The sequence below is a fragment of the Homalodisca vitripennis genome, chromosome 2 (assembly GCF_021130785.1).
Source record: "Homalodisca vitripennis isolate AUS2020 chromosome 2, UT_GWSS_2.1, whole genome shotgun sequence".
NCBI lineage: Eukaryota > Metazoa > Arthropoda > Insecta > Hemiptera > Cicadellidae > Homalodisca > Homalodisca vitripennis.
The window spans coordinates 31265494-31409672 of record NC_060208.1 but is presented as its reverse complement, the minus strand read 5'-3'; the positions used below and the strand labels follow the sequence as shown (position 1 = coordinate 31409672).

At 31.6% G+C, this 144179-nt stretch overlaps 2 protein-coding genes across 2 annotated transcripts in view; one reads left to right on the top strand and one right to left on the bottom strand.

Annotated features, from left to right (window-relative positions):
* Nucleotides 1-38315: 38315 nt before the first annotated feature.
* Nucleotides 38316-140354, bottom strand: LOC124356234 (prion-like-(Q/N-rich) domain-bearing protein 25). The gene is made up of 32 exons (XM_046807419.1): nt 140213-140354; nt 113181-113276; nt 109210-109293; nt 106491-106583; nt 105293-105415; nt 102880-102960; nt 102518-102601; nt 99922-100005; nt 97175-97264; nt 92550-92630; nt 91380-91469; nt 90021-90101; nt 89418-89504; nt 88209-88301; nt 83423-83503; nt 82827-82913; nt 81812-81904; nt 80819-80911; nt 79139-79231; nt 75770-75862; nt 75533-75625; nt 75296-75388; nt 71790-71876; nt 50514-50603; nt 50054-50176; nt 48742-48828; nt 47312-47401; nt 46446-46568; nt 45528-45614; nt 41162-41252; nt 39008-39160; nt 38316-38561 (listed from the first exon to the last, which is right to left on the bottom strand). Exons 1-32 carry the CDS (start codon nt 140318-140320, stop codon nt 38425-38427), a joined length of 3069 nt encoding a protein of 1022 aa, XP_046663375.1. The 5' UTR covers nt 140321-140354; the 3' UTR covers nt 38316-38424.
* Nucleotides 140355-142735: 2381 nt separating this feature from the next.
* Nucleotides 142736-144179, top strand: part of LOC124353769 — a 6414-nt gene continuing 4970 nt past the window's right edge. The window contains exon 1 of the mRNA XM_046803769.1: nt 142736-142894. The gene's annotated coding sequence lies outside the window, so the exon portion shown is untranslated. The remainder of the gene's footprint in view (nt 142895-144179) is intronic.

The window sequence follows — 144179 nt, the reverse complement described above, 5'->3', positions numbered from 1 at the left end:
AAAACAAGTTAATGAGCAGTATTATATAAATGCTCTGTATTTGATTCATATGAATACTTCGATTACATATGGCATACAAAAAGTTTTACTTTCCCAGAAAAAGAAAAGTGACTCTCTGCTTCTCACCTAACTTTAATATCTAGAGCCCAAGAGCCATTTAACACAACCTAGCTATTTTTTAAATCAACACCGGAACATATTCTAAGAAAAACGTTAATTGTAAGCCACGTATATTTTGGCAGATATCAAAATAGAAGGATCTTATAGATGAAATAGATGAATCTTATGTTATATAAGACTTGGCCCATAATAACAGATTTAAATAGACGTTAATAATCTTATACACATATTTTGCAACATATAACGATGAAAAACTTCCGAAATCTTGTTATCCTTTAAAAAATTAAGAATTACTCACAATTTTGCTTAACCTGTCGTCCCCTTAGTAATTCATTAACACTGAACAATGGGTACCTGATAGATAATAGTTTTACTAATTCTATTTTAAAATATCCTAGGACCCTATTGTATTATATCACAGGTCCAAAATAGTTCAGATTTACAGAAATTGTGGGAGCTATACATTCAATACACGGAATTTTTCACTGCCATTGCGTATGACGCCACGGATTTGTGCTAGTTTTAATAAATGTTTCCTTTGATTTTATTACCTTTTTCTATTACCTAAAGGCTTGAAGTTTTGTAAACACTTATTATTTTTTACTTTGAGAGCGTTAATGCGCTTGACATAATTAATTATCAGCTCATTTAATGCCAATTGTAACAAAGCACTTAAACTTGGTGACTCCATCAGACAGGATTCTTCCCTCTTTAATTTTTGCATTGTATAAAAATGTTACACAAGATCTGAATCCTGTACTGGAAAGGGAAATCATATAAGAAAAGTATTATAATCTGTTTATTGTTCAAAATATTCATAACAATTTTAGAAATTTTAAGCTACCTCATTGTGATATGAACTGTATTTAACCTTTAAGAAAAATACCATTGGCGTTTCAGAAAAAATATAGTTGAAAACCCCAAACCTGCCAAGGACAACAAAGACCTGAAAGACGGGCGTGAAAGGATAAAGTGAGTAGATGGTTGACGTTCCTGTCTAATTATTTTTGCTCAACGAGAACGTAACAGTTTACATTCCGTAAAACTTCTCAGCAGGTTCAAAGGATATTTGACTCTTGTAAAACGATTACTTTGTTTGTTACTCTAGAGAGGCAAAGTTTACAAACGAGTTTTAGAGTTTTGTAAGTTACCAGGAAAATAAAACTAGTTAATTAATCTTGTTTGAAAGATAAAGTATTACTATCTAACAGAGTAACAAGTTATTTAAAATAAAGTATAGTAGATTTATCTTAATAAGGTCTACATATTTATGAATTACTAGTGTTTATCCGCATCTTCCCACGCAATTTTGTAAACTTTGCACGTGTAACGCGCTTCTGGTTCCAGCGAATTATATTTCCGAAACCGATGTTGAATATTCCTACAAGACATTCATTTTACTACATTTTCGTACATTGACAAAGTTATATATGAAATAAATTACGATTTATAGTTAATCTCCGATAGAAATATTACCACTCTCACCGAATGCTTCCTCACAAAATTTACCCTTACATTTTTATCTTTCATTTTCTTGTAGTACTAATTGTTGAACATTATGTCCCCAAAAACCTTCTAATAAGAATCGGCTTAGGTGTATATATAATTATTATATCTATATCAGAATAATGAAGAGATTCGTTCCCAGAAAGGCCCAGTGCGAGTACTTACTTTTGATAAGAGATACTTTTGATGGCAAACAAGTAAGCGCTGATGCATAAGAAAGTGTTCGAGTAATCAGGATAGTATTAACATTGACAATTGATAATCTTTGATGCAATTAGAAATGTTTCATCATTAAGCTGTTTATATTTCAATCCAATAGTATTAATAATAAAAACTGAAAATTGTCACTGGAAACTTTGTGCCATCACTATAACATTTACTTTATTCCATGATCAGATGGTTTTTAAATAAGTATGAAGGTGTAAATATTCCACATGTATCACATTATACTTGTCTTTCCACCAAAAGGACTGCTCTTTTTTTTAGTGTATAGTTTGGCGCCAGTAGTCGAGGCAGGCTCTAGCTGGCACGCAAATCTATAAGATAACTATGTTGATTATAATTTCACAGGAAAGAGAGAAGGCTGGATTCTCTTGTTAGTCATTCAAGTAATACTTTGAAGTAATGGGAGAAGCTCACAAGATACTTTGAAATCAGACCGGTGAGAGGCGTTTCTTTTTGACCAGAGATATGAATATCCCTCCCACTAAAATTATGGTGGAACATTTAAGCTCATTTAACTCATGTTTCGACGGGTTGGCCGATAATTCGGAGGCGTATCGTTCATACTCAATATTTTGGTGACAAGAAATCTTCTTGCCTTTAAACATTTCTCTCAACTGGGTTTTGGATTGATGGCTAAATTAATTCAGCCAATTTTCGACCCAATTACCACCAACTTAAGTGTTGGTGTCTCCAACGTTTCTCTGATAGAGGATTGTGCGAAAGATATCACTTCTGTATGTACCATCTAGTCCGAAGTGCATTTTAAATACAGTAAGGTTTACATTTTATCTTTATATGGAGTCTATGCTATCCTAAGTCTTTTTGCAGAGATAGAGTGCCTAATGTGTATATAGTGTACGTTTCAAACCTCTATGAGTAGAGTTATAAGAATTACAATATGGCAGGAATGAAAGATGTTGGAAGTTGTAGGCCGAGCGTAATGGGATATTGAGTCGCATTCTGAGGTATTATTAAGAACTAGCATTCCATCTTTATATTTGGTTGATAGTCTTCTTTCGAAGTATTTAGTTTCCTATCAACCGCGGTAATAAACGTCATTCCAGCTTATCAATAGTGTCTTTCCTATTAACTTCGTATTTATGTGTTTCCAGTTATAATATTTCAAAAGTTAGATTTTAAATGTACAAGCAACAATACAAGTTTTTCGGGTCTGGATGACTAATACAACGGGTGTACTCTTCAAATTTCGTTAATTAAACATGACTGAATATAATCTTAAAGCTTACGTATTGAGCACAATGTATTCGGTTGTGTATATACAATTTTTTTGTTATCATTAACAAAATCTGAAAATTATAAGACACAATGTTATTAAAACATTATCACTGTTTTTTTACCACCCTTGGGAATACACTAGCCTACTGAATTAGGAGACATGGTGGCAAGTGTGAAAACTGAGGGTTTGCTCCATTTTTGGGGTTATTTACACGATGATATAAATACCCATGATAGTTATTTTCGACCATCGACTTATTGACTCCTGTCTTTGTTTATCAGTAATGATATGACATTAATACTACCAGGAAGCATTTTACCTTGTTCCAAATTAAACTTTTTCTAGCATTCCTCAATCTCCAACAAATTTATTCAAACGCAGGTGAATTTGCTTATTCTTATTTACATATAACCCACTGAATCAAAATAATTATCAAATCAAATTCTTCATCATCCTTTACTGAATGATATAAATCATGGAGTTTTATACTCAAATCATTATGTGATTTACTTTCCTTAATCAAGGAATTCAATGAATGGGTTATTTTATTTCTACCCAAATGGATAATACATATAGAAGTAAATAACATACATTCCAAGTTTCCGTATGTTTGCATAGTATATTTATGTATGTGATGATTTGATATTGAATTTTCATTAATTATGTAATGATGTATCATTGTAGATTGCATCCATATTAATAAAAAACAGTTTGTTCACTTGTTCGAATATTGCGTACAATTAATTATATAATAGATTATACATTTTACCAACATTTTATAACGCATTTATTTTGAATCACTACTTATAAATATTATTACTTATGTGACTAACATGTTTGAAACATTAAAGCATATTTTCCTAAGCAATACAAAAGCGAAATGTTTGTTTCAAAAGTTAAAAAGATATATTGCAGACAACTTTATTTCTAAAGAGCGAACGCACAATAGTTGTGGAGCTCTCTTCCACTTCACAATCTTTTAAAGCTGAAAGTAGACAACTTGGCTGAAGCTGCATTCACAACCACGATGAATACAAAATGTTACTACGATTAATGCATTGTATAAAAGAGGCATACTAGGTGTTTCAAAAAATATTTTAATAATAGCAAGCAATACAAATACTAAGAATTGCAATCATAAAAGAAGAGATTGTTTTTAGGCATTGTTACAAAGACAATTATTCATAGATGGTTTTAATATTTGAATAGGTGTTCAGACTAAAATGATTTTGTAAATATCAAAATATTTGAAATTCTATATAACTGAGGTATACGAAAATTTTTATCTTTATTATTTACTAATCAAACAAAAATCAGTGGATATAGGGACCATATTAAAATTATAACTAAAAATGTTAGTTGCGACCATCCTTTTACGAGTAAAAACTACAGAACTAAAATTTATCTGATATTATTGTGATATCCATAGACCTCATTCCGAGCTGGAAGGTGTGGTATACCTAGATGCGAACTCACGGTACAGAAAAGGAAAGACTGCTCCTTACATATACATGACGTCACGCTCCTGATTCGGTTATTGCTGTCTATCACTATGTCTGTCAGACATTCAGCGGTAACTGAGGGGTATTGAACTGATAAATCGCGTATTGAACCGATGATGCCTGATAACTAGGTTTAAATTTGGTCTTATAAAATAAACTGAATTAAAGAAAATTCCAATAAAATAGTGAAGCCAATGGCGTAGTTTAGCGTGTACGGCGGTTATCGCGAAGTATATATATGAATATTTATACAGTATATATATATATATATATATATATATATATATATATATATATATATATATATATATATATATACATGTATAAAGAGTTAATTGTAGCTTTTCATCATTGATTTAACACATAAATTAGAAAATAATAATTGGGAAGACAGTTCAGGGTTACTATTCACTATTCAGCAATGTTGCAGAATAGTGAATCCGTCTGTACATAAATAAAAAATGCAAATAAATAGTTTAAAAGTGCCATATAGAATTTCGGGTATTTGCAATCGTTACATGTTACAATAATATATAGCTCTACTTTTCAAGTATTAGAATATATGATATTCTTTAGGCGTCAAAAAAGTATACGGCCATAAACCAAACAGATCGTAATAGACTCACAAATTTCAAACATATCGTTGAGTTTATCGCAATAAATTCATTTGTGTTTGAAAAACATCTACGCTTTTCGCATCTGAAGAAGGGAATGGGGATTCCATTTCTTGAAACATACAATTACATATTTGTAATATACAAATTTATTAATTGCTATTGTTCTCAATTTTGTATATTTTCAGATTATTTATGTACAATAATAAATTTTAAAAAAAGCATTTGATAAAATTTTATTATATTATTTTATTAATTATATTCACTACCATGTTACTAAGAGTACGTTCATTTTTCATTCAATATACTGTGAGAACACAATATACACAATAGAGTATTAATAAATCTATTTTGCGACCCTAAAACTGAGTTAGCTTACAATAAAAAGATTATACGATGAACTGTACAGTTTAATCATTGTAAAGGCTATGACGTAATTTAACTATAGTTAAATGAATTATAATAGTAGAAAACTAAAGCTATACATTTCAAGGAGCGGAATATATGTTATTTTTTAGGTGTCAAACAAATATACGGACACAAACCAATCATAACGTAATGAAATCACAAACGTTTCAAACTTATGGTCGAGTTTATCGCAATAAATTAATTTGTGTTTGACAAATCTCACGCTTTTGACACCTGAAGAAGAGAATGGGGATTCCTATTTCTTAAAACATACAATTATATTTTTGTAACTTACAGGAATAGTGATTGCAATTGTTAGAATTTTTAATATTTTAAAACAATTTAAAAATAAAAATACATATTAAAATACGTATTTGATAAAATTGAATTGTATTATTTATGACTTTTATTCTGTAATGATATTACAAGGAGTACGTTTTTCATTCAACAGGCTATTTCAACGTAATACACATATTGTATTAATATATAGTATTAATAAACATATTATGCAACATAAAAATATGAGTTAGTTTGCAATATAAAGATATTGAACTGTACTATTTAATCATTATAACGTCTATGACGTAATTGGACAGTAAATAAATAAATAATAATAGTATTATATTTATAAATTAAAAAGTTTAACTGGTTTTTCAGAAGTATAACATTTTAGTTTTTCATTTTAATTAAATACTGCAACATGTACATTTCAAGTATAAAGGTTTAATGGTAGTATTTAGCTTATGAAATGATCGTAATATAAATCAATAATCATTAAAAAATTACAGATAATTAAAGCACTTATGTACTTTCATACGTCGTATATGCGTTTTTTTAATCTCAATAATATTTTATTGAGTAATTAGAAGTAATTTGTAGAAAAATATAGATATTTTTCAATTTTTCCATATCTCAAAACTGGAAAACCGACTGAAACTAAATCTGTAATCATAATATGCAATTATAGTTATTAAAAGGTAACTCCACTTAAACCCGTTCTACTTTGTGGCTACGGGATTGGAATGGTTATTAAACAACCGAGTCTAGATTATTAATGTATTTGTAGCATTCCTGGGTTACAGATATGGAAATAAATCACTGTATATACGAGACTGATTATTCTGCTGCTCCAGATAATACGATAGTTTACCACTAATATTGAGGTCACACAAAACAAAAACGCCAACAATAAATTACTTCCTACTTTTCATAATCTAATTTACATATATTGACAGAAACCTCCTACACAGCATTCAGTTTGGATACTTAATATATACAGGACTTATAGGACATGAGGAGATTCAGTTAGTTAGAATTTGGGAGAGTATAATTGCTCTTCAATCTAGTGGCGTCTACTCTAAACTTCTTCTTTAGTGCATCACTATTTAAAGCACAATTTACTCTGTTGCTATTGATGAATATTTGATCCTATTGTGATGATTTGGAGTCCTTAGATCCATCATTGTTACTATCTTGAATGTTTGTTTGTTGTTATTTATTAATTTATTAAATAAGTTGAATTATTTTACTGATGTAATTCTCAGTAATTCTGTTACTTGTTTTTGTTTCTTTAATTATTTCTATGTTATTTTTTTCTAATTAAAATTACGACTCGTATTATTAATCTGTCATTACGAGAGCTTTATTATCGGTATACAATATATTAGAATATTTTTAAATTACCAAACTTGCTTTTACGATAATTTTATTTCTGGTGGGGTTTTACTCTAATTATTAATAATTAAACTATAGTTTATTCCTAATTATTTCCTTTTTTAATACTTGATTTTGTTATTTGGTTACTCTAAACTCAAACTATTCTACCAATCACTATTAAATTGTAGCTAGAATAGTAAAAATAGTTGCCCGTTAAAATAAAGAAATGAAATGAATTACCTGTAACCTGGAAGGTAAATAACAAAATGATCTTTTTTATGAAACAGAGTTAACACTAACTTATGTACAATGATGTACATCTGTCATTCTATACAGTATGGCTCTATAACACTATGCCCCGTCGTACCACACTTACTCTTTTGGCTATTAACACTATTAATATCACAAATTTGCCGTATTAAATAATACTAAATACTTTATTTAGGAGGTAAACAACACTATGTGAACACAATTCCCATGATATACATTTCTCGCTACAGAACACATGATTCTCATGGTACAGAACACAATGTTCCGACACTATTATTACGAGCAAAAATATATTGTAGGAAATAATATAATGTGTACTTTAGTTGGTAGGTAACCAACACCATGTGGATATAGTGTCAACTAAGGTAACTACTCTGTTGACTTCTGCTGTGAAGTTGTCAAGCAAGTAAAAATAACCTGTTGGTGTCATTGTATTGTTAAACATTAATAATAATCACCGTCACACTTCTACCACCTGCATCCACTGTAACCTACCAACATTCCTCAGGAGGAAATGTTGTTGTTCACGCCTGGCTAAATAATACCTGCCAGTCGAATCTGTACTGAGTGCAGCAAAACGATGCGTTACTTAGATCTGGGCAATCCAAAGGACGACCAAGAGGCACATCACTAACAGGAAATTGGGTAAAAATTAGTTAGTCAATAGAATTATTACTGCGAAGAATGATAGTTGATGTGAGCGGTGTTACTTAAGTATTAAGGTTTTCAAAAGCCTACTGGAATATCGATTCCCTTGGAAAGCTGGAACAGAGTTACCCAGCCCCTTCTTGCAAAGTGACATGATCTTATCATGGGATCTCGACAGGAAACGGCCCGCGGCTCCATCTCAGCCTTACACATGCTGAACATCCTGTCTCTCCCAAAGCAGTGCAAAGGTCGTCTTTGGACTCAGTGAACTAAAGAGGATCGAAATAATTTAACCAGACATTATTTCAATATTTATTTTATTCAAAATATTACATTCATATTACACCATCCATTCCCCACATTATTTCATTTTAGAAATGGCGTTACTAGTGCAGGCATATGTAATGGATTTTATGGTAGCTTATACAACGCATTTATTTTTTGTTTTCAAACCTTTCAAGAGATGTAGTTTCTACAGTACATGTTGTTTAATTGTAACAGAAAAAAATATACTTAAATATAAAGTAATAGGATTAATATAAATACAGATATTATTAATAAATCATAAAAAGAAACTAAATATGTACAAAACTTAAAAACAAATATTATTTTCACATAGATTCAAATACATTTTTGCGTCATTCATTTTGGTATTTAATGTTTCCCGCTTCTTAATAACACGGAGAAGCGGTGTCAATTGCAGGGGAATCACTGAGTCGACGGGCGGTCTTTCAACTTTAGAGGGAAACAAAACTTTTGTGGGTTTTAGAAGACCTCCAAATGTTATAGTTATTATAACTTCTAAATTGCCTCCCTTTGTAATCATTGGAGAAACCCTACTTGTGTGGACAGTAAAGTAATCCTTTCTCTGAGAGCGATTTACGTCCAATACAAAGGAAAATATCTTCAGGCTGTACAGCTTCAGAAGGACCAATTATAAGTTACACAGATTTTAAACTACTCCTTTATTTTTAAAAGTAATTTATGTTCTTTTAAGGTAGGCCTACGTGCAATGGTGAAATATACACGTTAAGTTATAACTTAAACAATAGGTTTAAAAAATTAAATACTCATTGCTGTTATATAAGGTTTCAAATAATCTCATTCATAGTCTAGAAAGAAGAACTATATAAATGAGAATTAGTGTCAAAGTTAGTTACAAATAGGTTTAAAATGCATAGAAATAAAATAATGTTACTTTATTTTTTTAATATTTAAATAGTTTTTCCTTTATTGGACAATAAAGGAAAAACTATTCTACAAAACTTGATTCTACAAAAGATCTTCCAGAAGCTTGTTGAACGTATATTTGTAAAATGTTTTATTCATGAGAAACAGTGCTATAGACTCTTATACACCAAATAATCAAATCAAATCAAATCAAATATTTATTTGTTGTAAACATGTTCACATGTATAACAAAGTCAACTTAAAAGGTTACTTAACCTAACTTAAAGAGTTAAACAACTTCGTAAAATTCTGTTACATCGTATAAGCAGGTTGCAACTAGAGAAAGTTCTTTAGTTTTTTGTCTAAATCTAGTGAGTGGCAGCTCTTTAATACCTTCCGGCAAAACATTAAACATTTTTATGCCTTGGTATAGAAAACTCTTCTGAGTTGCAGAGTATCTGCATCGTTCACTTATAAGTTTATTTTTGTTTTCTAGTTGCATAGTTATGGACCTCAGACATTGCAGGCAAAAGTGCCAAGTTCCTCTTAACAAACAAGAGTGTGCTAAATATATACATAGAAGGCAATGAAAGGACACCTAACCTAATGAAGAGCTCTTTACAGTGGGCCTGCCAGTGTGCATCACAAATCAGACGGATTGCTTTTTTTTGCAGCACAAAAAGCTTCTGTACATATCCATGGTTTGCCCAGATTGAAGTTCCATAAGAGAGGTAGCTATGTATGTGGCCATAGTAAACACAGAGCAGAACACCCAACAGAGACACTGCCTTTAAGTGCTCTGATCATGAAAAATGCCTTTTGAAAATTTTGTTCGCAAGACTGTCAATTTGCTGATGCCATTTAAGATTGCTCTGGACTGTGAACCCCAAGAATTTTGAGTGGGTTACTTCCCCCCGATTGCTAAGGCTGAAAGCAAGGTCCCTGAGTTTTCCCGTCATTAAGGCTTAACTTATTTGCATTACACCAGTCATGAATGGTTTTAGTTTTGGTGTCGATTATGTAACCCACATTTTTCTGCACTGTTACCCTGGACACACACTGCCAAATCGTCAGCAAATAAGAAATGATTTTACTGAATGAGCATTTAGGTTGTACGGCAGGTCATTAACATAGAGTATGAAAAGCAAGGGTCCCAAAATGGACCCTTGTGGGACACCTTGTTTTACACTTAACTGTTTTTGAGTAAGAGCCATTTAGGAATACGGATTGCCATCGATTGTTCAAATAAGATCTTAAGAACTGCACTACACTGTTGTCAATAGAATAAAAATACATCTTATCCAGTAAAATATGATGCGACACTGTGTCAAAGGCCTTGGACATATCAAATGATCTGAAAAGAACGTTCAGGTTGTTCTCCAGTCCTTCAAAACAATTCAAGATCAAATCCTGAGTAGCTTCAACAGTGCTATGGTTAGGTCTAAAGCCGTACTGATTCTTGGACAATAACTTATTTGATTCCAAGAAGGAGGAAAGTTGTTCATGAATGAGGACGTTCCAAGACCTTTGACAGCGTCGGAACAATGGATATTGGCCTATAGTTGGACACAATCATCCCTAGGCCCTCTTTTGTGTATTGGAATGACCTTACTTACTTTTAGTTTGTCAGGATAAATACCCTGCTTAATACACAAGTTGAAAAGATATGTTAGTACTTCACAAATAGACCTAGCTGATAACTTCAGTATTGCTGCATTGGTGCCATATATCAAGACAAGTGCTATTATTCAGTTGGTTTATGGCTAGGTAGACTTCTTCTACTGTAAAACTTCTAAGAGTGAATAACCCTACTGAATTGTTTCCTGTTGCACAGTTCTCACTATTGTCAAGAAAAACACTATGATTAGGCTTATTTACATCAGTTGGTATGCTATTTACAAATTTGTTCTACACTGGTAAGAAAAAAACTGTTAAAAGCATCAGGCGTTAAATTAGCGTTAATATTGGGAGGCTTACTGTTAACATTTCTAAGCTGATTTATTGACAGACCATGCAGCTTTTGATTTATTGTTTGAACTGTCAATTATGTTGTTATTATGATTAAGTTTGGCTTTTTTAATTTCTGCCTTGTACGTTCTCTTAAGAGCAATATAATTTTCTTTAGACCTGTTACAGTTAGTGTTGCAGAATAAATAGTAAGCATTGTCAAGTTGGGACCTTTAATATTCTTAAGTCCTCATTGTACCATTTGTTGTTAGATTTACTATTTCTGTTGGTTATCCCAACAGTTTTCATAGGCATTGCGCTGTTTACCGCCCATAACAACAAATCAAAGAACTTATTGAACTTATTGTTTAAGTCATCCTTACTATTATATATAGCTAACCAATTTATACTATTAAGGTAAGTTAGAAATAGCTTAGAGTTCTGAGGATTGATTAGGCCTAACAAGTTTCTTTAACTTAAGATTGTCTGAAGTCACGTTCATTGGGTGTACTGAAAATGATGGCGTTGTGATCAGACACACCTGTGTGCAAAACGGAAGCATTCCATCTATCAGGATGTAAGGATGTAACAATATTGTCCAAACAGGAGCCCCTACTTGTCGCATTTGAAGATAGATTTGGCCTGGTAACATCCTTAATCGTTATGTGTAAACCAAAAGTTTTAGTTAAGTTATACAGCTCTAAGGTATCATTATTATCGGCTAACAGATCGATATTCAAATCTCCTGCGCATATAAAGTCAAAGTTCACACCATGCACACACGAGAAAACTGCATGCAGCTTGTCAAACAAAGCGCTGGTCTTACCTGTAGGTGGTCTATAAAAGCAAACGATGATGGTATTAAAATCAACTAACTGTATTGCTGTAAGTTCAAAAATTTGTTCTTCAACTACCAGTGATAACTTATTATATACTTGGAAAACGCACATTCTCCTTCACAAAGATCACTGTACCACCATGAATCGCATTTGATCTTACAAAGTAGCTTGCAGTTTTATAATCTTGCAGTGTCAAAAAATCAATGTCAGAGTTAAGAAACCCAGTGTTCAGAAACACAGATAACATCAGCACTGTGCAGTGATGCTAAATGATTCAGATAGTCCAGCTTGTTTGTTACACCCTGCGCGTTCCAGTACAGTAGCGTTAAGTTAGACAGGGCATTATTTGTTTTTGTTGGTAATGTAGAGCTATTTAAAATGTCTTCATCATTTGATTTGTGTTTCATTTAGGTGTACCAGAGAATTTTTAGGTAAGTCACCAATGTCTACAGAAGCCTTAACCGCTAACTTTTTGTTTTTGAGTTTTGTACATTCCCCAAAAAAAGAATCTTGGTCCCCATTTGTACTTATTCTTTTAAAGTTAAAGTAACTGACATAGGCTCCGGTTGGCCAGAATTCGGGAATAAAAATTTGGTCCCATAGATTACTCGGTACACCCAACCTTAAAAGATCGGTAACCAGGAAATTTATTCCTCATCTGGCTGACTTTATAGTTACCTTTAAGGCCATCATTAAGATAATTTTTTACTGCGTCACTGTTTACATCGGTTGAAAGTCTTGAGAGAAAGAGGTACCTGTATTTTTCCACAACTTTAAGGTCATTCCCTTTGGTAGCCGTGCCTAGAATACATCTTCCTTTATTAAGATTTTTAGTATTTTTTCTGGGGACTAATGCTGTTTTTAGTAAACCAATAGGTTATCACTAGGACCATGTTTACTTTTAGGGTTATGTTTCAAAATAGGCCTATCATGGTTAGAATGGCTACTGTTTGAATGATCAGTACTAGGCCTAGACCTGCCCGATTGCTTTGGTGATGTTGTAGAATCTTTTTTCAACTGTGTGAAATTCTGAATGTTTTCTACAGCTTGTGGTTTTGGCACACACCTGGTTCCAACGTTATAGGAGGTTTAATGGTCGTAGAATGTAGACTAATGCTCTAAAGGGGCATTAGTTAACCTATCACTAACATTGAGGTTATGTACAGGAGATGTGCAATCAGTTCTATTTGCTATTTCATGCTTACTATTTACATCATTACTCTTTAGTGCCTCAGAAAAGGTTTTCCTATTTCCACTTGTTGCAAGCATCTCATCAAAATAGTTCTGCTTGGTTAAGCAAGGCTGCTTTAAACGTGGCATTTTCATTTTGAACTTGAGTAAGCTGTTTACGAATTTTCAATATAATTAACACTAATTTCGTAAATTTGGTCTACCAAAATTTTTATATGATCAGTACAATCACCTTTGCAATTTTGAATTTGATCCTCAATAGGATTAATAGGATTAACATTTTCGTTTACTCACAGAAACTTTCTTGCGGGAGCACATACTACACTTCCAGTGGGCACACTACTTATTTGTTTGTCCATTTTATTATTCCATCACTTAAAACAATGAACATGGAAACTATGTGCACATTTTCCTTCACATTTAAGTCTCTCGGCCTTTTGTGAAATTATTTTATTGCAAGAGCCACATTTGAGTGACTTGCTTCTTCCCGCCATCTTGGATCTCCCAATTGCTCAGATATTGGACTATCTGCAATTTTCGCATTATTTAAAAAGGGTGCATAATGCCCAATAGATGTCGTGCAAAACTCATTAATGCAATGTTTTTTAAATCGGGCCGGCAACGCCGATGCTGTACTTTATAATTATTTAAATATAATGTTTTAATATAGAGTAAAATATATTATTACACATTTGTTCTCAGTTTGGCTAGAAACCCTATAGCACATCTTGATTTCTATAATAGGTAATTAATTGATTCACAGACTTGTTAAATTAAATTATTAAATGCCTCAAAGCAATAACTAACTGTTCCATGGGAAACATTTCGCTGTTAGTAAGTTGAGAAAATATTTAATTATACAAGAATCCGTTCAGATAAGAGACAAAGCAGTCGGCAAACGTCATTCCTGTAACGATATTATGTTTATATTTCTTGACTTTCATCAACTGTCGTAAATAGTTGATATTTTTATAACAAGGAGTTAAACTGATGTTTTTTAGCTTTGGATCGATGCCAATTACCAACCCCAGAGGTCAAGGTATCGATTACGATGAATTTTGATTAAATTCTGGGCGCGATTACCGGAAGTGCGAATTGGGAGTGATATTGTATTAACATTTTTGTAACTGCTAAACATCTAGTCAGAATCTTTATAGCGTCTTCCATTTTCACCCCTTTAAAGTAACTAAACCTATTTTTCTTACTGAATCAAATGCTTACAAGGCTAAATGGTTACGATCGACAGTGTTTTAGAGGACAAAACCAAACGGGTTCTTTATCAGCGTTTAAGGACAGACCATCGAACACAGGAACATAATAAAAGAGATATAGTAATTTAACCTGCAAAAAATTAAGTTTAATAGAATTACACCGAAAACTTTAAAAATAAACTAAATTTTAATATATAAGGTAAAATAAATTATATTATTTAAGCTTTTCTACACATCACCTACTTTCTTACAGATCCACCCATTTTATAATTGAATAAATTTACAATTTGACGAATCTTGCAGTCTTTTATGATAAGAACTATTAGTTAAAAAGTCTTCTTAGGTTGATCTTTTATTAGGAGAGCTCACACTGGAATAGCCAACATAATTGGTCATGTCATAAGTAGAAATTTATGAAATCCACCCCAATCTCCTAAAGCGTGTCTTCTTGTAATTTGTTCATATTTGTCGCGAAATAGGCTCGTACCAGGAACTGGAGAGGTTTCAACTGAAACGGCATGTCTGGTGGGCTTAGTGGTATGCGAGGAATGAACCGTGACCTTCACCTTGACCTCATGTTGTAAAGATAATGCTCCAATGAAGTCATGTAGTGATAATAATCTAAAGTCTAATACCGTTAATTGATTTTGGAGGTTAAAGGTTTAGAGTATGGAGAAACCTTTAAAAATGTTACTTTAAAAATGATATAACATAATATAACAACATATAATAAGCCTATATCAAAACCTGAAAGCAAATAAAAATGAAGCAGATACAAGGATATTTCTCCATGGTAAGCATATAGCTTAAAAGAACATCGATTATTTTTTTTTTTAAGGAGTTTACTGTCTTTATAACACATAATTGGTCTTTCAGAAGCTGTACAGTCTGAAGATAATTTCCTTTGTATTGGACGTAAATCGCTCTCAGAGAAAGGATCACTTTACTGTCCACACAAGTAGAGTTTCTCCAATGATTACAAAGGAAGGCAATTTAGAAGTTATTATAACTATAACATTTGGAAGTCTTCTGAACCCCACAAAGGTTTTGTTTCTCTCTAAAGTTAAAAGACCCCCCGCCGAGAGCGATTCTCCTGCAATTGACACCGTTTCTCTGTATTTCATCTGTGCCATTAGATCTCTGTCCACCATGGGTACAAGATATGTACGTTGAGCTTAAAAATAAAACATAGATATTGAAAAACGTAATAAAAATGTTTTAACAAGAATTTAGTATTGTTTTATCTATAAGACCGTGGAACTATACATGCACTAGACGTTTCGAAACTTTTGTTTTAATATATCAACGAAAACCTATTGAAATAAATTCTAGTTATATAATTATATTCCCAAAAATCGAATGTAATAGATTATTTCCCCTTGATATCTAGTATTTAGGTTGTAAAATATATTTTTCGAAACTTAACGTATCATAAAAAAGTGTCATACGGATAAAGCACTTGGAAACAATTTACGAATGAAATAACGAAGTAAAACAATTTCATCATGTTTTGTACCTGCTAGTTCAAACAAACCTGATGCATTGTTCACTTAGTGTTATAAACAGCCAGACAAATTATGCAAGAGAGAGTAATAATTGTGAAAGAAGGATCAATTTGCGATAAAACTTAATTAGAATCCATTGTTCTACGCCATTGTGTACTTGGCTCGTTCCTTAACGTAAAAAGTAAATTAGTTACGTTAATTATAAGCTCAGTAAGTAATTTTCTTCTTTCTCAACAGTCATTGTCAGCTCTTTAACAAATTTTACAATTTCGATTAACGTTCCTGTAACTATTGGAAGCATTTTCTGTTTAAATTAAGCCTTTCAATGTTACGGATCGTTAATTCAGGAGGTTTATTTAATAAATTATTAAACTTTAAGAAATATACTACCTCACTATATAAGTTCCTTTTAAACTTTACTCGGTTATGAAATGAACTCATTACAGCAATTTACGCTATGAAATTATCATTTAGAAGTGGTGTTATAGAGTAGCTTAAATTAAAATGTCATTAAGATATAACGTGATAGACGTTGTAATAAGTATAATTTATGTTATCGATAGCTCTCAGAGATCTATAGCAAATAATCAACATGACAAATTAAGGTTCAGGCGAACCTTAAGAAAGATTAAGGATGGTATAAACGCCAAAACAACCTTAAAGTTAATGTTTTTGAAAATGGTTATTCTTATTTTTGGCTAAATAATAAACTACTTTATTATAAGTTTATCCTTCTTTAGGCTCCTCTGTAAAGTAAAATGTGCAACTTGACGATAAAGTCCACCACGCGGATAATCTGCTGTGATACGATTTGAAAAGCTCTTTCTGGCATCCTAGGCTGTGTTATAAAAAAACTTTTATCCGAGATTTGGATAGAGAAAATACACAAATAAAAAAATAATAAAAAGGTGTAACTCCATAAAACCGATTTGAACATATTTTAATAATCAAGAGAAAAACTGCATTCAAATTGAGTCTGAATAAGTACCAAATCTTTAAACTTTAAACATTTATACATATTAAAATAAATAAAGAAAAGGTAGTATTTATACAATATTAATTTAATTAGTCGAACAATTCTGTATGATGTAATGGCAAACACGTACACTATTAAATTTTTTTCATTCCTTGGTAAAAACAGTTTTGGTATATTACGTAATTGTGCCTGAAATATTTTCTATAGTTTAATCCTATAACACCATGCCCAATTCATACTCGATTATTAAAAATCCATAACCTCGTTATTGATTTGTCGGCCTGCATTTCTACTGAGCCGGTTCTATACCTATATCTCCCCGGCTCATGTGTGTTTTATATAGTGTTGTGTGGTTTATTGGCTGCAGAGGCGACTGACCATTTGAAGGCGTTTGGCCTTTCCGGCAGAGTGGCAAAGACTCCGAGCCGTGCTGTACTAGTTAGGAGCAGCTCCAGTTTAATTTATTTGTTAAATTTAAGTGTTTGTTAGTTTTGCTGAGCATTTCTCCTTCTAACATGTGCAGCTAAGTTGACGGCCCCTCACTGATGAGTAAGTTTTGCTTTCTTTTAAATTTTAGTGATTATTTTCATTTTTCAAACTGTGAAGGTTAAGAGCACATGGTTTTTCCAAATTGTAGTTTTGCTTTTTATTAACTTTTAGTACTTCTGGCTGTGTTAACTAAATTTTAAATTGGCTTTCAAATTATTTCTCTTACACTTTTGTTTAGTTTTCACCCTTTCTCTTCAGCTTATATTAATTTTCTGTCTCTCAGTGAGGACCAGTCCTAGGCTTATGTTACAGTTCCTTTTATTCTGCAGCCAATATTGTTTGTAATGTGTCACTTGTTATGTAGTTTTTGTAAACAAACCCAGAGTGGAGACTGCTGAAGGTTCATTTTACTAAATTTTTAAGCCTTCTGAGAGATGTAACGTTCTTCGGGTCTTTAGCCCACAACTCCCCCCTTTTAGCCTACTTGGTTAATTTAAGGCCTTCTGCCATCAAATTTTAAAATTTTAGATTCCTGTTAATAGGCTGCTACTTTTGGCCATCAGTTTTTTTCCTAATCATTATATTTTTTTTTTTTTCACCAAAGAGTAATACGCTTAATTTTTGTTCTGTGACAGAGGGGATTTTCATTCTAACTTTCCTTGGGGTTGTTGTTTTGAGTGGGGAAATTTTATTTTAAGTACAGAATGCCCCTTCCCCTGCTTTTCACCAATTTTGAGCCTATTCTGTCAATAAATGCCTGTTTAAAAATGTTTTGAACCAAATTGTTACGTATGGTTAGGCTACTGCGTATACCTCAAATAAATTCCTTTTATTACTTATTGTTTTTAGTCTTTCAAATGGAATATCTTGTTTATTTATTGTTTTCTAATGTTACCAGCTTCTATATTAAGGTTTATTTTAATTTTTATCAGTAATTGATTTGGTCTGTGATATTTGAAATTTTGGTAATTTAACTTAATTAAAATTCTTGATATATAACTTTTGGCAACTGTACTTTTATTAAATTCTATATTGTTTGGCAACTATTTATTAATTATTATTAACTTTAAAAGGGTACTAGGTTGAAACCTGGTTTCAGGGTCCAAGGGATGAATTGTTTTATCCTGTCATCTCTCCATCATGCGTGGTCGCAGAGAAACTTCGCCTTTGCGCTAGCTGCTGAAGGACGGCCACCATGATGGACATACCTACTATTCAACACCTGTGATACCCTGTGATATTGTTATTGTTGCCATTTATATAGTTTATATTTTGTTATTTAGTTTTAAGTTAGTTTTAGATATTATTTAGTTATTTCTTGGATTTCATTAGGAGCCCGCCCTTAGCCGAAGGATACCGGGTGGAATTGGCATTTCTTGTTTCAAAGATTATGGCATTTCTAATTTTTGTATGCAGGTGCACCCTGACGGAGATTGTTTGAGATATACTACTGCAGGCACTTTTATTTTTTTTAATTTATAGTATATATATTTATACATAATTATATTGACAGGATAGGCCTGTGTTTTCGAAGTAAATGAACCTGAGTATGCTGACCACGGTGTTCTTTTTTTTTACCTAGTTTTTTTTGATCCGGCATCCCGTTCGCCGCCATGGGCGCGCGCTTCCCTGATGTTTGCTGTGGGTGTGCGGGCGGCGATGTCAGGTTTCAATGGTAGCAGAGCGTGGTTAGCTGCTCTCTCAGCTGTCTCTCAGTTCTGGTTTTGTTTGTTGGTGTAGGTTAGTGTTAGGTGTAGGGGGAGGTTAGAGTACACAATTTTTTTTTTTCATTAGGAGCTCGCCCTAGCACAGGATACCGGGTGGGAATTGGTTTAGTGTCTTGCTTCCTGCAGGACTTACCCTTTGCAGGGAGCAAGGGACTCTAAATTGCTTAACCGCTAAAATTTATCTAACTGTACTCTACTTCTCCCCTATCAATGTGTTGTTTTGTTATATTTTATTGCTTCTGTGTTTGTAGGTTGTGGTTAGTGTATATTTGCAGGGTATCCTTCTATTAGGTGGCAGGTATTGAGTTCTTCACTTGGACCTCGTCAGTGTAAGCCTTTTGTGAGTTGAGTCCACTTAGGTTACTAAGTATTTTTTTTGCGTACGCTTTGTTGTTTATTGTTTATTTATTTGTCTTAATTGTTTGGTATGGCTTTTTCTCTGGTGCCTGAACATCTACGCAAGCCCGAGTTGGTTTTTGAGGTCCTGGCGAGAGGACAGAAGCCCGAGGCAGATGTGAGGGCATTAAGAGCTCAATTACGGGCTTGTATAGCGTTTTTTTTTTGGACCGCAGCTGGAATGCAGAGTTCCAAACTAACACAGAATTTGAGTTTTGTAAAACCCGAAAATGGAGGAATTGGAAAGACGATATTAATTTTGAGTCACTTCCCATGTCCGGGTCAGCAAAAGGCTAGTTGGCATCTCAGCTTTTATACATTGGCGTGACAGAATAGTTTTACTTATGTCGGCTCCTAGTTTAGACTTGATATTAAAAAAGTTGGGCTTTTTCGGCCAGTAATAAATTAAAACAAGCCCTAGATGGTTTGAGTGAGGGTGCGCTCGGTGAAGGAGAAGGGGGTACTATTTACCGCTGTCACTCCAACGGAGGTTCCCACTACCATTACTTTTGCTAACCCAATCCACCGGCTCTTTCTTTCGAGCCTCCCAGAGTTACTATGTCTCCGATGGGTAGTGGCCCTCCTGAAGCGGCTGTGAGGCTTCATCTATAGTTGTGCCTTTCCTTTTCTAGCTTTGGCAAACTGCCTCATCCTTTGGGGAGTGGTGTTACAACACTTCCCCAGAGTTGATGGACTTGACACTAATTTACTTATCCATTTTCTTCTGGAAGTTTTTAAGCTGAGAGAATTTCTCCTGGTATGACAGATGCCATGCTTATGCAGATTTTAGCGCAGTTTTCCTTAAGGCCCCTTTTTGATCGCCTTGTAGACTGCCTTAAGAGAGGTGCCACCTTTGACCAGTTCCACGCCGAGATCTTGGAGTTCTTTGTACCTGCTCGGGGTTAGGGAGCGCTTGCGGGTGGAACGCGTTTACCGTCCTCAGGCACCAGACGAGGACGTTGAGCCATTTTGTCGGGGAGATACGGGATGTAGCCCGGGTGTTGCGCTTGAGCTTGAGCGAAACGGAGTTGGTGAGCCTTATTTTGGAGGGCATTAAAACCTGAAGAACGCTCCCGTTTGATTTTTTGTAGCCGTCCCGCATCTTTTGCGGATTTGGACCGCCTCTCCATCATCTCTAGAGGGGTTCAGGATGCGGATGATCAAAGGGAGGCCATGTCGAGGCATCTTCCTCACTTGCCTCCGGGGCCGGTCCATGGCTCCGGTGCAGTCTGAGCCAGCAGCTGCTCCTTCCGTAGGCAGCCTCCTACCTGTATGGCTGCAAGCAAGTGGGACATATTAGACCGTTTTGTCCACTTAATAAAAAAAACTAGTAAGCTTGCGGACGAGTAAGCCCGACTCGTGCCGTAAAGGTAATTTTGAGGGCAAATATGTACCTAATTTTGATGGTAAAAGGGTAGCTGGTTTAATACAGAACAGAAAGAAAACAGAAAGAAATAGACTTGGGGACAGTTATCATCGTTGGCCGAGAGGGGAGGTTGCTGCTCTGGCTGCGCAGGGAGTAAGGGCTGCCCGCTCAACCTGCCCACAACTGGATGTGCTTGTGGGGAATGTGGTGCAGAAGGCCCTGGTTGATTCTGGGTCAGCCCGCAGCCTGATTTCTTTGTCGTTTTTTGAAGATCTAAAAATCCTCTGGGCTAATACGGCAGGTTGAGCCTAGTTCACTTATCTGCTGGACTGCTTCACGCACACCTTTACCTATTATCTGTAGTGCCCAGATTCACATCAAAATTAATTATTTCTCTTGGGATTGGAGCTTTTTGGTGGCTAAGGACCTGACTTTTCCTTTCATCTTGGGAGCAGATTTTATCGGAAAAAACTGGCATGATTTTGGATTTGGCCTCCAGTCATGTTTTTCTTTGCTTTCGCCAGGCGGGTGCTCGTTCCTTTTCTGATGTCGAGTCTCGTGGGACTGCTGCCTTAGAGATGGAAGATAAGAGCTTGACTCCTCCTGACCAACTAGGACATCTTACGCCGAAAGAGGCTGAGGGACATAGGGCAGATTTGTTTCCAGTTTTCCTGAAGTCCTTACTGACAAACTGGGTACGACCAATCTCTTGGAATACGAGATTCGTCTTACAGACACCCGTCCTGTACGTTCCCATCCATATAAGCTTGCTCCGCCCAAGATGGAGATTCTGAGAAATATGATTGATGATTTACTTAAGAGTGGGGTTATCGAGCCGTCTTGCTCAAATTTTTCCAGTCCAGCGTTTCTAGTGCCGAAACCTAATGGGAAGTCCAGATTGGTCCTGGATTATCGAAAGCTCAATGCTCAGATAGAAATTGACTCCGTGCCTCTCCCCGATTTGCATTCTGCTTTCGACTGGTTTGGTAAGGCCAAGTATTTCTCCATTTTTGATCTTAACCAGGCATACCATCAGATTCCACTAAAACACGAGTCTCGACCTCTCACTGCTTTTTGTGTGCCTTGGAATTTGTACCAGTTCACCCGAGTGCCAATGGGCTTGGCTGTGGGGGCCCAAACATCTCACCAGACTCCTGGATTCTATCTTTCATGATGTCAAATTTAAGTTCGTGTTCAACTATCTGGATGACCTGCTTGTGTACAGTGAGAGTTATGAGGAGCACTTGACTCATCTGGAGGAAGTTCTAACTAGGCTGCGAGAGTCTGGCCTTACCGTCAATCCTGAAAAGGTGAGTTTTGCTCAGCCTGAAATTTCGTTTTTCTGGGTCATCTTGTCTCTTTCTCGAGGTGTTTGTATTGATCCAGAGAGAACCCAGGCAATCAGGGAGTTTTCCTCCTCCTAAGGATGCCAAGGGGATTGCCCGTTTTGTGGGAATGATAAATTTTTATCGTCGTTTCATCCCAATGTTGCTGAAGTGGCGGCCCCTCTGAACTCTCTTAGGAAAAAGGGGTGCCAAGTTTGAGTGGGGTGAAGCGCAACAGGCTGCTTTTGAGCAGCTGAAAGAGGCAGTGATGCAGCCTCCAGTCTTGGCTATGCCTGATTTTCAGTCGTAAGTTCGTCTTGCAAACTGATGCTTCCTCCTTAGCCGTTGCTGCTGTTTTATCGCAAGAAGTAGATGGTATCCGGCAGCCCATAGCCTTATGCTTCACGCACGTTAACCCCTTGTGAGAAGAAGAGTTGTTCTGTTTATGAGCTGGAATGTTTGGCTGTCGTGTTTGGAATTAACAAGTTCAGGCGTTACCTAGAACATAAAGAATTTTTGTTGGAAACCGACAACCAGGCACTTTCTTGGGCCTCCTTGCCCACCCCCGTCAGCTCGGGAAGATTGGTCGCTGGGTAGTCCAAAATTTCTGCCCTTAAGTTCACAGTGCAGCACGTGCGAGCACCCAAAATATCATAGCGGACACTCTGTCACGGATGTATCACTTACCCAACGACCACCAGGATTTATCAGAGCCGCCCCTGTTGTGGCGTGCTCCTAGACTTTCCTCTGGCATTTTCGGACATTGTTCCACACCAACTTAAGGATCCCGAGCTGACTGCTATCATCAATGAGCTTAAAAACGGAGGTGCCCACCCTCCTTATTTTCTGTACCGAGGTGCTCTATGCTGCCGTGACAAGCAGCGGAGAAAACCTAAGTTAGTGCTGCCAAGCTTTCTTGTACCGATGGTCTTTCAGTATTTTCATTCTTCTCCTGTGGGCGGACATCTAGGAATTCATAAGACCATCGCGAAGATTAGGGATCAGTTCATCTGGAAAGGGAAAGGTATGGACCGGGATATTGAGCTCGAGTACGTTCTTGTGAACTGTGCTCGCTAAGCAAACCCGCTCAAAAATACCAAGTTGGGTCTTTTGTCATCTGAGGTGGCGGAAAAAACCTTTGGAGAAGGTTTTTCATTGACTACGTTGGGCCTCTCCCGCGTAGCAAGTCCGGGGAAATAAGTTCCTACTTGTTTGTGTGGATGCCTTCTCCAAGTTTGTTTGGTTGTTCCCATTGCGGAGTGCTACCGCGCAGCTCACGGTGCAAGCACTTCGTAACCATTTCTTTTCAACACTTTGGAATCCCTGCCACCTTAGTTTTCCGATAATGGTTCACAGTTTGTCTCCAATATCTTTAAAAGAATGTGCTTTGGGCACGGAATCCGCCCATGTGACTACGTCCCCTTTCTATCCTCAGCCTTCTCACGCCGAACGGTTTAATCGCAATCTTCGATCTGCTCTCATTGCCTTTCATGCGGAAAATCAGACCACCTGGATCAACAGCTACCTTGGATCCAAATTTGCCTTTAATACGGCCCAGCATGAAAGTCACAAGGCGGTACCTTTCGAGTTATTATTTGGCTTTCCGCCAAACAACCCTTTGGCGAACCTTTGGAAAATTAGCGATCTTCTGCCACCTCCTGGTACTCCCGATGTGAAAGCCACTTGGGAGGGCAGCCAGGCGGAATCTCATTCGGGCTAGGGAGTTAGTAAGGAGGAAGTACAACCGAGGTCGTATTGCCATCCCTTCCAGGTGGGGGATCTAGTTTACTGCAAGGCTCACCCAGTCAGTTCGGCTGTGGACAATAGAGCTGCTTAACTTTGCTACAGGTGGACTGGTCCCACCGCATCTTGAAGTTTCTGACTCCGGTGACTGCCCGACTGGGAGATCCTCAGTCCGGGAAGATTTTCAGAAGGCGCACATATCCCATCTGAAGCCTTGCCGGAGTCATCCGTGATTTCTCTTTAGTCTGTGCGGGAGGTTTTAGGTCCAGAGGCCTGATCAACCTCTGCTACTTCTTCCTGATCAAGGTCCTGTGTTCTTCTTTGTACCCACACTTACTCTTGGAGGGTTTTTCCTTGCCTCCAACTGGATTTTCTTGGTTTTCCCTTCTGCAGACTTAAGGGTTTCCGGTTTATATTTCTTCAACCATTGGGGGGAGAGGCATTTCGTTGGTTCTTCATTTTGAAGAAATTAACAGAGGGGAGTTCCTCCTTTTGGGGGGGGAGTCTGAGCCGGTTCTATACCTATATCTCCCCGGCTCATGTGTGTTTTATTATAGTGTGTGTGTGGTTTATTGGCTGCAGAGGCGACTGACCATTTGAAGGCGTTTGGCCTTTCCGGCAGAGTGGCAAAGACTCCGAGCCGTGCTGTACTAGTTAGGAGCAGCTCCAGTTTAATTTATTTTGTTAAAATTTAAGTGTTTGTTAGTTTTGCTGAGCATTTCTCCTTCTAACATGTGCAGCTTAAGTTGACGGCCCCTCACTGATGAGTAAGTTTTGCTTTCTTTTAAATTTTAGTGATTATTTTCATTTTTCAAACTGTGAAGGTTAAGAGCACATGGTTTTCCAAATTGTAGTTTTGCTTTTTATTAAACTTTTTAGTACTTCTGGCTGTTAAACTAAATTTTAAATTGGCTTTCAAATTATTTCTCTTACACTTTTGTTAGTTTTCACCCTTTCTCTTCAGCTTATATTAATTTTTCTGTCTCTCAGTGAGGACCAGTCCTAGGCTTATGTTACAGTTCCTTTTATTCTGCAGCCAATATTGTTTGTAATGTGTCACTTGTTATGTAGTTTTTGTAAACAAACCCCAGAGAGACTGCTGAAGGTTCATTTTACTAAATTTTTAAGCCTTCTGAGAGATGTAACGTTCTTCGGGTCTTTAGCCCACAACTCCCCCTTTTAGCCTACTTGGTTAATTTAAGGCCTTCTGCCATCAAATTTTAAATTTTAGATTCCTGTTAATAGGCTGCTACTTTGGCCATCAGTTTTTTTCCTAATCATTATATTTTTTTTTTTTCACCAAGAGTAATACGCTTAATTTTTGTTCTGTGACAGAGGGGATTTTTCATTCTAAAACTTTCCTTGGGGTTGTTGTTTTGAGTGGGGAATTTTATTTTAAGTACAGAATGCCCTTCCCCTGCTTTTCACCAATTTTGAGCCTATTCTGTCAATAAATGCCTGTTTTAAAAATGTTTGAACCAAATTGTTACGTATGGTAGGCTACTGCGTTATACCTCAAATAAATTCCTTTATTACTTATTGTTTTAGTCTTTCAATGGAATATCTTGTTTATTTATTGTTTTTTCTAATGTTACCAGCTTCTATATTAAGGTTTATTTTAATTTTTTATCAGTAATTGATTGGTCTGTGATATTTGAAATTTTGGTAATTTAACTTAATTAAAATTCTTGATATATAACTTTTGGCAACTGTACTTTTATTAAATTCTATATTGTTTGGCAACTATTTATTAATTATTATTAACTTTAAAAGGGTACTAGGTTGAAACCTGGTTTCAGGGTCCAAGGATGAATTTGTTTTATCCTGTCATCTCTCCATCATGCGTGGGTCGCAGAGAAACTTCGCCTTTGCGCTAGCTGCTGAAGGACGGCCACCATGATGGACATACCTACTATTCAACACCTGTGATACCCTGTGATATTGTTATTGTTGCCATTTATATAGTTTTATATTTGTTATTTAGTTTTAAGTTAGTTTTAGATATTATTTAGTTATTTCTTGGATTTCATTAGGAGCCCGCCCTTAGCCGAAGGATACCGGGTGGAATTGGCATTTCTTGTTTCAAATTATGGCATTTCTAATTTTTGTATGCAGGTGCACCTGACGGAGATTGTTTGAGATATACTACTGCAGGCACTTTATTTTTTTTTAATTTATAGTATATATATTTATACATAAATATATTGACAGGATAGGCCTGTGTTTTCGAAGTAAATGAACCTGAGTATGCTGACCACGGTGTTCTTTTTTTTTTACCTAGTTTTTTTGATCCGGCATCCCGTTCGCCGCCATGGGCGCGCGCTTCCCTGATGTTTGCTGTGGGTGTGCGGGCGGCGATGTCAGGTTTCACTACTTTTTTTATTTCTTGCTCAAACCTTTTTAAAGTAAAAAACCTTAACTTCTCTTTTTTTATTTTTACGGTTGACTCTTAAAGAAGTATTAAAAATCCTACAGTATTCAAACTTCAAAAATATTGTTAATGCCAATTTTTTAAATTTACAATAAATACTATGTCAACATTTTTAAAATGTTTGTTATTTAAATTGATACATTTTGTCACAACTTTTTTATTGGGTATGTTTGAGCATTATTTGAGACATTGAACAGAAATAACGTTTATTTATCGTAATATGCATTCACACAAAATATGCTTCAAAATAAATTTTAACTTTTTGATTTATAAAGACATTTTATGAGTATATTTTAAACATCCGGTTATCTTGTATGTGCAGTTATAGCCCGTATATATATTGAAATTAAATTTTTTACGTTTTTCATAGTTTCAAGCAAAACTTTTATCAAAGTTAGAAATGCTTCTCGTAATCAACATGGAGATTGAAATTTTAAAATCATTCCATACATGCCACATATTCCATTCAAGTGGAAAATTGCCAAAAAAAACAAGGAAATTTTGCCTAGCATCATTGATATAATCATGATTATTTATCAATGCTCAGTATTAGGTTTAATCCCATCTTAATTCACCTGGAAACTAAAAAAACCAGAATAAAACATATTTCTTAGTCTTCACAAACCATGCCATTATGAGAATGTTCGATTCCTGCATACAACACTGTCTAGGATTTTAAAAAGGGGTTATAAGCGATTTCCAACCACAGTTATTATCTTGAAATGTGACAAAATCGTTTGAATATTTTTTTGACTAACTAAAATATACTAGAAATTAACGGAAATAGTCTCCTTTTAAAAGATTTACATACATTTCATGGAGATACACAGCATTTTTCGCATATTTTTCATATAAAGAATAATTTTAAATGGTTGCTCAATCAATAGATCGTTCTCTGTCACAAACAAACTTTTACAAGTAGTATTGGGGTAAATATTATCTTTTATACTTCACAAGTATAATATTTTTACCGCTTTAAGAATGAGTAATCTCATTGTCTCATCAGGTGTACAATAGAGCACTCTCTTCACCTAGATTGCACTACTTTTTGAGGTCTGGGTGTCTCTGATGTCGAAACGATGCGTGGGGGTTCGTTTTGAGCGTCTTCTTTCTTCGTCACCGACTATTTTTGGATCCCTTCAGACAAACATAACTCCAGATTTCAGGAGTCAAGTCTTGCAACAATATCAGATTTCAGATGCTGCACGTAACAGAATGGTAACTGGAGCTAAAAACTCAACATTCACAAATTAGCAATTCTAAACTTTTCTTAATGAATAAATAAGAGTATGTGCTCCTGTAAGGCACTAAATAATAATTTTCCAAACCATTAAATTTGCTTTGACACTGCGGGACTGCATATTTACACTAACTGAAGGAACAGAATAATTCAGAGAACCATTTACTCCGTGACAACACTCTAGAAAACAAGCGAATGCAAATAGCAAACCGCAAATATTCATTGCTTTTATTGCAAATAGAAACACAAAGTAATACACCAGACATTTAATTAATGTACTTTTTAATGACAGAAAATAGTCGAGGGGCATCCGTCCTCATTTTACTGGTAATATATACCATACTGATGTGGAATATAAATATTTATATAATACCTAGACTATACCAATTATATAGAATGATAATGCGACCTGGGTTTGGGAAGCAAGAGAGTGTGCTTACCGAATCAGGTTCAGGTTTATATGTTTTGTGTTTATATATATATATATATATATATATATATTATTGTATATATAAATGTCAGTTTTTGTGTCAAAGAAAACAGATTTCTACTGCAATAAGCTAATTTTTAAACCCAGTCAAACAGACAATATTTATAGAACGTGAATCTCATTTCCTCTCCTTTTCAATTGTACTTCTTTGTACAATTATACATATTCTAAGTAACAAATGATGACCATTTGGTGATAGCTAAGTGTAAGTCGTGTTTATTTTATTCGTTGATGTTCTTCTAGTTCAAACACTATGTTCAAGTGATATTTTTTACTTTTTTAAATATAGGATGGTTGACAAAAGTCACACTGTAAGCATTGAAGTAAGTTAGTAAAATATATATATATATATATATATATATAATATATATATATATATATATATATATATATATATATATATATATATATATTTAAGTTAGTTTTATTATTAATAAAATAAAATTATTTATGCACATACAACTCAAAAAACCGCTGTTCTAAGAAAGCTGCAGATTTTTGCTTCAGGGTTTTACCACATTATTCAAAAATAGTTTAAATGGTAATGAAGTCGTTTGGAGTTAATCAATAAAAGATATGTAATATTACTGAGAAATTTTGTTTAGTACCTATATGGAATTCATAAAATTTGTGTAGCTCTCTGTCTTCATCACCACTAACTTCTGTGTTCAACTATTCTGTTATTGATCAGGTATTATAATATATTTCCGTCACCATCACTTATCTCTGGAGTAATCATTTTGTTATATAACAAAGACAATCCTATTAAGTTACTATTATCCGACAAGAACTGAGTGCCATACCACGGGAGATGCTAGTTAATAAATAATTTTTAAATATCGCAAACATTTAGTGCCTCGAAACAATAATGTTCTCAAAGATTAGGCATTGAAATAATTTTTACAGCCAATACACTCTGTTTATTTCTTTAACATTTCCACACTATACATTGTCCTATCTAAGTTTCTAAAGGAGATTTTTTTTTTAATTATTCTTTTCTGTAGATAACTGTAGCTCTGAACTAAAGTACGGAAGTGTTTAACATAACGACACATAGAAGAACCCATCGGTGATTTCTTAGGTGGATAAAATAGCCATCATATCTACCTTATTAAGAACATCTGTGAACTGTGAAAATACGCTATATGAAACTGCCTGCTTATTGTTCAGGATTTATATAAGATTTAATACAAAAAATTCGGAGATTTGCTGCACGCATATTTTCTACGTTTTTATACGTTCTCGGCCTGCCAAATTCCTTTAATACAAACATGCTATGGAATTCTAGTGCAGCGGGCGTACAGCTGCCCCTACCCTAAGGGAAGTTTTTCTCTTATTAAATTCCCTTTAACTCTTCATAAATTTCCTTTAACTTGAACGTAGCCCTGACAGATAAACTCGGAATTAAACCGTATCTTTTCTTAAGCAGGATGCTCTAATTCCGAAACAGTATTATTATTGTATACGCCCTTTTTCCTGTATAATATATAAGAAAATAGGTAGACTATAAGATTTAACGAAAAGAAAAAACATTTTGAATACGTGTCAAGGCATACAAGCTAATTGAAATGTTATTAAATTATATTAAAGCCTTTTTATATATTTTATTTTATTTTGTAATGCAATATAAACATTAAACTTATTTTTAGTAGCTATATGTCACATATATTATATACATTCTCAAGTATAAAGTGTTTAATTTATCCTGAAAATGGTCACAAGGGAGTCAAAGGAGACAAAGTTGCTCACATATGTATTATGTGTTATTTATTATCTACATGTGGCAGATTTTGCTATTTAAATAGTTTTTATCTCGATAACCGAGTATCGCATGTACGAACATGTAATAATTTTAGAATATTTCATTATTTCAAACCGATACCCTTAAATAAAAACGTGAGTTTGTATACCCAACACCTAGCAAATGTAAATGGAGGTTTAATAAAATTATTAGAAATCATTCTATTTTTAATCATGCCTATGTTAAAACAAGATTTTAACTCTTCAGATTTTACTTTTGTGAAAATCGCTGGAAATTTCCTTTAGCCATAGAGGTTAATAACAATCAAATGCATGGCAAGAGGGAAATGAATAGCAACACAGGGATGATCAAACCAGACCAAAAATATTTACAGTTACTTGCTCAGAATGTTAACCGGAAAGCTAAATGGCTGTACGATTTGGCCTGAAGTTGTGAACAGACGTTTAGTAACTTCCGCCAAGGTTGAAACTTTGATTAGCCTCAACTGCTCGAGTTTACCTAACTTCAAGATTATATGTCGACCATGCGACAGAGAAATTATTGATTTAGATTTTTTACAAACACGGTCAATGTTAAGCACTGCCACTTTAAATAATATGCGTTCTTTTAAGCAAAATTTAAATATTCAGTTACTTCTTGATTAACGAATATAAAAAGTATACAAAATATGAAAAAATATAAAAATTATTACAAACCGCAACTATTTTTGTGACAGACAAAAATATTTACAGTTACTTGTTCAGAATGTTAACCGGAAAGCTAAATGGCTGTACGATTTGGCCTGAAGTTGTGAACAGACGTTTAGTAACTTCCGCCAAGGTTGAAACTTTGATTAGCCTTAACTGCTTGAGTTTTACCTAACTTCAAGATTATATGTCGACCATGCGACAGAGAAATTATTGTATATATTTTTATATCCGCACTTCCTTTCAATGAATAGTAATGTGACATTGATACGATAACTGGTTTAATATTCAGCACTGCCACTTTAAACAATATGCGTTCTTTTAAGCAAAATTTAAATATTCAGTTACTTCTTGATGAACGATAAAACCAATCAAATAGTAAATAATATAAATTATTAAAAACACCACCTATCTTTATGACAGACAGATAATGCATGTATTATATCGATCTGTATATATCATATTAAACTTTTATCATTCTTATCTAAATAATGACATAAAATTGGCACTAGTTTTAAAATATGTAATGCAATAATTATTTTTCAGTAAACACAACTTTCCCCTTTTATTTCTGTAATTTTATGGAAACACAACTTAATATCACTCTTATAATATTAAATATTTGCAATACACATTTATTAATGACTTTGTTTACAAACTCTTTACTGATAGTCAGTATAACTTTGAGGTTAGTTCCATATAGGGACACAAGATATCTCTGAAGTAATAACAGAGCTCGGACACTAGATCAGTGGACATGGAGTCGAGAGACTTTACTCTCGAGGTGCTCATAACTCCATTCTGTATATTCTGTAGATAAGGCATTTTCAACTGCATTTAAATCATGCCATTTTACATCAAGTTCATGACTATAAACAATTTCTTGCAAACTATCATCATATCATATTTACTTGCTCTTCAGTCTTAATCTTCTGCTTGGTAAGCAGATGTCTCTCGATAACAAATATTAATAACAGTACGTTTGGATATAATACATTTTGTGAGTGACGTTTCCATGAAAACATACCAGATGTTACAAATAGTAATTATGGTTCGTTTAAACTCAACTTTTCTCATGAATTGGAATAGTTAAATACGAGGTTTAAAATCATTAACTCAGCTCAAAATATATTTCATTCCCCTGTAATCAACCAACTACACATTAGCAGAGTGTCACATTAGCAGATTGTACAATAGTTAACATTACTTTAGTGGAAACACATATAATTTTCGAAATATTAAGCATTTCTGTAAAGCACTCTAAAGAGTATAATGTTATACATGAAGCAATGCATTCTTCATCAACAAAATTACAAGTTTTAAACATAACATTTACATTTAAAATTATATCGTTTGTTAATGAAGAATAAAATGTCATAGTAATAAGTGCTAATTTATGCTCCAACAGAGAGCATTATCATACACATCCATTTTATTGTAAAAACTACAAATATTTTTGTTCTGTGCTAACAGAAAATTTTAAGTAATAGAAACAGGTTATTTTTCAGTTCTTAATAACTATTCTACGTTAAATATACATGTAAACTATACAGACAATACGTTCGTTACCAAAAAGCACGTTTACCATCTCCCACTGTACAGTTAAAATCTGAATTCGTATTTAATGACAGTTTCTATCGTGTATTTATATTTTTTATAGCCTCAAGGAAGATTAAACGTGAAGGTATTTAAAGATTATATGTATCATTTAAAAAAAAAAAAACTAATGAAAAACTAAAATTATCGAAATCTTAAAAATAACATATTTTACACACACATCAACGGAAAATTATGCCTTCTCAGTTTATTTCCTACGATCATAACAGTCTTCTGTAAATTTTTAAATCTAACATCTAAAACTTCAGTGGTTTTTAATTTAGCAAATTAAATCTTCAGCAGAGAGCTAGCCATGACAGGTAACCATGACATAATATTTGCAGTTTATTAAGGACTTAACAAGGTCCTATTCAAATAATGTCGTAGCCTGTTTGCCTATATGTCTATCTTTATTCCATTTTGGCCAACTCTCACTCTGATGACTTTTAACTATAAGAAAAGTACTAGACAAATAAAAATTGGTATACAGGGACTATAATATTGGTTAAAGTGATATAACTATTGATATGAGTCTAAAATTAAGGACAGTCCATCTTTCTGCCTGGTTTTCCTATCTGTGCGATAACACTTGATATAAAGTTCTTAGAGACTAATCTTTGGTACATAGGGACTCGAATATGGGTTTAAAGTGGGGAGATGTACTGATTTCAGAGTCCAAAAGAAAAGGACCGTCTGTCTTTTTACCTGTGTGATAACTCTTGATATAAATGCCGCAATGACCTCTAATTTAGAGAGTCAGTTTCTATTGATTCAAGAAAGAATTCTATTGATTTTAGAGTAGTAAAAAGTAAAAGGTTGTTCATCTGTGAGCTAAATTTGTCGTTACGTATTTTCAGGTCCTTTTATCGTTTTCTTATTCATTAACTTTAAATGCTAACGCAAGCAGATATACTGCAGCTCTAAAACATGGGAAATGGGGTAAGAGTAGGATATTTCAAAATTATAGTACTGACTGTCACAAGCGCCTTTGCACTAATTTTCTCATAACATAACATAAGCACCATTAAACATCACCTTAAAACTTCATCACAAGCGTTTTTATTTAGGTGCTGTAGGTAATGCTCTCAGCATTACAAAATATTGTGAGCATGGGATATATGATATATATGTGAGCTATGGATACATACCGGGTGTCCCACGAAGAGGTTTAAGCGTTTAATTTTATATTACTTGCCCATTTATGCAATTTTCAAACCCTACACAATTCATTAAATAGGTTTAAAAAATATTATGTGAAAGTTACTGCTCTCTAGCAATTGTTGAACCAAGGTGGTGGTATTTTAAAAAACCATACTTTATAAATAGTAATTTTGGTTTTTTATATATATTTATTTATTTATGATTTATATATATTTTATAATTATATATATATTAGATATATATTTTTATAATTATCTATATATATATTATATATATATATATATATATATATATATATATATATATATATATATATATATATATATATATATATAGGCGGCCCACGAAGAGGATTAAAAATATATGTATATTAATATTGTTATTATCATATGAGAAAAATACCATTATTATTATAGCAAATTTTAAAGGTACTTGTTACTTTGAAGTATTTATTATAATGCCAAAGGTATTTTTTCTTCCAAATCCTACTATTTTTAAGCAAACACAATTACTTTAAATATATGCTTGCACAAGCCAGGAGCAATAAACATTTTATTATATGTGTTTTTGTGTGTGTGTGTGTGTGCGTGTGTGTGCGTGCGTGCGTGCGTGCGTGTAAAATGTATGTCTATGTTTATGAAATATAGCTAAAATTAGCTTTTTGACTTCATAAATGCCGTATTTTTTAATATCCACTCAAACTTTAGTACAAAGACAGAACTTACACAAGGTGAATAAGTTCGCCCAATTTTAACAAAAACTTAATGGCGCCCTTTCAAATTCAAGCTTTAATTTTAACTCTATCAATTTCCAACATACACCCAAAAACATACATGTTTTAAGTATAATACATAATTGTATTATATTTTCACTGTTTACGATTACTCTATGGTTTTCAAGATGGTGGCCATTCAAACTTTTGTTAAATGAATGGTTGTTACCTATAAGCCATAGCAAAAAAACCAAAACATTGTTTTAGAATTCTCAGATAATTTGTTATAATGTTTGTTCACTGATACTGTTTTATGCCTTATAAGATTTCCAGATAGTGGAGCAAAATTTTAAATATTATAAAACATTACGAGAACAGCAGTTCTTAATATATTCAGACTACAAGGGGCACATATACATTATCTACACACGTGGTAGCTTGGATGAGTTCGTTTTGGCAAACATTTTCATCTCGAATGTATCATAAAATAAACCAAAATGATACTTTTCTTAAGATTGTCAAACAATTTCAAGCTACATTTATTCTGTCTTGTTTTTCGATAACTTTTATGTCTTCAACATGGTAGCTGTCTAAAGTTACGAAAGTATGCAACTGAACCGTTATAAATGATTATGCTTAAATAAGTGTTTATAGGATTAATTGTAACTAACTCAAGTCCACATTTTCACAAAGAAAACTATACGCTTACAAAAATTCATTTCTTGTAAGGTTTCACGATTATGGAGTTTCTAAAGGTTTAAAAGTGTTACGATTGTATTGATATGCCTACATTGAGAGCTGTTACCCCTTCAGTGTTATGAAAATTAACTAAACTTATAATTCATCTACATATTAAAATTTGTAGATGGCGGCCACATTTGAAATGTGCCTTTCTTCCAAACTGAGCTGTAAGAGATATTTTATATTCGATTGTGGTATAATTGAGGTAGAAATTATAAAAACCATAACTATGAAAATCAATTAATTGCTTGGGGATCACTCAGTGTATAATAGTTATCTCTAGTGCAGCACGGACCTGGTGCATTGTTCCTAGTTCTAATTAAACCAATAGTTTATACCACCTCAGTGTAGTATATAGTGATTAAATACTCTTGATGGATCCCATTTACTTAATCAGTTAATTTGATTTCACCTGCGATAACCTACACTCTATGATAAGCCTAGGTGACATTAATTAAATTGGCTGTTGTTACTACCAGTTATCGTTGTGCAGTTACACAGACAAATAGTTTTATTACTGGTACTCTTCCGTGGATATCCTTTGCTTCTGACGTGTAATAAAATATTTATAAATACCGGAGATATTAGACGGGACAATGATTTCACTCTTTTAAAACAACTTTAACGATAACAGGTGTTCATTTTTATTAGTTCTTCTAACAATTTTAAGGTTCAGTTCAAACTCTGAAAAACGTTTTATTACTAATAAATTTTTATAATTTTTAAAACGAATTTCTGAAGTTACACATGGGAATAGTAACAACACACATATCATCCCAATCTAACGTTTTATTACTAATAAATTTTTATAATTTTTAAAACGAATTTCTGAAGTAACACATGGGAATAGTAACACATATCATCCCAATCTAACGCATTGTGGAATAGTAATTTGTCTACAAGTACAAGTAATTACAAAGTAGATTTAATGTCCAACTTATTTACTCGCAGTTTCACTCGTAATTAATTTCATTTTGAAAAGTATGGGAACCGCTAACATATCTGTTCAAATACTAAACAATCCTGAGATAAGGATAGTCACTGAAAGATACTCCAATCTCTCTTCCATCCAGATTTAAGTTGAAAAATGGTGTCCTGAAGTTGGAAAGTGAGAATTTTAAAAGTAACTCTAAAATTTGAGGTACACATTCTTATTAATAGAACATAGCACAATAAAAAACAAGATAGAACTATCTAAAAAAAGAAGTAAAAATGCGTTTGAATTTCTCTGCTTTTCTCTGACATTTTTCTCAACATTTTATTAAATAGCACCAACGATTTCATTATCACATATTTTAGGCCAATGGGAATTCTGGAGGGTGAATAAAGAGTCGAAGTTCTTAGTTCTCTGGGATTTGGCTGAAGGTTTACGCCATGAGGGTGTGTTACATACTCCACAGGCTATCTCAAGGACAATTTTATCTTGTAGACTGTAAGATTTCCATGTACATATGTTATTATTACAAGCATTCTGTAAAAATTTAATTAAGCACTTTATATGTCCATGTCTCTTCACATCTACTTCAGATTTTTCCACCTTATTTACAATCTGTTCTATTAGTATAACTGAGTACCTAAAATTTAAGAGATGCTAATAAAAACAGTTTCACAATCTGACTTTAAGGCTCCATTTTAAACCTAAACCTAAAATTAATCAATGGATTGAAGTGACCACCACTTATCTCAGGAATATTTGGAATTCCATATAAAAATAATAATGATGTACCTGTTTTCAAAATTGAATTTCGTGTGAAGCTGCGAGTACTATTATAAAATACTGTAAGTAAATAATATGAAGCAAAACCTAGGGATTTTCAGTTTTTTAATCCATTTTCCAAGTAACTTATGATTTAAAATACCTCTTTTCCTTTTACGATAAAATCACCAATTACTGAAATTGCCATAAGATTTTTAAGACAGAGACATGAACAAGTATCATCTAGCGTTTAACTTAATCCTTCGGATATTGACGATTCATAAGATATGCAGGGTGTAAAATAAGTTTCTTTAAAGGTGAAGTGATTATTTACCAAGTTTTATTGCTTTACCTGTAATCGTACGGGGATTATCAAGTCCGTTTGGGACGTTTTTACACCCTGTATAACTTTACAACCAAACTGCAGTAGAGGAGTCACTTAAACTCATGAGTAAGTTTAATTTACCTAATAAATATACACTGTCTACTAGATATTATCGCATTAGAATTTATAATGACGTTATCCCTTTTTAATTACACCTTATATGTTTAATATCACATTACACTGAGATTATATGGCTATCTAATACTTATCATTGTAGTAGGATTATTTTGCTTGATATTAGCTCCACTATATCTGCATATTCTATGATTCAGGAAATTCAATGACTGTGAACCTTAACTACCCTTGGAATTCTATTTTTTTAACGTAGATTCTTCTTACATTCTGGGGAATAATATAAGAACACTTTAGTCCGACCCTTCCATATTTATAGCTATAAAAAACATGAAATCTTGGTGGGGAAATTTGTATTTAGACAAGATATTATTTTTATTGTGAGCTTCATATATTTGCTTATTCTAAACTAGTCGCCATTGAAGGGTCGTTATTTCAGAGCGCCCCTCTGTCTGCTGACAAGTTACTGCAAAGTTATCGAACTTCAGCCATCACAGGACTGCCTGCCAGACTCGTTACAAAGTTCAGGATTTGAAGCTGACATTTCTGCATTGGAGCAATGGAATGATGAAAGTGTTTTAGGATGCTAAAGTTAATGATCATCGTTTAAACTTTTGTATTGTATAAAATATTACGAATCTTTTGAATCCCGAACTGCTCCAAATTGATCATTTAATCACCAAATTTATTAAAAAATGGATGATTAAGATGTGTTTTAATTAAGACCGTAAGAAAAATTACTAAAGACCCGTTGAGAATTCCAACTATTCTTATAAAAATGAACTCTTTGATTAAAAATGAGCTTTTTTACCACTTGATCTAATCTAAACATCCACTACCTTGATTGAAAGGACACTATTTATTGGATACAACATTTTATTATAGTATAAAACCATTCTACCACTGTTTTATGAATCATATCTTTGGAAAAATTTGTTCCGATTGAGACCAAATTATTTTTTACAAATAAAACATGTTTCTTTTTAATGTAAATCTCGTAATTGCAGCTCTACTAGTTAGTTTTTCTTAATGTTCAAACTTAAAGTTCTTAATATATACTTTTTCATCCAGAAGTAGAAAGGGATGTGTTCATTAAAACATCTGATTACTACATACGATAGACTACATTTAATATAAAATCATGGTATTACTGTTAATCACAGGATTTTAATTTTACATTTTTAAATCAATACTATAATATATATATATATATATATATATATATATATATATATATATATATCCAAATCCTTGGTACAATGAAGAGATCAGTTGAAATATAATATTTATTCAAACCACACAATGTTTACAGATATGTTAAACTTTTATAGCACACTCGGAAACGTTGTCGATATGGATTTTGTAAGCAGAGCCTGTAATCTTACACTATCGTAACTGGGATAGCTCCTCTCGGTAAGATTTGGTAGCATTTGGTGGAACATTGCAGTTTATCCGTTTGATCTTTCTCTTCACAGGTACGCCGGCACTCCATCTTTTCCTTTCCCACTGACACTTCAACTGCAAGCAAAATTACATACGTCTTTATTCTGACAAATATTAAGCATATAAATCTGAACGTATACAAAATCCATGATTTAGACTGATGAGTAAAATATATTAAGGCAAGGCTATATTGATAGTATCCATTAGTTCAAGCTTGAAGAAATATCCAAATACAAATCTCATAGTTAAATTTTCCCATGAATAGTATACAACTATTTTAACAGCAGCTATTGTAATATTACATTATTATAATCCGAATAAAGCAATCATCACTCAGATTAAAAGCCACTGCAACAAAACTCAATATTTTCTTTAAATGTGGCTGTAAAATTTTTGAATATTCACTAGGTTTGAATATGCTTAAAAAATTATAATTGCTTAGTTTACAAAATGAAATTTTTTAAATACGAGCACCATATGGATATTGTAAAGTATTGGTGATGGCAATAGTTATATCTTACTTGAATGTACTCCTTTCTTAGGTGCAATCATCTGGATCTGTGCAGATATTGAGTTGTCTTTCTTGCACTGGATTCTGCATCGGTTGTTTCTCTTCTTGGATTTGAAACATAACTCTTGACAATTCATTGTCTCGTCTTCCAGTTTTATTTTCTCTACAGGCAAATAAAACATTCATCATTTCAGAGTCTGATTCTTAATCTGTTTATAGAAGTTTCAAGGTAAAACTTTTCATGAAGTGAATACGTTTAAACAAATTATTTTGAATTTCTGATAAGGTTTTTATCTGAAATCTTTAGACATTACATTTTTTTATTCATAGGTTAATATTAAAGGTAAACGGAAACATAAGGCTACTATATGGAATATAAAAATTAAAAGACGGTATATTGGCATTCCGGGTTCACAATTTTCTGTAAAACAAATTATTGACGTACTAGAATTACTGAAATAGACAAAAATGTGTTTATAATACTAAATATTTGCTATTATTCTATCAAATAATAGAATTTTTAGTGTTATTGAATAGGAAAAATTCTGAAATTTATAATAATTAAAAATTTACACCAAATCAATATATATATATATATATATATATATATACATATATATATATATATATATATATATATATAATTGGGTTTCAATAACCCTTATACTGCAATATAGGTCAATGTTTGTTCAAGAGTTTTATATATATATATATATATATATATATATATATATATATATATAACTCTTGAACAAACATTGACCTATATTGCAGTATAAGGGTTATTGAAACCCAATAATACCGTTCACATTAATGTATATATGTGTTCCCATGTGAATAGTGGTAATAACACGTTTCACATTAACATTAACCGCAGAAAGAAGCATCCATTTTTAATGCTAGGCATTGATCGCTAGCATCAATGCATATTTGCATAATTGCATAATTTATGTATGTTTTGCTTTTTATACGCTATTCAAGTGAATATCAGCAAAGAAAAACGTTTAAAAATATTTAATCAAAGTCACTTCCATGTGTAATCCTGAAGATTCGACTTCAGATCTTTAAATATTTCAGGTACTCATGTATGTTTTACTATTTTCCATGAACCTTCACTTTTCCTTTAACATACATATATATATATATATATATGTCTACAGTCTATTGTTTGAAGGTAGTAAAAACGTCTATATATCAATATTAATTACACCCCACACCCACCGGTATTCTACAGTACGGTAATCTTTTCCCTTACGAATCAAGTTATGCATATCAATACAAAACAATATGGGTATGTTTATTTCAATAAACATTGAATCACAAAAAGTACTTGCTCCGCCGGGACTCGAACCCGGATCTCTCACTTGCCGGGTGAATGTGCTACCATTACACCATAGAGCCCTTACTTTTTACAATTCAATTGTTTTGTATTTGGCCGTTTCTTTAACATGTTGGTTTACATAATAACCAAACTAACATATTATAGAAAGACCAAATACCTGTCAAATGACAATTCATAAGTGGCAATTCAAAAAATTCATAAAATTTTTATAAGTGGCAATAGCCTAATTTAATTTCATTAAATATTGAATCAAAAAAGTACTTGATATTGAAAATACATATTCAGTCAAACCTATTCGGCAAGTACATACAAATTCAAACCCAATTTACCTAAGAACATTAGAACAAGCACACCAATTGGTTTTAAAGAGCAAAATTCCACATGGACTGAACATCAGATAACTTAGCCAAAAACGTCTAAATTTGAAATCAACATATGGAACAATAATTGTTTAGTTCATGTCATCTGTATTTATTATTATTATTTATTCACTGATTATTTACTTTCGTTTGTACTGTTTTCTTTTATATTTTTATACTTTATACAATTTTTGCACCTGAAGACGGTTTTCACCGAAATATAGTGCCAATGTTTTAAAAACACTTTGTTTTAATTGTACAGTAATATACTAATATATATATATATATATATATATATATATATATATATATATATATATATATATATATATATATATATATATATATCAACTACTACAGTGTTACTCGTAACATTTCTCGTTTTACGATTCTACGATAGTAATCCTATACAATGTGTTTAACGAACTTAAAATTTGTTTTAACGATATAATATAAGTATTACCTGGAGGTTTAAACTCGTGAGGAACATCATAACATGACATGCACTTTCCGTTGTTGCAGTATGATGAACAGCATTCAAAAGGAGAAGAGCACTGAAAATTTAAGCGTTGAAATATTAATAATACAGCTTTAACTAAGAGTTTAAGTATAAGTCCAAAATGCAAAGTCCAATTCAAACAGAAGGTGATTCAATTGATTAAATTTGTTTTAATTTCGGATATATGAAAAAGATATTTGCAATCCATAATCAGGTCATCGTATTAAATTGGTAGTTCATATTAGGCTTGTATAATAACATATATATTAAGATGTATCTGTTTTTATTATTCTGTTATGTGTACTTTACTTGAAACACAAGTTTGAGATAAAGAAATATGTAATATGTTATTTTTAGGTTTTAAATTTATATAGATGTAGACATCAATGTTTCCCACATCGTACATTTATTAAATGAACACCTAGTAACAGACTACGTTACATTTGGATGCAAACCTTCAAGCCTATACCTCATTTCAATCTTGACATGTTCTATAGAGTAACAAACAAGGATAAAGAGAACAGAAATTTGTTCAGTTACTAGGCAGACAAAAGAGAAATTCCATAAGTCTAGTAAATGATACGCTTCAATAACGCCCAGCCTAATCCCATTGATACAAATAAAGCATCATCAAACTCATTCTGTCAAATGAAAAGTTAAGTTCAATGAAAAATAGTAAAAAATACATGAGTACATGAAATATTTAAAGATTTGAACTCGAATCTGCAGATTACATATGGTAGTGACTTTTATTAAATATTGTTAAATGTTTTTCTTTGCTGAAATTCAATTGAATAGCGTATAAAAAAACAAAACATTTATGCAAATATGCATTGATGCTAGCGATCAATGAGTAGCATTAAAAATGGATGCTTCTTTCTGCGGTTAATGTTAATGTGAAACGTGTTATTACCACTATTCACATGGGAACACATATACATTAATGTGAACGGTATTATTGGGTTTCAATAACCCTTATATTGCAATATAGGTCAAAGTTTATAATTTTTTATAGTTTAAGGCACACTGTGTGCTAAATATATTGATTATTGTATATTGTCATAGTTATTCTATTCTGTTATGGGCAAACAAAGAGAATCTAAGAATAAACAATTAAAGCTATGCTGAAGGTTCCTTTACTTTGTACCTTGGTAACATATATAATAATCTATATCTATATATATAAAAATGAATGTTTGTATGTTTGTCCTTTATGGAATCGTGAACTATTGGACCGATCATGATGAAAATTTGTACGTATATGTATTTTTTTCCACGGAGAAGGTTTATAAGCTATGCCCATCCCTTTCCCGATTCAGGATTCCGCCCCACTGGTTACAGAAATACCCATAAGAAATGCATTGCAGCAAACATATGTTAACGTCTTTTCAAATTTTTAATCAGCTGTTCTTTGTAGCTGTTCTTTGTAAACATATATTACACTTATAGTTTTAAAGCATAGAGTAAGCTTAAGAGAAACGACAAATTTTGTTTAAACTGTTTTTTGCAATCACTGTTAAACATAGACTTTACTATCCAGATAATACAATTCAAATTTGACGTAAAAATTCACCTTTAACTGCAATATTTATTTAATATAAACCATGCTCATGCTTGATCAGAAGAGTAATGCAGATATCATAATTACTATCTTACGTTGGCTACAAATATAAAGAATGTTATAAAATCAACCTTAGTTGTTTTTTTTTGACAGAAGTATGGTTCTCAAAACTCCGTGTGTACATATTCTCTCGATCGAGACAACAAAGCAAGCTCAATCGTGGCATCGGAGATATAACTAATTTAATCTAAAATTTATTATAGTAAAAAAAAAATTTACTAAGTAATATAAGGACTTCGGTTCTTAAGATTTGCGTGCGAAGCCGTGGGTAACAGCTAGATAGAGGCAGGAATATGGTACATACCTTCATAATACGCCCAAGAGGCTCACGATGGAACGACTATCAATTATCTCAGCAATGTTTAGAATGTGATAGAAAAAGAATAAGTGAATATAGTGTACTGTTTTCAACGGGAAATTGCGTGCGAAGCCGCGGGCAACTTTTGCAAAAAATTATTGAAATGCGCAGCAAAGCGCGCCGGGCCCGCTAGTATATATATAAATGAATGTTTGTATGTTTGTCCTTTATGGAATCGTGAACTATTGGACCGATCATGATGAAAATTTGTACGTATATGTATTTTTCCACGGAGAAGGTTTATAAGCTATGCCCATCCCTTTCCCGATTCAGGATTCCGCCCCACTGGTTACAGAAATACCCATAAGAAATGCATTGCAGCAAACATATGTTAACGTCTTTTCAAATTTTTAATCAGCTGTTCTTTGTAAACATATATTACACTTATAGTTTTAAAGCATAGAGTAAGCTTAAGAGAAACGACAAATTTTGTTTAAACTGTTTCTGCAATCACTGTTAAACATAGACTTTACTATCCAGATAATACAATTCAAATTTGACGTAAAAATTCACCTTTAACTGCAATATTTATTTAATATAAACCATGCTCATGCTTGATCAGAAGAGCAATGCAGATATCATAATTACTATCTTACGTTGGCTACAAATATAAAGAATGTTATAAAATCAACCTTAGTTGTTTTTTTTGACAGAAGTATGGTTCTCAAAACTCCGTGTGTACATATTCTCTCGATCGAGACAACAAAGCAAGCTCAATCGTGGCATCGGAGATATAACTAATTTAATCTAAAATTTATTATAGTAAAAAAAAAATTTACTAAGTAATAAAGAACTTCGGTTCTTAAGATTTGCGTGTGAAGCCGTGGGTAACAGCTAGATAGAGGCAGGAATATGGTACATACCTTCATAATACGCCCAAGAGGCTCACGATGGAACGACTATCAATTATCTCAGCAATGTTTAGAATGTGATAGAAAAAGAATAAGTGAATATAGTGTACTGTTTTCAACGGGAAATTGCGTGCGAAGCCGCGGGCAACTTTTGCAAAAAATTATTGAAATGCGCAGCAAAGCGCGCCGGGCCCGCTAGTACTTCATAACAGACTTAATTTGTATTTAGGAAATAATTCAAATAAAACTATGACATAAACGAAATGAATGTTGTGTGCAGACGCTATGGGAAGGCTTAACACGCACAGAAAGTCGTGCTAATTTAATTTTTTTATTCTCGGTTGTCCAATAGATGAAAAATCGAGATCCTTCCCCCCCCCCCCGCCCATCAAAACATGCGCATTTAGGATATGGGCAGGGAACTAAGGCAGGGATTAAGTAATGAATCGTTCATACGTAAAACCCAATGAAAAAACCTAGAAATGTTAGGTACATATAAAAATGAAGGTCCTTAGGTATAAAACTGTTTCTATGAACGAAACCAACAAAATTTAAATATTAGTAGGATATTAACTATTAAGAGCATATTTATAACATAACAAAGTTTTGATATGTTTTAAGATTTCTTTACATGACAATAAAATTGTTATAACATGCCTAATCATGTTCATGTGACAATACAATTACAATGTTAGGACAGAGCCATCGTAACACACGAGCTTCAGACATTATGTTGTCAATGCCGCCATTCTGTTACGTGCCTTCAGGAAAGATGTAATAGTGTTGCTCTGGACTCGCTTTCGAGCATCTCTAATTAAATTTTCCAAGCCAAGATTCAAGGGGACCTTATTAACTTATCCCCAATTGAGTCAGATATGCGAGGATGATGTCTATAGCATCAGCAGAATCTGCATATGCAAACACAAGGCAGATGTATTTCTTGCCCTTTCAAACGTCTGAATTACCACGATCCTAATTTATAAAAATCACCCAAAAATATTATAATTTTAATTTTGTAACATTTAGTGCAGGAGGCTTTTTATGTTTTTTAATAAATTAATGTAGTATTTTTTATACAAACAAGTAAGTATTTTAAACGTCCCGAAGGAATTGATGAAATTTACACTACTTATAGCTTGTTAAACGGATAAACACAACGTGAAGAACATCTGAATAAAAGTTCTGTTTGAGACATTTTTTTTATTTGCACAAAAGTACTTAAGCACTCTTAGATAAATACAAGCACGACGGAGTCTTAACCTTGCTTATGATCATTTGAAGGGAGTAAGTACGGTACAAAGTCTGTGAAGGATTAAAATCAAATTATTTACATTCATTTTTATTTGTAACTGTAAATATATTCTTCTAAACCTAGATAGAACGATGGGTAGATACTGAATTCCGGATGTAGATTTCGTTATTTAAGCACTAGATCTTTCCTTACCTTGCAAATGAATCTGATTTAATATTAAACAATTTTAAATGTTGCTGAATACTTACTGTGGCGTTATTAGGCTTGCATTTGATCTTAGGCAGGCATTTACAGTTGATACACATCAGAGAGCAGCAGCTAGTATGTATGACACACTGCAATAAATACAGGAGTTAAGCACTATTTTATATATGTAGAATACAGACTTGTATATTGTAGGAATAAGGCCAAAATCAGTACAATAAAGTGTAATAAATTATTAACCAAAGGAAAGAGATATGTTTCACGTTAACTTTTGTTTAGAATCTAAATGCACATTGTAGTCCACAGAGTGACTGTATGATTAACCAACATAAACTGAGATTGGTTTATGTTTAATTAAGTGTGTTTTTAGTTGTGCAACAGGTATATTTTATTACTGAAATATAAGAGTTAGTTATGCATTTAATAATTTTGTTCAGAATGTTTACGCTAAACATTCTGTTATTTTTATTATTATTAATAACACATTTTCTTAAATCAGTGTAGTGATTTCTGTCAAAGAAGTGTTTCTTATGTCCATTAGATGCATTTAAGCATAGCGGTAAGTGCCCCTAATAAATTGAGCAGAAATTCCCAAACTTATTGGCCAAAATAGATAAGATAAGAAATTTTAATTGATGAAAAATTAACTAAAATCTTTACAAATTCAGTAGAATTATATAAAAATAAATAAATACGTCTATAATATCTCAACTTTATCTAAATTTAGAATAATCATTCAAATGGTTTTAAAACTTTTATTATTTTTTAAAATCTTCCTCTGTACCTCTTATAAACATATTCCATTAAAAATACTGGTAATTTTGAGTGCCTTTTGAAACATTCAGCGCTATATACCGTATATATAGGCTTAGAACCACTTGCATGACATTTAAAACTTTAAACTTTAAGATTCTCATGGAAACTATAACTATGCACAACTAATAAGAACAATTTCCACTTACTTGTTCGCCGCCTGGTAAGCATTGCTCTTCGGTCGATAATACTGATGGCGGCAAAGTGGGAGACACGTTTTGGCACACGTTATCCTTACACTCCCCATAACAGCAATCTTCTTTTTTGTCACACTAATACATAATTTTATTTTTAGCCAGTAAAACTTCATAAATATATTGTAATGTGTAATGCTGTTAATACTATCTTTTGTTTTTTACATTGTGTTGTTTATATTTCATTTTATATACAATAACTTGAAACACCCATAGGATTCATTTAAAAAATATTTTATAAAATCGTAAAAAGGTGAAGATGAAGTTTTTAAGCAGGAATTTAGCAAATCTATAGCAAATTATAACTGAATTCTACCACAGCTATGATTTTAAAATTAAAGTAATGAAAAATATTTGAGTGCAATTCTGTTTTTTATTTAAAAATTATATATCAACGTTATTCAAACCCTTAAGATTAAAACTAATAGAATTTAATTTCGTATGAATAAATTTACCTAGAACTTCTCTTTCATAACCAGATTTTGACGTCTGGCGAACACAGCCAAATAATTAAAGAGGGCATAGTTCCAAATTTTATATAGTCTAAAATAAGTTTGTGTGGCTAAAATCTAAAACGGTATGTTAGACGGTACAATAAAACACACACCACACACTTATATATGTTTCAATTTGTTCATTAAGTTTTTAAGTACTACTCAAATCGTAATCTATGGAATCAGATTCACGGATACATGTTCTAGAATTTGTAAACAGTTTGCGCTCCCCGACATTAATATTTTTATGAAGGAAATCTTACAAAAGCTTATTTTAGTTATGAGAACTCCCTAACAAAACTAATATAATTGTTACTAAGTACATACCATGTCTCCTGGTGGTTTACACGGTGCTTGGCTTGCATCACACTTGTCGTTCCAGCATTGTCCGAGACAACATTGACTGTCATTCATGCACTGCAAAAAATCAAACTTACTTGGCACAGTAAAATACCTCTACTAGTATAAGATATTGACTAATATTCTGCTGAGAAGTAATATGGGAAATAAATCAGAGTTTATAACAATTTGATTGTAAATATTATACAATAATACACCTTTTGACACTTTTTGATAGATTTGATTGTGTTTAATGTACACAATAATATCAATCAAAAAGTGTATTATTGTATATTATATATCAAACACATTTCGAGGCTACATTTCTAATATTTATTTGACAGTTTCCAGATATGTATGGACTATAGCAAAAACAAACAAAAATCAGTTACGAAAGGAGATAAAGCTGTGATGGCTTGAAAAATGAAATTTTAATACAAAAATAAAGTCCCACGCCACTCCAGCTACCCTATGATGGAAAGTGCTACCCAAGAGGTTCCAAGATTAGAAACACAGAGGTGCTGCTCCAAAAACTGAGGTGCTATCAATGACACGGTGGATACGGTTTCACTAATACTGGTTGTAATGAAGAAATTACGCAAACGATCAGTGATGCTCCCACTTAATAAACAGAGTAAATACTTTGATAGGCCAGCATGTTGTAAAAATGAATTACTACTATTAAAATCTAACTCTGTTTCAAAAGTTTCATGTTAAGGCAGCACCGCCGTGTACTATCAATGACATAGAATGAGAATCTTGTCATAACAAAAAGTGGAGATCTTGATTATATTGAACCTAAGATCTAAAGAGCTAAGCTGAATTACCTCTGGGGTTTTTTGAGGCAACGATATAAATGTTTCTAAAAGGCACAAGACACTTAAAATGTTTCCGGAGATAATTAATGATAGCCAATAATTAAGGCGGTTTTATGGAATGTTTTATTTTTGACTGTAGATTCAAGAGTAAAGATAGTAAACACATATAATTTAGTGTGGTTGGAAAATGATGGAAAACTGCTTGTAATATTATGAGGTATTACTAATAATAAAATTGAAAAGAAATCTACCGGGAAGCTATTGAACCTGCATGGGGTATGCGAAATCAAAACAATATATAAATATTGAAATTCAATAAATATTCAAAAACACCATGACCAATAGAAATACTGGAAAATAGCATAATACTATCCTTAAACTTAGTTTTTATCTTTAATACTTTAATATCTTTTTGTATGCTAACGGGCACTAAGTACGTACAGCTATTTCATTATTACTCTTCTATTTTGTTACGAGTAAATGAGTGTAACAACGTAGGGTATCAGTGTATTTTTCTACCAGACTATTGTATGAGAAATAAGTTTTATTGAAAACTTAGAATTTATTTATACACATTATACCTAATACGTTTTTACTTACATCTTCTCCTTCTTTTTTACAAGACCTCTTGGGTGTACATTTATTGTCAATGCAACTTTCTGAACAGCACTCTTCATTAGCCGTACACTGGAAGAAATAAGAATACAGTTATAACATATTCTAAATGTTAATTAACTACTAAGACATGTCAATAATTTATTTAGCAACATATGGGACAGCTATAAATAATGGGAACAGCATTTTCCTAATTTTTAAATACGTAACATATTTACAAGTTGAGTGTGCGACACTAGGTGTGTCTCGCATAATTTTATTTTAAAGTTGAAATGGGGTTGCAAACCCTAAAACATTTATATTTCTTTCCTAGCCCTCTTGTTGCTCTAGTAGATTAAATATAACAAACACTTGAATTATTAAACAGAAAATTAAAATATTTTTCTTCAAGTTAAAACGCACATATGGGTTGAAATGGAATTGCAACTATTAAATGAAGTATATTTTTTCAACTTCTTAAGTCCTACAGGGATTAAATTTGATACAAACATGACTCATGACTTACAGAGAATAAAAAAGCATTTTTCATAAAATCAACCACGTTTAGGGGTTTAAAAAGGATTACAATCCCTATAAAACCTTTGTTTTTGTTCCTTAATGCCTCATGGTTTAAAAAGATAAAATTGCAAATACACGTGACTTGTATTTCAACATTGCATGCTATCATCAGAAAATGTAAATATTTTTCATTGGCGTTCAACTTCCAACAGGGGCTGAAAATGGGTTGCTTCCCCTGAGAGAGCCATACGAGCCATATTTTGTTTTTTAAATTCCCGTTGTCCTAGAAGGGAGAAATTTTACACACATGTGTATGCACTGAAAAGGCTACCAGTGCAGAAAATGCATTCGATTGGAAGTAGATTGCTCTTTGGAAATATTCCCTTTTTCTCCGAAATACACTTTGTATGCCTATATTTTTTTTTAATGGGGACACAAAGACCAATACTCTAAGATTTTTTTTCGTTTCAATCATATTACTGGTAACTTTGAGATTTGTAGGGATTTATAACTACAAAATATCTAGCAAGCTCAAGCTCTACTTATTTCTCACCAACCTTGACGCATTGTTCTTCAGTTGGTGCAAATGTGGGCGGACGAGGTGTGTACATGTTTTGGGATTTGTAGGGATTTATAATTACAAAATATCTAGCAAGCTCAAGCTCTACTTACTTTCTCACCAACCTTGACGCATTTTTCTTCAGTTGGTGCAACTGTGGGCGGACGAGGTGTGTACATGTTTTGTGATTTGTAGGGATTTATAACTACAAAATATCTAGCAAACTCAAGCTCTACTTACTTTCTCACCAACCTTGACGCATTGTTCTTCAGTTGGTGCAACTGTGGGCGGACGAGGTGTGTACATGTCTTGGCACACGTTATCAATGCATTCTCCATCACAACAATCTCTTTTATTTTGACACTAAAACATATAATTTGAAAAAATACTAAAACATCCAGAAATATATTATAATCTTTTATATAATATAGTTATATATATATATATATATATATATATATATATATTATAATTTTATTAACAGTATTTTTTTATGTTTTACGTTAATTTGCTTGTATTCTAATTGTGTATTCAGCAAATCTAAACACTACTAGGAGAAACATTTTTTAACTACCCTGTAAATGTGAAAAAGAATCTTTCTAACATGTGTAAATCTAACGTAATGTGGTTAACTGGCTAACAAAACTAATATAATTACATCGCTAATACGTTACTAATATAATGTCATCTAAGTACTTACCGTATATCCTGGTGGTGTACACGGTGCTTGTCCATCAACACACCTATTGTTCCAGCATTTTCCGAGACAACATTGACTGTCATGCGTGCACTGCAAAAATAATCAAACTAACTTGGCTTAGTGAAATACAACTACTACACACAAGACATTTAAAAAATATTCTGCTGGCAAGTAATATGTAAATGAAATCATAGTTTGCAATGTGACTTTACAGTTTTTAGGTATGTATGATCTATAACGAAATAAGAAAATCAGCTACGAAAGCAGGTAAACTTATGATGCATTGAACAATGAACTTTTAACGCAAAGAAAATTAAAGATTGAAAGTCCCACCCCATACCGGTTGCCCTATTACGGAAGGTACAACCAACAAAGTTTCAAGATGGCGAACACAATAGTGTTGGTCCACAAACTGCGGTGCAGATACAACACCGCAGTTTGTGTATTTTTTAGATTGTGTGTTTTATGACACAATAGATACAGCTATTTGCAATAATGGTTACACTGAGAAAAATTCTAAAAAGAACAGTGGTGCACTCACGTAATGAATAGAGAGCCGTCGTCGATTATTTAGCATGTTGCAAATATGATTTAGCATTATTAAAATCTAACTTTATTGAAAAAGTTGCTGTTGAAGCAGCATTATTGTGTTTCCGCTATGTAATAGTACTGGAGTTACAATCTTTCCGTGTTAGAAAGTGGAGATCTTGATTATTTTGGACCTACGATCTGAATAGCTAAGGTAGGGCTTCTCTGAGGCAGTGGTTTCTAAGTCACAAGTCGACCTCATCAATTGCGTCTACTGTGCGGTTAACATTGTCATATAACGTCCTGGACTACGATAGCGAATAAATTTAAGGTAGTTGAAAGGATATTTGTTGTTGGAATATTTAAAGGGTCCTAGGTTGCAATTTGAAGGTGCTAAATGCAAGACTGAAGATAACCAAAGATACTTGTAGGTGCTCCCAATCAGAGATAACTGATTAGTTAGTGATATGAGGTTCCACTATGCTAACATTGATTAGAAAAAATCGGGAAGTTACTGAAGCTGTCCGTGCACGACTAATCATATCAATGTGGTCTTATGAATATGTAATAAACATAAGTAATTAACTAAAGTCCACTCACAGATTAAACTAGAATAACTAAACCTCTTGGACAAGATGAAAAATGTACTGTACACGTTTATGGTACTAAGCAAACAGTAATAGAACTATAGTTTATGAATATCTTATCTACTGTCGGCTTTTGAGCACTAGGTTCACTCTTATTTCTTAATACTTGCTTTCTTTTTATAAAAATTATCACTATAAACACATAGCATTTCTCTTCACAGCAATGTTCTACAATGGCTAATCTATAAAACTTAGGTCTTCATTGAAAAATGTACAAATTTATTGCATATGTAGTAACTAAAACGTCTTTACTTACATATTCCTCTACTCTTTTACACGCTTCCTTCAACACGCATCTATTTTTAAAACAAGTTTGTGAACAGCATTCTTGATCAGACTCGCACTGTAAGAAAGATGTAAAATTTAACATCTCTTTAGATAAAGTATTCTGCTAAGAAACTTGTTTAATTTTATTTACATGTCATTAACATATGTCAGTTCAGAATAATAAAAACAACGCGTGTTCCTAATTTTTCAAGTACATGCTATATTAAAAAGAATGGATTTGAAAAGTCTGTATGAAGAAGCAATAAACCACATTCCTCCAAGTTAGTTAATGAGATAAGTCCTCTTTACAGTTCAAGTCTCTTTCAAAACTAGGTAATTAAAATTGTGATTTTAATTCAAGTTTATAGTGTGTCCTACCATTTACATGACGAGAGGGTATTTTTTTGTAATGGTTACTGTGGAGAAATCTTTATTTTCACCTGAGATTCAAGTGAAAATCATTTAATCTTATATTACAATATTAGGGTAACAGGAATATAGTTTGTCGTGAAAATTATACCTGGATAAGGATTTCCTTGATAAGGGAGTAGTTTAGTTCCATACATCGCTATTTTATAATATAAATACAGTGATACTCTTAATATATATATATATATATATATATATATATATATATATATATATATACCAGTTTTTCTGAAACTTCCTTGTATTTTTGGGTGATATACCGTTAAATATAACTATGTACTTGTTTTATAAATAATTAAATTACATCTGGAGTCTAACCTCTCACATCAGCAAAAGTTCAAATACCGAAAAGTTTTGTGTCAACCATATACTCGTATTGCGGATTTAATATGTATATGGTTTCGGCGAGCCTAATATTAATTTATGTTCGATTTTGTCTTGAAGAGATTGGTTTTAACTAAGAATACTACTCCGTGATAAAATGTTTATTTAATATAAAGCGTTCTATGACCCCAACATGAATAATCTCATTATTTCGATAATGTAAACGTGTAGGCAATTGATTGAGTGCAAAGTAATATAGTCCTACTTTATTCTTAACGATTTGGATTCTGAACTTTATCCTTATATGTGTCAGAACAAAATGTATTTGTAATTTAAAATACGTCTTATTGCCAACTGCCATTCAGTCTGATAAAAGTAAAGAAAATACATTACGGCATAGGAGTATGACTGCACTTAAATTAAATTTTCCCTCTAAAATGGATTGTTTGAAGTAAATTAAACTTCAAGAATACCAGATTTGTCACACACTTTCAATATTTGGATTATTTTAACAAAATTTAATGATTTATGAGAGCTGAGGCAACGAATTTTACAAGAAACGAGTCTAATTCAAGACACATTACATAACGCTGTATCAGTTTTGTATACAACTTTTCATTAATTTTTATGTTCTGTAATATTGTGCCTGGCTTGTGTATTGTTTCAATGTAGTTATAGAAACCAAAATAATTACTACTGTTTTCAAACACTGCCCAAACGCAATTTTATTAGATTTTTTATTTAAATCTTTTGCAACTCCTCATTTAAAATAGGTTATAAAATAATGTGCCGTTAAACATAAAACGTTCGATAAAATGAAAACATTTAGATACTTTCAAAATCAAAAGACAAGGGTAGACGTACAACTATCTATAACATGATAATTTGTTACATGTATGGTGGTTTCATACTTTTCCACACTTTGTACAAGTATATATTGTCGAATCATTGTATTTTACTTAGTTTGAATTTCGTTAGTTGATTATTATTACTTTAATAATTAATTCAGCTTTAGCAACGTCCATCACTCAAGGGGCTAGAAAAATTACATTTCTGGTCGTGTGTCTATCAGTCTGTCTATACACACTATATCTATAAAATTAACTGATTTATAGATTTTAATGTTTTCTGAAGCTTGCATGAATATTTTGTGAGGAAAATGACAAGTACACTGCAAGTCCGTAAAGGTACGGGGCAAATATATAGATACCCTCAGCGAATTCTATGTGTTCTGCAGGCACACATTTTAATCCATCGCGTTTCATTAACAACGTTAGAACTCACAGATATATTTGATATAAAATTCTGATATTTTGTACTATTAAAGATCGCATTATTACCACGCTGCCAGTCTTGGTATTTCTTGGTCGCTGTAGCAAATTCAATGAAAACTATAGCTCCAGACGATCGTTTCAGGGACAATGACCTATTTGGCTACTAAAGCTGAGCTAGTCGCTATCGCAAGAGTATCTTCAGGGACAATGACCTGTTTGGCTACTAAAGCTGAGCTAGTCACTATCGCAAGAGTATCTTCAGGGACAACGACCTAGTTGGCTACTATATCTGAGCTAGTCGCTATCGCAAGAGTATCTTCAGGGACAATGACCTAGTTGGCTACTATAGCTGAGCTAGTCGCTATCGCAAGAGTATCTTCAGGGACAATGACCTGTTTGGCTACTAAAGCTGATCTAGTGACTATTGCAGCATTTAGCTTCAGGGACAATGACCTAGTTGGCTACTAAAGCTGAGCTAGTCGCTATCTCAAGAGTATCTTCAGGGACAATGACCTAGTTGGCTACTATAGCTGAGCTAGTCGCTATCTCAAGAGTATCTTCAGGGACAATGACCTAGTTGGCTACTATAGCTGAGCTAGTCTCTATCTCAAGAGTATCTTCAGGGACAATGACCTAGTTGGCTACTATAGCTGAGCTAGTCGCTATCTCAAGAGTATCTTCAGTGACAATGACCTAGTTGGCTACTATAGCTGAGCTAGTCGCTATCTCAAGAGTATCTTCAGGGACAATGACCTGGTTGGCTACTATAGCTGCGCTAGTCGCTACCACACGAGTAGCTTCAGAGACTAAATTCAGCCTCGTGTCGTCGCTAGTTTTGCTGATGGCATTTATACAGAATGTGCGTATTATTCCTTCAGTTGCTTGGGAATATAACCTAAAATTGTGATCGGCATCTAGTTCCTGCCTCAATTGTCAAATGTCTTTACGTTTTTAGATGTTTTGTTGCTGTACGACATGAGAGTAAGACACTTCACTGAGGTTAATCTAGTATTTTGGTAAATTAACATTTCAGATGTGACAAACACCAATATAAGCGATAATATTTCTAGAGGCAGTAAAGTGTAGTTTCGTCAATATTAATTCAACATAATGATAACATTTAGAACTTATTCTTGTATTATCTGTCTTAACATTGCAGAATTACGAGTTCTGCCATTATTTTAGATATATTTTTACTATTGTTTAGGCAAAAATAAAATGTACATGTCGTGTGCTATTTTTCGCAGTGTTGGATAGGATGTGTTAGCTGTGTATGATAGATATTTTAATATGAAATACCATTATTGAATTAAAGTTGCATATATTAAAAAGTACTTACATATTCTCTCAATCTTTTACAGTTTGGCGGCGTCGTGCGTCGGCACTCGTAGTTAACGCAGTTTCCTGAACAGCACTCTCGATGGTCCGTGCACTGAAATTGTTTCGGTGAAATTAAAATTAACATGTTTGATGCAATTTTCGGCAGTGTTTGATCGGATGTGTTAGATATGAAATAAATATTTTAATGTGAACTACGAGTATTCATATAAAGTTGCATATATTAAAAAGTACTTGCATATTCTCTCAGTTTTTTACAGTTTGGCGGCATCGTGCGTCGGCACTCGTTGTTAACGCAGTTTCCTGAACAGCACTCTCGATGGTCCGTGCACTGAAATAAATTCATAACTTTAATTTTATAAATTCTAGCAATTATTAACTCTTGCTATAACAACTTGATACTTCACTTAGAATAATATCATAGTTAACGCTCTCTCCCTTTGAAGCTTATCATATACAAAGTTATTTTTGCACAGTTACCACTTTGGAAACTATTTGAATTTTGATATGTATGATATAGACTATAAAATTAACAGTGTAGCTTCTTAGATAACATACATATTTTAGGATTACTAAAAGAAACTCTAGTAGTCACGACAATATTGGAGATGAAAGATCGTGGTATGGAAAAGCCTCATTTATCATTGAACTGTTTCCCACCCTTCTAAGCATGTCTGAACCTAAAGTATAATATTTCACGACTTTTACATCATGTTTTAAAATCTTATCTTTTTGTCAATGCAGGATACTAATTCCAATAAATGAACAACAAAACTCAGGTATCACCTGAAAAAAACTTAACTCATTATCCATCCCGTAAGTCAGTGTAGGAGGAGGAATTTAAAAAGAATACCTTTCGTATAAAATAAAAAACAATGCATTTTAAGCTTTGCAGTCGAAATTCCCAGAGAATTTAAAAATATATAAGGCACCTATTTTAATTTAAATATTACAGCTCATAAATACAAGTTTATTTTAAAAATGCATCTGGGATGTTATAAAATCAATCGGTAACATGATACTTTGAACTTAATACTTTGTGAGCAAACGTTCGAAGTTTTGGGTATAGTATGATAATATTAGTTACTTTTAAACTCTTACAATTGATACTTCATACTGTAGAATAAAATCATATGTACACCCTTACTTACTTTCTTATACAATAGAACGATTGAGCGTCTGCATACCAAAACATTGTTTAATTTTTATATGTATGATAGAGACTATAAAATTAACAGTATAGCTTCTTAGAGAACATACATATTTTAGGATTACTAAAAGAAACTCTAATAGTCACGACAATATTGGAGATCAAAGATCGTGGTATGGAAAAGCCTCAGTTATCATTGAACTGTTTCCCACCCTTCTAAGCATGTCTGAACCTAAAGTATAATATTTCACGACTTTTACATCATGTTTTAAAATCTTATCTTTTTGTCAATGCAGGATACTAATTCCAATCAATGAACAACAAAACTCAGGTATCACCTGAAAAAAAAACTTAACTCATTATCCATCCCGTAAGTCAGTGTAGGAGGAGGAGTGTAAAAATAATACCTTTCGTATAAATTTAAAACAATGCATTTTAAGGTTTGCAGTCGAAAATCCCAGAGAATTTAAAAAATATTTAAAGCACCCTTTTTTTAATTTAAATATTATAGCTCATTAATACAAGTTTATTTTAAAAATACAACTGTGATCTTATAAAATCAATCAGTAACATGATACTTTGGACTTAATACTTTGTGAGCAAACGTTCGGAGTTTTGGGTATAGTATGATAATATTAGTTACTTTTAAACTCCTCAATTTTAACGTCATACTGTAAATAAAATATATGTACACCCTTACTTACTTTCTTATACAATAGAACGATTGAGCGTCTGCATACCAAAGCCGCATTGTTTAATTCATATAAGGATTTGTAAATGCTATGTGATTATACAATGCAGTCGCATTACAGAGGCAATCGCATTATATCACAATCATTAGTATCTCATGGTTTTAACACATATATGGAAGTATGAGGCAAACATAAAACGTTTATAATCTACACACTTTTACGTAACTGTTCATATTATTATAAGGTTATACCGTAACGTAGAAAGTCTCATTGTAATACATGTGTTTGCAATTTTCTTCAAAGCTTCAGGACTATCTGCAATCTGATTTTTTTTCAAATTCAAACTTTTTATTCGAGAATAACTATTTGTTTACAATGCAGTCACTTTTTTATCCCCTCTAGCCAAAGCTATTTGAGGGGAAAATCTAAGAGAAAACACAAACACATACTACAACTATTAATCAAAAATACAAACGTGTAGATGAAAATTCGTATCCAAAATTTCAATTCCAAATACATTGCATACATTAATATCTTGCAAAACAACAACAAAAAACATTATATATATATATATATATATATATATATATATATATATAATATATCTATATATATATATTTTACATTTAACAACACATAATTTTACATATTTTTACAATTTGGTATATTAAATTTACATAACAGAAAACCCAAGAAAATAAGGCATGAACATTTGAAAAATATACAGAGAAAATATTTATTTTAAAATTTAAAATTGATTAAAGTATTCTGTCATCTTATATCATATTGTTACTGGATTGAGTATTATTTTACATACTTATGTGTAATGTACATTTCTCAATGTAATAATTGAAAACCCAAATTTTAACAAAACATCACAGAAAAACACCAATTTTCATAACCACAACTATCAAATTAAATAAACAAGATAAATAATTACACCAATAAATACATAAGTGTTTGTACATTACATCAATTAATCATATAGAAAACGACACATAAATACCTAAATGCGGACTTGACTTAAGCATAATATGCATTTTACATGAATTACCAAACACATAAAGTAAGCAATTATACGTATAATTTACAGAGCTTATTTTAAAATGGAAAATTTTATCCACATTGAGGGATATATCTGTTTTTCAGTGAAAGCAGTTGGTTACCTGTACGTCATCGGTCGCCCCCACCCTAAAAAGTGATAATTCCCATTATCTAATCAAAATGTCCATTTATTATCAGTATAATATTGGTTATATTTCATAATCCCAGTTATTCACTCGTTCTGCCTATTAATTTTTTAAAATAAATTATTTTGGTACTTGAATTTTTATATGATCCTTTTTTATTCTAAATCAATGTCTTCTTGAGTGTTGCTGTGTATTCCACATGTTTCGTTCCTACTGAATGTAACTACCATAAGTTCTCCTTTTGTCCTAAATGTATTATTGTGTTAAATGTGTTATCCGGTGTTTTCATCGTATTGCTGTGTATTAGTGTTTCCCATCCCATTTCCCCTTGTATTTTTGTATTTTAAAGTGGATTATTTTGAAATTACCCCTTTCTGATTTGTTTTAAATCCTGTTCGCTTATGTTCTATAACAGCCTCAGCTTGGTAAGTCATATGTTTGGACTATTCATTAACTATTATTCAACTTAGGACCCCTGATAAATATTAATCATAACTCTGATAGTTGGATAAAGTGACTTGCATGATATGTAACTTTATTAAAATTGGAAGCCGATTATTTATTCCGGAAGAATCTGGAGTGAGTGATCTGTATAGGTTGTAAAAGAAGACTTTCCTCAGATGATACAATCTTTTTTTGACTATAGATCTAATAAATATGATATTGATTGATAAAAGACTAAAATTTAATTACAGTTCGATCAAAAATTCAGTTCAATCTAAGTTAAACTAAGAACAAGAACTGTTACCTATAAAGCAAGTAAAATCTTACTGTTGTTTGAGTTATGTTGACTGCAAGTTTCATTTTATCCGTTTAATAGAAAGAATATTGATTTGTATAATTATATCCTTCACTTCACCTCATAAAGAGTTTTTAATAAAAAAGTATAATAATATTAATGAGACTCTATTTTAGGAATGTTGATACTTACATATGCACCATTATTTACACAAGGTGGAGGAATAGGCTCTGTACAAGTGTTGTAAAGGCAAGTTTGGCTACAGCAATCTTGGTTCTCCAAACACTGTATCAAATTATTATTATTAATCTATCAATTAATAAACAATTAAGCTCAGTGAGTGCTAGGAATGTGTCCTTGAAATTAGGGTGTTTCCCACAATGTGCATGCAGGTTATTGTGTACTTACTTTATACATAAATAAACAAAACTAACTTTTTATTTAAGGTTGCTACTTGTTCTATAATATATATACATATATATATATATATATATATATATATATATATATATATATATATATATATATTAGTGTTATGCGTAAACTTCCTTTCAGCATTTCCCTTAAAGCTCTTAGAAATATTATAAAATATAAGAAGTGAGTTCAAAGAATCAGCAGAGCACTAAGAATTTAATTTAGAGAATTAAATAATTTGAAGGTTAGGAAAAAATATCTACTGCGTGAACGCAGGTTGTATTAGAAATGCCTTAGCGAATAATATTCCATATTTTAATATCGATAACGGTATGTAAGATTTCGATTTGGATTAAACTTCCATAAGAAATCAACAGTTTGTTTAGTAACTAATTGAACACCCTTCTTATAAATATTAACATGACTATTATGTACTCATGAAACATTTAGTCAGAGTTTAATAATGTAAGATATATCCGTACAAGGAACATTTGTAAACTTGTAGAAGACTAATAAAGGATATCCCAAAATATATTTTAATACTTCCATCCAGTTTTCTAACAAAGGAAAAATGATACAAATGGTGGGAATAACTGAAATCCTATATGATTTAAAATAAATATGTATACCTAATTTTATAAACTTTTGGAACATATTTCCTTGGAACCATAACAATAAAAAATTCTTGTTCTTTTTCGTTTAAGGGCCAGCACAAAAGACCATAGCGTGCCTATTCAAAAGTCAGATCACGCGATGCTCGCCCGCTGCGCAGCGCTTTGCGCTACTTGCTCTTTTAGAAAAACAATTAACTCGAGCTTGCAAAGTTCCAAGCCCAGATCAACTCACCACGCTTTATTGAACAAGAAAAACTAAGTATAACTCACGCATGAGAAAATGGAAGTAATTAAGAGCAAAACTTTATCGCGTTTATCACTGATAAGATAAGACAAGTTTATACTATAAATAGTACCTGGACTACTGCCCTACGAACTAATAACACCAAAAAAAACGATTAAATGCACTGTCAGTCAGGTATAGTATGTTTGTAAACGAAAAAGACCCAAAGTTCAATTTTAATGTCTGAAAAGGTTTTAGTTATGAGTAAATAGTGCAATAAGACCATGATCAGTTCCATAAGAGTTCAATGGAAGCATTTCTGTATCCCAATCGTCTCCAGCACATTAATTGTTTAGTGTGGTTTTGGGAATAAAATTCCACAGGACTGTGGTCAAGATAGCATTAAAGCTCTAAAACTTTCAAGTCTCTAGGTCAGACTGTTTTCAATCTATCGTTTGGACAGACAGTTTTCAGCCTCTCGAGTTATTGGCTTCGCTTACGCTCAGCCAATAATTTAATGTGAGTAAAACATACGGAATATTAGCAACTGATACGGAATATTAATAATGTAAAAACTGTAGGCTGCAAGTAAGAAAAAACTATACTTACATATTCACCGTTTACTGTACATTGAGTCAATGTGGGGTCTTGACAATGGTTATCTACGCACGACTGATAACAGCAATCGGCACTGTCCGAGCACTGTAACACAGAAACGTATTATTCTAGTAATGTATTCTAGTAAGCAGGGACTTGGCATTGAGCAATTTGCACCGTGGAGATGGCCGACTACCACAGAAACCTGTATCAAAATATTAGTACAGTAAATACACTAATAATGTAATTATTTATCGTTCATGAGTACTTGGTGGATCTAATCGTCTCACAGTTTCAAATACTATTAATACCATCAGATCTCACTTGAATTCTTACCGCCATCTTGGTTTTAGTCCCACAAGAATAAAACTGAACTTCAAAGGCTTTAATTCCTTATGTTTAATTGAATAGTTGACTAGTAATCGAACAATTGCTAAATTTTATTTTAATAGTTTTCAAAACTTTCTATGTGGACTCTGAGTTAAGAGCAAACTAATTTGTCAATTTTCTTCCATTCAACATTCCACCCACCTTTTTGACTGAAATCGATCCTTAGCCTTGAAGTCTACCATAAAACCACTATTTCAAGTTTTAAGGTATTCTGCACTAACAAAGTTTTCAGAAGAGCGCTTTTTTGTATTCGCCCTGAGGCCTTTATATTCAGACATCAAAGCTAATCAGTATCGAGCCTGGGTTAAGAAATAAGCCTGTGTCTCCATGAATAACTATTACTGAAAATATTTTAAACAGCATGACTTGATTAAAAAACTTAATTTATGTATTTACAGGACAAACTTTTCTATCAAATGTATCAAAATTGTTAGAAATAATACAATTTCTCCAGTGTTTACTGATGTATAACTACTACGGCTTTTAGGAATAATTAAGTTCATCTGTAAAACATATGTATATTTTTATGTATACAAAGCATTTAGTTTAATTATTTATATTTCTGTATAGACAGAATATTTCAGGATAGTTTATACTTACATATTCGCCGACCTCTTTGCAATACTCAGGGGTATACTCGAAACAAAAGTTATCTATGCATGACATTGAACAGCAATCAGCATTACCCGAACACTATAACAAAAAATATTGTTCAAAAACGCATACATCTAAAGAAGGTTTAAGTAAATAATTAAGTTAATCATTAACCTATATTATGTATACCTACCTACCGACTCATTAACTATGTAAATCAAGTAAAATAAATCACTATATGTTTCTTAGAGGTGCTTCTCAGGCAACAGTAACATATTGAAACCAAATTTATTTTAAAACCAAGAGTTAACATATTAAAATCTTTACCTTAATAAAATTAATCAAATAATATATTATGGTATTTTGCTTTAACCATCACAACTTTCATCTCTCTATATCCATAAAATACAAAGCCTTTATTCATCACTAATCTCCAACTTGATGTAGCAGAAAGATGTAATTTGACTCACAAAGTCTCATGACTTATTTTAGAAAAATGTAAGTATTTTCATAAAAATTAAACATTTATAGGGGTTTTAATGGGGGTTTGCAGCCCCTATAAAAACTATATTTCGCTTCTCGATCAATCAATTTCCTTGAAATAAATTGCATTATCCTCACAGGATATTTTACATGTTACATATTACATGAAGTTCCTCATCACCTAAATATAAAAACAAACTATTATTTGTATTATTTTTAACTGTCAAAAACTCACAGGGGTTAATGTGGGATTGCAGCCAATTCAATAAGGAAGAATATTTTTCACTTTATGCTGTCAATTAACAAATACAACAATTTCGTGAAAAACAGCCACTTATAGGGTTTGAAATAGGGGTTTCAACCTCTAGAAAGCTATATATTTTTCAAATTAAATCTAAATTCAATTTCAAAATATCGTAGAAAGATGAAATTTGAGTCACATGTTTATCATCACTAAAGTAGAAGATAATATATATTAAATTGATCTAAAAATCTACATAGGTCAGTAAGAGATATTTCGGTTAGATATAGACACTCACATATTCGCCTTCTTTTCGGCACGATTCAGGTCCACCACAAATATTATTGTAGCAATTTTCAGAGCAGCAATCTTTGGAAGTAACACACTAAAAATTAATAAAAAGGATTAAACAAAACTTTGAATATTTCACGTTATATTAAACATATAATTGAATAAAGGTACTGAACATCGAAGCTAGGAAGAGGATTTTATAAAACTGTAAATTAAGCTCAAATCTACCAATACTGCTTCTATTTTAAATGAAACACCCAAATATGGTATACTTGGGTTACTGTAGTTATTCAAGTCAACTTGAATGCTTGTTAACAGTTAAAAGTGAGATCAATATATTTAAATTTAATAAAAAAAAGAATGAGTATCGTCTTAAACACAAGAAGTGTCTTAAAATATTTTTCCTTGAGCGGAACAAACATTTTAAAATATATGCGTGTATAAATTACTAATGCAAATACATCATCGATATCAGTGTCAGTATCATGAACATATTATGTAGTTAATTAATGCTTAAAAAATAATTTATTACTTAAAATTGTTAATAATGTGTATAGCATACATAAAAACTTTTACAAATGATTAAATTATAGATGGTAACTTACGTATTCACTATCCTTTTTACATTCCTTTTGGCAAAAGTTGTCGAGGCATGACTGCGAGCAGCATTCTGCATCATGGAAGCACTGCAAATAAATAAACACAACTTCAGAACTCATTTCCACGTTACATTATATAGTTATTACTTTACAACATACCGTCTACAATCTAAACAATATTATTTCAATAATTGTAATCATTAACGTAAAGCGATTAGCATAATAAACTAACGTAAAGTTTGAGTCCTCAAATGGAAGTTTAAGAAAAATTAACAAATGTTATAGTAACGTTAATTTTGTAAGATAATTATTACTACTATCACTTAAAACAACTGTAAAACTTGGAAACAGAACTAAGAAAATAGACACAACGTTTTAACACTACTTTGTTTAATGTTTGGTTTTATGACGACAATAAATAATACTTATATTAGTTGACAATGTTTATTAAACCAGATGGTATTAATTTTGAAATAATGAAGTTTAGTTTGATTAATAATCTTGATTATAAATGGAATGCATTTTTTTAACTTCTATTAAAAATACGCAGCAACATAATAATGCATTTTTAATATTTGTCCACATATTTTCATACTCTAGATGTAATACTATCAATCCATACAAACTGTCAACCTAAAATCTCTTATTCTCACTCTGTCACCATAAGTATATTAGTATTGCATTCTCTAATTAAAAAATGTCTAGACTTCTCCGAATACTCCATTAGACATTGCTCAATAGTATTATCACATATATTTAATATCGAAAACTTTAATTATCGTGTCGTTTGCTTGAAAACTTAAGTGTTCATAGTTTCTGATGCGAGAGCACTTTTCTCGAATAAACTTCTTCTTAATATTATCCCCGAATATTCTTATTCCGAATATTTCTCTTGTATGGCACTTTAACATGAGTGTTTAAATACTCAAAAGTTATCGTCTCTGTGGTTAAAAGATAAGTTGAAATAGGATCCAAGACCTAATTTAAATGGTTTTTATATGTCACCAGAAGAATATTTCTACACTCCGATATTTTCCCTCCCTCATATTAACCTCTCCAATAAAATTTTCAATAATTGGTACAATGTCAAATAGCAACAAAAACTCAAATTGTTTTATTATTAGACCGACAATATTGTGTAAGTATGACATCAAAAGTGAATTTGTATTGGGTGGTTCTCAATGTTGAGATATCTTATTTGAAAATTAATTAAAAACTGTATATAAATTTATTTATAAACCGCTATACATCAAAAGATCAAATAAAATATTTCTTTATTCTCGTGATTTTGAGAAAGGAGAAAGATTGGCAACAATCAGTATTCTCATTGTTCAACGAGTACTGCTTCACTTACCGGGTTTCTATCCTTTGTGCAATTTGGAGGTCTTACGATGCAGTATCCCTTTAAACATTCACCGAAACAGCAATCTTGGTTACTTTTACACTGCAACAATTATTAAGAATGTTAGTTTTTTTTTGTAAACAGCTATCATTTAGTATAATTTCAAGCAGTTACAGAGAGTGGTTGACATTCAACTAACCTACAGTATTCTATTTTGATCAAAAATCTGAGATAGGATTTAAAAATAGTGATTTGTTTTGTCATAATATTTCTATTGGTCTAATTAATATATCTAAACTTATTCTCATTAACACAACTAACGATAAAATATCAACAACGAAAATTAAGTACTTTAAAAGAATAAAAAGTATAAGAGTACATATTTTACGAATGTGAATTATAAAAAATGTTACCATTAAAACATATTTTTTTAATAATTATACTTTGACGTATAATCAAAACATCGCGAATAAGACCTTTCCATTTCCTGCTGAAGCTACAAAATATTTAGTGTTTTTGTACCGTTATTATAGTACATATATTATATTACTTTTGAGCTAATACTTTATAAATCAAAACAACTTTTCGGAAATACTTGATTTATTCCAAATTAAAGTTCACCCAAAAATTTAACAAAGTTTACAAACTTTAGATTCGATTTTCTTCAAAAACCTTCTCACAATCGATCAAATCTAATTAAGAGTCTGGTCAAAAATAAATTAAAATTAAAATGAAACTAAAAATGTATACTTCTCCAAAAGTTGTTTAAATTAACAAAATAAAATACAAAGTTCTCTTCTCAAAATAATCAAAAATCAATATAACACAAAACTTGATATTAACTTTACGACCAAAATTTAATTGACAATACTTCAAAAATTGAATTAATTCTCAGACTCTGTAATATGGGAAACTTTAGAAATTTAAACACAATAGTATAAAAATAAAAGATATTAACTAAACGCTGGTACGGGACTTACTACTTTGAAGACTATGGAGGCTGATAGGAAACTAATACGCACTTAAAGAAAATTAATAACTTGATTTAAATTTACATCCGATAAAAGGAATTACTCTATATCCCAAACTAGAGGATTAGAGGAAGAACTACTGCTTCTCAATTGGACGTCTGCACCTTGTGGTCGACACTCAAACACTGTTCCCCCTCTACAAGCGAACCGGGTCGGAACGTATCACCGTAGACATCTCGATTAGCTGATTTACCAATCTAACAAACAATGTTCACGCACCGCGTCTAGTTAAAAAAGAGCCTACTTCCTACCGCGATTCAGCATAAATAATTACAACTACGGTACATTTTACTGATTACTCTGGGTTGATAAATCTTATGTGTGTATAATCATATATATGTACATGATTATAATGTATTGATTTTTATACAATAAGAGACTGCTAATTTTAATGAAGTCTAGAAGATGTCATTACTGGATCTCAGAATGATAATGTTAAAGTCTATCTTATAAACCGAAAAAATCGTGCATTAGTTATTTTTCGTAAGTTACATCATAATACTATCAAAATGCAATTTTATTTACCTTACGGCCATGATCTATGCAAGGGGCGACACAGTTTCCTGCCTCGCAGTTTTTGGAGCAGCAATCGGTGTTGTTCTTACACTGAAAAATACGGGTTTTAAGATAATTAATACTAGTGGGTATAAGAAAATTAAAGATTTTAAGTCCCACTCCATACCGGTTGCCCTATGGCGGAAGGTGCAACCAACGAAGTTTCAAGATAGCGAACACAATAGTGTAGGTCCACAAATTGCGATGCAGATACAACACCGCAGTTTGTGTTTTTTTTTCTTTAGATTGTGTGGTTTATGACATAATGGATACAGCTATTTTCAATAATGGTTACACTGAGAAAAAATCTTAAAAGAAAAGTGGTGCGATCATGTAATGAATAAGAGCCGTCGTGGATTATTTAGCTTGTTGCAAATATGATTTAGCATTATTAAAATCTAACGTAATTGAAAAAGTTGCTGTTGAGGCAGCATCATTGTATTTCCGCCTGGAGTTGGAATCTTGCCGTGTTAGAAAGTGGAGATCTTGATTATTTTGGACCTACGATCTGAATAGCTTAGGTGAAGCTTCTCTGAGGCAGTGACTTCTAAGTCACAAGTCGACCTCACCAATTGCGTCTACTGTGCGGTTAACATTATCAGATAACGTCCTGGACTACGATAGAGAATAAATTTTAGTCAGTTGAAGGAATATTTGTTGCTGGAATATTTAAAGGGTCCTAGGTTGCAATTTGAAGGTGATAAATGCAAGACTGAAGATAACCAAAGATACTTGTAGGTGCTCCCAATCAGAGATAACTGATTAGTTAGTGATATGAGGTTCCACTATGCTAACATTAATTATAAACAAATCGGGAAGTTACTGAAGCTGTCCGTGCACGACCAATCATATCAATGTGGTCTTATGAATATGTAATAAACACAAGTAATTAAATAAAGTCCACTCACAGATTAAACTAGAATAACTGAACCTCTTGGACAAGATGGAAAATATAACTACAAAATATCTAGCAAGCTCAAGCTCAACTAACTTTCTCACCAACCTTGACGCATTGTTCTTCAGTTGGTGCAACTGTGGGCGGACGAGGGGTGTACATGTCTTGAGATCTGTAGGGATTTATAACTACAAAATATCTAGCAAGCTCAAGCTCAACTTACTTTCTCACCAACCTTGACGCATTTTTTCTTCAGTTGGTGCAACTGTGGGCGGACGAGGGGTGTACATGTCCTTGAGATCTGTAGGGATTTATAACTACAAAATATCTAGCAAGCTCAAGCTCAACTTACTTCTCACCAACCTTGACGCATTGTTCTTCAGTTGGTGCAACTGTGGGCGGACGAGGGGTGTACATGTTTTGAGATTTGTTGGGAATTTATAACTACAATATATCTAGCAAGCTCAAGTTCAACTTACTTTCTCACCAACCTTGACGCATTGTTCTTCAGTTGGTGCAACTGTGGGCGGACGAGGTTGTGTACATGTCTTGGCACACGTTATCAATGCATTCTCCATCACAACAATCTCTTTTATTTTGACACTAAAACATATAATTTGAAAAAATACTAAAACATCCAGAAATTATTATAATCTGTTTATATAATAAATATATATATATATATATATATATATATATTGTTTATATATTATAATTTTACTAAACAGTATTTTTTAATGTTTTACGTTAATTTGCTTGTACTCTAATTGTTTATTCAGCAAATCTAAACACTACTAGGAGAAACATTTTTTTAACTACCTGTAAAATGGTGAAAAAATAATCTTTCCTAACATGTGTAAATTTAACGTAATATGGTGAACTGTCTAACAAAACTAATATAATTACATCTCTAATACGCTACTAATATAATGTCATCTAAGTACTTACCGTATGTCCGGGTGGTGTACACGGTGCTTGTCCATCGACACACCTGTTGTTCCAGCATTTTCCGAGACAACATTGACTGTCATGCGTGCACTGCAAAAATATTTAAACGAACTTGGCTTAGTGAAATACAACTACTACACATAAGACGTTTAAAAAATATTCTGCTGGCAAGTAATATGTGAATGAAATCATAGTTTTTGCAATATGACCATACAGTTTTTAGGTATGTATGATCTATAGCGAAACAAGAAAATCAGCTACGAAAGCAGGTAAACTTATGATGCATTGAAAAATAAAGTTTTTAACACAAAGAAAATTAAAGATTGAAAGACCCACTCCATACCGGTTGTCCTATGGCGGAAGGTACAACCAACGAAGTTTCCAGATGGTGAACACAATAGTGTTGATCCACAAACTGCGGTGCAGATACAACACCGCAGTTTGTGTATTTTATAGATTTTGTGGTTTAGGACACAATAGTTACAGCTATTTGCAATAATGGTTTACACTGAGAAAAATTCGTAAAAGACCAGTGGTGCACTCACGTAATGAATAGAGATCCGTCGTCGATTATTTATCATGTTGCAAATATTATTTAGCAATTATTAAAATGTAACGTTACTGAAAAAGTTGCTGTGTTGAGGCAGCATTATTGTATTTCCGTCTGGAGTTGGAATCTTGCCGTGTTAGGAAGTGGAGATCTTGATTATTTTGACCTACGATCTGAATAGATAAGGTAGGGCTTCTCTGAGGCAGTGGTTTCTAAGTCACACAATTCGACCTCACCAATTGCGTCTACTGTGCGGTTAACGTTTGTCAGATAACGTGCTGGACTACGATATCGAATAAATTTAAGGCATTTGAAAGGATATATGTTGCTGGAATATGTAAAGGGTTCCTAGGTTGCAATTTCAAGGTGATAAATGCAAGACTGAAGATAACCAAAGATACTTGTAGGTGCTCCCAATCAGAGATAACTGATTAGTTAATGATATGAGGTTCCACTATGCTAACATTAATTATAAACAAATCGAGAAGTTACTGAAGCTGTCCGTGCACGACCAATCATATCAATGTGGTCTTATGAATATGTAATAAACACAAGTAATTAAATAAAGTCCACCTCACACATTAAACTAGAATAACTGATAACCTCTTGGACAAGATGGAAAATATAACTACAAAATATCTAGCAAGCTCAAGCTCAACTAACTTTCTCACCAACCTTGACGCATTGTTCTTCAGTTGGTGCAACTGTGGGCGGACGAGGGGTGTACATGTCTTGAGATCTGTAGGGATTTATAACTACAAAATATCTAGCAAGCTCAAGCTCAACTTACTTTCTCACCAACCTTGACGCATTTTTCTTCAGTTGGTGCAACTGTGGGCGGACGAGGGGTGTACATGTCTTGAGATCTGTAGGGATTTATAACTACAAAATATCTAGCAAGCTCAAGCTCAACTTACTTCTCACCAACCTTGACGCATTGTTCTTCAGTTGGTGCAACTGTGGGCGGACGAGGGGTGTACATGTTTTGAGATTTGTAGGGATTTATAACTACAATATATCTAGCAAGCTCAAGCTCAACTTACTTTCTCACCAACCTTGACGCATTGTTCTTCAGTTGGTGCAACTGTGGGCGGACGAGGTGTGTACATGTCTTGGCACACGTTATCAATGCATTCTCCATCACAACAATCTCTTTTATTTTGACACTAAAACATATAATTTAAAAAAAAATACTAAAACATCCAGAAATTATTATAATCTGTTATATAATATATATATATATATATATATATATATATATATATATATATTGTTTATATATTATAATTTTACTAACAGTATTTTTTAATGTTTTACGTTAATTTGCTTGTACTCTAATTGTTTATTCAGCAAATCTAAACACTACTAGGAGAAACATTTTTTAACTACCCTGTAAATGTGAAAAAGAATCTTTCTAACATGTGTAAATCTAACGTAATGTGGTGAACTGTCTAACAAAACTAATATAATTACATCGCTAATACGCTACTAATATAATGTCATCTAAGTACTTACCGTATATCCGGGTGGTGTACACGGTGTTTGTCCATCGACACACCTATTGTTCCAGCATTTTCCGAGACAACATTGACTGTCATGCGTGCACTGCAAAAATATTTAAACGAACTTGGCTTAGTGAAATACAACTACTACACACAAGACGTTTAAAAAATATTCTGCTGGCAAGTAATATGTGAATGAAATCATAGTTTGCAATATGACTATACAGTTTTTAGGTATGTATGATCTATAGCGAAACAAGAAAATCAGCTACGAAAGCAGGTAAACTTATGATGCATTGAAAAATAAAGTTTTAACACAAAGAAAATTAAAGATTGAAAGTCCCACTCCATACCGGTTGTTCTATGGCGGAAGGTACAACCAACGAAGTTTCAAGATGGTGAACACAATAGTGTTGATCCACAAACTGCGGTGCAGATACAACACCGCAGTTTGTGTATTTTTTAGATTTTGTGGTTTAGGACACAATAGTTACAGCTATTTGCAATAATGGTTACACTGAGAAAAATTCGTAAAAGACCAGTGGTGCACTCACGTAATGAATAGAGAGCCGTCGTCGATTATTTATCATGTTGCAAATATTATTTAGCATTATTAAAATGTAACGTTACTGAAAAAGTTGCTGTTGAGGCAGCATTATTGTATTTCCGTCTGGAGTTGGAATCTTGCCGTGTTAGGAAGTGGAGATCTTGATTATTTTGGACCTACGATCTGAATAGATAAGGTAGGGCTTCTCTGAGGCAGTGGTTTCTAAGTCACAATTCGACCTCACCAATTGCGTCTACTGTGCGGTTAACGTTGTCAGATAACGTGCTGGACTACGATATCGAATAAATTTAAGGCAGTTGAAAGGATATTTGTTGCTGGAATATTTAAAGGGTCCTAGGTTGCAATTTCAAGGTGATAAATGCAAGACTGAAGATAACCAAAGATACTTGTAGGTGCTCCCAATTAGAGATAACTGATTAGTTAGTGATATGAGGTTCCACTATGCTAACATTAATTATAAACAAATCGGGAAGTTAATGAAGCTGTCCGTGCACGACCAATCATGTCAATGTGGTCTTATGAATATGTAATAAACACAAGTAATTAACTAAAGTCCACTCACAGATTAAACTAGAATAACTAAACCTCTTGGACAAGATGGAAAATGTAATGTACACGTTTATGGTACGAAACAAATAGTAATAGAACTATAGTTTATGAATATCTTATCTACTGTCGGCTTTTAAGCTATAGTTTCATTCTTATTTCTTAATACTTGCTTTCTTTTTATAAAAATAATCACTATAAATACATAGCATTTCTCTTCACAGCAATGTTCTATAATGGCTAATCTATAAAACGTCTTCATTGAAAAATGTACTGATTTATTGCATATGTAGTAACTAAAACGTCTTTACTTACATATTCTTCTGTTCTTTTACACGCTTCCTTCAACACGCATCTATTTTTTAAACAAGTTCGTGAACAGCATTCTTGATCAGACTCGCACTGTAAGAAAGATGTAAAATTTTAACATCTCTTTAGATAAAGTATTCTGCTAAGAAACTTGTTTAATTTTATTTACATGTCATTAACATATGTCAGTTCAGAATAATAAAAAACAACGCGTGTTCCTAATTTTTCAAGTATATGCTATATTAAAAAGAATGGATTTGGAAAGTCTGTATGAAGAAGCAATAAACCACATTCCTCCAAGTTAGTTAATGAGATAAGTCCTCTTTACAGTTCAAGTCTCTTTCAAAATTAGGTAATTAAAATTGTGATTTTAATTAAAGTTTATAGTGTGTCCTAGCATTTACATGACGAGAGGGTATTTTTTGGTAAGGGTTACTGTGGAGAAATCTTTATTTTGCACCTGAGATTAAAGTGAAAATCATTTAATCTTATATTACAATATTAAGGTAACAGGAATATAGTTTGTCGTGAAAATTATACCTGGATAAGGATTTCCTTGATAAGGGAGTGGTTCAGTTCCATACATCGCTATTTTATAATGTAAATACAGTGATACTCTTATATATACATATACCAGTTTTCTGAAAACTTCCTTGTAATTGTGGGTGCTACACTGCTAAATATAACTGTGTACTTGTTTTATAAATAATTAAATTACATCTGGAGTCTAACCTCTCACATCAGCAAAAGTTCAAATACCGAAAAGTTATGTGTCAACCATATATTGCGGATTTAATATGTATATGGTTTCGGCGAGCCTAATATTAATTTATGTTCGATTTTGTCTTGAAGAGATTGGTTTTAACTAAGAATACTACTCCGTGATAAAATTTTTATTTAATTTAAAGCGTTCTATGACCCCAACATGAATAATCTCAGTATTTCGGTAATGTAAACGTGTAGGCATTGATTGAGTGCAAAGTAATATAGTCCTACTTTATTCTTAACGATTTGGATTCTGAACTTTATCCTTATATGTGTCAGAACAAAATGTATTTGTAATTTAAAATACGTCTTATTGCCAACTGCCATTCAGTCTGATAAAAGTAAAGAAAATACATTACGGCATATGAGTATGACTGCACTTAAATTAAATTTTCCCTCTAAAATGGATTGTTTGAAGTAAATTAAACTTCAAGAATACCAGATTTGTCACACACTTTCAATATTTGGATTATTTTAACAAAATTTAATGATTTATGAGAGCTGAGGCAACGAATTTTACAAGAAACGAGTCTAATTCAAGAAACATTACATAACGCTGTATCAGTTTTGTATACAAATTTTCACTAATTTTTATGTTCTGTAATATTGTGCCTGGCTTGTGTATTGTTTCAATGCAGTTATAGAAACCAAAATAATTACTACTGTTTTCAAACACTGCCCAAACGCAATTTTGTTAGATTTTTTATTTAAATCTTTTGCAACTCCTCATTTAAAATAGGTTATAAAATAATGTGCCGTTAAACATAAAACGTTCGATAAAATGAAAACATTTAGATACTTTCAAAATCAAAAGACAAGGGTAGACGTACAACTATCTATAACATGATAATTTGTTACATGTATGGTGGTTTCATACTTTTCCACACTTTGTATAAGTATATATTGTCGAATCATTGTATTTTACTTAGTTTGAATTTCGTTAGTTGATTATTATTACTTTAATAATTAATTCAGCTTTAGCAACGTCCATCATTCAAGGGGCTAGAAAAATTACATTTCTGGTCGTGTGTCTATCTGTCTGTCTATACACACTATATATATAAAATTAACTGATTTATAGATTTTAATGTTTTCTGAAGCTTGCATGCATATTTTGTGAGGAAAATGACAAGTACACTGCAAGTCCGTAAAGGTACGGGGCAAATACATAGATCCCCTCAGCGAATTCTATGTGTTCTGCAGGCACACATTTTAATCCATCGCGTTTCATTAACAACGTTAGAACTCACAGATATATTTGATATAAAATTCTGATATTTTTTACTATTAAAGATCGCATTATTACCACGCTGCCAGTCTTGGTATTTCTTGGTCGCTGTAGCAAATTCAATGAAAGCTATAGCTCCATCGTTTCAGGGACAATTACCTATTTGGCTACTAGCGATGAGCTAATGATAATAGCATTTAGCTTTAGGGACAATGACCTGTTTGGCTACTATCGATGAGCTAGTGATAATAGCATTTAGCTTCAGGGACAACGACCTGGTTAACTACTATATCTGAGCTAGTCGCTATCGCAAGAGTATCTTCAGGGACAATGACCTAGTTGGCTACTATAGCTGAGCTAGTCGCTATCTCAAGAGTATCTTCAGGGACAATGACCTGTTTGGCTATTATCGATAAGCTAGTGATAATAGCATTTAGCTTCAGGGACAATGACCTGGTTAACTACTATATCTGAGCTAGTCGCTATCGCATGAGTATCTTCAGGGACAATGACCTAGTTGGCTACTAAAGCTGATTTAGTCACTATCGCAAGAGTATCTTCAGGGACAATGACTTAGTTGGCTACTAAAGCTAATCTAGTCACTATCGCAAAAGCATCTTCAGGGACAATGACCTAGTTGGCTACTATAGCTGAGCTAGTCTCTATCTCAAGAGTATCTTCAGGGACAATGACCTAGTTGGCTACTATAGCTGAGCTAGTCGCTATCTCAAGAGTATCTTCAGTGACAATGACCTAGTTGGCTACTATAGCTGAGCTAGTCTCTATCTCAAGAGTATCTTCAGGGACAATGACCTAGTTGGCTACTATAGCTGAGCTAGTCTCTATCTCAAGAGTATCTTCAGTGACAATGACCTAGTTGGCTACTATAGCTGAGCTAGTAGCTATCTCAAGAGTATCTTCAGGGACAATGACCTGGTTGGCTACTATAGCTGCGCTAGTCGCTACCACACGAGTAGCTTCAGAGACTAAATTCAGCCTCGTGTCGTCGCTAGTTTTGCTGATGGCATTTATACAGAATGTGCGTATTATTCCTTCAGTTGCTTGGGAATATAACCTAAAATTGTGATCGGCATCTAGTTCCTGCCTCAACTGTCAAATGTCTTTACGTTTTTAGATGTTTTGTTGCTGTACGACATGAGAGTAAGACACTTCACTGAGGTTAATATAGTATTTTGGTAAATTAACATTTCAGATGTGACAAACACCAATATAATCGATAATATTTCTAGAGGCAGTAAAGTGTAGTTTCGTCAATATTAATTCAACATAATGATAACATTTAGAACTTATTCTTGTATTATCTGTCTTAACATTGCAGAATTACGAGTTCTGCCATTATTTTAGATATATTTTTACTATTGTTTAGGCAAAAATAAAATGTACATGTCGTGTGCTATTTTTCGCAGTGTTGGATAGGATGTGTTAGCTGTGTATGATAGATATTATAATATGAAATACCATTATTGAATTAAATTTGCATATATTAAAAAGTACTTACATATTCTCTCAATCTTTTACAGTTTGGCGGCGTCGTGCGTCGGCACTCGTTGTTAACGCAGTTTCCTGAACAGCACTCTCGATGGTCCGTGCACTGAAATTGTTTCGGTGAAATTAAAATTAACATGTTTGATGCAATTTTCGGCAGTGTTTGATCGGATGTGTTAGATATGAAATAAATATTTTAATGTGAACTACGAGTATTCATATAAAGTTGCATATATTAAAAAGTACTTGCATATTCTCTCAGTGTTTTACAGTTTGGCGGCGTCGTGCGTCGGCACTCGTTGTTAACGCAGTTTCCTGAACAGCACTCTTGATGGTCCGTGCACTGAAATTGTTTCGGTGAAATTAAAATTAACATGTTTGATGCAATTTTCGGCAGTGTTTGATCGGATGTGTTAGATATGAAATAAATATTTTAATGTGAACTACGAGTATTCATATAAAGTTGCATATATTAAAAAGTACTTACATATTCTCTCAGTCTTTTACAGTTTGGCGGCATCATGCGTCGGCACTCGTTGTTAACGCAGTTTCCTGAACAGCACTCTCGATGGTCCGTGCACTGAAATAAATTCATAACTTTAATTTTATAAATTCTAGCAATTATTAACTCTTGCTATAAAAACTTGATACTTCACTTAGAATAATATCATAGTTAACGCTCTCTCCCTTTGAAGCTTATCATATACAAAGTTATTTTTGCACAGTTACCACTTTGGAAACCATTTTAATTTTGATATGTATGATAGAGACTATAAAATTAACAGTGTAGCTTCTTAGAGAACATACATATTTTAGGATTACTAAAAGAAACTCTAGTAGTCACGACAATATTGGAGATCGAAGATCGTGGTATGGAAAAGCCTCATTTATCATTGAACTGTTTCCCACCCTTCTAAGCATGTCTGAACCTAAAGTATAATATTTCACGACTTTTACATCATGTTTTCAAATCTTATCTTTTTGTCAATGCAGGATACTAATTCCAATAAATGAACAACAAAACTCAGGTATCACCTGAAAAAAAACTTAACTCATTATCCATCCCGTAAGTCAGTGTAGGAGGAGGAATTTAAAAAGAATACCTTTCGTATAAAATAAAAAAACAATGCATTTTAAGCTTTGCAGTCGAAAATCCCAGAGAATTTAAAAATATTTAATGCACCTATTTTAATTTAAATATTACAGCTCATAAATACAAGTTTATTTTAAAAATACAACTGTGATGTTATAAAATCAATCAGTAACATGATACTTTGGACTTAATACTTTGTGAGCAAACGTTCGAAGTTTTGGTTATAGTATGATAATATTAGTTACTTTTAAACTCTTCAATTGAACGTCATACTGTAAATAAAATATATGTACACCCTTACTTACTTTCTTATACAATAGAACGATTGAGCGTCTGCATACCAAAACCGCATTGTTTAATTCATATAAGGATTTGTAAATGATATGTGATTATACAATGCAGTCGCATTACAGAGACAATCACATTATATCACAATAGATATAGCCTTAGACCTCCATTTGTCTATCAATCCTAACTGCCAGCTTAATCAGTATCAGACATCCTGAGCCACTCGGGTCTTTTATTCTCTTTAGAACTATTAAGATATTAATCCATATCCTTCTGGTTCAATCTATGTGATTTAGCAACTAAGTCACTACAAGTGATCTCAACTTTGATGAGTTGTAAATTCTTACGTTCTTGGAAACATTTAGGGCACTAATGGATAGGTCACATTTGTTTTCTCTTGCATTTGACCCAATCCTTTGCCTTGTTGGTAGTGGTCTACATCTTTACATTATGGTAGTTACATCTTTACGTACAGTCATTAGTATCTCATGGTTTTAACACATATATGGAAGTATGAGGCAAACATAAAACGTTTCTAATCTACACACTTTTACGTAACTGTTCATATTATTATAAGGTTATACCATAACGTAGAAAGTCTCATTGTAATACATGTGTTTGCAATTTTCTTCAAAGCTTCAGGACTATCTCCAATCTGATTTTTTTCAAATTCAAACTTTTTATTCGAGAATAACTATTTGTTTACAATGCAGTCACTTTTTTATCCCCTCTAACCAAAGCTATTTGAGGGGAAAATCTAAGAGAAAACACAAACACATACTACAACTATTAATCAAAAATACAAACGTGTAGATGAAAATTCGTATCCAAAATTTCAATTCCAAATACATTGCATACATTAATATCTTGCAAAACAACAACAAAAAACATTATATATATATATATATATATATATATATATATATATATATATATATATATATATATAATATATTTATATATAAATATTTTACATTAACAACACATCATTTTACATATTTTTACAATTTGGTATATTAAATTTACATAACAGAAAACCCAAGAAAATAAGGCATGAACATTTGAAAAATATACAGAGAAAATTTTTATTTTAAAATTTAAAATTGATTAAAGTAATCTGTCATCTTATATCATATTGTTACTGGATTGAGTATTATTTTACATACTTTTGTGTAATGTACATGTCTTAAATGTAATAATTGAAAACCCAAATTTTAACAAAACATCACAGAAAAACACCGATTTTCATAACCACAACTATGAAATTAAATAAACAAGATAAATAATTACACCAATAAATACATAAGTGTTTGTACATTACATCAATTAAACATATAGAAAACGACACATAAATACCTAAATGCGGACTTGACTTAAGCATACTATGCATTTTACATGAATTACCAAACACATAAAGTAAGCAATTATACGTATAATTTACAGAGCTTATTTTAAAATGGAAAATTTTATCCACATTGAGGGATATATCTGTTTTTCAGTGAAAGCAGTTGGTTACCTGTACGTCATCGGTCGCCCCCACCCTAAAAAGTGATAATTCCCATTATCTAATCAAAATGTTCATTTATTATCAGTATAATATTGGTTATATTTCATAATCCCAGTTATTCACTCGTTCTGCCTATTATTTTATTTAAAATAAATTATTTTGGTACTTGAATTTTTATATGATCCTTTTTTATTCTAAATCAATGTCTTGTTGAGTGTTGCTGTGTATTCCACATGTTTCGTTCCTACTGAATGTAACTACCATAAGTTCTCCTTTTGTCCTAAATGTATTATTGTGTTAAATGTGTTATCCGGTGTTTTCATCGTATTGCTGTGTATTAGTGTTTCCCATCGCATTTCCCCTTGTATTTTTGTATTTTAAAGTGGATTATTTTGAAATTACCCCTTTCTGATTTGTTTTAAATCCTGTTGTTCAATCCTGTATGTTCTATAACAGCCTCAGCTTGGTAAGTCATATGTTTGTACTATTCATTAACTATTATTCAACTTAGGACCCCAGATAAATATTAATCATAACTCTGATAGTTGGATAAAGTGATTTGCATGATATGTAACTTTATTAAAATTGGAAGCCGATTATTTATTCCGGAAGAATCTGGAGTGAGTGATCTGTATAGGTTGTAAAAGAAGACTTTCCTCAGATGATACAATCTTTTTTTGACTATAGATCTAATAAATATGATATTGATTGATAGAAGACAAAAATTTAATTACAGTTCGATCAAAAATTCAGTTCAATCTAAGTTAAACTAAGAACAAGAACTGTTATTAAGCAAGTAAAATCTTAGTGTTGTTTGAGTTATGTTGACTGCAAGTTTCATTTTATCCGTTTAATAGAAAAAATATTGATTTGTATAATTATATCCTTCACTTCACCTCATAAAGAGTTTTTATTAAAAAAGTATAATAATATTAATGAGACTCTATTTTAGGAATGTTGATACTTACATATGCACCATTATTTACACAACGTGCAGGAATAGGCTCTGTACAAGTGTTGTACAGGCAAGTTTGGCTACAGCAATCTTGGTTCTCCAAACACTGTATCAAATTTTTATTATTAATCTATCAATTAATAAACAATTAAGCTCAGTGTGTGCTAGGAATGTGTCCTTAATATTAGGGTGTTTCCCACAATGTGCATGAAGGTTATTGTGTACTTACTTTATACATAAATAAACAAAACTAACTTTTAATTTAAGGTTGCTACTTGTTCTATAATATATATACATATATAATATTTTTTTTTCATATATCCAGTTATATATAGTATTAGTGTTATGCGTAAACTTCCTTTCAGCATTTTCCTTAAAGCTCTTAGAAATATTATAAAATATAAAAAGTGCATTCAAAGAATCAGCAGGGCACTAAAGAATTTAATTTAGAGAATTAAATCAATTGAAGGTTAGGAAAAAATATCTACTGCGTGAACGCAGGTTATATTAGAAATGCCTTAGCGAATAATATTCCATATTTCAATATCCATAACGGTATGTAAGATTTCGATTTAGATTAAACTTCCATAAGAAATCAACAGTTTGTTTAGTAACTAATTGAACACCCTTCTTATAAATATCAACATGACTATTATGTACTCATGAAACATTTAGTCAGAGTTTAATAATGCAAGATATATCCGTACAAGGAACATTTGTAAACTTGTAGAAGACTAATAAAGGATATCCCAAAATATATTTTAATACTTCCAACCAGTTTTCTAACAAAGGAAAAATGATACAAATGGTGGGAATAACTGAAATCCTATATGATATTTAAAATAAATATGTATACCTAATTTTATAGACTTTTGGAACATATTCATAGAACCAAAACAATAAAAAATTCTTGGTTCTTTTTCGTTTAAGGGCCAGCACAAAAGACCATAGCGTGCCTATTCAAAAGTCAGATCACGCGATGCTCGCCCGCTGCGCAGCGCTTTGCGCTACTTGCTCTTTTAGAAAACAATTAACTCGAGCTTGCAAAGTCCAAGCCCAGATCAACTCACCACGCTTTATTGAACAAGAAAAACTAAGTATAACTCACTCATGAGAAAATGGAAGTAATTAAGAGCAAAACTTTATCGCGTTTATCACTGATAAGATAAGACAAGTTTATACTATAAATAGTACCTGGACTACTGCCCTACGAACTAATAACACCAAAAAAAAACGATTAAATGCACTGTCAGTCAGGTATAGTATGTTTGTAAACGAAAAAGACCCAAAGTTCAATTTCAATGTCTGAAAAGGTTTTATTTAAGACAGCATAACACCTGCGGTTGAGTAAAGAGTGCATTAAAGACCATGATCAGTTCCATGACAGTTCAATGGAAGCATTTCTGTATCCCAATCGTCTCCGGCATATTAATTATTTAGTGTGGTTTTGGGAATAAAATTCCACAGGAATGTGGTCAAGACAGCATTAAAGCTCTAAAACTTTCAAGTATCTACGTCAGACTGTTTTCAATCTATCGTTTGGACAGACAGTTTTCAGCCTCTCGAGTTATTGGCTTCGCTTACGCTTAGCCAATAATTTAATGTAAGTAAAACATACGGAATATTAGCAACTGACACGGAATATTAATAATGTAATAACTGTAGGCTGCAAGTAAGAAAAAACTATACTTACATATTCACCGTTTACTGTACATTGAGTCAATGTGGGGTCTTGACAATGGTTATCTACGCACGACTGATAACAGCAATCGGCACTGTCCGAGCACTGTAACACAGAAACGTATTCTTCTAGTAATGAGTAAGCAGGGACTTGGCACTGAGCAATTTGCACCGTGGTGATGGCCGAGTACCACAGAAACATGTATCAAAATATTAGTACAGTAAATACACTAATAATGTAATTATTTATCGTTCATGAGTACTTGGTGGATCTAATCGTCTCACAGTTTCAAATACTATTAATACCATCAGATCTCACTTGAATTCTTACCGCCATCTTGGTTTTAGCCCCACAAGAATAAAACTGAACTTCAAAGGCTTTAATTCCTTATGTTTAATTGAATAGTTGACTAGTAATCGAACAATTGCTAAATTTTATTTTGATAGTTTTCAAAACTTTCTATGTGGACTCTGAGTTAAGAACAAAATAATTTGTCCATTTTCTTCCATCCAACATTTTACCCACTTTTTTGACTGAAATCGATCCTTAGCCTTGAAGTCTACCATAAAACCACTATTTCAATTTTTAAGGTATTCTGCACTAACAAAGTTTTCAGAAGAGCGCTTTTTTGTATTCGCTCTGAGGCCTTTATCTTCAGATATCAAAACTAATCAGTATCGAGCCTGGGTTAAGAAATAAGCCTGTGTCTCCATGAATAACTATTACTGAAAATATTTTAAACAGCATGACTTGATTAAAAAACTTAATTTATGTATTTACAGGACAAACTTTTCTATCAAATGTATCAAAATTGTTAGAAATAATACAATTTCTCCAGTGTTTACTGATGTATAACTACTACGGCTTTTAGGAATAATTAAGTTCATCTGTAAAACATATGTATATTTTTATGTATACAAAGTTAATTATACATAATGTATACAATATAGTTTAATTATTTATATTTCTGTATAGATAGAATATTTCAGGATAGTTTATACTTACATATTCGCCGACCTCTTTGCAATACTCAGGGATATACTCGAAACAAAAGTTATCTATGCATGACATTGAACAGCAATCAGCATTACCCGAACACTATAACAAAAAAAATTGTTCAAAAACGCATACATCTAAAGAAGGTTTAAGTAAATAATTAAGTTAATCATTAACCTATATTATGTATACCTACCTACCGACTCATTAACTATGTAAATCAAGTAAAATAAATCACTAAATGTTTCTTAGAGGTGCTTCTCAGCCAACAGTAACATATTGAAAGCAAATTTATTTTAAAACCAAGAGTTAACATATTAAAATCTTTACCTTAATAAAATTAATCAAATAATATATTATGGCATTTTGCTTTAACCATCACAACTTTCATCTCTCTATATCCATAAAATACAAAGCCTTTATTCATCACTAATCTCCAACTTGATGTAGCAGAAAGATGTAATTTGACTCACTAAGTCTCATGACTTATTTAGAAAAATGTAAGTATTTTCATAAAAATTAAACATTTATAGGGGTTTTAATGGGGGGTTGCAGCCCCTATAAAAACTATATTTCGCTTCTCGATTAATCAATTTCCTTGAAATAAATTGCATTATCCTCACAGGATATTTTACGTGTTACATATTACATGAAGTTCCTCATCACCTAAATATAAAAACCAACTATTATTTTTATTATTTTTAACTGTCAAAAACTCACAGGGGTTAATGTGGGATTGCAGCCAATTCATAAGGAAGAATATTTTTCACTTTATGCTGTCAATTAACAAATACAACAATTTCGTGAATAACAGCCATTTATGGGGTTTGAAATAGGGGTTTCAACCCCTAGAAAAGCTATATATTTTTCAAATTAAATCTAAATTCAATTTCAAAATATCGTAGAAAGATGAAATTTGAGTCACATGTTTATCATCACTAAAGTAGAAGATAATATATATTAAATTGGTCTAAAAATCTACATAGGTCAGTAAGAGATATTTCGGTTAGATATAGACACTCACATATTCGCCTTCTTTTCGGCACGATTCAGTTCCACCACAAATATTATTGTAGCAATTTTCAGAGCAGCAATCTTTGGAAGTAACACACTAAAAATTAATAAAAAGGATTAAACAAAACTTTGAATATTTCACGTGATATTAAACTAAAATTGAATAAAGATACTAAACATCGAAGCTAGGAAGAGGATTTTATAAAACTGTAAATTAAGCTCAAATCTACCAATACTGCTTCTATTTTAAATGAAACACTCAAATATGGTATACTTGGGTTACTTTAGTTATTCAAGTCAATTTGAATGCTTGTGAACAGTTAAAAGTGAGATCAATATATTTAAATTTAATTAAAAAAAAGAATGAGTATCGTCTAAAACACAAGAAGTGTCTTAAAATATTTTTCCTTGAGCGGAAATAAAATTTTAAAATATATGCGTGTATAAATTACTAATGCAAATACATCATCGATATCAGTGTCAGTATAAAAAACATTTTATGTAGTTAATTAATGCTTAAAATAATTTATTACATAAAGTTGTTAATAATGTGCATAGCATACATAAAAACTTTTACAAATGATTTAATTATAGATGGTAACTTACGTATTCACTATCCTTTTTACATTCCTCTTGGCAAAAGTTGTCGACGCATGACTGCGAGCAGCATTCTGCATCATGGAAGCACTGCAAATAAATAAACACAACTTCAGAACTCATTTCCACGTTACATTATATAGTTATTACTTTACAACGTACCTGTCTACAATCAAAACAGTTTTATGTCAATGGTAAACATTGACGTAGAGCTCTTAGTGTTGTTTATAATAATAACCTAACGTAACGTTTGAGTCCTCTAATTGATTGTTAAGGATAATTAACAATATTATAGTAAAGTTAATTTTGTATGATAATTATTACTATTACCACTTGAATCAACTGTAACACTAGGAAACAGAACTAAGAAAAGTGTCATAACTTTTTAATACCATTTTATTTAATGTTTGGTTTTATGACGAGAATCAACAATATTAGTTAAAAAGGTTTATGAAAAAAGATGGTATTATAATTTTGAAATAATGAAGTTTAATTTGATTAATAATCTTGATTAAAAATGGAATGCATTTTATAAACTTCTATTAAAATACGAAGCAACATAATAATACATTTGTAATATTTGTTCACATATTTTTGTACTCTAGGTGTAATACTATCATATCCGTACAAACTGTCAACCTAAATTCTCTTATTCTCACTCCTCTGTCACCATAAGTACATCAGTTTTGAATTCTCTAATTACTAAAAGTCTAGCTTTCTCCGAATACTCCATTAGACTTTGCTGAATAATCTTATTACATATATTTAATATTGAAAACTTTAATTATCGTTATTGAACTTTGAAGATCGTCGTTGTCTTGAAAACTTAAGTGTTCATAGTTTCTGATGCGAGAGCGCTTTTCTCGAATAATCTTCCCTTCTTTAAATAATATTATCCCCGAATATTCTTATTCCGAATATTTCTCTTGTATGGCACTTTAACATGAGTGTTTAAATACTCAAAAGTTATTGTCTCTGTGGTTAAAAGATAAGTTGAAATAGGATCCAAGACCTAATTTAAATGGTTTTTATATGTCACCAGAAGAATATTTCTACACTCCGATATTTTCCCTCCCTCATATTAACCTCTCCAATAAAATTTTCAATAATTGATACAATGTCAAATAGCAACAAAAACTCAAAGTTTTTTATTATTAGACCGACTATATTGTGTAAGTATGACATCAAAAGTGAATTTGTATTGTGTGGTTCTCAATGTTGAGATATCTTATTTGAAAATTAATTAAAAAATGTATATAAATTTATTTATAAACCGCTATACATCAAAAGATAAAATAAAATATATTCTTTATTCTCGTGATTTAGAGAAAGGAGAAGAAAGATTGGCAACAATCAGTATTCTCATTGTTCGACGAGTACTGCTTCACTTTACCGGGGGGGGGGTTTCTATCCTTTTGTGCAATTTGGAGGTTCTTTGTACGATGCAGTATCCCTTTAAACATTCACCGAAACAGCAATCTTGGTTTACTTTTACACTGCAACAATTATTAAGAAGGTTAGTTTTTTTTTTAAACAGCTATCATTGTGTACCACAATTTCATGATGTAAACAGAGAGTGGGTTGACATTCAATTAACCTACAGTATTCTATTTTGATCAAAAAGCTGAGATAGGATTTAAAAATAGTTGATTTTGTTTTGTCATTATATTTCTATTGGTCTAATGAATATATATACAGGGTGTTTGAAAAGTATGGGTACGCTTTAATATTTAAAAAACCATAGGAATATAACCATCTATAAACTTTGCACAGTGTCATATGGCTATGTAAACTATTTTTTCTTCATATTACCATGACATACCAACCATGGGGGGAACAGGCCCACAGAGGAAAACATGGAAATCTTAAATTGAAGCATGGGTCGAGTGATACCTCCATTTTGAAAGAGCTCACTTAGTAGAGTTGAATGCCGCAAACCGCATCTCAAAAATGTTTTATCCAATCAGAAATGGCGGGTTGTTTTAGGTACACATTGTAAAAGTACATTATGCGCTGCCATTTCTTTCTGACTGGATCGTCGTATTCTGATGCGGTTTGGCGGCGTTTCACTCTACTAACCAATCTGTTTTGCAACTGATTTTTTTAATTAGCAAATTATGTCGTAAATTTATAACACAATAAATAAAACACAATAAATACCGATGTTTTTTTTTAGTTTTATTATATATACGATCTAAACTTATTCTCATTTAACACAACTAACGATAAAATATCAACAACCATAAATTAAGTACTTTAAAAGAATAAAAAGTATAAGAGTACATATTTCACGAATGTGAAATTATATAAAAAATGTTACCATTAAAACATATTTTTTTTTATAATTATACTTTGACGTATATCGAAACATCGCGAATTAAGACCTTTCCATTTCCTGCTGAAGCTATAAAATATTTTATTGTTTTACTGATTACCCTTGGTTTGATTAATCTGATGTGTGTATAATCATCATGTACATGATTAAAAATGTATTGATTTTTTTTACAATAAGAGACTACTAATTTTTAATGAAGTCTAGAAGATGTCATTACTGGATCTCACAGAATGATAATGTTAAAAGTCTATCTTATAAACCTCGAAAAAATCGTGTTATGTGCGCTGCATTAGTTATTTTTCGTAAGCTACATCATAATACTACTATCAAAATGCAATTTTATTTACCTTACTGCCATCATCTATGCAAGGGCGGGACACAGTTTCCTGCCTCGCAGTTTTTGGAGCAGCAATCGGTTTGTTGTTCTTACACTGAAAAAATATGAGTTTTAAAGATAATTTATACTAGTGGGTGATGAACGTATATTCGTATACTTCAATTTACGTGCTACATTTCACATACAATCCAAAAAGTTTCATTATTTTTCTAACATTTAAAATAGTTTGTTGTTGATGTGTTAATCCATTCTGTGCAACAGCTGAAAAACAAAAATAAGTCAATTGACCAGTTGATATTTGTTTGAGTTTCTTTTTACTTTCATTTCCAATTCAGGAATAGAAATAAGAATTAACTAGAAAATTAATTTTAAAGCGTAAATTCATTTCTATTACAAAATAAAATGTGCATTTCTTTTTCTTAGAAAAGTGAATCCACGTTCTTAGCTTTCCTCTTAAATAAATACCAACCTTGCACATTTGAACAGTTGGTAATTCTGATAACAACTACCCATTACACATGATGGGTGAATTTTTTAGTTTCTAAAATTTCTCCACCATAACACCTTACTAAATTTGTTATCTTCTTGACAAAAAATACAAACTGACACTAAGTTATTCATTAACTAATTAGTATCCATAAGAAACCAAGAACGATTGAAGATTCTTGGAACATTTTAAATTTTATCATTGAATACCACTAAAGAATTATAACAAATATTCCAAAATTATGTAATTTTTGCGAGGCCTTTCAAAATCAAGGGTTCCATCTTCATGAAACTTCATAAATGAAAAAATAATAATTCACTGTAGTATTTACAAAACGGTTGATTCTTATTTTAAATAGTAAAGATAACAGATTTGTTAAAGTTAGTGGTGGAAGATCATAAAGTAAAGTTTAATCTATACTTTCAAAAGGCCTTCGAGCCTTCAAAAATCGTATATTAGCAACTGATACGGTGAATATTAATAATGTAATAACTGTAGGGCTGCAAGTAAGAAAAAACTGTACTTACATATTCACCGATTTACTGTACCTTGAGTCAATGTGGGGGTCTTGACAATGATCTACGCACGACTGTACATTATCTGTCCGCGCACTGTAACACAGAAACGTAATTATTCCTAGTATATGAGTAAGCTAGGGAATGTACATTAAGTCCCAATGTGGGGTCTTGACAATGGTTATCTACGCAACGACTGATAACAGCAATCGGTACTGTCCGAGCACTGTACACAGAAACGTATTATTCTAGTAATGAGTAAAGCAGGGACTTGGCACTGAGCAATTTGCACCATGGAGATGGCCGCGTACCACAGAAAACCTGTATCAAAAATATTAGTACAGTAAATACACTAATAATGTAATTATTTATCGTTTCATGAGTACTTGGTGGATCTAATCGTCTCACAGTTTCAAATACTATTAATTACCATCAGATCTCACTTGAACTCTTACCGCCATCTTGGTTTTAGCCCCACAAGAATAAAACTGAACTTCAAAGGCTTTAATTCCTTATGTTTTAATTGAATAGTTGACTAGTAATCGAACAATTGCTAAATTTTATTTTGATAGTTTTGAAAAAATTTCTATGTGGACTCTGAGTTAAGAACAAAATGATTTTGTCCATTTTCTTCCATCCAACATTTTACCCACTTTTTTGACTAAACTCGATCCTTAGCCCTTTAAATCTACCCATAAAACCACTATTTCAATTTTTAAGGTATTCTGCACTAAAAAAATTTTCAGAAGAGCGGTTTTTTGCATTCGCTCTGAGGCCTTTAGATCTTCAGATATCAAACGTTAAAACAGTATCGAGCCCTGGGGGTTTAAGAAATAGCCTGCTCTCCATGAGTTAAATTTACTACTGAAAATATTTTTAAACAGTATGACTTGATTAAAAATCTTTATTTATTTATTTACAGGACAAACTTTTATATAAAATGTATCAAAATTATTAGAAATAATGTAATTTCTCCAGTGTTATCTGATGTGGTTTTTAGGAATAATTAAGTTCATCTGTAAAAAATATGTACCATGTATATTTTTTATGTATACAAAGCATACAGTTTAATTATTTATATCTCTGCATAGATAGAATATTTCAGGATAGTTTATACTTACATATTCGCCGACCTCTTTGCAATACTCAGGGATATACTCGAAACAAAAGTTATCTATGCATGACATTGAACAGCAATCAGCATTACCCGAACACTATAACAAAAAAATTGTTCAAAAACGCATACATCTAAATAAGGTTTAAGTAAATAAATTACTTAATTACTCTAGATAATGTATACCCACCGACTAATCAACTATGTAAATCAAGTAAAATAAATCACTGTATGTTTCTTAGAGGTGCTTCTCAGGCAACAGTAACATATTGAAACCAAATTTATTTTAAAACCAAGAGTTAACATATTAAAATCTTATAACTTAATAAAATTAATCAATTAGTATATTGTGACACTTTTGCTTTAACCATCATAACTTTTATATCTCTATATACATAAAAGACAAAACCTATATTCAGCACTAATCTCCAACTTCCTGATATACCAGAAAGATGTAATTTGGCTCACATAAGTCTCATAACTTATATAGAAAAATTTAAATAAGTTCTAAAAAATTAAACATTTGTATGGGTTTAATTGCAGGATGAAGCCCCTAGAAAAATTATATTTCGCTTCTCAACTATTCAATTTCCTTGAAATAAATAATACTATCCTCATAGGATACCTCCTAAACATAAAAAATAATTATTTTTATTATTATTAATTATCAACGGCCCAAAGGGGTTGAATTGGGTTTGCAGCCACTACAAGAACTATATTTTTTGTCTTACGCTCTCAATTGAAAAACACAATATTTTTCATGAAAACAAGGCACTCATATGGTTTTTAATGTGGGTTTTAACACATGGAAAAGCTATATATTTTTCAAATTACGTATAAATTAAATTTACTAATATGGTAGAAAGATGACATATGAAACACATTTTCATCATCACTGAAGTAGAAGATAATATATACTAATTTGGTCTAAAAATGTACTTCGGTCAGAAAGAGATGTTTTGGTTTAAGATATTTCGAGTAGAAATAGGTTTATGAGAGCATAATACACATATATGTAAAATTTCAGATTTCCCCAGAAATTTGTACTAGCACCTGTATGTTCAAAAATAAAAATATAGATTTCAAAGGTTTTCAACCCTATTTAAACCACTTTGGATGATTGATATTGATTTTGTTAATGTAACTAAAATTGTAGTGACTAGCATAAGTATTAACGATTACTTTATTAAAAAGCTATTAAATAAACGACACTCACATATTCGTGTTCTTTTCGGCACGATTCAGTTCCACCACAAATATTATTGTAGCAATTTTCAGAGCAGCAATCTTTGGAAGTAACACACTAAAAATTGATAAAAAGGATTAAACAAAACTTTGAATATTTCACGTAATATTAAACATGAAATTGAATAAAAGTACTGAACATCGAAGCTAGGAAGAGGATTTTATAAAACTGGAAATTAAGCTCAAATCTGCCAATACTGTTTCTATTTTTAATTAAACACTCAAATATGGTATACTAGGGTTACTTTAGTTATTCCAGTCAACTTCAATGCTTGTGAACAGTTTAAAAGTAAAGTCCATATATTTAAATGTAATTAAACAAAAGAATTAGTATCGTCTAAAACACAAGAAGTATCTTAAAATATTTTTCCTTGAGGGGAACAAGAACTCTAAAATATATGTGTATATAAATTATTAATGCCTATACATCATCAATGTCAGTCTCAGTATCATAAACATATTATGTAGTTAATTAATGCTTAAAAAATGTATTACTTAACATTGTTAATAATGTTGACGTTTGTTGCATACATAAAAACTTTTATTAATAATTAAATTATAGATGGTAACTTACGTATTCACTATCCTTTTTACATTTCTTTTGGCAAAAGTTGTCGACGCATGACTGCGAGCAGCATTCTGCATCATGGAAGCACTGCAAATAAATAAACACAACTTCAGAACTCATTTTCACGTTACATTATATAGTTATTACTTTACAACATACCTGTCTTCAATCAAAACAGTTTTATGTCAATGGTAAACATTGACGTAGAGCTCTTAGTGTTGTTTATAATAACCTAACGTAACGTTTGAGTCCTCTAACTGATTTTTAAGAAAAATTAACAAATGATGTAGTAACGTTAATTTTGTAAGATAATTATTACTGCTACCACTTGAAACAACTGTAATACTAGGAAACAGAACTAAGAAAAGTGACATAACTTTTTAATACCACTTTATTTAATGTTTGGTTTTATGACGAGAATCAACAATATTAGTTAAAAAGGTTTATAAAAAAACATGGTATTATTTTGAAATAATGAAGTTTAATTTGATTAACAATCTTGATTAAAAATGGAATGCATTTTATAAATTTCTGTTAAAATACCAAGCAACATAATAATACATTTGTAATATTTGTTCACATATTTTTGTACTCTAGGTGTAACACTATCAATCCGTACAAACTGTCAACCTAAATTCTCTTATTCTCATTCTGTTACCATAATTATATTAGTTTTGAATTCTCTTATTACTAAAGGTCTAGACTTCTCCGAATATGCATTCCATTAGACTTTGCTGAATAATATTGTTACATATATTTAATATCGAAAACTTTAATTATCGTGTCGTTGGCTTGAAAACTTAAGTGTTCATAGTTTTTGATGCGAGAGCGCATTTCTCGAATAATCTTCTTCTTAATATTATCCCCAATTATTCTTATTCCGAATATTTCTCTTGTATGGCACTTTGACATGAGTGTTTTAAATACTTAAAACTTATCGTCTCTGTGGTAAAAAGACAAGTTGAAATAGGATGCAAGACATAATTTAAATGGTTTTTATATGTCACCAGAAGAATATTTCTACACTCCGATATTTTCCCTCCCTCATATTAACCTCTCCAATAAAATTTTCAATAATGAATACAATGTAAAATAGCAACTAAAACTCAAATTTTTCATTATTAGGTTGACTATATTGTGTAAGTATGACATAAGCAGTGAATTTTGTGTTGAGTAGCTTTTCAATTTTGATATATCTGATTTTAAAATGTATTTAAAAATATATAAATTTATTTCAAAACCACTATACATCAAACTATTAAAAAAGCATTTTTTATTCTCTTAACTTGGAGAAATTAGATAAAGGGATACAACAAGTAAGTGAGTTCAGTGTTCTCATTGTTCGGCCAGTACTGCTTTACTTACCGGGTTTCTATCCTTTGTGCAATTTGGCGGTCTTACGATGCAGTATCCCTTTAAACATTCACCGAAACAGCAATCTTGGTTACTTTTACACTGCAACAATTATTAAGAAGGTTATATTTTTTTGTAAACAGCTATCGTGTACCACAATTTCATGATGTAACAGAGAGTGGTTGACACTCAATTAACCTGTATTAATTTATTTTTATCAAACACCTGAGATAGGATTTGATATAAGTAAACTTTAAATCCATTTTTAAGTTGCCAGAAATGCTACAATAAAAGTATATATATTTGTGTATATATATATATATATATATATATATATATATATATATATATTTCACACACATTTATTAGCACTTTAAAGAACACAAGGATTTTTTGTCGCAATATTTGTTTAAATATGTATATATATATATATTGAAAGGTCTTAGTCACGATGTGTCAATTAGATTTCAAACTATAATTATTTAGAAAATATTTTATAATGGTAAAATATAGTATTATTTATATTCGTAAAATATGTACCTATCCTTTTTTTCCTTTTGATGTACGTAATTTTTTGTTTTGATATTTTGTCATAATGTGTGTTAATTAGGATCTAAATCATTCAAATTAACACAAGTTAGGACAGAATATCAAGAACCAAAATTACGTACGTTCAAAGATAAAATTTGAGAACACATTTTCCGAATGTAATGACACAAAATGTAATCGTTAAAACATATTTTTTTCATAATTACAGTTTGAAATCTAATCCACACATCGTTACTAAGACATTTCTATTTCCTGCTACAGCTACAAAATTTGTAGTATTTTACTGATTATTCTGGGTTGATTTCACACAAAAAACACACATTTATATGTATATATGTGTGGTGTGTGTGTGTGTGTGTTTATTTATTTATATGTATACCTACGATTTGTATACAATTCATGACTATAATTTTTTTTTACAGTATGAAGAAATTTTGATGAAATACTAATATTAAACATCTAAATAATTTTTTTTTAATCAAAGAAGCAATTACTAGTTTTATTAAAGTATAGAAGATGGTATTACTGGATCTCAGAATGATACTATCGAATTCTATCTTATAACCCGAAAAAAGTGCATTAGTTTTTTTCGTAAGTTACATCATAATACTATCAAAATGCAATTTTATTTACCTTACGGCCATCATCTATGCAAGGGGCGACACAGTTTCCTGCTTTGCAGGTTTTGGAGCAGCAATCGGTGTTGTTCTTACACTGGAAAATATGAGTTTTAAGATTATTTATACTAGTGGGTGATGAACGTATATCATATACTTCAATAAGGTGCTCCATTTCACATACAATCTAAAAAATTGCATTATTTTTCTAACATTAAAATAGTTTGTTGTGGTGTGTTAAGCCATTCTATGCAATAGCTGAAAAACAAAAAAAATTGACCAGTTGATATTTGTTTGAGTTTCTTTTTACTTTAATTTTCAAGTCAGGAATAGAAATAAGAATGAACTACAGGATCAATTTTAAAATAATTATTTCTTTTACAAATAAATGTGCAATTCTTTTTCTTAGAAAGTGAATGCACGTTCTTAGCTTTCCTCTTAAATAACTACCAACCTTGCCCATTTTAACAGTTGGTAATTCTGATAACAACTACCCATTACTCATGATAGGTGGAATTTTTTAGTTTCTAAAATTTCTCCACCATAACACCTTACTAAATTTTTTATCTTTCACAAAAAATACAAACTGACACTAAGTTGTTCACTTACTAATTAAATAATTAGTATCAATAAGTAAACAAAGAACGATTGAAGATTCTTGGAGCATTTTAAATTTTTCATTGAATACCACTAAAGAATTATAACAAATATTCCAAAATTAATGTAATTTTGCGAGGCCTTTCAGAATCAAGGATTCCATCTTCAGGCAACTTCATAAATGAAAAATAATAATTCACTGGTAGTATTTAAAAACGATTGATTCTTATTTTAAATAGAAGGTAACATATTTGTTAAAGTTAGTGGTGAAGATCATGAAGTAAAGTTTATCTGTTTTTTCAAAAGGCCTTCGAGCCTTAAAAAATCGCTTAAAATAAAGGCATATGTATTTATTTTATTGGTTTCAATTAATACAGTTATATAAAAGCGATACCTTTTACTATTCACTGAAATAACGATCAAAATAGCAAACTTAGTTATAAAATAAAACTAAACTTAATTTTTCATTTATAGTTACAGAGGTGACGATTCTCAAGATATAGTTTATTTTCATAAAAGGAGTTCTCTATTTATTCTTCATAATCTTTACAAAAAATTAACCTGGTAATTTTTTCTCCCAATTATTTATTACATAACTATGTAGAATGGTTTGTTAAATATATAGTATTAAAGTACACTTTCCATTAAAGATTTCTCACATGATATAACAAACTACCCTAAAAGTCTTGATGAGCTTAATTAGCATTCGTGTACTGTCAAATTTTTATTTACCGGATATCGTTATTTACGTTAAGTTACGTTTATAATCTTACATAGAAGAGGAATTTATAGGTATAATATAATTATTGAAAATTTGTCACAGGGAGTGACTATATTTTTCATTTGATGAGAATTGAGCATACAGGGATTGTAAAACTACAGTAATATGTGAATTATACGATTAAGTTAAAAAACCATTATAAAGTTGCTTTTAAATTTTTAAACCAGAAAGTATCAAAGACAAATTATATTGTTTATTTGTTCCATTCTTCTATGACAGAAATGTGTTTAATAATATGTACCTTCTCATACAATTTGATATTATTTATATTAGATATTATTATTTATATCTCTCCAATCTAATCTTCAAATTGTTACTGTTGCAATGCATTTTAAAATTCGTAAAGGCTGAGACAGCTTTTATCTTCCTTACTTTGATTAGCTACTAGCTATCAACTAACGGTAAAGTATAAGTTTAATGTTACCGTATTTATTGTAAAAATATTGCTCCTAATATCGAACCAAATTCCTAGAATCTTTTTCCCCATTTTCGAACGGACTATAGCGTGGAGTAATATTAATTTTCTACATTAAGAGGGAAAATGGTAGTTTTAGTGCGCAATCAAGTTTCAAGAAACAGGCGAGGCCGATATTGTTTCTAAAATCTCTTTTATGAGTTAACTGAATTCATTACTTTATGGATTAACTTAATGTATCAAAAGCAGCTGTGATTTGTGAATTTTGTCAACAAGACAAATTAACTAATTTAATATCGTTATCATATTAGCATTCCATTTTAGAACCAGCTAATTAAATAACAAACGGAGCTGTAGTCAGTTATTCCTCTTAACTATTGAGTTTTTCCAAGTTAATGAACCGTCACCAGACATTCATGAATAATTCTGGTGACAAACTATGTCTTCTTAAAAGTTATAAAGAATTCATATTTCGCAAAATAAAGTCCACCTTAGTTTATCTTTACCATATTTTAAAGATTGTTAATAATAATTTCAAGATTCCAGATGCAAATAGTGTTTAATCAGATTTTTTAGAATGAATAATATAACTTATAATCTTGATGTTAACTTCGTACTCGTCAATGTTGATTTCCCCTGAGAGTACATTGCAAACATCGTTTGACCGTCCAGCATAATATAAAATGTACAGCTTATCTATGATTAGTGGTCTTTATATTCATAGCAATATTATATCATATTCATAACTGCTAATTTTTTCAAAGGATCTATAAAGCCATTCTTTGTAGTTTACCAGTAAAATATAATTTTGGTTCAATTTAGTTTGATTTCTTAATAATAAAAAAGAAGGTAAAGAATCAAATGCTAACAACAGAGATTTTAGCCCATTCTCATCCTAGGCAACACCCAAAAAACAAACTTACAATGTTGATTGTTACATTGAATGTATGATAAGTACATTCAGTCTTCTTTGTGTATTTATCTGTCTATCCTCGGTAGAATTTCATTCCGAAAAATGTAACAGTACTGGCAAAACATTTTTTCAATTATTTAAATTGATTCTAATAAACATTTGAGTACCTTTTAATTCTATTATATTTTAGGTGCCAATATTTATGTCGCACCTGTTATTGGTTACAAAGAACAAACTAAAATTATACTAAAACTCGGATTTAAGTTGATTAGTTAGTTAAATAGATTCAAAATTGAAAGTTCAAAACTTATGTATATATGTCACCAAAGTCGTTAAAGATAATAAATGAACAATCTAAAAGGTATACAATATACAGAAATTATCAGTGGTTATTCTATAAAGTTAATGTACTGAAAAAAGAGCAGTGAAATTTAAGAGGGCAAGTTATTTTATCACTAAATACCAATTTCTCACAAACCACACCTCTGAAAACCGGGTGAGTCTGAGTAGTACATCTGTTATAGCTCATCAAGAAATAGACAACTATTCTCCAACTTGGATGTTCAAGCAAACTTCTGGTCTCTATACCACATTATAAGTACTTTTTAAATGGCTCTACTCAAACATTCAAAATACACCTTGTGAATTGTTGGGTGTTTCTGTTTCCTGAACACTTTATTTGACGTTTTGCAGAGCAATACCCTCTACCGTTAGTCTAGAACAGTATTTTACTTGGCATATAAAACTTGTGTCCTATAGATTTCCAAAACCGTATATGACCATTTTAATCTCAGTTGCCAGGTCCTTCCTAAGTTATGTACAAGTTTTCTATATGTTCACATAACTTATTCATATAGAGCCAGAATATTATATTAGTAAATATAAGTTCGTTATCTTTCCTCGCCTACCGATTGTATATTGTAAGGCGTAAATTGTAAATTGCTTCACCACTCATTTACGTCATATCTTTAACTTTTTTTACATATATAGGGTGATTAACGTAGTGTTACCGGCACTCTCTGAGCTTATTTTACTTTAAAAAATATTGAAAAAATTTCATATAAACATAGGTCCGGAAATGCTTTGTTATTGAGTAACGGCCAAAAAAAATTTCACCCACAATTTAGTACCCGACGTTAAATGATCATTTGCTGTGAGTTTGGGAAGAAGGATTAAGACACGAATGCAGTGTTTTCTAATGGTTTTTGACTTGATAAATCGAATGAAGGTTTTTCCATAACTTTATCCCTCTTATTTTTTAAAATGTACTTTATACTATGTACTATTTTTTAAAAGAGCATTCGAAAAACTATGTTTAATGTTTAACGTAAAATTAATTTGTTAAATAGGTAATAAAAACATACATTTTTACACATAAACTTGTAGAACATTTAATACCGAATAAAATTATGTACAATTAGGCAATTAAAATGAAATAATAGTTTCTTTTTAGTTAACTTGTATTTTTATTTACCAAACAACTTTAATTTAAATACAAATAAAGGCTATTAGCATATATTTTAGTTAGATTTTGTTTATGCCTATGGGAATATCCAGAAATATACAATGTCAATACTTTGACATTGTTAAGAGTACAAAAAAATTAATCATACTGTTTCGAGATCTGTAATCCGATCTCTTCCAGAGGTGAATAGCCCAACACAACCTTTCAAGAACTAGTCACATAACTATCTATAAAGAAATAAAATACCACTAACTACTATAAATGAATTAATAGTACAGTCATCAATAAGTCTCTTATTAATCATGTTATTAACGAATTATGAATAGTAATGATGAATGAACTAATATTAAATTAAGATTAACAAAGCAAACATCATGCAACCAGCTATACGTGAAATTTTAGGTGAATTGGAAAAGATTTTTTATGGACGTAAGAAATGACGTAGGTTTTAAATTGCATTAATAACTTACCGTTCTGCCATTTGCTGCACAGTTGCAATCTGGGTATGCACATTTCCCTTTACAGCAACTTCCAGCGCAGCATTGGATGTGGTTATTGCACTGTGAACAGGAATGTGATGAGCGTGTATTAATATATCAATAACGGCATTTAAAGTAAATATACTAGGATCTAACACATACTAAGAACATTAGCACAACTACTATTCTTTTATTTTTAATTTTACTTTGAACTATAACTCAGAAAAAATAGTAGTGCCGTTTGTGGCACCTTGTTTGCAGTGTAATTAGTAGTAATTAGTAAGCATTTAAGTAAATTATTAGATATTTTTTTCTTCACATAAAATTATATTACACGTCAAAAAAGCAACCTATTGAGCAAAAGATTTAAGCAAGTTGGAAAATAAAATGTCACTACTAAAATTATTTCATATGATCTAACAAAACCGGTAAATGTGTTTTATACGAGTACATTCAGGTACATTTCGTACATTTCACCGATATTCATTTTGATGCAGGGTATAAAAAGAATGTTAAAAATTTGTTTCTAAGCAAGTATTGAATTTCAATACAGATAGAATATTAATTTAAATGCAATTGGGTTTAATTTTCTTTGTTATTACGTTCACCTACATTAAACCTTTCGTTCTGAATTATATTTATCATAATTATTATTATCATAAATTATATACAAAATGGTTGAAAACTAGGTTACTTTTAAGAATAATACATTTTTGGCTTGCGTTATTTTATATTCTGAACATGCATTTCTTACCGACATTCCTGGAATTCAATACCTTCTAACATCTTAATGTTTAGTGCTCTGTTATAAGACAAAATATTAGTGTAAAATTAAGTTGTTTTATTTTATTTTATTTTTATTTTTGGCAGAATACTGTGAGTCAGATATTGCTAAGAGTAGGCTACACGCAATTAAGATGTGTATCTAAATGGATACATGCTAATTAAAAAGCAAAGCACTGTTTTATAAACTTCTCAGAATCTCAGTTTTTTAACGAGTTATTTGAGAGCATACCTAATTAGTGGTAAAATGATAAAATATACTTGGTCTTTACTGTATCATTCAGTATATTCTATACTGATTCTAATTTGTTATAATGGTTTATTCCATATAAAAGCGTATTCTCGAATAAGCAAAAGAGTCATTATGTATTTGCATGCATTCAATCACTGATTTTTGTTCAAACATAATTATCTTGTTATAAAATTGAATGAAGTACAAGTTATTGTTTCTAAACAGGTTAGTATAAATCATCTCTGTAAAGTTTTAAAATAACAAATTTTATATTCATTTTTGTGCGTAACAAATTAATTATTCAAATGAAATATTACATAATGAATATTACGCAAAGCTGTTCAGTCATTTTTGCAACTGTTCTTGTTTTGTGATTCATAATATTTAACAGTAAAAACTTGAAATGGACAAAATTACTCCATCGTAAGTATTTAATATACAATTGTATAAATACATGTTTTAATAGATATGACTTTGGCTAAAACACTTTTTGATTGTTTTAAGTAGTAATAAATTCACCTCACATGTATTTGTTACATACAAACCGGATCTCGTTGTGGTTGCTAAACAAAAACAAACTGTTGGATGATTTTAAGAACCTTTATTTTTGTTCTAAAAGGAAAAAGCGTTCTTTAAATTGTTGTCGAAAACGGTTGTATTCAGTTTTTTTTTATATATAATTTATATTTTATGGTCAACTAATATATAGAATAGTTTATATTTTGTTTTTAATAATATATTAACAGTTATAGTTACTTTTAACTTGTGCCTATTGTTACAAGATACAAGTTGTCCAAATAGGAAGGGAATTTTGTTACTTGCATCTTCACTTTTCTTTTCTCAATTCCTAAATTATAGTTTTTATATAAATTGTATACCCTAGAACATTTATACACATGGAGTCAAACTTGGATGATACTAACATTTTTAATTCAAAAGTTTTAATGGAATGAACATTTTACCCAGTCTCTTTAACATTTTAGCTCAACAATGTAGGAGTATGCCACGCCACGTATCAGGATTCACTGAGCTTGCGTACAAAGTGTGAAGTGTACACATCCCCCATACGGATATAAGAGGCATTATGTCAGTTTACGTAGTAATAGTCTTCAATACCGCCCAGCCTAATCCCATGGATAGACTTACAGCATCATAAAACTCACTCTTATCTATGTTGTAATGTAGTTTCAAACAAAATTAAAATTCTAAGAATTAAATAAAATATTAAACACCAAGCCATTACCAGATTATGGTAGGGTAGTACATCCGATGGAGCTAATATGTAACATTTTAAAATGCCAAATTATTGCTTGAAATTTGCTTATAAAGTTATTTATTCTGTGATTATGTCATTGCCATTATAGTTACCTATAAACCAATGTAACTATTATTAATTTAATTAATAATTTGAGTAACTGGTCTGAACTTGTTTTAATGTCATGCCATGGGAGCTTATTATAAATGTTTAGCTTGATCGATTTAAAAAATTGGTTCGATTTTAAGCTATTAATTTTTTCGTCATAGCGATATATAGAAACTTGAAATTGAAAAACAAGTATTTTCTTTTGCGTTGGAAGTACTTGACGTGTTTTTTGTATCAAAACTTAACAATATAAAATAATACGCTTACATGAAGTTAATTACTCTGTATATGACAATCCTTTTATATCACTAATGCCATAAAAAGTGTGGTCATAAAAATAACGAATACTATAAAACTCACCACAGAACCCAAGGGTTTGCACGTCGGTAATCTGCACCATCCATCTGCACACGTTTCTGAACAGCACTGTCTGTCGTGAGCGCACTGAAAATATAGTGATTTAGTTACGATACGTCGTGGCCTATATGTAATTTATTTATATGCATATTTACAAAATTTAGGTAGTAGATCCTGTTTTAATTCCTACTAATTACATATATAACATATATAATTACATATATATGATGGGGTGTGTGTAGGAAAGTAGAACCATGACGAGTTCAGTGAGAAAGACCGCTATGATGAGACAACCCGCCTGAGAGTAAATCGTCTATTCAAAGTTATTCAATTTCGTGTTGCCATGACGAGCTGTTATTTGTTTTAGACACAAGTAAGCCGTCACAACGTTTTTACCATCACATCAAACTCATCAACAGTGTTTTATTTCACAACGGGACTTAATTCAACTCGAAACAGTTGGCAAATTTGGTTTTGTTTCCTACCAGTCAGCTGTTTGGCTTGGAATTTATCAGAGACTTTGACTCCAGTCAGGACTACCTGTATGTTACATGACAATATGACGCAATAAGTATTTAAAGAGGTAGGACTTTTCCTGAGATCCGGGAAAACGGTATATTAAGATGAGATCGCGGTAGGACTTTTGCAAAATTCGTGGTTTGTTTAAATTAAATGCAAAGTCTCAAATTCTACAAATTCTATCGAAATTGATTATAGCAAAAAAAATAATGTTTTCACTGTGCTGGACTTGAACTAAGGACACTTGATGCAAACACGACACGTGGAACGTAGTAAAGGCATTTTTTCATTAATTTCATTTCCTGAATGGTACCTGACGACCAGTCTGGTAAATGAAAAAATATCGGTAAAATACGCATGATCGAGCGTACAGTATATAGGCGACGAGTCTCTTTTCTAAACCATCAATAAAACAGTGTAATGGTTACATCACAAGTGTTTCATGGTACAGTATGAAACTTTTTAATCTCAGAATGTACGCGTTTTGACATCAAGAATCGAATAAACTGAACACGTCGATTTTATTCATTACACTACCACTATAGTTTAGGTAAAAGGTATTTTCTTACCATCCAAATCCTGTCCTAAGGTGTGTGTGTGTGTGTGTGTGTGTGTGTGTGTGTGTGTGTGTGTGTGTGTGTGTGTGTGTGTGTGTGTGTGTGTGTGTGTGTGTTACAACAAATATCTGCTGCTTATACGCACGAACTCCTTAGCTGAAGAGACGAATCGAAGTCGAAACAGAAAATCCGCAAATATGTCAAGAGCGTTAGTATTATACACACATAATAAGTTTGCTTTAACACACAATCCAAAAGCGTTTTGGCCGTCACCGAGTAACGGATCCCAAAAGGGTGACCGGGCTCTGCGAGCTTTCGGATCCTAAAAGAGTAACCGATCTCTTTGTGACAAAGCCTTATCGCCTGGAAAAGTGTCTTGCAATTAATCGCTATTGACCATGGAATGTTCTTTACTTTCTTAATAATTTTATTCTAACGGTTTTCATCGTCCTCTTGATAATTATGTATCTACGCTGTAAATAAAAACGCCGAGAAGTTGTAAACGGTTTTTGGGACCAGTATTCACGTTATTCACACGTATGAGATACGATGGTGGTACAACACGTGTAAACCACAGAACATATGGTACTGATCGATATTGACAGCCAGTTTCTTGTTGTGAGAATGGCTCTGTCTGGCTGCTCACTTAAGTGATCGTTTCATTTTGATTATTTTTCGTATCAATATTTATATATCCATCAGTTAATTAATTAAATCCATTGAAACGGAAATAATAAAAAATACTTGATAAGTAAAAAAAAAACCAGTAACTATTAAATGATCCACGTTACAGTAGTAACACTGTTTTTAATATATTTTGTTGTTTTCCGCGGCTTTTGCACAGCTAAATCTAGTAAAAATTAACCGAATTCCGAAAACTGCAAAGACACTAAGACAGTTGAGGGGAATCAGTTTACTTTTGCGTTATCTTAGTAACAGAGCTGAAACACAAATATTGGGAGTGCCGATGGCCGAGCGGTCTAAGACGTTGGACTTTGAGTCTGAGCTAGAGATGGCGCAGATTCAAATCCTGTCTGTGACCGAAGCACGTTTTATCAGTACAATTGACCTTGTTCTGTATCGACACTCCCCTTCATTCTGTTTAGTAAGATCCTCGCACAGGCCAGTGTCCCATGTGGACGGGCAGAATAACGCTTAAAAGGGGATTGGCCTTTTCTTTTTGAAAAACAACTCAGCGGGATCCAACACAAAAGTTGATTTGTTTGGTTCAATTAAAAAGTTCAGTTTGGTAGGATGACTTCCGTTAAGAAGGATATCGCGGACGTTGACCTTCGTCATCATTCTCTGCTCAAGACTACACAAACACACATGGAACATCATATAAAGTTTTGAAAGTAGAACATTTTTGTTATACATAAAAAAGTTATACGTAGTAAAAATTCATAATATTTTTAAAATATCATTATATTGTTTATTGGAAAAATTTTAATGAATAGGCGAAGCTATATTTTATTTGCTTTAAGAAAATAAAATTATCAACCAAAATTGTGGTTTATACTTACTAGCCTATGATCCTGTAAGCACAGTGTAGAATGGCATGTGTCTCGGAAACAAACTTTGGAACAGCATTCGAATGCGTTATCACACTGTACACAATAAAAACACAATTAGCAGAGATGATCACAACAATTTATTTTTTGATAGCTAATTTTTTAAACACCTCTAGAAATACGTCAAAAATACTTGGTTTAAAAATATATAATAATTTAAAATTTTGATTGAACATCTTCCTAATGAGACAGAAAGGATATTTTTACATCAAAATTTATAGCTTTTAGGGCAATAATAATAGTAGCAACAATTGATTAATTAATTAATTAATAACGTGTAGGATAAAATAGTGTATTGGCTATTTAATATTTACCTTATGGCCATCTGGTAAGCAGGAGAACTTACAAACTCCGTTTATACAGTTATCAGTGCAGCATTGGTAATCAGAGTGACACTGAAAAATATTAGACAAACATGACTGTGAATGATGCCTCTTTATTCCAAGAAAGTTCTAACAATTATTTTCAAATACTGTTCCTGTTTTGGGCTATAAAACCTCCTGACTTCTATGAAATTCAAGTCTCTTAATGTTTTCTGACTCCAGCAAATGCTGGTTTTTGGAACGTTCGGAACATTGAAAAGTTTTGATATTTGAAAGATTCTACCTCTTATAATGTTCAGTATTTTGGAAGAATCATAACCTCTAAGAGATAAATTTCGAAAACTCCTTACTCTGTCCTATAAATACAGAGTCCCTTAGTATATTTCTCGGTCTATGAAAATTACCTGCTTCTGGATTTCTTGGCCCATGAAAGCTGCCTTTCCATTGAAGCTTCTAAATATACGATACCTTCACCTTTATGGAAGCTTCTGGTTCCAGAAAATTCCGCCTTGACCTCTTAATTATACTGGACCTCAGATCTTCAACAGCATAAGTGGTAAATTCCTATTGAAATTCTATTCATTGACCTCTTTCCAAACTTGACAACTAATTGAATTCATTTATGTTTAAGGCAACAAACTACCGGTAGATATTACTTCACATGTTTCTCTCAAAAAGGACGAAATAACTTTAATTAATCTACGAGTGTTCTACTGAACTCAGAAGTCAATATCGATTAAAAACGCACTTATTTATAACATGTGTAAAGTAGTGAGCTGGTGTTATTTAGAAAAGCTTTTCTGACCCAGAATCTCCAGCTGTTTAGGCCAACAATGAACTAAATAGATTTTTTTTAATAATATGTGTTAATAATATAATTTAAACTTACTTTCGTCAACAATATATTTCAACAATTATTCATGATATACGAAATAATAAATATCATAACTCAAACTATATTCAAAATAATACTTTAGAAATCTTGAAATTAAACTTAGATCATAACATAAACTTAGGATTAAAACTTAGTTTGCAATGTTTGAGACTGCCTTCATTTTGAACAGCCTAACAAGAAAGGAGACAAAGATTGAATGATTAATTGCCGAACGCAAATAAAAAACCAACAGATAAATAGAAGAAGCATTTATAAAATAAAATAGGATGCTGGCAAAGATTAATAATAATAATATATGTAGAGTAGATACGTTAGTAGATTAATTTCTTATGGTGGCCTAATGACTTCTGTCCCATTGGATACAAGATCGGACTCAAATTATACATTCAGATTATCTAGTATGAATTTAGAAATTAATTAAGACTAAAGCAATCACGGTGGAAACTAATGATAGACTACACAAAAATATATTTCTTTAAAAAATTTAAAAACATACTTAACATAATTCGTAAGTCTTCGAAGGCTTTTTATATCAATTTTACGTTGAACTTCGCAACAACGATGAAGAGTTACTTTGTTCTCCTTATTTATTTTTAAGAAATATGTTTAAATAGCATATTCGGACCATAGAGTGTTATCACAAATCTCCTCTTCCTTTTATGGTTATTATCTTTTGAAGAAGAATAATATTTTAATACTTGCTATTTAGAATATATAGAATCCCTTAGCAAATTATGTGATCAATGCAGATAAATAAGTAAGGTAACAGTCTAATTTCTCATTTTCTTGGTATAACAGTTTTTGTAAACAAATTACATCAACCTGACTGACTGTCTGTGTACCGTGACAAGCTTTCATCGTTCTTCCCAGTTCTCCAGGTCGGGTTAGCGAAACATCTTCTTAACGACACATAATATCTATCTCTAAGTAAGCGAGTGGTGGAATGTAAGACTCAAAGTTGGTTTCAAAGTCTCACACCCAGACCAATAAACTTTATTTCAATTATCAACATTTCTTTCTTCGCAAATAAAAAGAATTAATTTAAATGAAACAATATTTCGCTAACGCTTAAAGAAAGCATTTCGATTTGAAAATGGAATTTAATTAATTTGAAAAATAAATTCACAATAAATTTTATTTTCGCTAGGTTTGACTCAATACACATTATTTGTTGATTACTAGAAATTTCAGAAATCGCTGAATCTTATCATAGTCAATTTGTGTCTAGCAGTATACTACATGTACTCTAACAACAAAATTATTTCCATAAATATGAAGTACGTGTCGTTATCTTGACTAATATTTAAAATTCATTAACATGTTTGCTAGGGAAACCATTAAAAAATGTGATAACATGAAATTATTTTGAACATTTGTGTTTTCGAAATTTATCTGCTTGGACCTTTATTTTACATGTTCCGAAACTCAGCAAGAATCTATATTTAAATATTATTATTATTATTAATTAATTGTAACTAATGTTAATTGTATTTACAAGCATAAACTTACGTATTCGCCATTCTCTGTACAGGTTGGTAGTGTGACGGGGGGATTTGAAGGCAGGGGTAACATTTCGCAGACGTTGTACAAGTACAAACAGTGTTTGGAACAGCATTCCTCTGAACTCTTACACTAAAATCACAAGAACATTTTGACACATAACGTAGCAATGGTGAGAGAGGCTAATTCAATGTGAATGTTGAGTCAATATTCGTCTGAAGAGATGCGAAATAAAAGTCGCCGAGCTACTTTAGGTGTAGAAAATTATGTGTTCCCCGTGCTTAGAGATCTTGTTTATCACGTGGTAGTGCGCACTATTTTTCACCTAGTAAGATAATGGGGATACCTCTTCACCTAGTTTACACAGAATTTGTGGTGTAGGTATCTCTGTAGACGAAGGGAAGCTGGAGTTAAATTCAACACTCTTTAAATTTCAATATTTAAAAAACTGTAATTAAAATACTATTATTCATATTTAGCTTATATAACCAGAGCTTTAATGAATACTTCGCTACTTTATGAAAAGTTTAAGTCTTGTAGAGCAATCTAGAGCGTTGTTAATATTAGCATTGTGGACTATCCTAACATACACTTACCTCGTATATTGGGCACAGTTCTTTTTGAGACCATATATTTTGAATTTAATTTTAATTTTTAACGAAACATTACATACATAAAAGATGAATATTACTCCAGATTCCAGCAGTCAAGTCTGAGACAATGTCAGGTACCAGACGCTGCAATAAAAGGAAGGTGAACTGGAACTAAACTCAACGTTCAAATTGAATCAACCCTTCCTGCCACAACCACATTTTAATATTATACTTTACTATACTGTTCATTTAAAACAGAAGGTTAACTATTCAGTCGTAATATTAAGTTTTTAATCTTATTATAGTATCATGGATAAGACAATTTCGTAACCTGTGATATTAATAACAATAAATTCAGTTTATTTGTGCAAGATCAGATCATATAAAAATAATCCGATAGCATTTGAGGCAGTTTTACTAACGGCTGATTACGGTATGACGTAGCCTATGTTTATGTTCACAAGCATAAATCGAGAACACAACAAGCAAGTTGTGTGTCAATTCCATATAAACCCTTTCAAAGGCATGCACTTTAAAAAATTAAACACTTATTATTTAAAGCTAATTAAAGAATGCATGAGTATATATAGAATAATTATGTATATTAAACTTACAGGTAAGTGATTCGGTGTACATTTAGGAGGTGGAGGTTGGGTGCAGGTACTGTTATAACAGTGATTGCAACAGCAATCCTCATGGAACAAACACTGCAATAAATGCACTAATTAGTAACCAGTGATATACTCTAATTATTCAACAGAATTAGCATCTTTATTTTTTTTTCAATTAGTGGCAATAACTATCAAGATGGATAACTGTTAAAATTTACATTAAAATATATTTTTTAACGTACAGCAACTGTACGTTTTATGAGAGTGTTAAAATCTTAAATTTGTTATAAGGCGCTTGAAAATTTAATACAACAAAGGTCGCAATTTATTAAATGTTAAAAGAAATCAGCTTAAACAGAGGAATCCAATTAAGACAATTAGTTTAAAGCATCATGTAAGCTAAATATTCTCCCAATGAGTAAAAAGCACCCCACAACCCTTAGTTTCAGTTTTAATTCAGACTTTTTGTGATGCACATTAGGCACCAAAACGTCGACATTAAGGGTCAGACCTGCACCAAACGCCGACCGATGCGGTTGGGTGCAGGAGGTTCACGCATGATCCGTGCACCGTGGATCCATTATTGTGTGACAAATTATTATATTATGTAAAAATAACAGTTTTAAACTGTATTTTGATCCTAGTTTTAACCAGTTTAATTATTCTGTCAATGCATTTTTATAAGAGTCTTGTTTGCGTAGGCCTGCAAAAACACGAACGGCTCTTTTTTTAAATACAAACACTACTATTATTCTGTTTTAGGGTAGCCGCCCAAAGACCGATAAACCCTATCTCGGGCGTTACTCAAAAAGAGAGCAGTAAATAAGTTTAAGTAACGGCTTTGCAGTAAATAAGTTCGTGTTACAGCTCCGCTCCTTGGGCTTCCAAACTGTAGGATCGGCGGAAGTTTAAGTTGGTGCTATCCCGTTCAAAAATATTTCTGAAATCTGCAATAATAATAAGAATAAGTCAGAGTTTTTGCACCATAATTCTTCTAACTGCACCAGACGCACAATCTTCTGGGTTCAAAAATGGATACTGTTGAGCATCATGTAAGTAAATACTTTCAAATTTCATTCGTACCTCAAGTCTTGGTATCCAATATTATCGAATTATTAAATCGTAAAATAAGTGATTTCGTGGTTTTCAACGAGATTTTGTTCTTGGTTATGAAAACTTATAAGAATTACTGGGCGTGGAACGGATCGGAACAATAATCTCTAGTACTGCACAGAAATGGGCGATGTACTACTTCCAACGAGATTTAGTCTTTCATTTCTAACCAAATGTTTTCATAATTATTATAAATCATTATATTTTCAACAGGATATGATATGCATATTTAACTATTATATTTTGAGCAAATGGACATATATTCAATATAATTGTCCTCTAAAGGGTATTTTATCAAGAAGAAATTTTATATTATATTTACTGGACCATTCCTAGATATTAATAGATAATAACTCACTTAATACTGATTTGGAACTCATAGGTTCTTGTCATGAAGCGTTTAATAACACATACTTTACTTCATGTTCTGTCATTTTCTCTGCGACAGTTAATTTGAATTATTCCGTATTTTGCCATGTCCATCAATAATTCTACTCTTTTTTTCTGTAAGGAGAAATACCACTCTTTTAAAAAGCAAGTAACAGAAATATGCCACTATCGCCAGAGTATTCTGTAATTTGCAAACTAAAGGTTTAAAATATTACTATCTACAATTTGATTAAAAACAAATTGGACCAAGTTCTAACACTTCCAGTTTAAAAAAACGAAGAAGTTCTACCTCAAAATGAAATTTTAGTTCTAAATGTAACATTTCTTAACTCAAAGAAACAAATTTCATAAGACCAAAAAACAAAAATATTGCTATTGTGACAATTATTTCATAGTATTATACAATGATTTCACGTAATATCAATAAAATAATTTGTCGCTGATGAGTTACTGAAAGAATATGCAAATTAGTATAAAGAAAACACCATACTGAATACTAAGTTGTCACAAGTTTGTTTGCTTATATTATTATATATAATATTATATATATATATATATATATATATATATATATATATATTGAATCGCAAAAAGTACTTGCTCCGCCGGGAGTCGAACCCGGATCTCTCACTTGCCGGGTGAATGTGCTACCATTACACCACAGAGCGCTTACTTTTTCCGATTAAATTATTTTGTATTTGGCCGTATCTGTCACATATGCGTTTTTAAATAAGCAAACTAACATATGATCGGAAGACCAAATACCTATCAAACGACTTTTATTTACATTAAATTGTATAAATGGCAATAGTCTTATTTAATTTCAATAAACATTGATATAATATGTATTACTTTGTATATATATATATATATATATATATATATATACAAAAAACACATAATACATATATATACACATATTATTATATATTGTTTGTTGTTTATATATATATATATATATATAATCATTTGTAAAAACTCATAATGACTAAAAGTAATTGCTCCGCAGGGATTCAAACCCATCATATGTTAGTTTGGTTATTTAAACGCATATGTGACAGAAATACAAAATAATTTAATCGTAAAAAGTAAGGGCTCTGTGGTATAATGGTAGCGCACTCACCCAGCAAATAAGAGATTCAGATTCGAGTCCCGGCGGAGAGAGAGAGAGAGAGAGAGAGAGATTATGTGTAAACTTAATAGCAAATCATATACTTACTTCTTCATGCTCTAATCTGCAAAAAGGACTGATACATTGATAGTTTATACATTTTTTTCCGCAGCAGTGCTCATTGTCATAACACTGCAATAATAATAAATACATATTAAATCTCAGAATAATAATGAAGCACTTAATAAAAATACATAAAAATTTGCACTTTTTACTTTATATATATATATATATATATATATATATATATATATATATATATATATATACACACAATATATACGGTATATATATATATATATATATATATATATGTATATATATATATATATATGTATATATATATATATATATAATACTACAGGTAGTAATCAGTCGTTTGAACAGACTGGTTGGTTCGGCCCGCAGGTCTTATCACTGGAGGCATATGCCTTTACAAAGTTTCGCCTCATAGTTTGCATTCGTCAGTTTCACAGTCATCGCAATGAGGGGTATCGCACGACACCCACCCATCCCCCAACCCACACAGTGGCACTAGTAAAGTAACAGTGAATGGTCGACCGAGTATCACCTCCATGTGGCTATACCTAGGTGTAGACCATTACAGTTTTGATATGTAATTGACTGATCGTGAGAATATACGATTGTTTAAAAAATTGAGTTGATGAAAACCGTTTGGAATTATGTAGAGGTGCATTGAGTATAGATTTCTAAATAAAATTTAATGGATCAATGCAGGTTTTTTTACTCCCTTCCCCAAGCTATGATAACATATTATATAAAAATATACTGAACATCTGAAAATGAACAACTAGTTTATTTTTATTTTTTTATTTCCCCAAACTGAAAAAACAGTAAATCATTGTTCTAAGTTTAGATTTTCAATAATTAATGTGAAGTTCCCATCTAAGCTTTTTATTGACAATTATAAAAAAGCACTTGTAATGGTCCACCCTGTAGATAGGTAGGCAGTAGCAGCCGAATCGCCTCCCAAGTGAAGCATTAATATTGTAGCTCTGCGGGTGGCTCACTCATATTTTTAACACGATTGGTAAATACGTTGGTTTACTGATGTTCATTGTTAAAATTGTAGTATGAAACCAATTTTGAATTAGAATTACCTCGTTCGAAGCAACCTTATAAACTTCTTACCATGTTTTCCCCTTAAAACCAATTAATGTGTCGTCTGCGAACAGTTGTAATGTTCCAGTTATATTTGTTATGTCGTTTATATAAACGAGAAAAAGTATCGGACCCAGAATACTCCCTTGAATGACACCGTAATTAAATTCCAATGGAGCACTATTTCGATTATTTATTGTCACAAATTTATGTCTTTCGTAAGTTGTCTCGCTTTCCAATCGCTCTAATTAGGTCTGATGTAACCGATAGTTTAATTTTTTGTTGCGATTACTCTATCTTTGACATTTTTGAGTACGCTATTTTAAATTTTCAAAAACATCGAAAATGCTTCTTAACACTTATTAACATCTTGCTCTGCAAGAATATAGTCCCAGGACTGAGTCACCAGTAGTCGATGCAGTTCATTGTAGTTTGTCGAGGTAAGTGCTAATCGCGATATCAGTGTGGAGCCGGCATTTCAACAAGAGAGGCCCCTACCATGTACTTTACCCATCCTGAAAATCTTATCACCCCTAAAGGTCATAAAATAAATGCAATGGGGTTCCTCAAGTCCCTAATCAAGTAAAAAAGGACGTGGATACTTTTTGAAGTGAAAACTTCTTTAGGCGCGTTGAGCGTTTTGGTAGAGGGTAAAATCCTCGGTTCGCGTCACCGACATGCTAATGATACTAACCTGCATGAAAAAGTCAGTCTCGCTGTGTTTTTTAACCGTAGACTTGGCCGCGGACTACTAACCTGCATGAAAAAGTCAGTCTCGCTGTGTTAAAACTGTCCCGGCGGAGTATGAAAACAGACTGAGAAAATCAGTGACCTTTACGGCTTCCTCTCGCGATTTAAAAGTGAAGCCAATGTCGTACAATTCTGTAAGATGCGTCAAATTAAAGCTCTTAATATTGGCAATCTATTGGTTACATTTTTAAATATTAAAAAAATTTTGAAATGATTTTTATTATTGTTTACATTTTACATAGCGTTTTACAATGACAAGAAAAAAGTAGTAAGCGAGGATTTTTTTTATTTTTTGGTCAGACAAAATTTTTCAGCGAGAAAGTTGTGTGAAAATAGATGAATATTTTTTTTTGTAATTTATCATTTTTTTATTGGAAGTTTAGTTTAGCCTGTAGTAGCGTATGAAGTGATGAGTGAACGTTTCTGCCGGAACTGTAGTTGGCGCATTGGCTCACTGATACCGTATTAACTCAATAAATTAGTTTATTGTGCAATAAAAATACCTTTACGAAAGAACCAAGTTAATTTAACTAATTTATTAGTTTTAAAAATATCGTGGGTTTAATTGTTATTGCAATTATATACTTTATCCGTAGCAATAACTGTATTATTTACAACGGTGTTCAACTCACTGTTGTTCACTCGGTGTTTACTCACTTATAAATGAATAATGAAAACAACGAATATATTTTTTAAACATTTTTAATATTTGTTCGAATATTTGTATTTAAAATTTAGCATTATTCATTTTAATTATGTTTTTAATATTTAACCTCTTCATCATGAAATGAGTATTATTACGGTATAAGATTTATCTTACTAGCGTGGTAAAATAGATTTCTAGTTATTTGATAATATTTTTTCGTGGATTTTAAAATTGGAAAATTAAAAACGCGTCACATTTACAATTACAGATGTACTGCTACTATAACGTATTGTTAATTACTCTCAACTTAATAGTTCCGTTTTCACTTCTATCGGCAGTCCCACGACTGCTATTTTTTTATTAATATAAACTTTGGAAACTATATTAATTTGTTTCTGGCTATGATTTTACGCCTCTGGTTTTACGAATATAATTTATTGACATTTATTTTTTAAACATCAATCTGGATTTTTGAATACGTGGTTTTCAAATCGACTGGGAGTACAGGTAAACAAGAGGCTGCCATATTTTTGACGTAGAAAACTATTACAATTTGGTAACTGTGGAGTAAATAGTATTTACGACAGGATCATACAATTTTTAATAATGGTACTTTATCACCAGCGATTTAATTACAATTCCCAGTTGTAAACTAGTGGATTTCCTAATACTATAAATAATAAGTTTAGAAAAAATTATGAAATGTTCTCCAGACATAAGTTTTATACTTAATTATTCATTAAAGCTTTGGGCAAAGACTGAACTTTTTAATGTTTACACTTTTTACAACTTTTTACACAACACTGAATGCATCAGTCTGTGTTTTATGTCAATTGCAAGTTGGAAATTCACATAAATTTATGTATAATGAATTATTTAACTATCAGAATGTGTAAATTTAATTATTGTTCGTTCATTATAGAATAGCAATACTTTGGGTAATGTATATTTTTGTGGTAAAACACTTGATAGTTTAGTAGCTACAGGCTTTGAAATTTAAATGAAACGCCATTTATACTTGGTCAACGTTAATCCGTGTCCCTCAATATAATTTAGCTGATTAGCTTTTAAGTAACCAAACTATCCGCAGAACGTTTAGAGAGGATTAAACCTGGCTGAGGATAATTAAAATCTAGAAGTCACCCATTAGGCTGGGTGGCATTCTTCTGAATTTCTAAAAGCTGTCAAACTTGTTATCAATCCAACTGACTGTCCATCTTCAAGGACATTTCGAGTATAAAATCAGCTGCAGAAATGTTTCACCTAACTTCAGGGAAGTCTGCTACACGACACGTAAATGGAACTCCTACTTTGTTGTATACTAGATATACCTATTACAATACTTAATGCAAACGTATCAGTAAAACATTTTAAGTTTTTGAAATTCAAGATCTGTTTCCTATAACATATGAGATATCTACTTATTTTCATGATCTTCCCAAAATACTAGCAAGTTTTGCGCTTACAGCGTGTGAATGAATGTATGGAAGCAATTACTTACCGTATCACCGATATTTTTGCAAGGCGCTGGAGTATTGTACGATTTGCATGTTCCATATATGCAGTTCCCAAAACAGCATTGATTATTTCTGAAACACTGTTTAGGAAACATAAGCAATTATAAGAATTCATTGGGAAAACCTAATATAAGATTAACACTTAGGAACTTGAGTAATTGAACATGAAAACCTGAAGTGTTTGCGAAAGCTGCTGTAAAAGTTTTGTTTGAGATAAAAACACATTCATCTTAGTAAAAACCCCATAGCTAGATAATACAAATATTACCAATTTAACTACTGATGTACGTTGCATAAATAAAACACAACGTTTAATGGATAGTATTCAATCCTGTTCCTATCCAGGCGTCGTAAAGCCATAAATTATACATTTAAGAAAGCTCAAAAAATTTAAAATCTAATGAAAGTATAGTGGTACTCTCGCCAAATTCTAACTGAGGTCAGAACAATATTACATCAAAAACAATTAGATGTTAAGGCAGTCAGCATAAGCACAAACCAAATTAATACACAAAACAAAAAAACTGTACACGCACGCCCTGCACTCAGTAGAGAAGGTGAGAGACTAAGGAAAATCCATACCCACACTTCTTTGGCACGTTAACTGAAATGGGGAACACTGGGAGAGTGTAATGGGCAGATAGCTCAGGTCTTACATTTTTGTACTTGATAAAAGTAGAAATACTTTGTACACCAAAGTGTATTTATCCATTTGGGAATCTACAATAGGTTTATATCAGCGACATGTTAGTAGTCGAAAATTCCGATGTATTTGGATGTATTGTTGACACAGTTCTAGTTTAATGTCGAAGATTAATATTGGAGGCCTCCTCAGTATGAAGGGGTTTCTCTTAGGGCAAGAAGCTAAGAAATTGTACCTAGCCCTTAAAGGACTTTTGTCCTGCTTCCGGAGTGACTTTATTCGAGATGTGTAAGGTTGGGGTTGGGGGCCGACTGATTATTCTCAGTCATGTCTCCTTAGAAGAAGGGAAAGCCAGCTCTGTACCAGCGTCTCCAATCAAAGCAAACAGGGGGTGGCACGCCTATGTCTTGGCTAGCAACAGCCCTTAACACTTAGAGAGCCTCACCAACTCCAACAGTCATCTCCCGCAGTAAACCTTTCGATCTATCCTTGCACCCCATTAACTCGTCATTTGGGGTTAGCGATGTACCGTAACTGGACATCCATAAGGTTGCCCAGATTAAGTAACACATCGGTTTTTGCCGTACCCAAAAAAGAGGCTTTCTGTTTAGTGCAAATTGGAATGTACGTATATGTTTGAATACTATTTAAAGTATTGTATTTTTATGTTATCACGAATAGTACATTTTTTAAACTAAAGCGATTTTAATTGATAGAAAACTTATTTACAGTGCTAAGAACTAACATACGCAGCTGCAGTTTCTACTAAAATGTAACAATGACGAGACTCAGGTAATCTACGATGAATGAGCTACGTTATATTGTAACATTGATAAATAAAGACGAATGTTTACTGTTAATTTTAATTAAATAATTTTTTTCTCTGAGTTTATTAATATTATTTTAGTGAAAGAGCACAAAATTCATATGCGGTGACTAATCAGCCTAATGCTATTTTATATTTCATTAAATTAAACAGTTAATTTCTTAAATTTACTTTGTATAGAACAAAAATATGTTCTTAAAGTAAAACAAAATCAAACTGCGGCACACGTATTTTAAATTCACATCTATTGTCTTTAATCAACAACCTATCCAAATTTATTGGAATTTCTTTGAATCTACACCGTTCTTCGAAGGGTAAATGCTAGAATCAGTTTTTAGCACCTCAAAATCATGGGTGCTGTCTTTCTACCTTGTAAAATATGGTAGATATCTCAATTTCAGAACCATAAGGTCCATGATTACAGCTCATTACATAATATAAGAGTAACCCTTCCTGTTTCTACACTTTCTAGGTGTTGTAGGAAAAACGATCGGGATTTGGTACCGTTTAAAAACTAGGAAATTTATAATTTGTGAAAATATAGGCTACTTTTTGGTTTTAGTAATGCACTAAGGATTTGAGAATTTGATAGCAAGTGATGCCTTTTCTGTGGAAACAGCTGTTATGCAAGGAACGCAAGGCAATGTTTCCAAGCTGTTATAATATATTTTAAGCGCTAGGGTCAAAAACTCTAAGCCTTGGTGAAAGGGAAGTAATTATTTTAAAAACAGTTAAAACAAAGCTTTTTAAAAATAAAAATCTCTCTTTAAATTCTTATTCATGCCGTTGTTTGAATGGATTGTAATTATAAATATAGCCTTCCTGTATGTGTGTAGGGCAATATTTGATGCAATCTAAAAATTCTGACATTTTAATGAAGTACAGTGGTCACCAGCCACTCTTTTACCACTTTCTCCCTGTTTCTTTCATTCAATTGTCACTCGTTATTGACTAATCAACAATGTTTAAATACCAACAATGTCCTAAGATCTCCCAAAAATTAATATTGACAATAATATTTCGCTTTTAAAAAGTTTTCAATTTGTCAATAAATTGAGATTTAGATTTTAAAATAGGTCATCGGCAATTCATGCCCTTGTTCAGCTCACGAAGCGGATTTGCATTACGCTGCCACAAAGGCTTTTCACTATGTAGCGCTATGCATACTCTATACTTTATACTTTAAACTTTATACTCTATACTCTTCTACAAAAACTATTTAACTATGGCTCCCTTGAAAAGGCGTACAGAACTAGGTGACATCGTATATCTTAAAACAGAGAGTTCTTTGTAACGACTCGTCTGGCACCACACATTGTTCAGACGGTTAATTAAAACAGACGATTCCTCAGGGGTCTTACTTCTGACCTGTAATTTTCGTGCAGTTGAAAAACGAACAACAACATGCGGTCTAAGATTCTACAGTTTGTTAGTAGAATCTTGCGAACGACATGACTTTGATTGTTATTGGCTGTGTGGTAGCGAAGCTATCACTTGGTAGACTGGAAATGTTTTTTTTTTTCTTTCTGCTTGTTTGCACAATATCTCGAAAACGGTCTAAGGACTTGAAATGCTGCATGCAGCTTCATTTATATGTGTATATATATATATATATATATATATATATATATAAGTAGATAGTAATATGGGGTTCCTGGCGCACTTTCGGAGCCGACCGAAAAGCAAATGTAAAAATACTGTTTCAATGTACCATAAAGGAAGCTGAGAAATAACACAGCAAATCTCAATGAAAAATTAACCGAATCTACAGTCGTTCGTCTCCAAAAATGCGATCCAGGATCGGCACATTACTATCTACTCTGAGGAATGAAAAATTAACCAAATCTATAGCTGTTTTGCTTCTACTTTCTTAAGCTGTTGCTTTGTAAAATGTTGTCAAATCTGCTACGAATAAAGGAAAAAATCTTTCAATGACCAGTCAGGTGTGCTACTACAGACCGACCCATCACGATAATCGCTTCGCCTGCGTCATATAAAACCGTAGTGATATCACGCCGTGAGAGGCGCAATCGTTGGTTTACAAGCACCATTTTAGTTAAATAAATTTTTCTATCTAAATGGAGCGCGAAAAAATATCATGTCCGTTCTGCAAAATAGAAATTTTAAGAAAAAACTATGATCGCCATTATAATTCTAAAAGTCATGAAAAAAAACAAGCAAATTTTACAATAATGAACTAAATTATTTAAGACAGTGGGCTAGAGAAAATAAAATTGCCGATCACGAAAACATGTTTAATATTGAGAAATTACGTGAATTAAAGAGAAATTTAAAGTTGAAAAGAAAAATCTCGACCTATTTAATGATGAAAAACTTCATTCAATAGCTGAAAAGTTGGCTATCGGTACTAACGATAAAACCAAGTCTGAAATGATCGAAGAAAATTGATAAAACTCTTAAAGTAAAATTCGAAAATATCATTGATGTAGAAGTTTTATCCTCAATACACGGTCTTTTCAAGCAATACATTTTAACAAACTTGAACGACAATTTCCATGTCAATTTACAAATATCTTTCAATTATGCGGTCAGAAATTAAAAGTTTTAATCGAGAAATTTCAAGAAAATGTTAAAAATATGAAGGGCTATCTCTCTTTGGAATGTGAATACAACGATAACTTTAGTGAATGGTGAACCGCAAACATGTCTAATGTATTTTAAACTATCAAAGCAGACGAAATCTTTGACGTAAACGACTTTTTACTAAGCAATTTAATAAATTAACACATCGAGAACAAACGAATAATCCAAATAAAGGTTCCGGATGGACATTTAAAAGTTGTAAACAACTAGTTTTGAGCCTTAACAAACACGAAATGATGAATGCAGGATCATACATCGATTTTACCAAAGAATATCAAAGATAAAAAAGCTTGTATAAATATAAAAAATAGAGATGATTTTTGCTTTATTTATACTCAATAAGATGTTGCTATTGAAAAACCAGAAAGAGACTGTGAACGTGTAAAGCAATACGAAAAATTTGTGAATGACGAAATATTTTCAGGTTTTGAGTATCCAATGTCTCTGAAAGATATACAAATATTTGAAAAAACGAAGCTACAATTCCAAGTATAAGTATCCAACAATGTCTATACCAATGTCTACAGTTTTGATGAAAATATTAACATTGTTCCGTTACAAATTTCTGAAAAAAAATATGACGCTGATAACAAACATTGATTTATTGTATGTTAAACAAGATGATAAATCTCATTATGTTTTGATAACCGATTTAAATAAGCTTGTTTCTTCGCATTGTCTAAACTAAAAGAAAGAAAAATTTTTGTGTAGAAGATGTTTAAGCCATTTTTAACAAATCTGGAGATTTAACAGATCACTTAGAAATTTGTAAAATCATGAAGTTTGTAAGCCAATTATGCCATATTCCAGGTCAAACAACTAAATTTACTAATTATCAAAAGGAAATTTAACCATCCGTACGTAATTTATATGGACTTTGAGAGCATATTAGAAAAAATTCCGAACATGCAAGAACAATCCACAAAGATCGACTACAACCAAGATTCAGAGGCACATTCCTTATGGTTTTACTCTAATATTTAGTGTCTGAATGTGACCAATCGCATTACAAACCGATATGTTATCGTGCCAAAAATGAAGAAGATTTGAAAAAACGTCCCGACAAAATTTGTTTGAAGAACTCAATAAAATATCAAAATACATAGCTAAAAAGTATAATTCTAAGGAACAAAAAACCTATGAAATTGACCGAAGAAGAAGAATTAGCGTACAAAATTCCAGTCTTTGCATATTTGTGAATGTGAGGGTTTTTGATAATCAAACAAGAAAAAAAGTACGAGATCATTGTCATTTAACCGGCAAATTTCGAGGTGCTGCTCAAAATTTATCTTGTAACTTGAATCTCAAAATTTCCTCAAAATATTCCCGTTTTCTGCCACAATATGTCAAATTACGATACTCATTTGTACATAAAAGAATTGGCTAAACAATATGGAAATGTTGATTTGATTGCAAACACCGATGAAAAATATATAAATTATTCTGTAAATTCTGGATATGGCTATGAATTCGAAGGGGGGGTGATAAGCCAGAAAATTCATCAAGTTTTTCGTTTGGAAGACACGTTCAGATTCATGGCCTCGTCTATAGAAAAGTTAGCTAAAAATCTAAAGAAGAAGACTTCAAACATACAAATCATTTTATACAAGATGGACTGAAATGAAATTATAGAAAGACAGCCAAATGACGAAGAAGAAATCTTTTAAAATTCTATCTGGGAAAGGTATATTTCCTTACGAATTTATCGATAGTATTGAAAAACTTGATTACACAGAAGAATTGAGAATTCAAGATTTCTATTCACTTTTGACAGATGAGAGCATATCTGAGAAAGAATTTTCAACACTACTTAAATGTTTGGAACAAATTAAAAAGAGAAAAGATCTAGGAAATTACTCTGATCTCTATAACATTCAAGATGTTCTATTGCTCCCGCTGATATCTTTGAAAATTTTAGAATATTTGTTTGAATTGCTATAGCTTGATCACAGCACACTATCTAACAGCTCCCAGTCTTGCATGGGAATGCTATGTTAAAATTAACGAAGATAGAATTACAATTTAATTTGTGATTATAATATGTATTTGATGAATCGAAAAAGGTATTCGCGGAGGCATTTCACAGTATGTGAAAGCAAATAACAAATATTTAAAAGATTTTGATAAGACAAAGCCCGAAAAACTATTTACTACTATCTCGATGCTAATAACCTTTATGGGGTATGGCCTCATGCAAAGTTTACCATATAACGATATCAAGTGGATGGATCCTAAAACGTATACAAAAGAAGATGGCAAGAAACAATTTTAGAACTCACTGGCGACGGAAGATTATGGCTATATTCTCGAAGTCGATCTTGGATATCCAACAAATTTTACCACGAACATCACAAGGATTTACCTCTTGCTCCAGAACATTTTAAAAACAAACTTTGCACAACTCTACTGGATAAAACTGAATACGTTGTTCATTCGAGAAATTGAAGTTCTATTTGGAACAAGGTATGATTTTGAAACATGTGAATAGAGTATTGCATTCGATCAGAAGCCTTTGATATGAAAGAATACATTGATTTTAACACAAACATGAGAACCAAAGCTACAAGCGACTTTGAAAAGGACTTTTATAAGCTGATGAACAACTCAGTTTTTGGAAAATCTATGGAAAATGTGAGAAAAACAGATGTGATATTAAGCTTGGAAATGAAGAATTTTCAATGAAACAAGCTAAGAAAACAAATTTCAAATGCTTTAACATCTTTGACGACACTGTATAGCGAGTCACATGTACAAACAAAAGGTTTAAATTTAACAAACCGATTTACATAGGAATTTTCAGTTCTCGACCTCTCAAAATTGCTAATGTACGAGTTTTATTACAACAAAATAAAGAAGTTTGATCCTGATTTGAATCTTTACATGGATACAGACAGTTATTTTTCTAGAATTGAAACGAGATCCTTTTAAAATTATAAAGAAAATATAGATGACTTTGATACAAGTGATTATCCCAAAAGATCATGAATGTTTCACTACTAAAAATAAGAAGTAATAGGGAAATTCAAAGATGAGTTTAGTAGCGAAGTTTTAGAAGAATTTTGTGGTTTAAGGTCTAAGATGTACTCGTACAAAATATCTAGATAAAAACCCAGTTAGGTGTAAAGGAATTAAGAGAAGCGTTGTAAATAACAAACAATAAAATATCGAAAACTTGAAGAGATGTTTGTTCGAAGATAAAGAAGAATTTTAGGGAGATGACAGTCATCAAAAGTAATAAACATGAGTTGTACACTGTTACCAATAAACAAGCTGGCACTGAACGCTAAAGATGATAAGAGAATTGTCCTAGAAAATAAGATCGATACAGACCGTATGGCTATAAAAAATGAAGCAAAATCTGATAATTAGACGAATTTAAATAAACTTGGAAACTTTGATATGTAAATGGAAGATGATTTAATTCACTGTCACAAGTGTAAAAAGAAAACGAAAAATATAGATTCTAAAAATTGTTCAAACTCAAAACGGATTGTATAGTATTGCAGCAAAATGTTTCAAAATGTAAGACAAACAAGAGTAAGTTTTATAAAGAATTCCAAATCCAAAACCTGTTAAGCAAGAATTGAAGACTAAAGATGAATAGAGATTGAAGCTCGAGAAATTCATGCACCAGTACGAAAAAAGTTTAAAAAGAGAAAAATTATAACATTAGGAATTGACGATTTTATGGGCAGCAGATTATAGTTATAATGTCTAACTATTCAGATCAAAATGATGGATTCAAGTATATGTTAAATGTTATTGATACTTTCTCAAAATATGCTTGTCAAGAGCTATCAAAAGAAAAAACGGCAAAGGATATTTCAAAAGCTTTCGAAGATATAGTAAAAGACGCGATTAAAGATCAATCACAAACCGCCAAATCTACTTCATACAGATAAGGTTTAGAGTTTACAAAAAATAAAGAATTTAACGAAGTTTTTGAGAAAATACAACATTAAGATTTATCATACTGAAAACGAAGAGAAATCAAGTATTGTAGAGAGATATAACAGAACTCAAAATGAAAGAATGAAGGTTCTTTTTGAGATTAATAAAAACTTTAAAATGGATCGATATTCTTCAAGAAATCGTAAAGAAATATAACGATACTGTTCATAGCACAATCAAAAATGAAGCCTAAAGACGTAGATAATGATGCAGAAAAAGAGTTATTAGAGACCGTTTTTCAAGTATGTTCCACCTGAATTCACCACGAAAACTAAATTTAAAGTCAATGAATCATGAAGAATTGTTAGTAAAAAACAAACATTTTCGAACAAATATAAGAACAATTGGTCAAGAGAAATCTTTGTGATTTATCAAATTAATAACACAGATCCTGTAACTTATAGTATAAAAGATTTAACTTGAAGAAAAATATAACCGGAAAGTTTATTATGAATATGAATTGAAGAAGTCAAAAACTGTAAATATAATTTTTCTATATATAAATGGCACATCAAAAGAAATGTACAAAGTGCAAAGAATTTAAAGATTTAAATGAATTTTATAAGATAAAAATAGGAAACATGGAATGCATTATAATTGCAAAGATTGTGAAAGGGAATATCATAAAGAATTATATGATAAAATAGAAAAATTAACTTTGGAAGATAAAGAATGTTCTTAAATGTAAAGAAACTAAAAAAAATTTCAGAGTTTTAATAGTGATCACTATAGTAGAGATAAGAAAGACTCATATTGTAAAGATTGTGTAAAGAAGAATCACCATAGATTATATTATGAAGATACTCAATGTGAATGTGAAGAACTATAAAATGGTTAAATAATTATCAAAAACATTTACAAACCAAATATCATAAGTTAAGAGTTTAACATTTTTCATCGTGTAATAATTTTTTCTATATACAATAGGAGTCTCAAAAGGAAATGTACAAAGTGTCAAGTCAGATATAGAAAAGACTGTTATTGTAAGGAATTATATGATAAAATGAACAAATTAACTTTAGAAGAGAAAAAGTGTTACTTTTGTAAAGAAATTAAAAATATTTCTGAATTTAATAACAGGCATTGTATAGTAAAGATAGAAAAGATGCTTTTGCAAAGATTGTGCTAAAAAAATTTTCAGCGAAAGTTATAAAAAACGAAACGCCTTGTGAATATGAAAAAAAAATTCTACGATGGTTACCTAGTTTATGCTAAACATTTACAAACAAATATAATAAATCGAGAGTTTAACATTTTCATCGTGTAATTTAGATATTCTATAAATCAGTCGAGATTCTGCCATATTATGTAGTAAAATGATTTCCGTTGTAATAAAAATTCAAAGATTCTTTCATTTGGTTGTAGAGATTGATAGAATTTGGTTCGTCATCAATGAACAAAATCTCTAATTCAGGATAATTTATTTTTAGATGTTTTAATCGGTTTTGGTATTTCTCGTTTCTGAGCTCTGATAACATAATAAGGCCATTCCCACATGTGATTCTTCTTAATTAATACAAAAAACATGGTGCTTTTTCTATCAAAATTTTTTTTACATTTCATATCTCTCTTCATTAATTCCATTCCGCATTCTTGATTATCTCTATTTTCAAGGATTTCATTTGACCTGAAATTTGTAACTGTTTTATTTCATCTTTTAAACTGCTTATTTTCGTTTTCAAGTTTTGTACTCGCCATTATTTTTCTAATACTCGGTAAAACTTCTTTTGTAACCCAATTTTTGAAGATTTTTACCTCTTTTTTATGTGATCTCAAAATTAAAGAATAAAGTCCAGATTCATTGATAAAAAACAGTGTCAGGATGAAGATTGTTTAAGGGCCATTCGAATAGCCCCTTGTTTTTTAAATAAAAAAATATTGAATTTTGTCATCATCTTCAACATTTAATTTAATTGCGTTTTTTGTTTTTTCATAACCTAAGTATTTCACAAACATCTTCTTTAGCCTTAAACCAGATTACATTGTTTTCGTCTACAATCGTTACAATGTCTTTATTATTGAATATAAAGTTGATTATTGAGTAAAGTTCTACAACTGACTCCATTTAGATAGAAAAGAAATTTTTAACTAGTAATTTTTATTTTGAGAATAAAGCCCAGATTCATTGATAAAAACAGTGTCAGGATGAAAGATTTTGAAAGGGTCTATGGCATAGACTCTTGTAATTTATACAATTTCAAAAGTTGTTTTCTTGAAAATTTGAAGGTAAGAACGATTCGTTCCCCCCTTGATTCATCATTCTTTAGACAATCTTAAATATATTGTTGTGTTTTACACTCTCAATATTTAATAAATTTCCCTCAGAGTCTTGAATAGTTAGAACGATTTTTTGAATTCTTTTAATATTTTTTCTAATTTGGAATATAATCGATTTCATTTGGTTTTTCACTGATTTTTGATCCATAAGCAACACTTGGGAAAAAAGTGTACAAAATTTTCAGATTCTTTGTGTAAATGTTCGTAATGATTTTCAAAACTAGGTTCAACGAGATTACAATGTACTTCAATTACATCAAAACGGTTCTAAATTTTTGGCGTTTTATTTCCTAAATATACCTGTTTGGCTCAATAGTTTTCTTGAACAAACCCTAATAAATCTACAATAATTGCTGAAAACATTATTCTTACTGGTGATTTTATTTGAATTTTATTAGAGAGATAATTTTTTTTGCATTTCAAACTTGTTTTCGTCAAAGTTAAAGATTTATCCGATTGTTTGAATGTTTTCAGATAATTTTTAAGGAATTTTTTATTTGATCGAAAGTATAATATCCTTTGTTTAAACCATAGTATTTTGTTATGTTCTTCTCACTAAATCCTATGCAATAAAAGAACTTTCACTAATATTTATTACAAAATTGTCAGAATAAAAACCGCTTAAACCGATAAAAATAATTTGATTCTTCCTCTAAGTGTATAGGGATGTTTCCAAGTTTAAAACTAATTTAGAGCTTTCTGAAGTCAACTTGAAACAGCTTCATTTTCGCAAGCGTTGCTTCAAGATGAAAATCTTCTATTTAAATGGAGAAATTTTCAGCAAAAAAGATCAGATAAAAACTTCAAAACGTTTTGAAGAAAATAAGAAAGATCAACCAATCGATTGTTAATTGTTGGTTCAAGTGAGTGTGGAAAAACAACTTTATTATTGAATTTTATCTACAATAGGTTGATTCCTTATTCCAATTTGTACGTCTTTAGTAAATCTTTAGAACAAGACGCCTATAAAAAATTACAAGAAAGATTTGAAAATATTGAGAAAAACTTAAACAAAAAAATATCACATTTTTATAATTGTTCTGAGGACATAGTTCCGTTAAGCGAATGTAAACCCAATTCGTTAATCATTTTTGATGATTGTATTTTGGAAAATCAGGACGTTATTAAGGAAGATTTCGTAATGTCTCGTCACAAAAACATATCTTTGTATCTATCTTTCCAATGCATTTTCAAAGGTTGATAAACAAGTTATAAGAAATAACCTGAATATGTTGTGTATTTTTAAGCAAGATGATCACTATTCGAGAAAAGATTTATAACAATTATGTGGGATCTGATAGAGTTTTAACCACTTTAATGAATTGTGTGATAAAATTTTGGAAAGAAGACTATGGATTTTTAACTATTAATCTAAACTTTGAAGCCTAAAAAATGTTAAATATTTGAATAAAATTTTCCAATATAAAACGTGTGATAATCTAGTTGTTTTCATGTTTTACGTTCACGTTCCACGTTCACGTTCAATGTTTCACGTTCATGTTTCACGTTCATGTTTCACGTTCACGTTTTTACGTTCCACGTTTCGTGTTCTCGTTTCGTGTTCACGTTTCCACGTTCCACGTTCACGTTTTACGTTTCCGTGTTCTCGTTACGTGTTCACGTTTCCACGTTCCACGTTCACGTTTTACGTTTCCGTGTTCACGTTTCGTGTTCTCGTTTTCACGTTTCGTGTTCACGTTTTCCACGTTCCACGTTTCACGTTTTACGTTCCGTGTTCACGTTTTACGTTCCACGTTTCGTGTATCTCGTTTCGTGTTCACGTTTCCACGTTCCACGTTTACGTTTCAAAATTTTCCTAAATAAATGGCGAACGTAACTTCAGAAGAAGCAAAAAAACTTGATCAAATAGAAAAGAAATTAATCAAAGAATTTAAAGAACAGATTCGAATTGATGAAAAAGAACAAGAATTTATTCAAAAAATTAATCAACCTGTAACATCTGCAATAAAAAATGTTGAGGGCAAAATTGAAAATGTTTAAGCGATAATTCAAAATTTGAATGAATTAGGTTCCAGTTGTACGACAATTTGCTGATATTTCGATACCAGAATCTGAGTTTGAATTGCCAAAATTACCATCTTCAACACCATTTAGACCTCGAAACATTGAAGACTCTACCATAGTTGAACCAATAAGTCCTGGAACAACGGATATAATAATTGGTGAAATTGGTAAAAAATTTCTTCCTAGAGCAAAGGATGATAAATTTGGTTTGTATTGGGACAGAAAAAAGAAAAGTTTTATGATTGGAAATTTGCCCGTGAATTTTGAGCATAATGATATCATTATTAATGAAAAAAACATATGAAGGAACTCAAAGGTTTATGGAGATTATTAACAGGCACTGATGTTCCAAAAAAGACGTTTATTATATTCTGAAGAAGACTTGAAAAAGTATACTGAAATTTTATGAAATCTGATTCAATTTACAAAAATAATGATCCATTCAACTAAGAAACCAAAGTCCAAGTAAAGGTAAAAAATATCTCAATTTGATTAAACCCAATTTGGGAAAAAAGAATCGAAGGATCAGGTGTGAGAAAATACAGTGATAATAAGATTGAGTACAGATTATCGAACGATTTGACAAAACTCGATGGAATTATTAATTATATTTATGCTCAAGAGAAGGCTGGAAACAACAATTTTTTGAACGAAAAGAAAGCTATTAAAGATTTTATTTCGAACAAACTTGATGAAATGATTGAAAAACCTGATGGAATTAAATAATTAAAACGAGTTTTTGCCGGCAATAAGTTTCATCTATGATGAGGGTAGTGGACTTTTGAAATGATATTTATCAACAATTTTACCTTTTGAATTAACAACGTACCAACTTATCAGTATCTGGGGCCCGGCACAAAACTCGAAAAAAAGACTAAAAAGAGGAGATACTGGTATAAATAAATTAGATCAAGCTGCTATGGAACACGATATTTTTTATGCAAAACATAGAGACACAAATTCCAGACATATCGCAGATAAAGTTTTGCAAATAAGGCAATGGATAGTTTTTATCAAAAGATGCTAGTTTAGGTGAAAGATTTGTTGCGCTTCCAACAGCTGGAGCAAATGTTTTTTTGAAGAGAAAACTAGGAATGGGAATCGAAGGAAGAACTTGAAATTTTAACCTATATAAATGGAGGTGAATGTAAATTTCAGCAAAAATCAGAAAGAAAAAATAAAATCCGCTTTTAAGAAGAAAAATACCCGTTAGTAATTCAATTTTAAAAATAGATCAACTAAAAAAATGCGAAGATAAGAATATTTTTAAACAAATAGACAATACAATAAACTCGAATAAACATAAGAAAAACAATAAAGGAACCAGAATAGAAATTTCTTATAATCAGTTGAAAGAACTCAAAAATGGTGGACTTTTTGAAAGATTTTACCTATTAGATTTTGGAGAAAATATTCCAGTTGTTAAAAATGTTGTTCCTTATGTTCGTAAAGCTGCTCCAATCGTTAAAAAAGATGTGATTCTCCTATTGTTCGAAACATTTTAAATTGGTTAGATAAAGAGTTGGAAGATGTTTACAGGATCTGGATTAGATGAAAAAATCTTTGAATTACGTGAAATCAAACATTGAAAAAAAAATTTAAACCTTTAACATTCGGGGAATTGGAAGAAATCTGCAATAAATATTAAACATTTTAGAGGAATCTTCATGAGAGATACATTACCTGAAAAAAGTTAAAGAAATTTGAATGTGAATTGTGAAATTTAGACTCGATTTATGGGAAGTGGAACGCATTGGATTTGTTATTATAAAAATGATAAGAATGCATGTTATTTTGATTCGTATGGAAGAATTGAGGACAAACCACCTATAGAATTGATTAAATATTGAAAAAATCAAGCGTCTACTACAATGATTCTCAGATTCAAGACTATAACGATCCCCCAATTTGTGGTCATTTATGTGTTTTTGTGTTGAATGAACTGAAGTGATGGTAAAGATTTTAAAGAAGTTGTTTAACAAATTATTGCTTAATAAATATGGATTCACAAAAATATTTTTGACGTATTTGGAACACAAAATTATTCAAAATGTAGATAATAGTTTTGAATTTGATAGTTTGAGAAATGAGTTTTGATAACAAGTTAGAAAATGTAATTACAAAACCTTCCAGATTCAGATATGTTGCTGTCGAGATTGAAGATTTTAAAGCAGAATAAATGATAACAAACTTGCAAATTTCATGAGTTCAAATGAAGTTGCTGATAAAATAAAAACATTGGAAAAAGAAGTTGATGATGTGTAAAACATTTATTTACCAATTATAATGTCTCACATCGAAAAAGCTGATGAAATTACTGAAGCGATCAAAGTTGAAAAGAATATGTTAGTTTGGCTAATAAGAAAAGAATTGTCGGTGTTCGACCTGTAATGACAAACATGATGTTGTTGTTAAAAGAACAAATTTTAAAACTCTAAATTATCAGAAAAACATCGATATTGTTGATTTACATGATCCGAATGTTAAAAATGCCTTAGATTTTAAAGGAAAAAGAATTTAGCAGTGTTAGTAAAGGAAATTAATCCATTTGATGTTGTTGTAAAGATTCAATTAGAAAGATCATATTAAAATGTTTTAATGAACTAAACAAAAATTACGAGAATCATAAACAGCTAATGTTAAAGATTTTACAACAGAAGTCTATGAAAAACTTGAAGCGAGAATTAAAAGATCTATAGAAAATTGTGATGAAAAATTTACAAATTTTGAGGAAAATTTCAATCTATATGAAGGCGATCTTTATGGAAAAATAAACAAAACTTTTTTGGAAGATTTCGCTAAATTTCAAGAGGGTTTTTAATGAAACCGATAGAAAAAATGGTGAAGTTTTTAAAAGAGTAGTTACTAATCAATCTTTACTTCATGATAAATTAATTAAACTAGAAGAAAAACTTTGGCGAAATTAATGAAAAAAGTTATAAAAAATAAGCAGTCTTTTGATAAGTTTAGTTTAGATGCCACAAAAACTTTGAGAATATTTGATCATAAACTCGTTGAATACAACGATTTATATCTCGATAAAGTAAATAAACTAGAAGAAAACTTTAATAAATTTAAAGAAGATGTTAATAAAACTTTTGAAAATATTGATAACAGATTTAATGGAGTAGGCGGCTATGATGACTAATTTTTCCTTAAATAAATGGCGCTCATATATTGTGTGAGATGTAAAGAAAAAAAACTGCAACAAATGATATAAAATACTATGCAAAACATCAATGGAGTTAAGAGAATTTTCTGGAAAAATGTGCTGAATGTAAACACTAAAAAGAGCCAATTTATAAAAACTTGATTTTGAAATTTTATCCTAATAATATAGAATGGCGGGACATTACAGTGCTTTCGATCTTTTTATCATGCAACACGAAAGAGATTTGAAAAAAGAACATTGGGATGACATTTCTCAAAATATGAATTATCCGAAGATATGATGAGATTATACGTAAACAAATTGAATTGGTATAACATTGCTAAATATCAAACTTTATCATCAGAGTTCATTCAAGAAAATATACATATCAATTTAAAAGATCATATGTCTGTTCTTTTGTCTCTATCAACACTTGAGTAAAAAGTTTTTGGATGAAAATAAAGATACAGTTGATTGGAACAATATTAATAGATAGCGGTTACTATCCTGTGCAGATTTTATTGAAATATGTGACCGAGATCGCAAAAATTTAAGGAAGAGAATCCTGAATAGACGAAGTAGATCATTAAAAATGACTCTAATCTTTTGTTAATTATTTTACTAAAATTTATATCTTTTCTTATAAAAACGTACATTAGATCGATGAAAAAATGATACACGATGTTTAAAATTTTCTAAATTTTCTACTTATTAAATGGCGGACTACAGAAAATATGCTAGTGATATTGAAAGGGCGGAGTTTAAAAATTTCTATCCAATTAGTAAACAACATTTGAATGAACCGAATTTAAAAGAACTGAGTTTAATATTGATTTTGGAGATAACTTTTGCTCGTCTAACTTCCATTTTATATTTCTGGAACTCTTAACAAAACAAGATGGTCAAGCATATCTTGGAACTGATAATGGTTAGATTAATCGATAATTTTAGGTATACCGTTTTTTATTTTCTAAGATGAAGTAAGAAAACACAATAAATTGATAGAAGAAGTCGAAAACTGTGGCCAATTAAGCACAATTAAAGGAACTATTTCGTATTCAAAAAGTGATGTTATTTCTCAAACTTCTAATGGCTTTGAATCAGATTTTAAATTTTGGTGTTTTGAAGCAGCTGGAAAATTTATCTCATTTTGGATTAGGATTTTTTGAAAATGTTACTATTCCGATCTATAAAGGAGGATTTTATCTAAGTTTTATAAGAGCAGAAGACGATGATGTGATTCTGAAGACTGCAACTGGAAATGTTATGCCTGTTGATGGAAAAAATAACAATTACAGATTTTTTTTATTAGAGTTCCAATGATTGATTATAAAATCACGAGTAAAATAAGGTTGATTGATGAAATTACAAAAAGTCAAAACATTATGTTTAATTTTCTAGATTGGCAATGTATTGAACAAAAGGTATTTCCGGAACAACTTATTCGTTCGATATCACAAATATTTATAGAAATATCTTCAATCCCAAGTTCGTTATCATAGGTTTTCAAACAGATAGACAGAATAATCAAGAAAAAAATCCTTCAAAGTTTGATAGTTTGGATGTACAAAATATCAGAGTAAAATTGAACGGTTCTTATTATCCAGATGAATTACAAAATTTAAAACATTTCCGAGGGTCTTTTTCAGAATCATGTATCAGATGTATCAAGATTTTAAGAAAGTTTACTGTAATAATAAGGAAATGTATTACAATCCTAAAGAATTTTTTAGCGAATAGACCTATTTATGTCATTGATACAACAAAGAGTTTGACAAATATTTTCTGGTTCAAAGAACGATATAATTATCAATATGGATTTTCAAAAAGCTGTTACAAACGCGATTTGTTATGTTGTTGTTTGTCTCTGAGAAAATTTTTAGCCTATGATGTGATTAAGAACAATATTAGAGAAATTCAGTAAAAATCACGTTATTTTCACTATTATTCATCGGATAATTTTAAAACTTTACAGAATTGTTAAAGACATTGATATAAGTATTCATTTTTAATTTTCAAAAGAATATCTTAAAAAATGGGGATGAAATTAACAAAAAACTATTCCAAGGTCATCTTAAGGGTTGGACCGAAGTTATGATTTTAAAAAATACTTTAATATTTACTGATCCTATATACCAAATTTCAGCAAAAAAGCTCCAATAGTTCTCGAGATATAAGAGTTTTAAGATAAGGGATGATTGGGGTAGTTTTTGAAAATTTTGTTATTTTCATGAAATTTTAAGTTTGAACTCGCTTGTTTTTGAAGTTTCAGATTTTTCTGATAATTTTTTTATTTTTTTTATGAATATTACAAGAAATATAGGGGATGATTTCACCTTATGATAAGTTAAGTCGAAAGAGTTAAGTATTTACTATATGTGTACCAAAATTTCATTAAAAATCGGTTGAGTGATTTTTGAAATATAAAATTATTAATAAACTTGTAAACTAGCACTCTTAGTTGAACAACTTATATAGCAGAGATAGCTTATATCTTTCGAGACTCTCCGTAGCTCAGTTGGTAAGACGCTTGCCTTCAAAGCCTGAGGTTCTGGGTTCAAATCCCAGAGCTTCAGGCGCGCTTTTTATTGAGGAAGACATGGTTGTCGTTCAGTGGTTGGGGACAAGTCTTTACACGAGTGTCCATAGTGTAATGACTATAGAACAAGCCGAGTAATGACAACTGTGGTTGGCGCGCCATTTGCTTCCTCACCTTTCCACTTCATTCCTTAATTCCTTCTCTTCCTTAATTCGTTCATTCCTTCTCTTCCTTAATTCGTTCATTACATTCATCATTCACATCATTCATTAAATACAACATTACACTTACAAAACACCCGACACAAATTCCCTAATTGTATCTCTCCATCAACTTCTACACAGTAGTTTACCAAAGAAAAAATGAGACTTGGGAACAAAAAAAATTCCAGAGTCTAAGACCCGAATTACAGCTCCTAGCCATTAACTTGGTTGGACAGTAGCAGTGCAGGGCCAAGTCTCCTAAACAATAGACACCGTAGAAGTTGAATGTGATCGTGATTCCCCATAGCGTAAACACGCACACTAACAACACTACACCAAAGACACAATCATTCATTTTGTCTTTTCCAATAATTGATGATGTTCATATTATTCTCTTTCATTCCTTCTAATATTTCAAAAATATACTCTTTCGCCACTGAAAAATCCCGATTTCTCCCGTAATAATCTTTATAATCGTACACATAATATCCTAAAGTAGTTGTACAATAGAATGAAATTATTTCTATTTATCTCTGTTGTAGAAATGTAAACACAAACATTTTGCGCTGAAAAAAATTTATATCTCGGCAGACTTAGTTCCATAATCTCCATTTATAAAAAAATCTTTTTGTTTTAAATGGAAGAGTATAATGCCAACTGTTACAAGTGTTCTAAATAGAGGAGAAATTAATCGATAAAAGATATTTAGTTTGTAGAGGTTGTAATTTAATTTTGTTAGAAAGACCTAAACCTAAGAAATTTCGAAATAAATTAACACATTTGAATAACCTGCTATACAAAATTGCAATATGGAGACAAGAAGCAAACAAAATTTGTTACAGAATTTAGAAAACAGAATAAAAAATTTTTACTTATCTCTTGGAACCATTGACAAAATTATTTCCTTTTCAAAGAATACATTAGGTTTGTTGGTTTATAAATACACACGTTTATTATGAAAAGATATTACCTGTATTTTTTCATTATCTGGATGTTTGAATTTGTTTATGATTTTGAACCAGAAATCCTCGATGATTTTTTAGTACATTTGGAGAAATTAAACGAAGAACCTCTTGAAAAGAATGCGGTTTTACTCACATTCTCCCGACTTCTCGAGTGAAGGTTAGCGCGAATTTCATTTTTTCCGTCTTTAAATTTTTTCTATTTAAATGGAGTTCTTGAAAAAGAGTTTAATTGATATGGAGAATGTAAGTTTTAAAGAGTATAAGAAGTTAAATGAATTGGAAGAAAGGAAGAAACATAGAATCTTGAATTGGAGAAAATGAAAGATAAATTCGGGTTTAACAATAATTGCCGAGTTGAAGATTGTAAAGTACACTTGCCTAACAGATTTTTGACTGTTTTGGATGAAAAAAAAGATTAAAGAATTAAACAAAAATGAAAAATTACACTTGAGATTGTTACTGGAAAGAAGACTATAAAAGATAAAGAAATTATAACAATTAAACTTTGTAGAATAAAGTCTTAACTCTAAAACTTGCAGTCCCTCCCCCACGTCATAGTACTGTTTTGATAACCATAGTTGTGTCTTTCTTCATAGGAATCACATGGAAATATTATCTACAGTAATACCTTTTGTTTCACACAAAATGTGGCTATATTCTATAAGAAAAAAATTCTATAATGCTCTTTAATGAATTGTGTTGAAAAATCTTGATACTCACAAAAATTCATAAGAAATTCATCAATTAAGTCTTTGATTATCTTGAAAGGACGTATAATATGGGAAAAATGTCATAAAAAAACGATGAAAAACTCTCTGTTTGTTTATTTTTTACTTTCTTTTCAATATCTTTCGTAATTATATTAAATATATAATCCCTTATTTTTTTCGTTTTTTTGTGTGTACACGTGTGCAGTTTTCGTTCTTTCTGCAAAAGACTCTACAAGTTTCTTTTAATTCTGTTTCATTTAAAGACGGTATCAACTGTTGTTGAGAATAAACCGGCAATTCACTGAATTCATCTTTGTTGCACTGTTTTTAATGCTAGAAATTGTAGAGACTTTGGTGAGTTCATGTTGTTTGGTGACTATTTAGTAGAAAAGTTTTTTATTAAAGTATGTTTTTAGTAAAATTGTTTTAAATTGATTAAATTTTATTAAGATAAATCCTTTTATTCGTAGCAGATTTGACAACATTTTACAAAGCACAGCTTAAGAAAGTAGAAGCAAACAGCTGTAGATTTGGTTAATTTTTCATTCCACAGAAGTAGATAGTAATGTACCGATCGCTTTTGGAGACGAACGACTGTAGATTCGGTTAATTTTTCATTGAGATTTGCTGTGTTATTTCTCAGCTTCCTTTATGGTAACATTGAACAGTATTTTTACATGCTTTTTCGGTCGGCTCCGAAAGTGCGCCCAGGAACCCCATATTACTATCTACTTATATATATTAAAAATACTGCGTTTCATCATGGTGCCTGTTACTCCACGGGCTTTTGCTAAACGTTTCTAAATATTTTACATTGGTCTCATGGGTAGCTTAAATGGTAACGACAAAGTAGCAGAACAAATAATTTTGTAAAAAAACTGAGTACAACCATGTGAGATTTTAGTATGAGATATTTTTATTCATAGATGTATAGATAAGAAAATCAATATTAGTTGTCGGTGTCGTTTATTGGTTTGACAGATGATTACAGGAACTTTCTAATTTGAATTATACTATGAAACCAAACCATATGAAAAAAATGTCAATGTAACATGTGTTGATAAATCTTGAGATGGACTTTATCTGTACAATTTAAACTTTGCAAGAAACTTATTTTTTTTAAATTTACTTGAAACATTGAACTCTTTGTAATAAATACATTTATACCAGTTTATGATGTATCTGTTCTTGGCTTTCAATATTCATAAGAACTTGATATAAAACGGTATACAAAATCCAAATAAATGGAAGAAATTACCCAAATGTATGAAAATGGCGTTGAATGAACAGTCGAGGTTTGAGCGCTTGAGAATCTGAATACAGGGGAACATTGGCAAGCTCGTTATTTTTCTTAGAATATTCAATCATGTATATTACAATGAATCAAAGTCTTGTATTGGTTGGCAGAGATGTTTTGACTCAGAACGTCGAGGAGCACATCGCTCCTACTTTAATATGAAATTATAGTGTTTATAGACTTTGCCACGAGCGGTCTAGAAGTGACTTACACATTCCCTCAGGACTCACTGTTCAGTAGATTACGACTTTGCTTAAGGGGCGTCCAGGGGCCATATGCTGCGCATGTTAAATTAGTCATTTTAAGGTACACATATCTCTAAAACCTTACGACGTAACTTACTAAATTTTTTTTTTCTTTTGTTATGTATGTCTTTTAGAGTATTTATGGCACAGGAATTTCTAAAATAACTTTATTTAGGTACTTTAACAAATTTTTCTAAAATTTACTTTTTTTATTCGAAAATTTTGAATTTGCAACCATGAAGAATTGGTTTTAGGTTTTAAAACCAAATTTCCTGTGCTGTAAATAAAAACCATGAAATTGTGAACAAAACAAAACAAAAAACTATACTAATACCTCGAGTAGTTTGGAAGATATGGGTACCGAAGTGTAAAAAAACAAGTTTTTCGGGAATTCCATTTTTTCTAGGCTATAACCTAAACAATAGTGACTCATGTATCTCAGTGCATTCCTGCTGCATAGGCTGGGTTATCTGGATCCTCCTGCTGCTCATATATATATCCTACACACGTCTTTTAGCTGCCTCACGCTTCTGGCGACACTTCTTTTCAATATCTTCTATCGCCTTTTGCGCCTTCCTTATGCGCATCCTGTCAAATCGCTTCATAACCTCAACACAGTTTTTGTCTGGCATTATACCTACTTTCTTGAGTACTTCACATTTAACAATGTTTCCTTTGTTGAAACAGGCAATGGCTTCATAAACACCATACCCAAGGGTCTTTTTCGTAACTAAAAAGTCGATTTTGGAATACGCGACCACACTACACTGTTTAGCGACTCGCTCGGATTTTGGGTCTGTCCATGGAGACATTTCGCCAGCAGCGTCGGGTTTAGTTAAGTCCTTGAACATTTGTTTACCTGTTCCATTACTACAGGGGCAATGTGGAAGTGTTCATTGTGGTCATAGGCTTCTTTCTTCTGGATAGCTTGTTGGTATTTGCACCACGTATCAGCAGTTTTCGGACACAAACTGCGCTGGTTCTTCATTTGTTGAAATGAGATGGAAATACTCCGCCCAAACTGCCCTCTTCATATTTTCCAGACTTTCAACATTTCTTCTAATGGCCAGCCCATAGTATAATTAAATTTCATTTATAGCCTCGAGAGTCAACCTACCTTTCCCCCCAATAGTTTTATCATCAGGAAGTGTAAACAACACAATTCACAAAGCAAATAACACAGAAACTTTGGTTGTAACAGATGACAACAAATGAGAAAGAACCATATGACAGTAAAGAACAAACAGTGTTACCAACACAACAAGTATGTGTAGCTTATATTATTACAACTGTAGTATGTATAAACATATGTCCCTCGCCCTGACGCCGCTGCCAGCGAAAAACACAGTGCAGACCATTACAAATAAATTATTTACATAAGGTTGCACTCGTCCAAATTGTATGTATGATATGTCAAATTACTCGTAAGATTCCAAAGAATACAAAAATGTCAAAAAATAAAAATTGAAATTTTGACCCAAAATGGACCCCGGACGCCCCTTAACTGCCTTGGTGTACAAACCGTACGACGCCTAATTGTCCTGCTAACGTGCACTACAGCACGCAGCACTGTTCTGTCTGATAGTGGCTGCCGCTGATCTGCAGGCGTTTGGCGTAATTCTTAATAGATTCAGACACAATTTGGTATAGAAACAGCACTTGCACATAGTTTATAAGAGTTCGTCTGCCAGTTTCATCCAGTGAAATTTTTCAAGATGGATGCCATTTGAATTAGTGTAAAAGATTTATTACAGCTATTTCTCAATATTGATTACGTGTACAGATAACGTATAAGTACATTCGTAATACTAAGTTAAGTTTGAATCGGCTACAACATCCGTCAATTATAGCATTCATCACTATTTCCGTAATGGTTATAAAAATGGTTTATATTATTTGTACGGTTGTTATCTGAAAACCTTACGAGACATAAAGAAACAAGGGAGAACATTCATTAACGTAAATGACCTACCAGAACGTATATCTCTGGAGGCCATTTACTTTAAAGTTTATGTGAATAAGTTTTTTAAGTATTCTCAAACAATAAAAAGCTTCATGAGGAGTGTATTCGAATTTGTGTAATATTTTTATGTCAGATATTTCCACATAAATCAAAGATTACACTTATTATTATCAAGTAACTACATGCAACTTAGTGTTTTAAATGGCGGATGTTGAAAGTTTAAGCTAATTTTTATAAGGTTAAATGACAATAAACTATTGAATAGTTGAATATACAGGGTGATTCAAAACTAAACGGCAATCTCTCGAGAGTTTATTCTATAGCTAAAAACAAGTAAAAAAGTTCATATAACCATATGCCCGGAAACGCTTCGTTAGCGAGTTACGCCTAGCGAAAGATTTCGCCCGGATTTCAGAACCCTTGGTGAAGTCAGGCCGTATAAACATGGTAAAGGTAGTTACAAAGATACAAATACGATTGTTTTTTATGTTTTTATATCTGGAAATTTATTAAAATTCGTCCCAGAGCTGTAAATGCAATACTTTCAGAGATATTTTACGTAAAACACAAGAATTGGTGCAAAGAAATAACACATTTTTGTGTTTAACGTAAGATTACTTCCATAAATGTTAAATAAATGTCATTTTTTTCTTAAACAGATTTGTAGAACATTTAATTCTGAAAAGATTCATGTGAATTACTTAGGAAAAAATTTATAATAGGTATTGAAAATTTAGCTTTATTTAAAAATAAAACAGACGCACAAAAATGCATATTCTTATCTGGATAAAATATTAACTAATGTTTAGGTTGTGAGTAACAGCTGATAATTTATTCAACACTTTTTATCGTCATATTTTCTTTGCAAAGGTTGGCAATATCAGCTGATCAACAATTAAGTTCATGAAGTAATATTTGAATAACCTTTATGGAGGTTTTTGTATTGTGGCGTGTGAAGATTGTATTTTGTGAGATCCTGTGATTATTTGGAAATATTTTATACAAGTGTATAAAATATTTTATTAAATATTTATTTTTAAAATATTTTATTAAATATTTTTATAAAAGTGTATGTAATTATCTTAGTAAATAATGGCAGATAATGTAAATGGTATTTATTCGTTTGAAGAGTATACGGACATGATACTGATTTACGGCAAAGTTAACAAGAATGGTTTAGCTGCAGTTCAGGAATATCGTGATACTTTTCCACATCGAAGAACACCTGATCGCAAAACATTTGAAGCTGTGGAGAGACGACTTAGAGAAACTGGTAGCTTTAAACCGAAGCGAATAGATACTGGTCGTCAACGTAGCGCAAGGAACTATAATAATGAACAAGCAATAATAAATGCTGTAGAATTATCACCAACCACAAGCACCAGACGATTATCACGTCAGTTAAATATTTGCCAGTCGAGCGTATGGCGGACACTTCATGAAGCACAGTTGTACCCATTCCATATAACACGTGTTCAAGACTTATTACCGCAAGATCTTAATAAACGGAAGATGTTCTGCCGCTGGTTAAGAAGAAATTGTTTACGACATCAGTATTTTCTTCGGCGTATTCTCGTTACTGATGAATCCTGTTTTACTAGAAATGGAATTGTAAATTTTCGTAATACCCATACTTGGGCGTACGACAACCCACATGAAACTGCGACGAGGCATTTTCAACATACATTTTCAGTCAATGTATGGCTCGGTGTTCTGGGTGATAATTTGATTGGTCCATTTTTCCTCCCTAATCGACTTAATGGAGTAGCGTACTTAAATTTTTTAAGAACAAACCTGCCTACCCTCTTGGAAGATATTCCTGTTCAAAACAGAATAAATGCATGGTTTATGCACGACGGAGCACCTCCACATTTTTCTAATGATGTGAAAAACTATTTAAATGATACATACGGTAGACAATGGATTGGTCGAAATGGACCAGTAAAATGGCCACCACGTTCTCCTGACCTCACGCCAGCAGACTTTTTCTTATGGGGTTGGATGAAGTCAATTGTTTATTCAAAACGGATTAACACCATAGAGGAGTTACGTAACCGCATTACAGAGGCGGCAGAAACTATCAAGAATACTCCAAACGTTATGAAACGCGCTAGAAAAGAGTGGATTCGTCGTGCGAAAACGTGCATTGCTAACAACGGAGGACACTTTGAGCAACTATTATAGGTGATTATTACAGTTTTATAAAGGTAAATACATTTTATGTTAATTTTTAGTCTAGAATAAATGATCAGCTGTTACTCACAACCTAAACATTAGTTAATATTTTATGCAGATAAGAATATGCATTTTTGTGCGTCTGTTTTATTTTTAAATAAAGCTCAATTTCAATACCTATTATTAATTTTTTTCCTAAGTAATTCACATGAATCTTTTCAGAATTAAATGTTCTACAAATCTGTTTAAGAAAAAAATGACATTTATTTAACATTTATGGAAGTAATCTTACGTTAAACACAAAAATGTGTTATTTCTTTGCACCAATTCTTGTGTTTTACGTAAGATATCTCTGAAAGTATTGCATTTACAGCTCTGGGACAAATTTTAATAAATTTTTCAGATATAAAAACATAAAAAAACAATCGTATTTGTATCTTTGTAACTACCTTTACCATTTTTATACGGCCTGACTTCACCAAGGGTTCTGAAATCCGGGCGAAATCTTTCGCTATGCGTAACTCGCTAACGAAGCGTTTCCGGGCATATGGTTATACGAACTTTTTTACTTGTTTTTAGCTATAGAATAAGCTCCCGAGAGATTGCCGTTAATTTTGAATCACCCTGTATAGATGTATTTTTATATAAATATATTGTTTCTATATATTTGACTTGTATGAGCAGGATCGCGATGCTAATTCAAAGCCTCATTTTGATTGATATTGGGATCTTTTTTGTTAAAATACCGCAATGGCTTGAATAGCGTGATTCGGATTAGATACAAAGCGAAAGTATTTGAATATATAAGTAAAGTGTTTCATAAAATGTATCATATGCTATCATGGTACAAAATTGTTATTGTAAGTTTGTGTAACAATAAGTTTAATTTGTGTAAATTCATTAAAGTCTAAAATGTTATGTACCATTAATACCTAGTCGATATTAATATTAAAAAATAAAAAATTTTAACATTTTTTTATAGATTTTATTTGTAAAATATACAATTAAAATTGAACAATTTTACTATCAGGTACTTGTCATAACATCTATAAAAAGTCTTTAAAGGTTTATTTCTATATATTTATAGCAAACACTTTTCGAGGCTACATTTCTAACATAGTTGATATTTTAATGTATAATATTTCCTGAGAAAGCCCTCCATTAATGTACTACTAGGATGAATCTTTTAATTTTAAATTGTTTGATACTATTTAATAAATTTAGTGTAAATTTAGTCCATAATAATACGTGAATTTCGAAATGAGCAAAATTGTACGATAATGATTTTTTATGTGTCATGCATTGCGTTATAAAAATTGACTGTGCACCAACAACGCAGTTTTTTTACTCAAAAACTAATATCATGCACCAATATTAACATTTTAAATTGTCATTTAAAAATATATATGAAAATTCAAAATCATATATGCGTAGGTACTCACCGGAAGACCATTGGGATGACAACGTTCGGAAGTAAAGTAATCACCGTATAGCTCTTCAGTAAAATGTAATAGCAAAAGTAATACTGGACCTAATTTAAAAGTAACCATGGTGTCCTGCAACTTGCAACCTGCTGTGAGCGAAGGCACACTCGACAATGAGAAATAATCTGATTTACTTCACTTATATAATTAAACCAGAGTAATAAAATGATGTCAAATCATATTGATGTGTCACGCTAATTAACAAACTTATCTAAAAGACAATGCTTCTATTCATTGTGTTCTTGAGAATTTATTACCTTTATCAGTTACCGTGTTATAAGAACATAAATAATTTCAATCAGTGCGGAACACATAAAATAGCATTTCGATAATAACCAAGATAATTTTTAATTTTCCACCTACACTCCACGTACATAAATAGAAACTTATTACAGTTATGGATGACTCTGGAAATACAAATCTAATACCGAATGAATATATATATATATATATATATATATATATATATATATATTATTTTATTTATTTTTGGGCGATAAAAAGTACATTTAATCCTGTACGAAACAATATCGAGTAGAAAAGTAAAATTTAAAACATTATCTTCATTTTATTACACAGAAATTGCTTTAATATATATATATGATTAAATGTACCTTTTATCGCCCAAAAATATCAAACTTGTTTAAAATATATTTGATACAGTTCATATATTGTGACCGTGATTATTTTGCTTCGTTATAAATTCATATGAATGTGAGGGAATGGGGAATAACAAGTTGGAAATCGCAGTTTAAGTGAAATTATTTAAATTAACTTATACAACCAATAAATATATTCGAACTTTGTAACGCCGGATATTTAAGTATTTCAATCACAAAAGGAAATTGAAGTGAAAAACTTTTATGTACTACAGAAAGAAGGGCTCAGGTACATAACGATCTGTACTTCTTTACAAGACCCTTATATACTGCTTTAAATTGCAGCCCTCTGGTAACATAATTGACCTGTATGCGAAAACTAGTCTAAACCAATTATAACATTATCTTTAACATCCATTGTCGGTTAAACTCTGTACATATTTTATTAATTCTATTTAGTCAACTCATTTTATAATAAACTGGGTGTAAGCACCAACATCGCGCCGACTTGTCTCAGTATAATAGTAACCACTAACCCAGCGATAATCATCCAAATTTTACATTCTTCTTTTAGTTAGTGATTGCATTACCAAGGATTTCACTTGAACATACACGATCTTGAAATGAAATATTCGTAGGATGTTTTGTTTTGCGAGATATTTTGTAAAGATCCACATGAGATAATCAACTCTCTATCCAAAGGCTAGATTGGAAAGCAAAGCGGTCAGCTAAAATTTGTATTCCTTAATTTAACAAAAGAGGGGTTAAACTTTCAAATTATGCAGTTAACTTTCAAACCTGCTACCTTAAGAATAACCTTAAGAAATTCTCTGGAAATTATCGATCCTTCTCAGTAGAGAAGGTGAGGGACTAGGGAAAATCCACACCCACACTTTTTTAGCACGTTAACTGAAAAGGAGAACACTGGGAGAGAGTAATGGGTAAATAACTTATGCCTTACATTTTTGTTCTTGATAAAAGTAGAAATACTTTGTACACCAAAGTATATCATCTATTTCAGAAACACAATGGTTATACCTCCATTAAACAGAGGAGAGACTAAACTTTCAAATTTCTGCACCCTACTCCTGCTGCTATATGGCATATGGATTTTTGTAAGACCCATTACCATTAAATTTGTCATTCTCAGGGTTCTATAGGTTTTGAGAGGCTTAAAATTCCTTTTACCTTTTGAAATCGTGTCTTCTGGACACTACGGTATTATTTATGCTACCATTATCGTTACTTTAGTCCCTAACAGCTTATCGTAGCTCCCGTTCTGACGAAGTTCCCCTGCGTATTGAAGTTCCTGGGAAATGAGAACTCTGATCCATGCTTTCAGTTGCCTCAAAACAAACAGCATCCTATTCTTTTAGGCACACACAATAACGTTTCTTGAGTATAAACTCATTTTCATTTTTATTCTATGTTCAGATCAAGTTTAATTGAAACTCATATATAAGGAAAATGTGTTCGTAACATATTTCTAACTATGGAGCCCTCACATATTTACCCAGTATGAGTTTTATTGCATTGTTTATTCATATTTGTTCCGTAAAACACGTATACTAATTGTTTTAAAACATTATAAAATTTATTTCTAAAACAATTGTATAGGTTATGCAAAAAGAATTTTGCACAACCTATACAATTGTTGTTACAATTCTTTTTGCATTAGGTTCAGCTTCCTTTCTCAAAATTGGAAAAAAACGTTGGAACTGATTGATAGCGTCCTCATATTAAAAGCTGTGCAGATGACAACGCGGTAATGACTTATTGTCACCATTTCTAGTACTCATCAGTAAACGTGTACTTCGAAAGCTCTTAATTCTCCTCTCCAATTTGCTTATCCATCCGTGCGTGGAAGTACCCATAAAAATCCTTTGTTTTCTCATCGTAAAATCTATGAGAGGTATTCATTCTAAAATCAACATCTCCATCTCGGATGTTTGAGTGATCACTACACTTATGGATATGATTTGCAAACACTGAATTTTTCAATCTTTTATATTGCAGTTTAGCAGTATTTTGTTATCACTGAGTAAGTAATCTATTTGGGATTTTAGGATGCTAAAAACAATAAACATTGTACTATAAACGATTTAAATAAATTCATGACAAATTTGTATTAACCGACAGCTCAAGATTTTCTATACAGATATAAAATAAACCCACAAGATCTTTTAATACTAAATTCCATTATATTAATGAATACTTACATAAATACGTGTGCTTTAGTCGGTATTCGATTGGGTTTGTTGGATTTTGACAGTATTCTTGGAATGGGACAAAGTAAATCATACAAGACTGAAATTGCAGGCAATTATTGTAATTTAAAATAGAAACTCGAAATTTCCAACGGGGTTTCAACTTATATTTATTGAAACTAACTCTCAATCTAAAGAACATCATAAATAATCCTTGTCTGAACCAACAACCTGAATGCAGCAGTATTTTTGAACCAAATTAGCAATTGCAGAAATCTTTTTATGTACTACATCTTATAATTTTTCTGAAAGTATCAAATGTGTAAATAATAATAAGGCGTCATTTTTTTATGAGAAAACAAATCTCATTTCAACTGATTTCTGGTTTTCTGGATTTTGGTTTTTTTATATTAGCATATTTTATAACTTTAGGCTAATGAGTGGAGAGTTTCCAAATTAGCAATGATAATTCCTATCTTAAAACATTGTGATGGATGAAAATACCTTCACTATTTTCATGTAATATAATAATCGTTAGTTTTTTAAAAAAAAACTTCTGAGAAAAAGTCAGAACCGATTTATTGGAGTTTTGAGTAAGTGCAATTGTTTTAGTGGTAACAAATTTTATTGGGGGGCTGTTGTCAACCGAGGCCGCTTTACTAACGTTTATGGCAAATAGTTATGTTCGCATAACTAATGAAGAAATGTATCTTAATTTGATTTTTTAAACAGAAACAAAACATTTTACAAAGTAGATGGAAACATCTAACTTTAAAAACTGTGATTTGGGGGCATAATAAGGTTTGGCTCTGATATTTCACTAGTTCTCTTTACGAAAAGGAACTAAATGTTACAGTGCTAACTTTAAATTTTTAAGTTAAGTGACTCAATGGTCAGTCTTGGAACCCATTGTCTTTAAATGTTAATAATTTATCTGTGCGTAGGGAAATACAGCAGGTAACAACTATTTCAAATAATACAGCTATTATTTATAAAAAATAAATATATGAGTACTATATGCGAATGTTATATTATTACGACGATTAGAGACTCAATAAAACACTGTGCTACTTAAGTTACTCTAGGGAAGAGAATACTTTAGATTTTTTATTAATATTA

Excerpts from the sequence above, each read along its gene's own strand:
- LOC124356234 (XM_046807419.1), bottom strand. The coding sequence starts at position 140,320 with ATGGTTACTTTTAAATTAGGTCCAGTATTACTTTTGCTATTACATTTT. Across the intron at positions 81,905-82,826 it reads GCCGAAAAGAAGGCGAATAT|TGTTCGGGTAATGCTGATTG; the intron begins GTGAGTGTCTAT and ends TTTTTGTTATAG. Across the intron at positions 50,604-71,789 it reads GTAAAAGAACAGAAGAATAT|TGCACGCATGACAGTCAATG; the intron begins GTAAGTAAAGAC and ends TTATTTTTGCAG.